This window comes from Pseudorca crassidens, chromosome 21, assembly GCF_039906515.1.
Source record: "Pseudorca crassidens isolate mPseCra1 chromosome 21, mPseCra1.hap1, whole genome shotgun sequence".
Classification (NCBI taxonomy): Eukaryota; Metazoa; Chordata; class Mammalia; order Artiodactyla; family Delphinidae; genus Pseudorca; species Pseudorca crassidens.
In genome coordinates this window covers 5,454,052-5,586,411 of record NC_090316.1, presented here as the reverse complement: position 1 = coordinate 5,586,411, position 132,360 = coordinate 5,454,052, and the positions used below count along the sequence as shown (strand labels likewise).

At 39.6% G+C, this 132,360-nt stretch overlaps 1 protein-coding gene across 2 annotated transcripts; it reads right to left on the bottom strand.

Annotated features, from left to right (window-relative positions):
- Positions 1 to 16,700: 16,700 nt before the first annotated feature.
- KAT6A (lysine acetyltransferase 6A) lies at positions 16,701 to 126,437 on the bottom strand. 2 transcript variants are annotated; one of them, XM_067721908.1, is made up of 17 exons: positions 126,332 to 126,437; positions 122,917 to 123,821; positions 71,228 to 71,336; positions 67,208 to 67,323; positions 66,533 to 66,614; positions 63,662 to 63,797; positions 62,012 to 62,328; positions 59,472 to 59,590; positions 46,340 to 46,455; positions 35,839 to 35,980; positions 34,182 to 34,343; positions 33,073 to 33,166; positions 30,377 to 30,608; positions 29,441 to 29,681; positions 27,405 to 28,022; positions 24,179 to 24,491; positions 16,701 to 22,092 (listed from the first exon to the last, which is right to left on the bottom strand). In XM_067721908.1, exons 2-17 carry the CDS (start codon positions 123,514 to 123,516, stop codon positions 19,418 to 19,420), a joined length of 6,072 nt encoding a protein of 2,023 aa, XP_067578009.1. In that variant the 5' UTR covers positions 123,517 to 123,821; positions 126,332 to 126,437; the 3' UTR covers positions 16,701 to 19,417. The 2 variants fall into 2 exon arrangements, with proteins under 2 accessions (XP_067578009.1, XP_067578010.1); XM_067721909.1 differs by having other exon boundaries at positions 63,683 to 63,797.
- Positions 126,438 to 132,360: the final 5,923 nt, after the last annotated feature.

Below are 132,360 nucleotides of genomic sequence, written 5' to 3'. Positions count from 1 at the left end.
GCTTGTCCACCTCCCCACTCCCCCCTGCTGGCTCGTCCCCTTGCTTTCTCAGTGAGGTCTTTGTATGAGTTCGCTAAAGCTGCCGTAACAAAGTACCACACACCGAGTGGCTTGAGGAACACAAATTGATGTCTCGCTGATCTGGAGGCTAGAAGTCTGAGGCCAAGGTGTCGGCAGGGCTGGTTTCCTCTGAGGCCTCCCTCCTGGGTTTGTAGACGGTCATCTTCTCCCCGCATCCTCACACAATCGTCCTTGTGTGCGTCTGTGTCCCAACCTTCTCTCCTTATTAGGCCACGAGCCGCACTGGATCAGGCCCGCCCTAATGATCTCATTTTAACTTAATTAGCTCTTTACAGGCCCCATCTCCAAATACAGTCACATTGGGACGTGCTGGCAAGTAGGATTTCAGCTTATGAATCTGGGGAGACACAATTCAAGCCCATCCCAGTCTTCTTTAACCATTTTCCCTAAAATTTCATCCCCTCCACCCCACACACTTCATATCTCCCTTTCCTGCTTATATTTTGCTCCTTAGCTCTCATCACTTATTGGTCACACTGTGTGTTTTAAATCTGTATTTTATTTCTCATCTGTCTCCCCACTTGAATGTCAGCCCCGTGAGAGCAGAGTTTTGTCTCTTGTGTTCACTGCGTTACCCCCATGCCTCTAACAGAGCCGGGGACACAGCAGACGCTAGGCTAATACAACATCATTAACATATATAATTCATATATGTTAAATTCATATATAATTCATATATAATTAAAGGCACAACTATTTTTACAAGGCCTCTAGAACACCCTGGTGCTCATATTTCTTTCTCTGGATATTTTTATTACAGATTTTTTTTAATGAACTTTGAAAATGGACTCATCATCTAAAACATTCGCTGTCATCATAAGCGGCAGGCGTGGCTCATCTATTAGTGGACTATTTTTTCCCTGGTACCTTTCCCTCAATCCAACTACAAAAGGCCTTTTTGTTTCTTAATCTCCTTTTGGCACAAGAAGGCGTGTAATTTTTTTCCCTCCTGCCCTTCTATTTGGTATTTAAAAATATACCCTGAGAGGCATAAATACAGCCTTTTTCTCCCTCCAGGTGAATTTTCTGTAATTGTGGGCCTTGCTTTAAGAAGACTTAAAAGGTTGAAATACATAAAAAGTTGAAAATGCCAAAAACATCAGCTAAAGGTAGGGGGCAAAAGGGAAGGGTGATTTCTTCAGTAAGATACTTTTTAAAAAAATTATTAACAATCTACAGATTCAATGCAATCCCTATCAAACTACCACTGGCATTTTTCACAGAACTAGAACAAAAAATTTCACAATTTGTATGGAAACACAAAAGACCCCGAATAGCCAAAGCAATCTTGAGAAAGAAAAACGGAGCTGGAGGAATCAGGCTCCCAGATTTCAGACTATACTATAAAGCTACAGTAATCAAGACAGTATGGTACTGGCACAAAAACAGAAATATAAATCAATGGAACAGGATAGAAAGCCCAGAGATAGATAAATCCACGTACATATGGTCACCTTATCTTTTATAAAGGATGCAAGAGTATACAATGGAGAAAAGACCGCCTCTTCAATAAGTGGTGCTGGGAAAACTGGACAGCTACATGTAAAGGAATGAAATTAGAACACTCCCTAACACCATACACAAAAATAAACTCAAAATGGATTAGAGACCTAAATGTAAGGCCAGACACCATCAAACTCTTAGAGGAAAACATAGGCAGAACACTCTATGACATAAATCACAGCAAGATCCTTTTTGACCCACCTCCTAGAGAAATGGAAATAAAAACAAAAATAAACAAATGGGACCTAATGAAACTTAAAAGCTTTTGCACAGCAAAAGAAACCATAAACAATATGAAAAGACAACCCTCAGAATGGGAGAAAATATTTGCAAATGAAGCAACGTGACAAAGGATTAATATCCAAAATATACAAGCAGCTCATGCAGCTCAATATCAAAAAAACAAACACCCCAATCAAAAATGGGCCGAAGACCTAAACAGACATTTCTCCAAAGAAGATATATAGATTGCCAACAAACACATCAAAGAATGCTCAACATCACTAATCATTAGAGAAATGCAAATCAAAACTACAATGAGATATCATCTCACACCAGTCAGAATGGCCATCATCAAAAAATCTAGAAACAATAAATGCTGGAGAGGGTGTGGAGAAAAGGGAACCCTCTTGCACTGATAGTGGGAATGTGAATTGGTTCAGCCACTATGGAGAACAGTATGGAGGTTCCTTAAAAAACTACAAATAGAACTACCATATGACCCAGCAATCCCACTACTGGGCATATACCCTGAGAAAACCATATTTCAAAAAGAGTCATGTACCACAATGTTCATTGCAGCTCTATTTACAATAGCCAGGACATGGAAGCAACCTAAGTGTCCATGAATGGATAAAGAAGATGTGGCACATATATACAATGGAATATTACTCAGCCATAAAAAGAAATGAAATTGAGTTATTTGTAGTGAAGTGGATGGACCTAGAGTCTGTCATACAGAGTGAAGTAAGTCAGAAAGAGAAAAACAAATACCGTATGCTAACACATATATACGGAATCTAAAAAAAAAAAAAAGGTCATGAAGAACCTAGGGACAGGACTGGAATAAAGACGCAGATGTAGAGAATGGACTTGAGGACACGGGGAGGGGGAAGGGTAAGCTGGGACGAAGTGAGAGAGTGGCATGGACATATATACACTACCAAATGTAAAACCGATAGCCAGTGGGAAGCAGCCGCATAGCACAGGGAGATCAGCTCGGTGCTCTGTGACCACCTAGAGGGGTGGGATAGGGAGGGTGCAAGGGAGACGCAAGAAGGAGGAGGTATGGGGATATATGTATATGTACAGCTGATCACTTTGTTATACAGCAGAAACTAACACACCATCGTAAAGCAATTATACTCCAATAAAGATGTTAAAAAAAAAGATTCTGTAGAAATATATTTAATTGCATGGAAAGGTGTTCTTACTGTACTAAGTGAATAAAATAAATTATAAATTAAAAAAATTATTAGTTTCTCTTTAAGCATTCGGTGTGCATTTCCTTAATAGTGGTTTTCCTCTGGTGCTTTTAAAATGTGACCTGACATATGCATTTGCATTCATACAGTACCACACAGAGCACTCGTACTGCATCGTTAGGTACAGCTGTCCTGGCATTTCTTTGGTAAAAGGCCTTTCCTTGACCTTTTCATCTTTTCCCCCTAGAATTTCTAAATGGCTGCTCTGGGCTCCCAATTTTGGAATCAAGAGCGTGAGTGAGCAGAGGGCGCGGGGTGGTGATTTGGGGTAACAGGGAGGGGTCAGGGAGGGAGGCTGGTCCTCTGCTCCCCAGTGCCCGGGGGCGGGGGTATGGGGGCTCCCAGCTTCCTTTGATTTCACCTGTGACCGGGGACAAGCCACCTCTCAGCATGGGACTTAGAAGATTTCACAGGCATCCCCCTCGTTCCTCAGGATGTCAAGGCCACCAAGGAGGGCGGCCTCCAGGACTCAGGCTGTCGGCGGAATCCCCGATGTCGCAGCCAAAGGCTCGCCAAGATCCTCCGACCCTCCTCCTGCAGAGGAGAAACCGAGGTGCACTGTGGGGAGGGGGCGTGGCTTGGAGGGGTCAGGAGGGAAGGCCAGGTCTCCCGAGACGTGCTGGGCCCAGGTTCAGGGACCCTGGAGCCCACGGAGGGGTGCGAGGCCCGAGGCGAGCGGCACGGTGAGCCCGCCGGGTGCACGTGGCCCAGCGATTGCAGCCTGAGGTCGCACCTCAAACAGAGGCGGCGCGGGCTGCAAGAAAGGCCAAAGGAGCCCCGCATCCCATGGGGGCCCCGAGGGTAAGTACAGCGGGGGAGGGCAGGAGGGAGGGAAGGGGCCGCGGGGAGGGGGCAGACGATGCGGCCGGGCCTAGGCCATCTGGAGCCGAGTCCAGAGCGGGACAGGCCGTGTGGCCTCTTCCTAGCAGTGACCGCCAGGATCCGCGCTGGGACAAGCGACACTGAGCCTCAGCAGGCGGGGGCGAGGCTCTTCTGGCCTCTCTGCCCCTTCACGGCTGTAGCTGCAGCCTCGGCCAGTCTCCAGCCATGAATGCTTGTTGAGTGAATGAGCGAGACCCATTTCCATAACCACAATCACACACAGCCTCAAAGTGACCATCACGTCGTGTGACCGCAGGCAGGCCCCCAGAGCCTCACCGCCCTGGGCCCGGCCCCTCATGTCTGTGAGGAGCTGCTCTGCAAGGCCCTGCCACCTGGATACGCCCACAGCCCGTGAAGTACAAGTTAAAAGTCTCAGCTACTAAGCCCAAACACACTTTAAATGTAGACCTGTCCAGAAATATGCATATATCAGCACGTTGGACCTTTGATTGTGGGTTTGGCTTTGTTCTAATCGAGCAGAAGGTGAAGGCCCTCTGGGTGGACAGGCCGTCTGGATGAGAGTAGAGGGTAAGGCTGTGACGGTGGAGGTGTGTGGGGAGCCATCCCCACAAAGGCAGCTCAGGAGGAAGGAAGCAAGAAGCCGGGTAGGAGGGAGGAAAGAAAATGAACAAGGAGGAAAAGCAAATGAGGAAGAGTGGAGCGGGAAAGGCTGTGCAGGACAGAGAGGTTTCTAGGGCCAGAGGATGGACCAGGTTCCACGTGATTTGTTGCAGGGCTGACCGAGCACGTGGGCCACGCAGCCCTGTGCAGAGAAGACACCGCGGGGCAGGGGCACCTGAGTACCAGCCAAGGCCACCAGGAGAGACCGCGCGGCCCCGGGGAGAAGTGGAAAGGGGTTTGCATTAGCCTATAACGAAACATTTCCCCATGATGGAAAACCATGCAGCCTTTACAAAGAACAAGGCAATTCCATGTGTAGTGATGGCTGCACAGAACCCCTCCAAGAGGGAGCCAGGGACACAGAGAAGAGGAAGAACAGCATTGATGGTGGGCTTGCATCTGGGGAGTGAAACCGGAGAGCTACATGCATGCTCTAAACAGAAGGTGTCTGGAAAGATCCAGGGAGATCGTTAACGAGGCTGCCCCTGGGGGAGGGAATGGAGGAGATGGGAGGAGAGAGGAATTAACTGTTCATTGCAAACATACACTTCTATGCGGTTTTACTTCTCTAACGCGTGTACGTCTTACTTTACTTACTACTAACTACTAGTTAATTGCTCCCAGAAGCATCACTTTTCGGCTCGTCTTTGGTTGTTCTCTCCCGGACGGTCTCAGTCACCTCTTTGCAGGGCCCCGATAAAGGACTCACGTCTGAGCTGGCATAAGCCTAGCTAAGACGGTTCTGGTTCTCTCCCGTGTGTTCCCTTCTCGTGGGCACCGTCAGCAGCTTTTCAGCTCTTCTCCTATCAGTGGTTTGAGCTGGCTGTGCCAGGTGTTGACCCCCCCGACTCCCACCCTGCTGGCACATGGGCCTTTGAGACCCCCCAGACCTGCAGTCACGGCTCTCTCAGAAGACGTACAAAGAAAAAAACTGGTCCCTAGCTCCCCTTTGTTGGGCCTTTCCCTTCTCTTCTCTTAAAAATTGTTGTAACATATATGTAACATAAATTTTAGCATTTTAAGCATTTTTAAATGTACCATAGCAGTAAGTATATCCACATTGTTGTGAAACCATCACCATCATTCCCCTCCAGAACTTTTTCATCTTCCCAAACTCTGAACCCATCAAACACTCCCCATCCCTCCCCCGTCCCAGCCCCTGGTAACCAACATTCTACCTTCTCTCTACGAACTTAACTCCTCCAGGTACTTCATTTAAGTAGTACCATTAGTGTTTGTCCTTCCGTGTCTGGCTTATTTCACTTAGCATAATGTCTTCAAGTGTCATCCACATTGTATGATAGCATGTGTCAGAATTTCCCTCCTTTTTAAGACTGAATGATATTCCATTGTATGTATAGTTCACATTTTGTTTATCCATTCATCCATCAGTGGACACTCGGGTGGCTTCCACTTTGGGGCTATAAAGCATAATGCAGCTGTGAACATGGGTGTACAACTATCTCCTGTTTTGTTTTGTTTTGAAATCAAATGTAATGAGGGATAATTTATATACAACAAAATTTACCCATTTTACGTGTGCAGTTTGATTAGCGTTGACTAGATATAAGACATGTCCATCACCTCAAAAGTCCCTTGTGCCTTTTCACAGTCAATCCCTCTCCCCACCCCTAGGCCACAAGTGATCTGCTTTCTGTCACTAGAGATTAGTTTTGCCTTTTCTAGAATTTTATATAAATGGAAAGATAGAGAAAGTACTCTTTTGAATCTGACTTCTTGTGCTCGGCATAGTGGGTTCTTTTTTAAATAAATTTTATTTATTTATTTATTTATTTATTTATTTATTTATTTATTTATTTTTGGCTATGTTGGGTCTTCATTGCTACGCACAGGCTTTCTCTAGTTGCAGTGAGCGGGGGCTACTCTTCGTTGCAGTGCGTGGGCTTCTCACTGCGGTGGCTTCTCTTGCTGCAGAGCACGGGATCTAGGCACGAGGGCTTCAGTAGTGTGGCACAGGGGCTCAGTAATTGTGGCTCATGGGCTCTAGAGCACAGGCTCAGTAGTTGTGGTGCATGGGCTCAGTAGTTGTGGCTTGCAGGCTCTAGAGCACAGGCTCAGTAGTTGTGGTGCATGGGCTTAGTTGCTCAGCACATTGTGAGATCTTCCTGGACCAGGGCTCGAACCCATGTCCCCTGCATTGGCAGGTGGATTCTTAACCACTGTGCCACCAGGGAAGTCCCAGCATAGTGTTTTTGAGATTCATCTCTGCTGTTATATATCTGTAGTTTTTCCTTTATTGCAGAATACGTTAGTCAATCGGATGGATAGACCACATTTGTTCATCCATTCAGCACTGGGTTCTTTCCAGGGTCGGGCATTTGTGAAACAAGCTGCTATGAATATTTTCAGAGCAGTCTTTGGGAAGATGTATGCTTCCATTGCTCTTGGGTAAAACCCAGGGAGTGGACGTGCAGTGAAGTATGCGGTCAGTTTATGTTTGACTTTATAAGAAACTGCCGAACTTTTGCCAAGGGGTGGTATCATGCACATTCCCACCAGTGCTATGTGAAAGTTCAGAGCGCTCCACATCCTTATCCACAGGTCATAAGGTCAGCCTCTTCCTTCCTAGCCATGTGAAGTGATGTCTCATTGTGGTCTTAATTTACATTTTCTTGATGACTAATGGTGTGAACATCTTTTCACATACTTATTGGTTGGTCATTCATACATCATCTTGGGTGAGGTGTCTGGTTTTTTTTTGTTTTGTTTTTGCGGTACACGGGCCTGTCACTGTTGTGGCCTCTCCCGTTGCAGAGCACAGGCTCCGGACGCGCAGGCTCAGAGGCCGTGGCTCACGGGCCGAGCCGCTCTGCAGCATGTGGGATCTTCCCGGACCGGGGCACGAACCCGTGCCCCCTGCATTGGCAGGCAGACTCTCAACCACTGCGCCACCAGGGAAGCCCCTGGTTTTTTTAAATTGGACTGTTTATATCATTGAATTGTAAGCACTCTTTATATATTTTGGGTGCAAGTCCTTTGTCAGATATACGTATTGCAAGTATGTATAGCTCCCAGACTGTGGCCAAACTTTTCATCTTTTAATGGTGTCTTTTGAAAAGAAAATTTTTATTTTGATAAAATCCAGTTTATCAATTGTTTCGTTGTACGGTTCATGTATTTGGTGTCCTCTGGATTCTTTTATATTTGGTTTCTTTTGCTCACTGTTATTCCTTAGACTCATTCATCGTGTGTACTGTAGTTCCTTCACTGTTACTGGTGTATGGGATTCCCTTGCATGTACAGACTGCACATTTATCCATTTTATTGGTGACGATGTGTGGGTTTCCTTCAGCCATTATAAGTTTCACTGCTATGAACACACTTGTACCCATATGCTGGGACATATGTGCATGTATTTCTCTAGGTTTGTAACAGAATAGAATTGCTGGGTGAGTGATAGGACATGTATAACTTCAACTGTACCAGATAATTCCAGGTAGTTTCCAGAAGGAGGTGAACTAATTTACACTTCCGCCAGCAGTTTATGAGTTCCATTTGCTTCACATTCTCACCAACGTGAGAATGGTTTATATTTTTTATCCTTTTCACTTTTACTAATCTGCTGGGTACACAATGGCCGTTCATTTTTCAGAATTTCTTTTTGAATAGTTGTATTTCAATTAAGCCATACATTTCTCTCTAAATATTTCTTTGGTTGCATCTCATGATTTTTAAAACCATTTTTATCAGGAAAAAATTTTAATGTATTCAAAATTGGAGAAAATAGTATAATGAACTCTCCTGTTCTCATTAGGCACTTTCATCAATTATCAGCTCATTGCTAATATTATGTCATTTACACCAGTGCTGGGTTATTTTGAAGCAAGTCCCATTCACACATATCCTCTCATCTATATATGTATTTTAGCATTTAACTCTAAAAGGAAGTGATCTTTTAAAAAAGAAACACAATATCATTATATTACACTTCAGGTGTAATATAACACACTTTATAACAAACCTCCGATAAGATCAAATATACAGTGTTCAAATTTCCCTGTATCATAAACATTTCTAAGTTAATTTCCTAGACTCAGGATTCAGACAAGGTCCCCATGTTGCATTTCATTCGTGTCTCTTAAATCCCTTAATTTGTAAGTTCCCACCACACTGCTGCTCTTCCCCCACCTCCTATCTTTTATTATTCTCTGCAATTTACCTGTTGAGGAAATTGAGTCATTTATCCCATAAAGTTTCTCATATTCTAGATTTTGTTGACTGCGTCCCTGTGGTGGTGTTTAGCATGTTCCACTGTCTCTTGTATTTCCTGTAAATGGATAGATTGAGGCTGATTCCAAATCAGGTTGATTTTCTGGCATGAATATTTTCATAGGTGGTGTGCAAAGCACATGTGTCCTGGATGTCTCTCTTATTGTGATGCTAGCAGCATTTGATGATCTTCATTTAGATCCACTATTTCATATGGGTTGCAAATAATTTCAGCTCAAAATATTTTCTAATTTTTATTTTTCTTTGGACCATGAATTATCTCAAAGTGTATTTCTTAATTTCTACACATATGGAGATTTTCCAGTTATCTTTTTGTTACAGATTTCTAGCATTATCACAGAGTAGTCAGAAGACTTACTCTATGTGATTTCAGTCCTTTAGTATTTGTTGAAGCATGCTTTATTGCTTAGTATACAGTCAATGTTTAAAGACAATGCATATTCTGCTATTTTTGCATGCTGTATTTTATTTTATTATTTATTTATTTATTTTTGGCGGCGTTGTGTCTTTGTTGCTGTGCACGAGCTTTCTCCAGTGGCAAGCAGGGGCTACATTTTTGGGGGGGGGAGGGGGCTACATGGGCCTCTCACTGCTGTGGCCTCTCCCATTGCGGAGCACAGGCTCCGGACACACAGGCTCAGTGGCCATGGCCCACGGACCCAGCTGCTCCATGGCATATGGGATCTTCCCGGACCGGGGCACGAACCCGCGTCCCCCGCTTCGGCAGGTGGACTCTCAACCACTGCGCCACCAGGGAAGCCCAGGGGCTACTCTTTGTTGCGGTGCACGGGCTTCTCATTGTGGTGGCTTCTCTTGTTGCGGAGCACGGGCTCTAGGCACACAGGCTTCAGTAGCTGTGGCACGTGGGCTCAGTAGTTGTGGCTCGCGGGCTCTAGAGCACAGGCTCAGTAGTTGTGGCGCATGGGCTTAGTTGCTCCACAGCATGTGGGATCTTCCCGGACCAGGGCTTGAACCCATGTCTCCTGCATTGGCAGGAGGATTCTTAACCACTGTGCCACCAGGGAAGCCCTGCATGCTGTATTTTATATGTGTTCATTAGGACAGTTTTGTTCCTCTTGTGCAATTATCTTATATCATGACTGATAGAACTAGCCTGCTTAGTCATTTTTTTTTTTTACTTAGAAAAGTCATTAAAATATCCCACCCTGTGCTTTCCTATACACCAGCAATGAACAAGTGGAATTTGAAATTAAAAACACATTACCATTTACACTGGCATCCTTCCAAATTAAATACTGAGGTACAAATCCAACAAGATATGTATAATATCTATATGAGGAAAACTACAAAACTCTGATGAAAGAAATCAAAGAAGAACTAAATAAATGAAGAGATATTCTAGTTTATGGATAGGAGGACTCAACACTGTCAACATGGCAGTTCTTCCCAACTCGATGTATAGATTCAGTCCAATCAAAATCAAAATCTCAACGAGCTATTTTGGGGATATCAACAAATTGATCCTAAAGTGTATATGGAGAGGCAAAAAACCCCACAATAGCCAACTCAATATTAATGAACAAAATCAGGGGACTGACACTCCCTGACTTCAAGATTTACTATAAAACTACAATAATCAAGACAGCATGGCATTGCCCCCCCCACAAAGAAAGATAGAGAAAGGGAGAGAAATAGATCAATGGAACAGAATAGGGAGCCCAGAAATAGTCTCACATATATAGTCAACTGATCTTCGACAAAGAAGCAAAAGCAATATAATGAAGAAAAGATAATCTTTTCAACAGACGATGCTGGAACAACTGGACATCCACACGCAAGAAAAAAAAAAGAATCTAGACACAGATCTTACACTCTTCGCAAAACTCAAAAGTTAACTCAAAATGGATTATAAACCTAAATGTAAGACACAAAACAATAAAACTCCCAAAAGATAACTTAGGAGACAACCTAGATGATCTTGGGTATAGCTATGATTTTTCAGAGACAGCACCAAAGGCATGATCCTTGAAAGACATAATTAATGAACAGGACTTCATTAAAATTTAAAACTTCTGCTCTGTGAAAGACAATGCCAAGAGGAAAAGAAAACAAGTCAGACTGGAAGAAAATAGTTGGAAAAGATATATTCACAAAGGACTGTTATCCAAAATATACAAAGAACTCTTAAAACTCAACAATAAGAAAATGAACAACACAATTAAAAAATGAGCAAAAGATCTGAACAGATACCTCACCAAGGAAGACATACAGATGGCAAGTAAGCATATGAAAAGATGTTCAATGTGGCATTAGGGAACTACAAAGTAATACAACAGTGAGATACTATCAGAATGGCCAAAATCTAAGACACTGATAACACCAAAAGCTGGTGCAGATGTAGAGCAACAGGAACTCTCATTCACTGCTGGTGGGAATGCAAAATGGTACAACCCCACTTTGGAAGACAGTTTGGCATTTTCTTAAAAAACTAAACATTCTCCTAATACACGATGCAGCAATCACACTCCTTGGGATTTACCCAAATGAGTTTAAAATTTATGTCCACACAAAAATACCTGCACGTGGATGTTTATAGCAGACTTATTCATAACTGCCAAAACTTGGAAACAACATAGATAAACTGTGGCATGTCTAGACAATAGGATATTATTCAATGATAAAAAGAAATGAATTTTCAAGACAAGAAAAAACATTGAAGAAACTTGAATGCATATTACTAGGTGAAAGGAGCCCATATGAAAAGGCTCCATAGGTAAAGGCTCCATAGGTATCATTCCAACTACATGACATTCTGGAAAAGGCAAAACTAGGGAGACAGTAAAAAAACAGTGATTGGCAGGGTTTAGGGGAGAGAGAAGGATGAATACACGGAACACAGAGGGTTTCAGGGCAGTGAAGCTATTCTGATTTAGAGAAGTGGTGAAAGATAGAGTGATGTTAAAACTGTATATCCACATGGGAAGAAAATGAAACTGGTCCCCTACCTTATGCTTTGAACAATAATCAGTTCCAGATATATTAAAAAATTAACTATGTAAGCAAAACAATGAAGCTTTTGGAAATTACAGAGAATACTATTATAACTTCAGGGTAGGAAAAGATTTCTTAACACAAGCAGAAAAAGCACTACCCGTAAAGGAAGAACTCTGTTCATCAAAAGACACCGTTAAGAGAGTGAAAGGGCAATGAGACCAGAAATCAACTACAAGAAAAAACTGCAAAAAACACAAACATGTGGAGGCAAAACAAAATGCTACTAAACAGCCAAATGGATCACTGAAGAAATCACAGAGGGAATTTAAAAAATACCCGGAGACAAATGAAAACGGAAACACGAAAATCCAAAATCTATGGCAAGCAGCAAAAGCAATTTTAAGAGGGAAGTTTACAGCAATACAAGCTTATCTCAGGAAACAAGAAAAATCTCAAATAAACAACCTAACCCTACACCTAAAGCAACTAGAGAAAGAAGGACAAACAAAACCCAAAGTTAGCAGAAGGAAAGAAATCATAAAGGTAAGGGCAGAAATAAATGAAACAGACAAAAAAAAAAAGGAAAGAAAGAAAGAAAAGATCAGTGAAACTAAAAGCTCATTCTTTGAAAAGATAAAGCAAATTGATAAACATTTAGCCAGACTCATCAAGAAAAAATGGGAGAGGATCCAAATCAATAAAATCAGAAATGGAAAAAAAAGTTACAACCAACACCACAGAAATACAAAGGATCATAGGAGACTACTATGAGCAATTATACGCCAATAAAATGGACAACCTAGGAGAAATGGACAACTTCTTAGAAATGTACAATATCCCAAGACTGAACCAGGAAGGAAAAGAAAATACAAAAAGACTAATTACCAGTAACGAAATTGAATCAGTAATTTTAAAATTCCCAATAAACAAAGACCAGGACCAGATGGTGAATTCTATCAAACATTTGGAGAAGAGTTAAAGCCTATCCTTCTCAAACTAGTCCAAAAAATTGCAGAGAAAGGAACACTTCAGAACTCATTCTATGAGGCCAGCACCACCCTGATACCAAAACTAGACAAAGATATGATTAAAAAAAAGAAAAGTACAGGCCAATATCACTGATGAACACAGATGCAAAAATCCTCAACATAATACTAGCAAACCAAATCCAACCATACCATTAAAAGGATCATACATCATGATTAAGATTTATCCCAGGGATACAAGGATTTTTCAATATCCACAATTCAATCAATTTGATACACTACATTAACAAATTGAAGAATAAAAACCATATATGATCATCTCAATAACTGCAGTAAAAGTTTTTGATAAAATTCATGATAAAAACTCTCCAGAAAGTGGGCATAGAGGGAACATACCTCAACATAATAAAGGCCATATATGACAAATCCACAGCTAACATCATACTCAACAGTGAAAAGCTGAAAGCATTCCCTCTAAGATCAGGAAAAAGACAAGGGTACCCACTCACCTCTTTTATTCAACACAGTGTTGGAAGTCCTAGCCAAAACAGTCAGACAAGAAAGAGAAATAAAAGAATCCAAATTGGAAAAGAAGAAGTAAAATTGTCACTGTTTGCAGATGACATGATACTATACACAGAAAATCCTAAAGACACCACCAGACAACTAATAGAGCTCATCAATGAATTCGGTAAAGTTGCAGGATAAAAAATCAATGTACAGAAATCTGTTGCATTTCTATACTAAAAACAAACTATCAGAAAGATAAATTAAGGGAAAAAATCCCATTTACAATTGCATCAAAAAGAATAAAATACCAAGACTTCCCTGGTGGTCCAGTGATTAAGAATCCGCCTTCCAATGCAGGGGATGTGGGTTCGATCCCTGGTCAGGGAGCTAAGATCCCACGTGCCACGGGGCAAATAAGCCCATGCACCACAACTAGAGAGCCCGCGCACTGCAATGAAAGAGCTCACATGCTGTAACTAAGACCCAAAGCAGCGAAAAATTAAATAAATAAATATTTTTTTTAAAAAAAGAAATACCTGGGAGCCCCCAAAGAAATAATTAAGATAGGCTGTAGTGGCTGGTTGGGACCTGTTTTGTTTTCCTTTGTAATTTTAATAGAATTTCTTCCTTAGCCTCTACAGTTGGTCTCACTATATTCCGTATTATTCAGTTTTCAGATTCACGACTTTCTTACCATCAAGAACCCTTTGGGGACGTCAAGTTAGGGGTCCTAGTCAATTCTAGTTCTTTTCCTTAAACAGGAGCTAGACAAACTTTTAAAAAATTGTGTAATTATTCCATTTTGCAAGAGGTCCTTGCCTCCAGCAAAGCCTTTGCCACTGTCTCCTATTCAACATATAACTGTCCTCACTTTCTCTTGAAAACTATGATCAAATTCAGTCATTTTGAATGATTTTCTAACCTTCTTTTAAAAAGAAAATGAAACCAACCAATTTTATTCAATGTAATACATCAATTAAACAATTAGAGCTGTTTGTACATGGGGCAGAGCCTCAGTCCTAGCAAAGAGGTTTTGTGTATGAATATTTTTCTTTACTTTGTTCACAAGAGACTTTGAACTTAGGATAAGAGTTGAAGGGTTTTAAGTGACATTTTCAAAAACAGAAGATTCTGAGGCTCAGAAAGCTCTTTAAGGCCAATGTAAACAACTTGAAAGGCGATCTGAACGGCTGGCCTCCCAGCATCAACCGGATGTCAGTTTCTCAATGCATATTCATAGACATCCCGGTGAGTCCAGGCACTGTAGCTCTCGAATGCAGGCAAAGGTGATTAGTTTACCTCAGTTCACCTGCTTGCCTTTGCTTTCTCCTCTTTGTGTGTGCATAAACTGAAAACGGTTAAAAATGAACACATCACCCCAGAGAACGCTTAACTTTTTTTTGAATGTTGCTTAAATGTGGCTTTCAGAAATGTCTGTTAGTATAGAGTTAAATGTTAGAATATTTTTTCTTGCTAACATATCTCTCACCTTCAAAAAGAGTATTCACAATAGTCACAGGAAAACAATTCCTTATGACTATGTCTGTCTACTGTTTCAAAAGAACTCAAAAAACCAAAGTCCATCAGACTCCATGGCTGTCCTTATTTCAGGCAAAAATTACACCTGCCACCTTTTTGAGGTTTATGTAATCTGTATACTAATATTTAGGCTCCTTATTAATACAGCAAGGAATTGCAGTTAAGCCCAATTTGTAAAGCTGTCATTCTGGAGAGAAAATCCATGGGTCTGTGCTGCATTATATAACCACACCAACTTAGATTAACAAACCCAACCTGCCCCTTAACAGAAATATATAAACAAATGAGTTGGGTTTTGTTGTGGGGATTTTCAGCTTTTAATTGGATGGACCATGCTCAAGAATTCCAGACATTTGACAACACAAATAAATGTCACTCTTCATGGTTTTGAGTTCATTTATAGAATATGTCACTTGAATTTTTAGATTTAAGTTACATTAAGAATATGGAGCTCCCCCCCGCCCACCATTTGTCATAACTCTGCTTACTTTGTTCCGTCAACAAGGTCATTTTTTCTCTTTTCCATCATCACCACTGACCCTTTATCTTGTACATTACGAAAAGACGAGAGGAAGGGCGAAAACCATACACTGCTGAGGGTGTCCCAGGGAGAACCTAACGCAGTAATTCTCACCTAAAGAGCTAGAGCTGTCAACCTGACACTCGGTGTTCAGGGAATACACACGGTTCTCACCACACTACAGAAGAAGTCGGCACCACCTGAGATGCTCAGAGAGGCCGTATAGGAAACTGATCCCTGGAACCCTAGTAACTGAAGGCATGGCAGTAGATTCGAAAACCGGTAGACCAAGGCTCTCAGCAGTACACACGTTAGTCAAATGTGTTGCCGATTCCCCCAATATGTACCTTCTGAGAGTGAAAAGGCCGGATGTAGACGGTAAAGGAGAGCGTTGGCTACACATGAGATTCCTCAAGTTACAGTTTACATGTAATACATAGTGAGGGTTGTTAGCACTTCAATGAAATCTATAGTATATTCTTTGGTCACATCACCTCCTTGTAGAAAAATCGTAATTGTTGTTATGCTGAACTCACTTAAAGCAGGTAGTTTGCAGTAGCAAAGGCAGTATGTCTTTGGGACAATTCACTAGTAAGTGCGTAGAGCAGTGGCAGTCTTGGGCTCAAACTGTGACTATGAAGCAAGAAATCAAGGGAGACAAGCCATTTATTTTCCAGAGATGACATGACTCTATGGCCTAAAACTTCAATGGCACGAAGTTTAGAACAAACGCCTGCTACGGACAGTGTTCACATCACTTCCTAAATTCCTAACTCAGCGGCAAGGAACAGCAGATCAAGTCAGGAGGGCATGAAAACCTGTGTCTGCCTCACCCCTGTACCCCAGGAAGCTGTTAGCTTCCCAAAGCTAAATCTAATTCTGGAATCTGCCTTATATGCAAAGTTGTTAACGATGAGAGGCGAGCACATTAACTCAGAACGCATCAGAAAAGATCATCAGTATTTAGGGCCCGGATTTCTGGCAAATCTTCCTAGATTACATAATCAAGTCAACTGAAATGAGAAAAAACACTTTGTTCCAAGTGGGAGCTACTTGTTATTGCAACTGTATTTCCTTTTTTTGGTTGGAGGAATTACAATCTCTTTAGAAGGTTTTCAAATGGGTTTCCCTAAAAAATCCAAAGTGAGGTTATAATACCATTTTCTTTGGAAAAGGGAAAACCATCTATATTCTTGGCACTGAAACACATTATGAGTGAAAACTGAAATTTCAAAGGTCATAAACTTATACTTGCTACATAAAGAAGAACATGAAAAGGCTTATATTTCTAAGTCTCTGTGTGTAGAAAAAGAATCAGAGAATTTGAAACACTTGGAAGGGAGAAAAATTCCACATGCAAGACAGACATCCAAAATGGCTCAACATAATTTATTTTTTTTTAATGTTAAAATGTACAGAGTTCTTTTGAAAGTACTTGCTAGAAAGGGGGAAAAAAAGTGATATTACATACAGGAGAGGAAGGAGACCAGCTGGCCCAGGAGCGCGTGACATGGAGAAGTACAAAGGCATCTAGGCACCCCTTCCCCTTAGCTTACGAGTCACCATGAACAAAGTACAAAGAGGTTACAAAACAGGAAAAGCAAATATAAACAGACAGGAATAGACTTAGCTTCATTTGTACATGCGGCTTTTAGAGGCATCTGGAGCTCTATTCACACACTCTAGAGATCTCTTTAAAGAGAATTTTTATCTTTCTTAAAATAGTTTTTAATATTCTACAACAAAGATAAAAAATTTTAAAGATGGAATGAAATGAAAAAGCTCTTATTTTAAAAGGCATCAAAGTCACTAACAGTGAGTTTTTAAATTTCTTTTTTTAGAAGATTACCCAAGTTATCTTGCTAAAAATACATTTTTTTAAACAGAAGTGAAAAAATGACAGGTACCAATATTACTGTGTTGGATAATTTCTTTTATAATATAGAAAAGAACATTTTCTCTACAATAGTTCTAAAGTCACAAAAAGGCTTGTGGAAAAGGGAGCTGCCTGATTGAAATTTTTTTTTTTTTTAAAGAAACAAACCCAAACACAACCGCAAACCAACAGAAACTGAATTCACGGCCCTCATTTCAACAGCTTCTCCTTCTGCCTTGACCCACCCTCCTCCCAATACACCTCCCTCCCTCCCGACCCACCCCGTCCCCACCCCAACCAGGAAGCAATGACAGCGCCGAAGAGTAGGCAGAGGGCAGCACAGTGCACGTTCTACACAGAGGACTGGGAACTGGAACAGTATATACAGAGGAACTGGGTCCTACACAGCCTTGCACATGCTCAGCATCGACAGCGGTAAGATGTGGAATTCTGCCTTTTTCTACCTAACACGTTTAATTGAGAAAGTCAATTAAAGTGTATAAAAAAACCCAACAAACCTGTGCATTTGAAAAAATTTAATGCCTAATTTGTACTTCAAAAATTTATCTATATAAAATGTACAAATAAAGGAGAGAATTTAATGCTTACAGATATTTCTTTAAGCAGTACTTCCCCCTTTTGGATATTTGACTGCACATACCAAGTGGTATAATAGTCTCCATCTTCTAATGATGGAACGTATATATGTATATATATATATACATATACATATATATATATATATTTTTTTTACCTATCCCTGGAGCAAGTAACAAGAAGAGAATGGGCGAACTGGCTGCACAAGAGAAAAGAGAATGAAGCTGGGAGCAACACAGGAGCCTGCTAAAACCCTGCTGTCCAGATTTGCCCTACTATGCTGGTGGTTGGTTTAATCCCTCTTCTCTTCAGCCACTCACAGGAGAGGGGCTGGCGCACTCTGATTCACAGGGGAGGAACTCAGGATCTCAAAAGACAAAGGAAAACTAGAGGTATGTATCACTGAAGTAGCTATAAAACTCACACCACGATCTCCCTCACGACACACATTCTGCGTCATCTCTTCCAACACAAAGTAAACAGTGTCAAAGGTTAGTCAGCTATTTCTCAAATCACTGACATGTACAGTCATCCACCAACGCTTTACGTGAGAATGTAAGAGGCTAATCACTGGGGACTGCTGTTTGAGTTTAATCAGAGTCAAAGGCTCAAGAATCAAGACCCTTGGCATCTCAAAGTACATACTAAAAACAAGAGGCTGCGTGGAATATGTGCGTATGGCTGATTCACCAGGTGGTAAAAAACAAGAGGTTAACTGCCTCTTTTTGATTGTTAATTGACCATCTATTCCTCCAAGGCTGGATTAGGACTGCAAACAGCTTTCCTCTGAGATTCCGCTGTTAACTGAGACTTACAGTATTTTTGTGTCTCTGAGTGCTGAGTGGGAGTAGTTTAAAAAAAAATTATATTACACTTGATTTAAGAAAAACAAACATTTCAATGAAGTTCACTTATAGAAACATTCTTGTGGAAAGGTTTCAAGAGGTGTGTGTGTGTGTGTGTGTTTGTGTGTGTGTAGGGAGTGGAGGGGATTTTAAGAGAAGAAGCATTTTCCTGCCTCACTTTATTAATAATAATAATAATATTAACAATAATAATAAGTTTAAGGAGCTTGGGTTGTTCTCCATGTCCCCGTCCGAGTCTCCCATAAGTGCCTCCTGCTGGAATGAAGTAGGGAATGAAAGGCTGGGTGTGGAGGAAAGGGTCTGGCTAACCCTCGAGATGTATATATAACATTTAAAAATGACAACATTGGGAGCTGCAAACACTGAGGGGAAACATACATCTTAAAATAAAATAAAGATAATTCACTCTTACACAAAGTCTGTCCATGTGGTGTGTAAAGAAAGTAAGGCTCTTTTTAATTATGAAAAGATTTTTGTGCATGTTTCCCCATCCCCAAATCCATTTTTAGATGAGTTCTATTGTAAAATGTTCAAGATTGTGAAGAAAACCAAAACCCAGAACAAAATGAACCCCCCAAAAAAGAGAAGACCAGGTTTTCTAAAAAATAAAATAAACCAAAGAAAAATTCCTCTAAATCTACAGCAATATTTTAACTGGAAAAAAGGTCCATTTTTCTCTGGTTTGTCAGTATAAAAGGTTCCTTTATTTATATATATTTAAGTTTTTAACTGCAAGTTCGTCTTGCTCATCTTCTCATGTAAGGTCCGTTGAGTGACTGCTTGGGCACGCCAGCAGCGTTCATGTAGCTGTGATGGGAGGGGCCCGTGTACATCATGTTTCCATGAGGGTTTGGCTGCATAGGCTGCTGGGTATAGGCCTGGCTCCCCATCATCCCCATCTGCATCTGCATAGGATACTGTGCTGTCTGGTTCATGTAGGCAGGGTTACTATGGTAACTGCTGTTCATCATGGGCTGCGTCATCCGATAGCTGTTCATGGCGTTCAAGGTGTTCATATTCATGGAATTGACATTATAGGCGGGGGTTGGCATCAAATTAACCCCCATGTTCATGCCACGCTGAACAGCCAACGCACGAGGGCCAGCCTGCATGGCGACCGCAGGTGGGCTGCGGCCATACAGCTGCTGCTGGTGAGCTGCCGCGGAGGGCAGGGGCGCGGACTTGGAGCGGATGGAGATGTGCCCCTTGACTGGCATCTGCCCTTGCAGCCTCTGAGTGTGGGGAATGCCAATGTTGGTGGCAGACATGTTGCACTGCAGCAGAGGGGACGTGAGGTTCATGGTAGTGGAGGCCAAGTTCGGGGGCGGCGTCATGGTGGCTTGTGCTTGAGGGGTCCCAGCCAAGGGGTGCGACGGAGCCAGCTGAGCCAGTCCCGTGTTGGACAGAGAAACACTGGTTGCATAGGAAGTCACAGCAGGAGAATGGCTATAAGGCATGGCATGAGGGTCCATAATGGTGTTGGTCAGCTGCTGCAACTTGGCTAGACTGAAGGTGGCTGACGGCTGGGAGTAGCTGCCGGCCCCGAAGTCCCCAGGGATCCTCTCGTAGATGCTGATGTTCCCCGTGCTTCCAGATTCTGGGATCTCCATGATCATGGGCGCTGGGGTGAAACTGCTGTTCATGCTGCACTGGGACAGCGGGGGCTGCTGCTGCTGTGGCGGCGGGGCCGGGGGCTGGGGCTGCGGGGGCGGGGGCGGCGGTTGCGGGGCCGGCGGCGGTGGCGGTGGCGGCGGGGCCGGCGGCGGGGCGGGCGGCGCTTGCGGGGGCGGCTGGGGCGGCGGTGGCTGCTGGGTGCTGGGAGGCCGCTCCACTGCGCAGCTCTGAGGGGACTTGATGCTGCAGGTGGCGGCGGCGGGCGGGACGCTGCTCTGCGGCATCAGGCTGCAGCTGCCGCCCACGCCGGCCATCTGCTGGGTGACCACGCAGCTGTTCTGGGTGAGGCTGCTGGAGGACGACAGGCCGCCATAGGAGCAGCTGCTCTGGGAGGAGCTGTTCCCGCAGATGCTGCCGCCCATAGTGGAGTCGTAACTGCTGGGATTCTCATAGTTCTCCGTGGTGCTCTCGATGCTGCCCAGGTCGCTGAAGCCGCTGTCCACCACCTGCTGGGAGTGGTCCGATACGGAAGGCACATCCATCATGGGGCTGGTCTCCATGTTCTGCATAGACGGCGCGGACAGGGATCCTTGCTCCGGGCTGATCTGGGTGTAGCCCCCTTCGAGGGCAGGCACACTGGGACTGCCGACCGAGCGCACCGACTGGCTGGGGTGGGACTGGACAGAAGACAGCGGGCTGTTGTGCTCCGAGGCGTGGCAGTCCTCCACCAGGGGCAGCTGCGGGTCCTCGTCGGCCTGGGTGTAGCTCTGCAGGGTCTGACAGGCCGCCAGGGTTTCCTCACAGTCCTGGTAGGCGCCCTCATGCTCGCTGCTCTCCTCCTGAGTCAAAGACTGCACGGCCTGCACGGTTTCCAGATCCAGGTCACTGTGAGGGATCTCCGCCTCCTCTTTCAGCTGCAGCAGCTCTTCTTTAGAGTGGGAGTCCTCCTCGTGGTCGTCCTCAGAGCCTGGCATGTGCTCCGAGACCACGGATGCTTCGTGGGAAGTCTGCTCCTCTTCGGAATCCGGCTCTGTCTCCTCCTTGTCTTTTGCGTGCTCCCGACTGCTGTGCACATCAGGATCTAAAAAAGACTCCTGGCCACCGTGCTCCTCCTTGACGTCGCCCCCAGCCGGCTGCTCCTCCGGCCCCTTCTTCTCTGTGGACTCCAGGTGGCCGTCGTCCTCATCATCCGCGTCGCGGTCTTCGCTCTGCTGGGTCTCCACGGCGGCGTCCTCCTCCTCCTCTTCCTCCTCCTCCTCCTCCTCACGTGCACGCTGAGCCAGGTCCTGCGGCCCCTCCTCCGACGGCTGCTGCCCCATAGGGGCGCGGGGCTCCTCCTCCTCCTCACCCACCTCAGGCCCCTTGGCTCCGGTCTCGGGGCTGCAACTGTCTGCCGGAGAGGCTGCCCTGACGTCACTGCTGGTGGTGTCCTCCTCCTCCTCCCCTTCCTCCCCCTCCTCCGCTTCCAGGGGCAGCTCCTCCCCTTCCTTCCTTTCCTCCCTTAAAGGCAAGTCTTCTCGTGGTCCAACAGCTTCCTGGTTCTCTTGAACTTGGGGTTCACGTCCAGGCTCAGGAAGGGGGACAACAGGCTCAACAACGCATTCTCGAGTAGAAACGGCTGCCAGCTCCCGATTCAGCTTAAGTCCCGGCTTGCGACCAGGTCTTTTCTTCCAGTGGACTGGTTTGCGGCTCTTGCCCTTGGGCCATCCCTTCTTCTTTTTCGTGGGCGTGGATGTATCTGGCTCAAGTGGAGAATCCTTCACATCACATTTTCTCAAAAGAGATACTGGCTTTAGGATAGGAGTGTCTGCACAGGAGGGATAAAAAATAAAAACAGATTACAGGGTCTTGTATTTTTTAGTGCCTCTTTCTGAGACCACACGTGCAACAGAAATGATTTTAATAATCATCCTGAACTCCTATCTTCACTTTCAAGTTAAGGATCTAAAGGAGACACCCATTCCATGATATCCTCTAAAGTCACACAGTGAACCGGCAGAACAACGAGAGGATCCTGGCCCACCCACTAGGTTCAAGTTTACCATCACCAACTGCATGGCTTTGGAGAGTTACTCTTAATATTCAGTTTCACCATCTTTAAAATGGAAATAAGCTTTGTAAGGATGCAAATACTAAATAGTTCCTACAGCTACTTTAGACAAGCTGTCTTTATTGTGTAAATTACACATCAGCTCATTTCTCCTTCTTTCCCCCCACCCCTGTTCGCAATTTATATTATTGCTCTGGTTTTCTTAGTTTCTACAAAATCACTACTTCAGGTAATATCAAGCCAATTACTCCAGGCCATGTTTGAGCAACCCTACACCAACAGTTCCCAGCCAATGTTGTGTTTGTATAGGAAGAGCTGCAAGGCATGCAGTCCCGGACAAATACTGACCTGAAGCAAAAGTTAATGTACCAATGACAATGGTTTATTAGAAATAAATTTGATTATTAGCATTATTTTCTCCCCATTGATTTCTTCTATTTCTAAAAACTATAAATATGCACAGCATAAAATTTACCATTTTAACATTTTTAGGTGTACAGTTTGGTGTGGTATTAAGTACATCCACATTTCCCATTAATTTTTAAAGAGAAGACCAGCAAATCCTATTTTTTAATAGGATTGAGGGGGAGGGGCACTGGTGGGACTGAAAAGGTAGTTAGCAGTAACAACCTGAAAATAAACAAAGGAAATGTCTACATTAGAGAAAAATTTGTCCAACAGGAACTTATAGGATACTATTTTAATCTATGATGATCCAAGACAGAATTTTACTAAAGTGCCACATGTTTTACAAAATAAATTTTTAGCTTCCTAGATTATACATCTCAAAATAGAACATAATAAAATTCTGGAAAATCATGCACGATAAAGCAAAAAACTTAGTCATTACTATATTAAAAGTATTTATTATACAAAACTATGAGACTGAAGAAAATGCAAGTTGTCTACTAGATTTGAAATTGAGTGAATTTATTTTTAAAAGGAGAATAAAAGCCCAACTGGTTAGTACATAAAAGCTATAGGCTTATGTACCAAGCATGGACAACAAGATTCCTACAAATTCACCCAGCAAAGCAAAGCAGCTCAATCTGACCCCAGCAAGGCAAGCCCTGCAGACGGAAGCAGCACGACACATGGGCAGAAACTTTAGGCTAGACATGAACAGCTAGTTTGGGACCCAAGTCATATATAAGCCCATTTTCTTCATCTCTAAAAAGGAAATGACAACAAGTCTAATCAGTGGATTTTTAGCTATGCCATAAAATTTAACTTATTTTGAGGTACTGTTACCATTTTTATCAGAAATTTAACTACTTGTTGAGTAAGACATATTAGAGATATGATTCAGGAACAGATTTGAAGCAAGTCCAATTTACATGAATCTGACCTTATTTGAGAACCACTTCTAAGCACTTAGTCATTTAACAATATTTACTGAGTGCCTATTTTAAGCACTGAGCATACACAATTAGCAAAACAGGCCAGGTCTATAGACTGCACATTCCATTAAAAGGTTATTAATTAAATATCTTCCTGATGCTAAGTCTAATATACCCATTGACTAAAGATTCAGATAATGGCCGAGAAAGGAGCAGGCAAAAGAACAATTTCCTAACAGCAAGATATTTTCTGCAGAGGCAAAAATAGGTCTTGAGTTGAAGGGGGAACTATGAAAAAGCACTTTTATAAAAGGACAGAAGACTAAGTGAGAAAATGAGGATGAGTACACTTGATACAACTCTTCAGAGGCTGCAAGTCATTCTGCACTTGCCCAGTGGGTCGTGTCTGCCTTTCAGCCCTCTCTATTGGAGGTTTGCCACTATCACTGCTGTATCTTTCACAACAAGAAAACCACAGTAAGCAACAGCTCTGCGAAACATACCGTCAGCATCATCTGAATCTTCGTCTTCGTCTCTGTCTTTAGACTTCCTCTTAGAAGCGGGTCGACACCTGAGAACGTCCTGTGAGGACAAGTGACGGAAGTACCCTTGAGAGAAGAGCTCGTTCTCATCCTCTTCCTCTTCCTCCTGGTCAATCTCAAACGTGGGTTCTAATCTTGGCATCGGCCTCTCGGAGTCAGAGTCTTCAAAAGGCTCGTCTAAGACCTCCGTGGTCTCAGAAATGGTTTCTGTGACCACACTGCTATTGTGGTGTTTGCGCTTTCGGACTCGCCTTCTTCGGTGAAGAATTGGTTTCTATTTAAAAGAGAAAGGAGCATTTTATTTACAGTAATGAATGCTATCATTTCCATTAGTAACATGATTAATAGTTTTTAAACCTGCTAGAATTAGCACATACAAAATGAATAGGCCGTTTGCCAAAAGACATTTTGAATATTATTTCAAAATACTATAGTAAAAGATAAAAAATACTATAGTAAGACACTATACATACATAAAGTGTCACAGATACAAAGTATCACTGAATACAACTTTGTAAAAGAATAGACAGGCATGCCTACAGAGCAGATATTAACATTCCCTTACTAACAGTTCAGTTAAATTTAGCACCCTAGGGAAGCTGCCTATTTCAGAAATGACACAGTGACTAGTCCCTTAACTTCTCTTTTCCTCAAAAGAAAAAAAGAAATAAAACACTCTTCGTCTCACAGCTCCACTGTGCAGGTCAGCAGAACCATCAGGAAGGCTGTACACCATTTTCATAGGCTATCCACAAAGAGTTACAGTGGAGCCTGGGAATGGGTACCGGTCTCCTTGGTGTCCGTGAGCATTCAGAAGTAAAATAACTCTGTTACTGGGACCTGGTACATTAGGCACAATTTTGTACTAGGGTTGATCTAACACCTTGAATCACATGAAAGATATCACAAAATAATACTGTATCACCCAAACTGATCTAATTCAATCCCCTCATTCTAGAGAGGCCAGAGAATTTACAGAACTTGCTTTAAGGTCATATCCAGTCAGTAGAGAAATGGCTGTAAAACAGTTTCTGACTCCTAGTCAAGTGAATCTCTTCAAAAACTTCAAAAGTATCCTGTACATGATCTCACTGCCTGTTATAATATTCTCTTTTTACACAGGCAAATAGCACAATTTTATTTTATAAAAAGGCAATACAAGCCTAGGATGGCAAAGATATATTCTTCATGGTCACGTAACGAACAGCAGGTTAATCATTTTTTCTTCACTTCAAATTTACTAGTTTTCTAGTTGAGAACACAATTTTCAAACTAGGTTAAACATGGACTTGCTCTGAGGAGAAATGGCTGATCCTAGGACTGGGGCATGAAATACACAAGATGAACCTGGAACATTTTGTAGAACCAGAATGTAACGAAGTGCTCAAAACAAAACAAACCAAAAACACTTCACAATGTTGACGGTATGTATGTTGAAGAGACACAGGAGCAAAACTGAAAGAGTTCCTCATGGCCAAGGCTGGAACAATTTGAGCAACAAATTAGTAAGATGGTAGAACTGGATTATAACTTGAAGTATAAAGTAAATATCTATGAGTCCATACTGATATAAATAAATGCCTGAATCAAGAAATAGATGGGGGAAAATGGATAAATCCCCCAAACAGAATTCCAAATAATTAACACGATATTCTGCTCTTAGGGAGTAGAGCATAACTCCCTGTACCTTAAGTGTGGGCTGTAGGCAGTAACTTCCTTCCAAAGAATACAGTATGGAAAAGAGTTTGAAAAAAGGAGTAACTTTACAGTAGAGAAACCTGACAAACCTGATACCTGGAGCCAGGCGACCGGGGTTAATGTGAACGTGAACAGTGAGAAGTCACACTGACCGCAAATACCCTTGTATTCGGTAATCGGTATGGACTGACGGCAGATACCCTTATATGATGTGATGAGAATGGCACTTTACCTCTGGGGCCTTCTTCCCCAAAACCCATCACCCCATTTTACTATCATAAGGGGCGTTCTACAGAATCTAGCCAGTACTCCTCAAACCTGGCAAGGCCTTCAAAAACAAGTAGTCTGAGAAACTGTCAACAACAAGAAGGGGGCCTAAAGAGACATGACGACTAAACGTAAGGTGGTGTGCTGGGGCAGGAGAGGACATTAGGGAAAACAGAGGAAAGCTGAATGAAGTATGGACTCTAGCTAGAAAGGCATCAGTACTGGTTCACTGTGACAAATGTACCATACCAAGGTAAAAGGTTAATAATAGGGGAAACTGGGGAATATAGGAACTCTTTGTACTTTCTTTGCAATAAATTTGTAAATCTAAAACTCTTCTAAAATGGAAAGCTCATTCTTTAATAAACAGCCCTATCTTCTTTTTTTTTTTAAAGGTTCTGCTAAGGAAAAGAATGATTTTATTGCTCTGGATGAAAGCTGTACCTCACTAGCACAGAATGGCTCATCCAGAGCTGACACACTTCAGTCTGGCTGGTCTGCAGCAATGTTTAAAGTTCACCCCATAGCCTGGGAGATTTCTGGTATACAGATTAACAGAATTCATTGTCATCATCACACAGCGTTTACTAACGATCTGGCTATCATTCAACCTTTGCAAGATGATGAAATGTAGTTTAGAAAATACTTTTAAAACAAAGTTAAGTCAAACCACTGGAGGGTTGGAGAGGAGAGCGAGAAGGGAGGACAGAGGACAGGAGAGACAGTACCACCAGGGGTGAGAAGAATGGCTTCACTCCGAGCATCGCAATGCAGGGCACCATTACGCCCACTTTCCATCGAACTGTGTAGTGGTTTCCTCTCCTTTTCTAATAGAAACATTTCTAATCTGTACGTTTTGTTTGTTTGTGTTTGGCCACACTACGTGGCATGCGGGATCTTAGTTCCCCAACCACGGATCAAACCCGTGCCCCCTGCAGTGGAAGCGCAGCATCTTAACCACTGGACCACCAGGGAAGTCCCTGTATGTTTTTTTTAAATCCCTGAGAAGTCATACTTTGAAATCAAACTAGCAAGCTGAAAACAGTCTGTCAGCCCTTAAATAAGTTTGTGACTTCTAAGTGAACTCCCACGAACCAAAGAAGTCATGTGCACATTTCAAATGCTCACTGGGAACATCACATGCTGCAACATACTGAGGCTTGAAGCTGAAAGGCTAACACACTATGGGTTAGCTCCAGGACAGCACAGAGACGGGCCCCACCTTCCGCTTCAGCGTGGGCTTGGTGAGGACCGGGGGCGAGCTGGACCGCGGGCTCTCGGGCTCCCCCTCCTCCTCGCTGCTCTCGCTGCAGCCCCGCAGGAGGGCCCTGTCCCCATCGCTGTAGCGACCTTCACTGTAGCGACGGGGCAGCCTGTCGTGGCTTTCTGGCAGCCCACACTTCAGAGGCTCGGGGCTTTTCTTGAGCGGTCCTCGCCAGAGCTCGACCCCCTCACTCGGTCTTCTTTTGGGACCGTCTGGCTTCGCGTCCTGGCTCGGCTGCTCCTGCGAGGCTGCCGACTGCTCCTGGCCTTCCGTGTACTCTTCTTGGCAGGTTTCTGATTTTTCCTCACAGTCTCCATACTGCTCCGGAGGAGCTGATGTCTCCTCCAAAAGCAGTTTTGAATCCTCATCACCAAAGCGCTCCTGGGCTTTTCTGTTCTTCCTCCTCCAGCGGCCTCTCCGAGATGGCTGATTATTGGCAGGAAGACTGTCACGGGGAAGGACCTGTTTGTTCAAACGCGTAGAACTGGCTGGTGCTGTAACTTCTGGTTTCTTTTCACTTTCTATTGAAGAATAAGAATCTTGTTCTTTGTTCTCACGAGATGCAGACTTCCCCACCTGATGTTAGAAAATAAAACCATGCTGGTTAATTTTCAGTCTTATTTGGTTATATCTCCTATTCTGACCTTTTAAATACTGAGATAAAAAAAGAAAACAGAGCTTTAAAGAGAAAGTTATTATTTAATGGCTAACAAATATCTCTTATGTGTTAGGGACTGTTTTAAATACTATATGGGTATAATTCACACCAATTACATGAAGTATTATTATTATTATTATATCCCCATTTTACAAATGACGTTAACTGAGGCACAAAGAAATGTAAGTAACTTGCCCCAGGTCATGCAATGGCAAATGAAGAAACTGGGATATAAACCCAGACAGTCTGACCCAAGAGTCAGTGCTCTTAACTGCTATACAATACCATATTCAATAAACAAAGTGAATATTATTATTCTTATAATCTGGTAAATGTTAAAAGAGATAGTTTATGAAATTTCTCAGAAACAAATTTATAAACAGAGGAGACGGACTCTGGGGCATGGGCAAGAGAAAGAGGATGCTCAAAAAATGAAAGAAAATTTCTGTAATTATTTTGACTTATTTTATTCTGAATATTTTATTTTATTTTGAAAATTACACTAAACAGGGGTATGAAACTTTATGTTTATCAAAGGAGGACACAGATTTTTAAAGGATGAAAAGCACTGCTTTAAAAAAAAGAACAGGGGCTTCCCTGGTGGCGCAGTGGTTGAGAGTCTGCCTGCCGATGCAGGGGACACGGGTTCGTGCCCCGGTCTGGGAAGATCCCACATGCCGCGGAGCGGCTGGGCCCGTGAGCCATGGCCGCTGAGCCTGCGCGTCTGGAGCCTGTGCTCTGCAACGGGAGGGGCCACAACAGTGAGAGGCCCGAGTACCGCGAAAAAAAAAAAATTAAATTAAAAATAAATAAATAAATAAGAAAAGAACAGAGACAAGTACACATCACATGAAGAAAAATACTGAAAATGATGTAATGGAGTACAGTCCCTCATTAACCCTTTAATGGCTAGAGACACTGAACTATTTGGTGCTCTGTTAGAAAACATGCATCTGTTTATTTCCTTAATGTTTTAAGGAAAATGCATCTTCATTTTATTTTAAACAATGGTCAGATTTAGATTCAATTCAGATTCCTCAATTCCTAAACAGCTTCAAATTTAGCTGCTTATTGGCACTGTGATAAGAAATATATACTCATAAGTAACATATTATAACAAATTTGAAGGTTTCCTAATGATAGAAGGCTTAAAAATATAGAAAGAAGTAAACAAAACCCAGTCTTCCTGAAATTTCTATCATTGAAATAAACTCAGAAATTCTAATGTGAATTTATGGTGTTGGTTTAAGATATCATTATAGGTACATCACAAACACTCATGAAAACCAAAACATGCTCTTGTATCATCAACAACAGGGACCATTCGTGCCCTTACACTCGGCTCTAATTCTCCTTCCTGGCTCTGAGGCTCTTCCTGTTCTCCCTCCTCCTCCTCCTCCTCCTCTTCCTCCTCCTCCTCTTCCTCCTCCTCTTCCTCCTCCTCCGAGACGACGGAATTGGAGACTATGACAGGAGTCCAGCGCAAACACTCTGGATCTACATCCACAGGCCGCAGATTCAGCTGAAGCTTTGCCATGTGATCTTGGATCAGTTTTTCCCGGCGGATAATCACAAATCTGAAACCAGAGAAAAGTTTATAGCGATCAACGACGCACAAGGAGCACCAAACAATGAGTATGGAGCTACGCCCTCAGAAAGCCCTGGAGATAAAAACGCTTCACAAAAAGCCTGCCTGGGAAGACACCACCACTGAGATGGCTCAGAATATGAACTGGACAAACACTTCACACTCAACTAGAGTGAGGGATGAGGTTGTTTCAGCCACTTCCCATTCTCACATTTCCCACCTCTGAAACTTCTGCTACTCTCCTGTACTCTTTTACTCTCCATCTTTCTAGCCCAAATGCCTCCTTTCTTTGTGACCTTTTCTCAACCACACTAGAAAAGGGTAATAAGCTGTCTTTCCTTTGACCTGTATTTCTTTTGTCCCATTTGTATGGAAATTAATCAAGGGTGTATTTTATTTGACACTATTTCTACAGTTGTTACCTCTTGTATTGTGAAGGAGCTCCCAATAAATAAAAGATTCAGTAGCTTAGGTACAAAAGTTAGAAGAAGGAAGACCAGAAAAAAAGTTGTAAAAAAAAATATGGTCAATAGTATAAAATACAGAAGGGAAAATGATGTCTCAGTATCACCAAGTACACCATTTGTATTAGTTTATGTCCTTTAATTGATAATTTGGCTGTCCGATCCAAAACCTTCTACCTAATTATCTTTCAAAGGTTATACAAAGGGATGTGATACTCACTGGTCACTCCGGAAGTCCAGCATTCGCAGGTGGTGGAGTGTGGAAGTAATGTCTTGAGGGCAGATTCCAGTCAACTTACTTAACTTCTTAATGCTGATTTGCTTGTCGTTTTGGTGATAAAGGCACTCCAATATTACACTTTTCCAATAAGCCATGTAGGAAAGACGACCTAGATCGGATAACGGTTTCTCTGGAGACCCTGCTTGGCCTTCACGCTTTGATAACAAATAACCTAAAGAAACCCCCAAATCACAAATATGTCAGAGAGCCTAAAAGAGGGCGGTTTACAAAAATAACAAGCCCCTCTTCCACAATCAATCCAAGTATCATACGCTACAATTTCAAAGGTAAATTCCTTCAAGAAAAAGAACAAAATTACAAAATCACTTGAAAACAAATTTGCAGGAAGATTACATAATTTGTACACACCGAACATTAAGTTAGTATTACTTTGTCTATAGTTAATATAAATCACACTGTTAGAACCAGGACTTCACATTAATAGGCAAGAATGCTTTTTATTCGAATGTACAAGGAGGGGAAACCACCCTTGCATGTTTTATTTAGACCACTAGATGGCAAGAGATCCACACGAACTGCACAATACAAAAGAACGCCTTTAGTTTTTACATAACCCTATCTATGAAGATTGCAGTTCTTCTGTGAATGATTTAGATGACGATTTCTAACTTCAACCAAAGCTCTCCTCACAATTACCTATCACCCTAATTTCTGGTGAACAAGAATGTCAGTGTGCGAGTGTCACTGTGCGTGGTGGTATTACTTTGTCCTCTTGTCCAGTGCGTGAGCCTCAAGAACAGGAAAAGAAAGGCATAAATTCTAAGGGAAATCAGTCTAAGAATGGTAATGTGGGAAAATACATTACATTAAAATAATGTTTTATAATAAAAAATACTGTAATCATACAATTATTTGTATATCTCAAAAAAATGACTAATAAATGCATAATAAAATATTTTCCCCTAACTTTGCTACTTAATGGCATACATGTCCAATCATGAGTCCTATTTCAAAACAGTATACTGATATTAAAGGAAATAATCTGAGTTTTACCCTCTACTATTAGTCGGAAAAAAAAACACCAAGAAAATGTAAAAAATAACCAATGGCACATATTTCCAATAAAATATAGTCAGGAACACAGTCTAAGGCCAAGTAGAATAAGCTTCATTGGTCTGCATGAGAATTAATACTAGTGATGTAATCATCTGATATTTAGAAGAATTTCCTGTATCAAAATCCTCAGTTTAACAATTACTTCTTTAACTATTATTTAAATATTATTATTTATTTAAATATTATTCCTTTAAATATTATTTTTAGCCCAATTATCTGAGGGAAAATATGCCCTCAAATACCACTATTTTATAATCAGTATAAAATTTACCTCAAACATACATTTACTTTCTAAGCAAGATTATCAATGTATAAAACAAAATGCAGGGCTTCCCTGGTGGCGCAGTGGTTGAGAATCCGCCTGCCAATGCAGGGGACACAGGTTCGAGCCCTGGTCCGGGAAGATCCCACATGCCACAGAGCAACTAAGCCCATGTGCCACAACTACTGAGCCTGCGCTCTAGAGTCCGTGAGCCACAACTACTGAAGCCCACGCGCCTAGATCCCATGCTCCGCAACAAGAGAAGCCACCGCAATGAGAAGCCCGCGCACCGCAACAAAGAGTAGCCCCCGCTCACTGCAACTAGGAGAAAGCCTGCGTGCAGCAACGAAGACCCAACACAGCCAAAAATAAATAAATAAATTTATAAAAACAACAACAACAACAAATTGCAAGTTCCACAATAACCTTTTTTAAGAACTGTTAGCTTTCAAGTTTAACTCAAATTTTTTACTGTATCATTTACTTCTAAAATTTTTAAAGGTGCATATTTTTAACCACGAGGTAGATAGAGCCTGTAACTAAAAAAACGATGCACACACACATTTTCTCAGATAACTGGGTAATCAAAAGAGGGCAGGTGCTGCACTTCTTTATTAGTACTAATTTAAGTAGTTCTACAGTGTTTTTAATATTGTTGTGAGAATTAACTGCATAAAACAGAACTAAGTTCTGTTGTAAATTAATAGCTGCAAATTAAAACTATTTGCTATAGATCACACAGAAGCTCGTATCCAATATTAGCTATTTTGGAAATATTCACATGCAACCAAAAGAAAAAGAATGTTCATGGCCTTAGGCTTTAAAGTTCCACTCAGCAGGGCTTCCCTGGTGGCACAGTGGTTGAGAATCTGCCTGCTAATGCAGGGGACACGGGTTCGAGCCCTGGTCTGGGAAGATCCCACATGCCGCGGAGCAACTAGGCCCGTGAGCCACAGCTACTGAGCCTGCGCGTCTGGAGCCTGTGCTCCACAACAAGAGAGGCCACGACAGTGAGAGGCCCGCGCACTGCGATGAAGAGTGACCCCCACTTGCCACAACTAGGGAAAGCCCTTACACAGAAACGAAGACCCAACACAGACAAAAATAAATAAATAAATAAATTAAAGTACCCTTAATTTTAAAGGATAAAGTAAGTTCCACTCAGCAGTATGACAAAAGATACAAGCAACCAATAAATCATCTGCAAATCTTTAAAAATATACACACACACACACACACACACACACACCCCTCCACAGGAAGAGACAATGAGCAATTATGTTACTATAATCCTTACTGAAATCGATGAGAAACCTGCCATAGCCCTTGCGTTGGTACTGGGGAAGAATCATTATACAGGAAACGTTGTACTTCTGTTGGCAGTGCTTTTCCTGGTGGAGAAAACAAAAGCCAAGTGTTTGGCTGGTAAGACTAAACACTGATGCTAATTTTTAAGAAACAAATACTAATAGTCAAAACCACAGCCCTGGTCCTTTGGGAATAGCAATGCACATCAAGAAAAAAACACCCCTCTGGGAGGAGAAAGGACACAGTTAAGTCACTGCCATTACCCACAAAGCAACCATACCAGGAGAATAAAAATATAAAATGAAATGACGCCACCCAACACCATGTGCAACTCAAAAACAGTATGTCAATGCCTGAGGTGAGCAGAGGAATCCGAGTCCCAACGGATCTGCAAAGCTACAAATGGTGTGTCAGTGTGGCACCCTAGAAGTGGGACGATTCATCACCAAAGCTTCCTTTATTTCCCTTTTTGGTGCTACATCGGGTGGGAATAAGTACACTTTTATAAATCAAGCAATATATTTAAAATTATATTTAACTACTGAAATAGCCTAATAACAGAACTAGGACTTTTCACTTAACTATCTTTATACACTTAGATTTTACCATGGGCTTGCTTAAATGAAAGTACATCTTCTACATTGTTTGACTACAAAAGAAACTATTTTTTCACCCCAAGAGAATGAAAAATTGAAGGAGAGAAAATACCCTTTAATAAAAATGGCTTCCTAAAAATTCTTACTTCTATGCCTAAAATGCAAATTAGGAAGAGATTTAAAATGAGAAAGAACTCAGAGAGGTAATGACTCTGTTTATTTCATGAGTTCTATCTATCATCACCATGGGAGTAGAAGTCATATTAAAGCTTTCCCTCTGGGTAAGCAGCAGTTTATGTTCCCAGCAGAGTACAGTCTGTTGAACATTACTAGGCACCTGCTGGTACCAAGTAAGTTTCTCTATGTTCCTTCTGTTTCCCTTTCCAGAAAGCTAGATGGCACCCAGAGGTGCTGCATCCTGTAGTGTCTCCTAGTGAGAACCAGCAAAGACTGTTTCAGATTTCCATATGAATTCAAAACAAATTTAAGCTGATATACTTACTTTAGAAAAATAGCCAACAAGGTGGCAGCCCTTGACATCATTCTGGGTTAGTACATAAAAAAGAAATGGCTCCACGTCATAATAGAGTGTTTTGTGGTCAAGAAACAATTTTGCCAAAAGACACAGGTTCTGACAATAAATGGTACTCACATTCCCGTCAACCTAGAGGAAAAAAATAGACAAAATGGTCAGCAGGGTGTCTCTTTAGTTCTAGAATAACACACATCAGAAACAAGCACCTGTGAGTACCCACAGTCCAGCCTAAGATGAGCTGGCAGCTATCAGAACAAAATGGACCTGGAAGCGGTCCCTTGAAACGGCAGAGTACAGTGCCTGCTATTTTAAAACAACTAAATATATAAAACACTGCACTTCAACAAAGCATGAAAAGTCTAGACAAGGAGGTGATGGCCAGTTTTAAAAACAGCACTTTTTGCTTTTATAACAAGATTGACTACAGGAATCCTTCAGATGGCAAGCTGATCTGATGTATTTTTTAAAGTATTTAATTCAACAAAAGATCTAAATGCAACCTCTCTTCTAAAATACATATAAGTAAAGCAAGGTAAAACGATAGTTTAATCTGTGCCAGCAGCTAAAAGCAATGTAATCTGACTGCCATGATGAGATTTCCCCCAAATAAAGCTACTCAAGGGATTATTATCTATTGTCAGAAGCACCAAGCAGGTTCCCTAGGCAGCAACCTGGCAAGTGAGGTTATTTCTTGGACTCCGGTTGGCCAAGATCAGGAGGACTAGGCTACACGCTCCCAATACCCCTGTAATTCTTGGCACTGCTGGAGCCAGTTCTTTTATGAAAATGCCAACAATTGCCTACATCAGACCCAAAGACATTGACATTTCAAGACTGCAATTTCTTTAGCAATTTAAGTAATTTATTGTACACCACACCCTTTCCCTCCCCACGAGGTCAAGAGCTCTTCTATTCCTCACCTAAAATAAAGGCTTTGGGAAGATGAAGAAAGTGAGGGATGGAATAGTTCCTGACAATCTGAAATTCTATCATCATAGTAATTAACAGAACTGAGCACATGGCAGGTACTCAATTAATACTTGGCAATTAAACCACAGAACTGAGATCAAGAAATTAAAAACCACTACTAACAACACAGAATCACAGATGTAGCATAAGTCATACAAACATGATGCAGTCAGGAAATATATTAAGATTTATTCAATATACAGCTATTACACATACCTCTACACAATATTCCTTTAAATAGAGCAGTAGAAATCTTTTCAATTAAGTGTCTTATTTCATAGATTCTAAGACACAATCTTATCACATCTAAACATAAGTAAAATCCGTTGGCATTTAATAATCAAATGGAGTTTGATCATAATTAGCAGTACCTTTACCTTCTCAGTAGTACATAAAATAAGATATATTACAACTGATGTCTTTGATTCAGTGAAATACAGAATAGTTTATTCAGAGATCAAGCTTGTGAACTGGGTACCACTTAGATTGGCCTAATTCTGCTTCTCCCTCATACAGCTGAATTACTGACTCAACAGTGAATGAACAACAGTAAAATAACATTTCCAAAAAAAAAATCAAGTTGTGCAATTAAAGTACAGGTGGCACTGTATTTGAAATGGGTAGGAAGACAACTACTAAACATCTTCTACTTTACCTCAAAGACAGAAATGTTATTCTTTCTATAAATCTCATTAGCAGGAGGATGGAACCAACCACATTTCTTCATGTGCTGCTGTAGAATAGTTCTACTTTTCATATATTTTAGACAGAATTCACAGAGATACAACTTAGGCAGCCTGTAAAAAATAATTACACAAATAAGAGGGCTTTATATTTTATAAGACTTTAAACTTTCATCACTATTCTTTTTTGATTCTCATTACTACCCAGGTAAAAAGGTAAAGAATGTATCATTATCCCCATTAACCAAATGAAAAAAAGGAAAAACAAAAACTAAAGATAAAACTAAGTTGAATAACAGGATCCAACTAATTAACGGCAAGAAGGCAGGGGTGAGAATCAATTCACCCAATTCAGTGCTCTTCCTATTAGACTAATATTTTGCAGTCTTTTTAAGTTACCCACGGGACAGATATGAAAATCTCACCTTCTCTACTCCTTGATAATCTCCATTAAGTAAAAAGTAAAGTCTACCTTGAGAACACACCAATAACTGAAGATTTTGTTATGCTATATATTCTTTCTTCCTTTATTTGATCATTCAGTCATTAATTTCAGAAAATGAACATTTATTGAATACTATCAGGCCCCTGTGCTAGGTACACTAGGTACAGAGTGCTGAGTAGGATGGACATATAGTAGGTATTATAAAAGCAGATTTTGTATATCTTTTTAAGTATAAAATTATAGTATGTTTTTTTCAAGTCAGGACATACTACACTACCTCCTTCCTTCCACCCCTGAAATTCTGGCTTCCTCTCTAGTTAAATATCACATTAAATCCTGCAACTCAAAAGTCTATTTTTCAAGGTGAAATAAAATTTCAATTTATTCATTCACATATTCTCTGTTATAGTCATATCATTTATATTTATTCAACTGTCTTGCTATTTTAGCCGTAGTTTAACAGGATTTCTTCCTTATAATGTCCCTTTTATGAGGAGCTAGGCAACAAAGTGATGAGATCAGTTCATAAAGTAACAGAAGGAACATAACCTAAACTAAAACCCAGTGGCCTTTATATGTACTTTAGTCTGAATTGAGAAGACCCCCAACAGCTCTCTATTATAAAATATACACCCCATGTATCCTCAGCACAGAGGCTTCCCTGCGTCCTGAACTGTGTCCAAAACTGGTAAGCATGCCTTGGTAAGCTAAGATCTGATCCTACAATGAAAACTGCATATGTGAAAATACTGGATGATATGACAAAAAATATAATCCAAATAAAATACGGTATCTTCCCTCATATAAATAAGTACTGAGGCGGAAGGAAATTTTTAAAAAACTTCATTAATTTAGTTGCCATCAGTTTAGATAGCTATGCTTTAAAAAGATTAATCTGGAATTAAAGAAAAAGTAGATTAATGTACAAAAATGTTTCCTTTGTTAACGTGTGAAGACCATAACTAGTTTTTCAAGTTCTACCTTAGAAGCAGCTTTTGAAGCATATTTACCTGAAAACATCTAACATTCAACTAAAGCCTTTCCCAGGTGTATTATGGAACACTAGTTCTGTATACACTTAAGTGTTTCATGCTCAAGTAAAGTGGGAAAAGGCATGTGATTAATTTTTTCTTCTCCCTTGGGGATTCACAATGTGTATTAATTCCTTCTCTACAATCCCACATCTTATTTTTAAAACTGCCATTCAGCACACTAAAAGCTTCCATGGAACTGCTGTGGTATATAATATTTCTAAATGTCTACAATATGTAACACAAAAATAATGTCTAATATTAGTCAAACTCAAACAACCCAAAATTATATCATTAGTACAAAAATAAGCCATTCCAAAATAAAGTACTGAGTGAACCAAATAATGACTGACATTACAAATAAAAGCAGCAGGCGCCAAGAGCACAGAAAAGAAAGGCTTCCTAGGCCACTCTGCTTATTTCCTTTGCACGTTGCCTCAAACTACTCAGAGAAGCAACGACAGCAGGATAAATAGCTTTTTCCTTCTTTACCACCAGAACTAAAAAAAACTCAAAATGAAATGGCCCCAGTTGTATACTTCATCATCTAATGTGGGCACTAATTGTATTAACTGAGTCTCAAAGATGACCCACAACTGCCAGCCTGTCTTCCTGAATATCTTGGATTTTGAACAATTTCTTCTTCAAAGGAAGGTGGAAGAATGAGGTTCTCCCTATAAATGTACTTAATGGCATCCTCCTCCCTGCAACTACTCTACTACTTACCTATTCTTTACCTGTTCTAAATTCTCAATGGGCTATATCTAGAAAAGACAAAAACTCTTTGAAAAGATACATGAACCTCAATGTTCATAGCAGCACTATTTACAATAGCCCAGACATGCAAGCAACCCAAGCGCACATCAACAGAAGATGTGGTACATATACACCCATATACATACAATGGAATATTACTCAGCCATGAAGAAGAACGAACTATTGTCATCTGCAGCAACATGCATGGACCTAGAGAATATCATACTAAGTGAAGTCAGACAGGGAAAGACAAACACTTTATGGTATCACTTCTATGTGGAGTCTAAAAACGAATACAAATGAATCTACATACAAAACAGAAACAGATTCACAAACACAGAAAACAAACTTATGGTTACCGAAGGGGAAAGGGAGGGCGGAAGGGATAAATTAGGAGTATGGGATTAACAGATATAAACTATACATAAAACAGATAAGCAACAAGAATCTACTGTGTAGCACAGGGAACTATATTCATTATCTTGTAATAACCTATTGATATAATGGAAAATAATCTAATATATATCAAATTATTTATAATATATATAAATATATATAACAGAATCACTTTGCTATACACCTGAAACTAACACAATATTGTAAACCAACTATACTTTAATAAAATAAATAAATAAATTCTCAACGACCAATTTTAACTTGTTACAACATGAAGACAGAGAAGAATCCTTGAGTATAGGTTCTGTGTGACAGCTAAATATTACAAATAAATATTTCCTACAAATGTGAATCTAAAAAACCTAAACAAAATTCTGAGCTTTTTGAAATAAGAAAGAAAGAGACAGAGAGATGGAGGGAGGGAGGGAGGGAAGGAAGAGAAGAGAGGAGGAGGGGGAAGGGAAGGGGGGAGAGGAGGGAGAAGGGAAGAGAGGAAGAACCAGTGACTTTTCCAGGTTACAATAATGACAAATGCCAACTTCAAGCTGTTTACTTGGAATAGCAAGATGTATGGCATTTTACTGATTATTTTTTTAAAAACTTCACTGGGCCTTATTATGTGAAAACTAATAAAACAGAAGCAAGCATAATATGATCTAGTTTATTCTAAATCAGTTCCTGCTGAAAACATTTTTAAAGCCTCCTACTTATTTTTCTTTCTTTTTATTGAGGTATGGCTGATGAACAATAAGTCCCAGGTGTACAACATAGTGATTCACAATTTTTGAGTTATACTCCATTTATAGTTATTATTAAAATATTGGCTATGTTCCCTGTGCTGTAAAATATGTCATTTTAGCTTATTTATTTTATACATAGTAGTTTGCACCTCTTCATCTGCACCACTATCTTGCCCCTCCCCCTTCCCTCTCCCCACTGGTAACCACTAGTTTGTTCCCTGTATCTGTGTGTCTATTTCTTTTTTGTTACATCCACTAGTTTATTTTTTAGATTCCACACATAAGTGATATCATATAGTATTTTTCTTTGTCTGACTTATTTAGTAACCATAATACCCTCCAAGTCCATCTATGTTGCTGCAAATGGCATTATTTCGTTCCTTTTTATGGCTGAGTGGTATTCCTTTGTCATATGTACATATATACGGATACACACCACATACATAGATAAAGAAGATGTTATATATACATAACATCTTCTTTATCCATTCATTTGTTGATGGACACTTAGGTTGCTTCTATGTCTTCGCTATTGTAAACAATGCTGCTATGAACATTGAGGTGCATATATCTTTTCGATTTAATGTTTTTGTTTTCTTTGGATATACACCCAGAAGTGGAATTGTTGGATCATATGGTAGTTCTACTTTTAGTTTTTTGAGGAACCTCCACACTGTTCTGCACAGTAACTGCATCAATTTAAATTCCCACCAAGTGTACAATGGTTCTCTATTCTCCACATCCTCGCCAACATGTTATTTGTAGATTTTTTTTGATGACAGCCATTCTGACAGGCGTGAGGTAATATCTCATTGTGGTTTTAATTTGCATTTCTCTAATGATCAACAATGTTGAGCATCTTTTCACATGCCTGTTGGCCATCTGCATGTCTTCTTTGGAAAAATATCTATTCAGGTCTTCTACCCATTTTTTAATCAGCTGGTTTTGGGGGTTTTTTTTGTTTGTTTGATGTTGAGTTGTATGAGCTGTTTATATGTTTTGGATATTAACCTCTTATTGGTCATATCATTTGCAAGTATTTTCTCCCATTCAGTAGTAGGTTGTCTTTTCATTTTGTCAGTGGTTTCCTGTGCTGGGCAAAAGCTTTTAAGTTTAATTAGGTTCCATTTGTTTATTTTTGCTTTTACTTCCTTTGCTTTAGGAGACAGATCCCCCCAAAACACTGCTGCGATTTATGTCAAAGAGTGTTCCACCTATATTTTCTTCTAGAAGTTTTATGGTTTCAGGTCTTATCTTTAGGTCTTTAAACCATTTTGAGTTTACTTTTGTACCTGGTTTAAGAAAATTGTCTAATTTCATTCTGTTGCATGTAGCTGTCCAGTCATCTCACCATCATTTACTGAAGAGACTGTCTTTTCCCCATTGTACATTCTTGCTTTCTTTGTCATAGATTAATTCACCATAAGTGTGTGGGTTTATTTCTGGGCTTTCTATCCTGTTCCACTGATCTGTGTGTCTGTTTCTGTGCCAGTACCATACTGTTTTGATTACTGTGGCTTTGTAGTATAGTCTGAAGTCAGGGAGCATGATGCCTCCAGCTCTGTTTTACTTTCTCAAGATTGTTTTAGCTATTCAGGATCTTTTGTGTTTCTACACAAAGTTTAAAATTTTTGTTCCAGTTCTATGAAAAATGTCATTAGTAATTTGATAGGGACTGCACTGAATCGGTAGATTGCCTTGCGTAATATGGTCATTTTTAACAATAATAATTCTTCTAATCCATGAACACAGTATATATCTTTCCATTTGTTTGTGTCATCTTCAATTTCTTTCATCAATGTCTTAATAGTTTTCTGAGTACATGTCTTTTACCTCCTTAGGTAGGTTTATTCCTAGGTATTTTATTCTTTTTGATGCGACTGTAAATGGGACTGTTTCCTTAATTTCTCTTTCTGATAGTTCACTGTTAGTGTACAGAAATGCAACAAATTTCTGCATATTAATTTTGTATCCTGCAACTTTACCAAATTCATTGATGAGCTCTAGAAGTTTTTTGTGGCATCTTTAGGATTTTCTATGTATAGTATCATGTTATCTGCAAACAGTGACAGTTTTGATTCTTCCTTTCCAGTCGGAATTCCTTTTATTTCTTTTGCTTGTCTGACTGCTGCAGCTTGGACTTCCAACACTATGTTGAATAAAAGTGGTGAGTGAGCACCCCTGTCTTGTTCCTGATCTGAGAGGAAATGCTTTTGGCTTTCCATAACTGAGTATGACATTAGCTGTGGGCTTATCATATATGGCCTTTATTATGTTGAGGTATGTTCCTTCTATGCCCACTTTCTGGAGAGTTTTTATCATAAATGGATGTTGAATTTTGTCAAAAGCTTTTAATGCATCTACTGAGATGATTATATCATTTTTCTTCTTCAATTTGCTAATGTGGTATATATCACACCGACTGATTTGCAGATACTGAAAAATCTCTGAATCCCTGGGATAAATCTCACTTGATTACTGCTTACAATTGTTTATGATCATTTTAATGTATTGTTGTATTTGGTTTGCTAGTATTTTGTTGAGGATTTTTGTATCTATGTTCATCAGTGATATTGGCCTGTAATTTTCTTTTCTTGTGGTTATTTTTATCTGGTTTTGGTATCAGGGTGATGCTGGCCTCATAGAATGAGTTCAGAAGCATTCTTTCCTCTGCAGTTTTTTGGAATAGTTTGAGAAGGACAGGTGTTAACTCTTCACTAAATGTTTGGTAGAATTCATCTATAAAGCCATCTGGTCTTAGGGTTTTGTTTATTGGGAGTTGTTTTATTACTGATTCAATTTCATTACTGGGAATTGGTCTGTTCATATCTTCTATTTCTTCGGGCTTCAGCCTTGGGAGATTCTAAATTTCTAGGAATTTTTCCATTTTTTCTAGGTTGTCCATTTGACTGGCATACAGTTGTTTGTCATAGTCTCTTATGATCCTTTGTATTTTAAAAGCCTCTTACTTTATTAAAACCAAGCCTACTGGGATGACACTGTTAGTCTAAAGGGAATCATCCAATAAAACTCCAGGAAAAAACAAAATATTTCTTCTTGTAATAGTACAAACGGCTGCAGTTCTCTCACTGAAAAGATATTATCATATAGGAAAAACATTAGCTCACATGAAATGAAATGCAGTTATTGAGATTATGAATACTCCGTGCCCTAAAGAATACTGCTGGGTGCTGCTTTCTGTCATCTTCTTCCTGAGAGCACCTCGGCCTTGACCATCAAGTTGGTGTATGGTCACTGTGATTAGCTGCATCATGGGGTATAGCCCCCATACTTGACATTCAATTTTAAAGTCACCCATTATATGGACACCACAGTCTATGAAGTCAGGACTGGGCTGCAGCTTATTGTTTCCCTTACTTCTAGGATGATGCAAATATTCTTCCTAGAAGTCCCTACAATACCTTCTTGGCTTTTGAACATTGCCCAAGATAGTAGCAGTTTGTGTGACTTTTATAACAGGTCAACTTGTAGTAAAATTTTAATACAATAAAAATTGTATCAAATACTACTTGAGTCAAAGACTATGGTACAAGCCATCTAAGATCAATCTAGATATCAATGCTATATGGAGTAGTGAAGCAGAGAGGTTAAAGGTTATGGCTATATGGTAAGAGAAAAGTGGGATTAAATCCTGGTTCTGCCACTTATAAACTGTATGGTCTTAAATATGTTTGCTGGGGGCCCTAGGCTGTAAAACGAAGAAAGCAATATCCACCTCACAGAATTACTCCAGAGATGTTTAGTCCAGTAGCAAGCTCAGTGAATGGTAACTATAGCTGCTATTATTTATAATTAATACTATGAATATTTTTATTCTCCTTTCATCCATTTTACGTCATCATTTAATGGGCATTCAAGGACTTCAAGGATGCTGTTCTTTAGTAACTGGGGCTGTACATAATCTACGCATCAAATCAAGTCAGGAACAGGATCAAAAGGTAGAGCAAGGTTCCTAAGCTACTCAATAATGTGGGAATCTGCCTTCTTAGGATCTTAATATGATCTTGCAGCAAAGAGGTCATTAAGAAGCTAGGCTCTAAGCAGCTCAGGAGTAGAGGCTATCCCATGATCACAGTTCCTCTTGCCTCTAGCCCATCAATGTCATGTTTTTAAAGGCAGAGCAGGGCCCTCTATGGACCTGTCTTCCATGTGTGTGCATAACATGGCCCTGTTGGAGAAACCTAGGGTTAAAACTCTGGTTTCTATTTTTCAACATCTGAGACTTAATCATACTGCTCCAAATGAAGCAGCATTATTGCTTCATTGCTGTTGTTTCATTTTGCTTTGTTTTTTTTTTTTAAGTCATGGATGCAAGATTACTTAACATACACTACACACACAAATATCTGAATATTATGGGAGACAATGCATAATCCCACTTCCCAAAAGATTTTTCCTCCTGTGATCGTTTTTATTTTTGCTCCAATTGTCCTATTTTGCATGCTTTAGGATTTGGAATTTTTTTTAAAGTGTTTAAAACCTTTAACAACAAGAAAATAATTTGAAGTAATTTAGCAGAGAATAATAGTCATTAACAAAGTAAAAATACAGGTTTATTATTTGGAAAACATAAGATCTCTAAACATTTTAGTCAACTCAAGTTTAAAAGAACTCAGAAGTGAAACAAACCTAAACTCATTTTAAATAGATTATGTGGTTTTCTAACAATGTACTTAAAATTATGAATAGATAGAAAAAGATCACAATTATCCATACTAAAGAGCTTATTAAATTACAGAATATTTTCTGATGCAAAATTCAGGGAACCCTCCACAGTGGTGGATAAGAAAATGAATAGAAAATGTCTAAAATTCTACTTAAGAAAGTTGATGAATTTTACAGTTCTTACCCTATTGCTGCCTTCTATTACAATTCCTATTATACTTTTTTGGTTATGTATTTTTCTGCTGGCAATGTTTGTTCATTCTTTCACTGATAACTAATTCCCTCAAAGCTGATTAAGAAGTCACGTTCTAGTGACAACCTCATCAGAACAAAAAGCACATTTTTGATGAGGCTTAATATCTTAAAGTCAACAGCCTCATGGTTGGGTCCATTCTCATCTTCTATCTCCGTTCCTTAGTAAATGGAGTTCCTCTCCTCCCCCTGAGAGGAAGAGAGAAGGTGCCTGTGGTTCTAATCTCTGCACTACAATCCCTGGAACAGGTGACACATGTGTTGGACAAGCTTTCTTTTCTAAGTGAAGCACTCTTGTGATTTGGACAGCTCACTTAAAAACGGCAATAATTTAAATTACTATTAACTGGGCTTTCCTGGTGGCGCAGTGGTTGAGAGTCCGCCTGCCGAAGCAGAGGACACGGGTTCGTGCCCCGGTCCGGGAAGATCCCCCACATGCCGCGGAGCAGCTGGGCCCATGAGCCATGGTCGTTGAGCCTGCGCATCCGGAGCCTGTGCTCCGCAACGGGAGAGGCCACAACAGTGAGAGGCCCACATACCGCAAAAAAAAACCAAAAAACAAAAACTATTACTTTAAATAATAATTTATTTATTTAAATAATTTATTTTAATTAAGGAATTAATTCCTCAACTTTGCTGTTCTTGATCATACAATATCCTGGCTACCCAGAACTCCTGAGGAGGAAATTGCACTGAATACCTGTGTTCTGTAGGTAGTTGAGGAATTTCCTTCCCTCTTTTAACATATATACATAAAATAATATATAAATATAATTTAATCTTTTTAATAAACTCAGATTGTTGTTCTTCCATGAAATAAACAGAATGCTGCCTTAAAGATCTACCACAGAGTTTGGGGCTAACTGACCCTACAATAAATGGGTCTCAGTTTGCTGTGTTTCATAAGCTTTATGTTAGTTTCCTGGAGTTTTGCTTTCTCTCTCTCTCTCTCTCTCTCTCTTTTTCTTTTGGTCACTGAGATCTAGGTCTGTAAGAACATTCTCATTCTTATTTTTCTATTTCTGTTAGACTTGGAAACCACAAGCAAGTTATTAAGTTACATGGAAAGTTTAAAAAAATACTGAGTTCTAGTTTTTTAACAAATTATACTGGCCTATTCCCAGCTTCTTAGAAATAACCCCTATTAAAGCACTGTGTATACTATAAAGCACTAAATAAATCACTGTCAGTATAATTATTTTGGCTAACATTTTAGACAAACCATGTTACTAGATAGGTAAGAAGTTATATAATGAGTACTCTGAATACGTGTTTAACCCACAGAGCACCGTAATTTATTATTTCTTATAACACTCTGCTAAATGGGAAACTGAGGCATATGTAGCTTAGGGATTAAAGAAAGAATTAATATGACTGCTGTACTTCAAATGGTAGGCCAGTATTTAATTTTTTGACCAAATCTTACTTTAACTCTTTCAATTTCAACCCTAAAAGAAAAAAGTAATAATAACTGACATTACTGGGCACTCACCATTTTGAAGTGATTTACATATTTCAACTCATTTAATGTTCACAATAAACCTCATGAAGTAAGAACTACTGTTAGCTCTATTTTACGGATGAGGAAACTGAGGTAACAAGTAGCTGGGTAACTCCTAAGGTTACGTAGCTTATAAATGTCAGAGTTGAGTCATGAAACAAATCTGGCATGCTGCCTTACCCCAAAAAGCTGGTGACTGACCAGTTTTTATATCTAGAAACCCAAGCCATTTATATGTAATATTTGTCCAATTACTCCTGGGAAAACAAATTATTTACTAAGTTCGTTAAATTATAAAAATTTAAATAAAAGGCTACTCAGTGAAACTTTATTTATAGTTAAAAATAAGAATCTCCCTTTAAAAATATTCTTAGTGTGAAGTATGAAGGCAAATTTCTCATAAACAAAAAATGTTCCCCTTTCATTCTGACCATGCGTCGGGTTTCCAATCTTAAGTAACAGCTTTGGACAGGTTACAGCAAAGAAAATCTAAAGCCAACTGAGATTAAGCAGCTGCCAAAGTATGCTGCTATTATGGACATTTAAAACCAACCAGTTTTTTCAAATGTAAAAACATGAACTGCACTACAGTGTCTCCAAGATCCCTTCTAGTGCTGAAGTTCTATGAATCTAAGAACAGAAAGTAAATGGTCTCTTAAAACATACCTTGAGTATTCTTGAGGATATGGAGAAGAGTACCAGGTGTGGATTTCATACTTCCCAAACTCAATAACAGAGGGACAGCGGACTTGTGGATCAGGGGGACCAGTCACTCCAACTTTCTGTGCAGTGAGAAAATACATCAATTACATAAGTTAGTTAAATTAAATACACTGAGACAGATAACAAAACCAATAAAACAAAAAAAACCCATCTGAATCTAAGTGTCGCCTTCTCAGGATTCCACAGGAAAAGTTAAAAAGCCAGAAACAAGCTAGTAAGTTTTGAAATAAGCTGTATTATCCTTTAAATAGAGCATCCAAATGAAGAATAAAAATGCTAATAAATCTCTTAGAACCAAATGCAGTTGGTAACGTTGCAGTTTCCACATTTAATAATACTGTGAATATCCTCAACTAAACTCACTCCTTAATCACTTAGTTGTTAAAGAGACCCTGCCAGCACTTGGGGATATAAAGTCAGGGGTGGGGAGGAGTGCTTGCTGCCCACTGGCCGAGATCACATGTACAGTGTCCCAAGTGACAGCAACAGCAACCACCTACTCAACATGTGAGCACGTACAGAAAGGAATCATCCGCCGGTTTGTGAAAACAGATATTAAGGAATATGACAAAACAAGTAAGAGTCTTCATTTTACACTGCCCCTAAAATTCCCTTCTTAGTGGTTTTTCATAGGTTTAACCAAAGAAAGTAATACTCTGTTAAACACACACTTTTATCCCTTTTTATCTATCTTCTGTATATAATTAAAATAATTTCTATACCCCCATCCCTGCAATAACCTGAACTACACTATCTTAAAAAAAGAATAACTTGTAAAGCGTTGAGGACTTCCACAGCAGCAGCTCAAATATAAGCCACTGCTATTGACTACAAGGATCGGGTTTTAAAACCTTAAATTCAAGGGGAATCTGATCTGCCCTGCATCCACTACAGCAAGATTCATACATGTATATAGGCATACCTCGGAGATACTGTGGATTCGGCTCCAGACCACAGCAACAAAGTGAATATCGCAAGTCACACGAATTTTTTGGTCTCCCAGTGCATATAAAAGCTATTTACACTATACTCTAGTCTATTAAGTTTGCAATAGCATTATGTCTAAAAAAAACAACGGACATACCTTAAGTAAAAAATACTTTACTGCTAAAAAATGCTAACCATTATCTGAGCCTTCAGCAAGTCACCATAACAGATCATGAGAACAAATATAATAATGAAAAAGTCTGAAATATTGCAAAAATTACCAAAATGTGACAGAGGCACAACAAATGCTGCTGGAAAAGTGGTGCTGATACACTTGCTCAACTCAGAGCTGCCACAGCCTTCAATCTGTAAAAATCTAACTATCTATGAAGCACAATAAAGTGAAGTGCAATAAAACAAGGTATGCCCCTGTGTGTGTTATGCATATAACATGTAATATATATGCATGTATATTTATTATGGATAGTCTATTAAATGACTTTTTTTTAAAAAAAGGAGCTAGAATTTAGCCTAATCAAACACGAGTATTAATAACTCTTCAAACGAGCAACCAAAATTATCCTTCAACTTCATGCTTTAAAAATCACTGAGAGATTACTAAAGTCCCTTGTTGGAGCTCGTGACAAACACACACACACACATACACACACACACACCCCTTCTAACAAAACTAAAAAAAATTTAGAGGCTTTTATTCACTTTTCATATAAATTCATTTAAGAAGCCTTTTCACCACAACTCATTTGAGAACTCTCTGGTCTTTCTAACCATTCCCTTTTATAAAAGGCCAAGGGACTTATCTCAGGTTTCATGCTGGAACACAGCCAGGTGAAACCTCACCTCTTCCTCAGACACCTCAAAACAAAAGACAAACATCTATTAGTTGGATAAACTGTGTTATGACACCAAGGAGTACTGAGGCTCTTCCAAAGGCAAAAATCAAAAAGAAAAACACAAGACAGGGTTAAAATAAGATTTTTTTCATTTCTGAAAACCAAAATAGAACTCTGCAAAAGGTTTTAAACACACTGTTCTTTAAACTACATTCCAGAATCATGTATTCTAATTCATACAGTAGTATCTTTTAGCCTATCTTCACAGCTCAAAACAACAAGAATAGTAGTATAGAAAATATCAGAATAACCAATATCAGAAACCAAATCTAACTTCCTGAGCCAAGGATCAAGCAGGAAGCACGAAAGGTGAGACCATGCACCTGCTCCGGCACCGCCTGTTGTGTGAGAGCTTTCCCATCCGCTGCCCGGTGCTCCTCCAAGTGGATGCCCAACGCAGACGTGGATACCCAGCCCCAGTACAACTGTCTGCACATTGCCGTCACTAGGAGAGTCTATCTAAAACCAGACTCAGAGCAGACCTCCTCTGCCTTCGCAGCTCTCGCCTTCCCGCACTGTGAGATGCGCACAGCCACAGGGCTCCACGACCTCCAGCTCCCTTGGGAAAGAAGCCTCTGAGCCAGTGTGTTTCCCTTTACCAAGGTCTGGAAATTAACAAAGGCTCTGTGCAGTGAGGAAGTAACAGCTGCATCTACACCACTCATTAACCTAGTCCTTGCCAAATTCAAATTGTCAAATCTGAATTACAAGGTTATCTTTACTAAATCATTTTATTTTTAAATTTCAGTCAAAATTTCATTAAACATGCAGCTTTCAAAGTAGCAGATATCTAATATAATCAAGGGCACAACATTTTTTTAAACTTTTAACTCAGGTTCTGCCACTCTGTGCCCTCCTTCTCATTTGAATACGCCAAAATCTTTAAAACATAACATATATTCTGGGCCAGAATGGACTTTTTAATCTAAGAAAGTAAGGGGGGGCACTAAATGCACTCGTAATTGGGCTAAATCAAAAGGTAACTTTAAATATACCTATTCTAGATAATGAAACTTTTATTACCAGCAATTTGAGAAAAGACTGTTACTCTTCTGCAAAAACTCCGCTTCTGTCAAATGACTAATTTATATTTTCCAATACAGAGACCACTCTTGCACACAGAGACCCCCAAGTCTAGATCTGGTACAGAACGAAAATTACAACTGATGTAAATACAGCCCTGTTCCCTCCCTCTGCCGGACCTTCCTTTCCCATTCCCTGTGGGAAATGACATTTTGGGGTGGGAGTGGAGGGTAGGACTGTACCCTTAGTATCAGTATGAGAATGTGAAATGTGGGGAGAGGACATATCTTTCTGGTATTTGAACATTTTCCCATAAAAACTATGATAAAAAATAATTCTGTTCCTTAGGGATTAAAAGTTACCTGATGAAAGAGATGCATAAGAATGAGTTCACATGCTGCAAAGTGGAGACAGCATGACCTTAAGGAGTAAAGAGACTCAGCATGTGTGGGGCACCTACTGTGCAGTCTCTGCACCTCGCACTGTCATCTCATTTATTCCCCACAATCCATTCCTCAAAGTAGGAAACAACATGCCTGCTTTATAGATGGGGGGAGGGGAGAGAAGCCAAGGATCAGAAAAGTTAAGAGGTAAAGAACTCCAGGACAGGAATATCAAGAGTGAAGCACAAAGAAAGAAAAGAACCAACCGGGTACAAGGTGAGATAGAAAATATGGGTAGCCCTCAACTAATTAATTTCTGAATTCCAAAAGTTTGTGTGTAAGTTTCTTTGAACTGGAACTTAGTTTTCCAAAGAAATGAAGCTACTACATGTCCAGAGTCTCTTATCCAAAACCCTTGGAATAGAATGTACTTTGGAATACTGAATTTTTCTCTTGTTAGAGAAGTTCTACAGTACCTATATGTATCTTAAATCAACAGCCTCAGTAGGATTCGGGACAATGCTCCATAATCAGATACATTAATATTTTTTTAGCAAAGCATATGAATAGTCACATTAAATGGGATAAGTAAAGAATATATATAGTCTAAACTCAGTTCAGATCATGTTTTGCCAACAATTGAATTAGGGTAACTAAGATCTTACTATAAAATGAGTTATAATTTTTTTTCACTCTAAAGAAGATATACATACAGATGGCCAATATGTACATGAAAAGATGTTCAACATCACTAATCATCAGGAAAATGCAAATGTGAACCACAATGAGATACCACTTCACACCCATTAGGATTGCTACTATAAAAAACAAAACAAAACACCAGAAAATAACAAGTGTTGGCGAGCATCTGGAGAAACTGGAACTCTTGAGCATTGCTGGTGGGAATGTAAAATGGTACGGCCACTGCGGAAAAACAGTATGGCAGTTCCTCAAAAAATTAAACACAGAATTATCATATGAACCAGCAACTGCACTTCTGGGAATACAGCCAAAAGAATTGAAAGCCAGGACTCAAACAATTATTTGTACACCATGTTCATAGCAGCCTTATTCATAAGTCGAAAGGCAGAAGCAACCCAAGTGTCCATTGACGGATAAAGGGATAAAAAAGATGTGGTACAAACACACAATGGAATACTATTTAGACTTTAAAAAGGAAGAAAATTCTGACACATATTACAACATGGATGAACCTTGAAGACATTATGCTAAGTAAAATAAGGCCGACACAAAAGGACAAATATTTTACAACTGCACTCATGTGAGGTCTACCTAGAGTAGTTAAATTCATAGACAGAAAGTAGAATGGTGGTTGCTAGGGGCTGGGGGAGGGAGAAATGGGGACTTAGACTTTCTTTTTCTTCTTATCCAGCTTAGATTCCAAGGTCTTTTACTGTACCTCATCTTTACATACATCCTTAACTTCCTTGCTTTTCTCCTGATTCACCAAAATCCCAACTCTGGTTAAATTCAATATTCCAACACAATCCAAGTTATTACCCTCATATCTGAACACTATTAGAGAAAAACACAGAACCATGCTCACTAGTCTCAATTTATAATTCATACCCACTAACCTCAATGGGTGCTTGATGCTTCCCTACTCCATTCACTCTCCTACTCTTCTAGATTATTTCATTACTTTCTCCTGTCTCTCAAGCCTCCAATACCTTGTACCCCATCTTCACATTCAAGCAATGCCTTTGCTTTCTAAGAAGCAATCAGAAGAGAGCTTCCACAGCTTTCCACGGCACATCTGTATGTCTACCCTTGTGGCCATACACCCTGCCCTTCCTTAAGGCTATGGATAAATGGTCTAGGCTCCTACCTAAGGTCAATGCCCCAAATGATGTGAATAACATACTAAGCGCCTTGCAAATATCAATTCATTTAATCCTTTCAAGAAACCTATTAAGTAACTTGGTTGACCAAGGTCACTCAGCAGAGACAGGATTTGAACCCGTGCAGGCTATCTCTAATACCTAGGCTCTTAACCACTATCTTACTAAATACTCAATACAATTTTGCTAAATCATCAAATGAATGAACTCAAAATACATCTAAACAGCCTTTAATATGTGACTCATAATTAATGGGTAAATGCCTTCAGACACTAAAACAGCCCTCTGCTCCCATCCCTAATTTCAGCAGTACCAAGGAGTCCACTCCAGCAACAAAAAAGCAGTCATGGGGCTTCCCTGGTGGCACAGTGGTTGAGAGTCCGCCTGCCGATGCAGGGGACACGGGTTCGTGCCCAGGTCCAGAAAGATCCCACATGCCGCGGAGTGGCTGGGCCCGTGAGCCATGGCCGCTGAGCCTGCGCGTCCGGAGCCTGTGCTCCGCAACGGGAGAGGCCACAACAGTGAGAGGCCCGTGTACCGCAAAAAAAAAAAAAAAAAAAAAGCAGTCATGGAGATACCTTAAAACCCTAGCATGCTAAAACTAACATCCTCTTATTAGCTTTCAAAGTCCTCTAAAATCCAGCCCTATACCAGTAATTCAATGTATTTTTTACCATTACCCAACAATGTTCCATGCAGTTTTACCTCTCAGACTAAACTACAGGCGGTCCTTGCTTTGCATGCTACCATGTTAACTGAAACTTATGCATATCAAAACTGAGATCCAATCTCAGTCGCTACAGAGTGCATGAAGCACGAACACAATTCTGATATGCATGTGTCCCCATCAGCACAGCGCCATGCAAAGCAAGGACTGCCCGTGTTATAACACCTTCACAGGCAGCTATTGTGTTTCTACATCATCGCCACAGTATGACCTGCACATAGTAGGCCCTCAAATATCTGTTGACCTGATGGACCAATAATCACAATGTCTCTTGTATTAATATAATATATACACTGTATTCCTCAAAGCTGAAGTTAATGCGGTTTACTCTACCTGGTAAGCCCTCATCCTCTTCATTTACCTAAATCCTGCTTCTTCTGTGACCATCTCAGATCATACCAACTCTTACTAATCCTAGAATATACTGTGAACATATGAAACAGTCCATATCATTTAATACAGCAACAAATTACATCAACTGGTACTCTGGGCCACTGTTTGCTGTTTATCTTACCTTTCCCTACTTGCATTCAGTACAGGCTTTATGATTTTGATGCCTCTGTAACGTCTTTTACAAGGTAATGCAGGATGTTACTGTGATCAGGGGCACAAAAATGGAAGTCACACAGGCTCCAGCTCTAATCCACCTCTACCATTACTAGTTACATAACTTCAGGAAAGTCACTCAACTAAAAGTCTCGGTTTCCTTGTGTAAAGTGGAGTGGGTTTCAAGAAGCATGCCCTCTGGGCACTCAAAGAAATCCGGAAATTTGCCATGAAGGAGATGGGAACTCCAGATGTGCGCGTTGACAACAGGCTCAACAAAGCTGCTGGGCCAAAGGAATAAGGAATGTCACATACCGTATCCGTGTGCAGTTGTCCAGAAAACGTAACGAAGACGAAGATTCGCCAAACAATCTCTATACATTGGTTACCTATGTACCTGTCACCACTTTCAAAAATCTCAGACAGTTAATGTGGATGAGAACTAACTGCTTAAAGTTATAGAACCGCCTTTGCATCTTGACTTTCCTATTCTAGTTGTAGCTAACAGGCTCATATATCTTAGAGCAGTTCCCAACTACAAGATCATCTGGCAAGTGTTTCCTAAATACTGTACCTGGGCCCCTTCTCCTCAGTCCCTGGAGTTTCTGAATATTTTAACAGAGCCTAGGCAGGTTAAGGTGGTTTTGAAGTACATCCTGGCTTGAGAATGACTGTTTAGGTAGTTGCGACATTAGGCATATAATGTTAATGCTTTTACATGCATGTTTTGTTAATTCTAAGATAAACATTTTTCTAGGAAAAAAATTAATTACTTAATTAAATTAAATAGGGATAACAATCCTTACCTCATAGGGTGAAGAGAGTTGTTGAACCTAGTTTATTCCATTTCTAATTAACTGTTCAATTCTTTATGCAAAGAAGAAAATTATTTTAGTGGCCCACACAGATTTCAAAAATGCTGTTAACTTTCTAGAACCACAAAAAAAAAACAATCAAATCCTTCAAAATTAGAAAGCACTAAAATTACTATAGAAATATAATGTGCTATTTGGTGATATTTTATGTAAATATCATTCTATATATTTCGAGGAGGCTGTTATGCTCTTCAATGTAATGAGTTGAATACAAATGCTTCTTTCTGGTAATGCATCTTTTAAGAAAAACCATTTCTTCCAAGCTCACAAGATCACTGTTGAAATATAATTCCAAACAAAAGCCTATACTACTAATTTCTTATACTTCTGTTTCTCTTTTTAGAGGTGGCTCTTTTTTATGAAGTGTTCACTGACTAGCTAGTAATGATGGAACATAGTACCAGGCAAACTATATCCTTTTCCTGAAATTAAAACAAAAACAAAAACAAAAACAAAACAAAACAAAACCAATTAACAGATGACTTTTTTTTGGGGGGGGGGTGGCACTTGCTAAACGTTTCAATAATGCTCAACTTAATTAGATAATGTATCACACAAAATTTAATTGTTCAAGATCATCACTATGAGCCATCACTATTGGATTTGTTTTTGTGAGTTCGTTTCCTACTAAATGGTAAAAGCTCTATGAAAATAAAAACAATGTCTCATTCATAGCCCCTGCACCTAGCATAGTTTCTAGAACAAAGTAGGTACTTAATAAATGATGGGTTTTTGCTTGGATGTATTCCTATATTAACTCCTTTATCATTTATTTATCTCTTATGAAGACTGCATAAGACCCTGTAATAAAATCTTCCTGCAAAATTTGTGGAACAAAGGTTGAAGCAGTTTCTACTAAAGAATATCTAGGCTCTCAAAAATGACTTTGTATGTTATGTTTATGAATGCTTCTATTATTTAAAAACATCATCTAATCTAATCAATAGTGACTCTCCCCACTGGCTTCAACCCACTTTCTCTGTTACATTAGGTCAGAGAGCCTGGGAGCTGTCCTTGACAACCTCCTGCCCCTTTACACTGCACACTACCTACCACCTACACTGAACCTACCACCAAGTTCTGCTGACTCCGTCTCTGAAATGCATTCTAAATCCATCCACTTCTCTCCCATTTCCACTGCCACCTCTCTAGTCTAAGTCACCATCTTCTTCCATCTGGATCACTGAAAAAGCCTCTAAATTGGTTTCCCAGCTTTGACTCTTGCCTAATTCCAATCCATTCCTCATAGAGTGGCCAAAAAAAAAAAAAAAATTAATGCAAATCTGATCTATTTCCTTTCTAAAATCATTCAATGATTAAAGAAGATGTGGTGGATGTATACAATGGAATACTACTCAGCCATAAAAAAGAATGAAATAATGCCATTTGTAGCAACATGGATGGACCTAGAGATGATCATACTAAGTGAAGTAAGTCAGAGAAAGACGAATATCATATGACATCACTTATATGCAGAGTCTAAAAAATATGATACAAATGAAACTTATTTAAGAAACAGAAATAGACTCACAAACATAGAAAACAAACTAATGGTTACCAACGGGGAAAGGGACAGGGAGGGATAAATTAGGAGTTCGGGATAACAGATACACACTACTATATACAAAAGAGATAAACAACAAGGACCTACTGTATAGCATAGGGAACTATATTCAATATCTTATAATAAACCATAATGGAAAAGAATTTTCTAAAAAAAAGCATTCAATGGTTTCCCACTACAGTTACAATAAAAACCCCAATCCTAACTTATGTCATCAGCTTATCTCTTCAGCTTTATCTTTTGTGAATTTTATTCACTGTACTCTAGTTATACTGGTCTTCTTTTAGTTTCTCAAATTTACCAAGATCCTTTATGCCTCAAGACGTTTACACAGGCAGCCCCTATGTCTGGAACATCCTTCTTAACTGTTTTGTGCCTTGCTGACTTTTCCACTCAACCTTTAGGTCCCTGTGTAAATTATCACTGCCCTAAAAGTGGAATCCCAGACACCTGGACCAGGAAGTGTCTACTATAACCTCTCATTGCATTCTTATTTTCTTCCTGTTACTTATCAGTTTGTAATAACAGATTTATTTGTATGATTGTTTACTATCTGTCTCACTCATGAGGCAAAGTTTCATGAAGGCAGAAGCTATGACTTTTTGTTCAGCCTATAGCTCTAGTTCCATGCCGGGCACATGAATTCCAAATGAATGAACCTCATGCAGAAATACTACCATCGTCAGAATTTCAGTGCACTGCCAATGAAAATAAGCACAGATTAGAATTCAAATATCTAGTTATTTCTTTGGTGCCAGATAACGTACATGGACAATCACAAGTTTAATAAAATGCTGGAAGAAACACACAATTAGCCAGATTATTGTCAATACAAATTTATATTGTCTCCACTGGGTCTCAGCAAGGCTCAGCACCCCTTTTAACTCTCTCTAGTCATCTTTCTCTTCACACTCCTATTATTCCAACTCCTGGCCCATTTCTCCCAGCAGAAAATTTCATTTAAACATCCATTCATTAAACAAATATTTACTGAGCCTTTACTATATTCCAGGTACTTGGTATAAAGCAGTGACCAAAAAGAAAGTGCCTGTTCTCAAGGCACTTACATTCTAGAAATAAATATTTCCATTCAGGAAGTGATAAGTACTATATAGGACAAGCAAGCAGGTAGGGGGACACAGAGTGATACAGTGGGGATAAATGTATGCTATTTCAGTTTGGGATTTAGGAAGGGCCTCTCTGATGGGTGACAGGAGCAGAGACCTAAACAGAGTGAGCCAACTAGACGTCTGGGCCAGAGGAAGGGCAATCCAGACGGGGAGCAGTAAGTGCAAAGGCTCCAAGGCAGAAGGGTGCCTGGTGTGTCTGAGGAAGAGGAGGCGGCCTGTGGCTGGAGCAGAGCAAACAAGGGCAAGAGTGGGAGGACAACGTGGAAGAGGAGAGCAGGCACAAGGTCATGGTGGGCCTTTTTAAACATTCTAAGCAAGACTGAAAGACACTGGAGGGCTTCTGAGCAGAGGAGTGGTATGTTTCAAAACATTTACTGCGGGCCCTGTATAAAGAATACAGACTAAGGACTGGGGTGAGGAACAGGAGTGGAAGCAAGTAGCTGGGTCTGGAGACGTTACAACAGCCCAAGCAGGTGCCGGCAGCTTAGGCTAAGACAGAGGTGGAAGGGAAAAGAAGGAGTCATATTCTGGATATATTGTGAAGGCAGAACCAACAGGATTTGCTGATGAACTGAATATGTACAGAGCATGAGACAGAAAAAAAATCAAGGACCTCTTTGGGCCTGAGCAAGTAAAAGAACAGAACTACCACTGACTCCTGTTCTCCAATAAAAGGAACCAGGGATTCTTAGAGAAATGGCTGAATCTACAACTAGAACAACAAGAGCCTAGGATATACTGCTGTGGCCAAAAGTAAATACGAATATGGACTGTACAAATATCGAATCATTTTGTTGTACACCTGAAACTAATATAATGTTATATGTCAATTATACCTCAATTTTAAAAATCACCAAATGAATAAACTGGAGAAAGTAACACACACACAAAAACCAAAGTTAAGGGTGAGGTAGAGATTAAAATCACAATAAATGTTCTCAATCTGTGTGGGGGGAAAAATGACAGAGACACGTCAGAATGACACAGGGGCTGGCTTGAGGTTCCCCCTGCCCAAATCTGGAACAATCTGAGCATCAAAATAAATATCAATAGCAACAAATGATAAGATAACTCATAAAATAAGAATCTACAAGTCATAGATAGACAGCTAGACATATGGATGGAGGGATGGATGGATGGATAGATAGACTGATAGACAGGAAGAAGGAAAAGCTCTTCCTTACAGCAGTACGCCAATTAATAAACATAAAATAAATGATGGAATTAGAAAATCATCTAATTCCATCTAAAGCAACCTGCAAAGTCTAGCAGGTAAAATCTGATAAGAAACAGGATATTTACAGAAAGTGTATTCCCACAAGATACATATTAATAATTACAGAGGGCAAATGATTTCACAGAGAAGAAACAAGGCACGATACCACTGTAACCAAGTGATCAAGTTAACATCACTTGTAACAGGACGAACACCTACTACGTGCCTCCTGGTATGACACACTGACGATGACACGTCACCTCTGTAAGACGTTTAACAAAATAAATGACCTGTACACGTCAAAAATGTCGAGGGCGTGAAAGATAAAGACTGAGAAACTGTTTCAGGTTAAAGGAGACTAAGGAGACACAACAAATAAACGAAACACATGATCCTAGACTGGACAGTGGACCAGGACATGGCTTATTTTTCCTTTTGCTATAAAGAACATTAGTGGTACAGCTGGTGAAATTTGATTAAAATCTCCAGATTAGGTAACATGCTTCATTGGTGTTAAATTCCTGATGTGATGACTGTACTGTGGTCAAGTATAAGAACGTCCTTGTTTTTAGGAAATACACACAAATAAGCAGGAATAAAAGGCATTAGCATATGTCTGCAACTTATTCAGGGGAAAAAAAAGGTTCTTAAAAAGTGAAGAACTCCTTTGAATTCCCACTGAACATCATGTAACTTTCTACTACAGTACCTATAACACTTTTTTTTTTTTTTTTACTTATTGTCCGGAAAATAGTATGCCTTCAGAGGTTAAGCAACTTGCCTGAAGTAGAAGTTAGTAAATGACAGACCAAGGCTTGACCTCAGATCTACCTGACTCAAAGCCATACCTGGTTAAATCATAAGACGGTGAAATGCCGAGTAAATATTTGCTGAATATTTATACTGTTGTCTTTATTTTTCAAAAATACTCTACATAAACAGTCTATTCACTAATGGGTCTCTTAATCCAAAGAGTTTCACCTATGCAACAGGAATCCCCAGCATCAGCCTCATAAATTCTTAATTTCAAGAAAAGAGACAGAACTCAACTTGGCTTACACAGTGAGTTGGTGGCAAAGGAGGAAAAGACAAAAGATAAATAAACACAATCCAAAGGAGCCTTTATGATCTACCCCTGCACTCTTCCAATCTGTTCTTCTGCCATTATCTACACCCTATGTTCGTCACATTTCCCCCCATTTTCAAATCTTCACACTTCTGTTCCTTCTAATTATACGGGACCCCATTCCTTGTCATCCTGATAAACTCCTATACATTCTTAAGACCACCTCAAGTATTATTTCCCCTCAATGAATCCTCCTCTGACCTCCCCAGAAAGAAAGAAGTACATACTTGCCTCCCATACTCCCCAAATTCCATGTATTCTATAATTAAACTTTCACATTAAGGAAATTATCTATTTACAAGTCTCTCCTGGCTAGAGAAGGAATCCTGTCATTTACCTTGGCATCTCTAGCATCTGGCACAGACGTAGGTTCTGTGTCTGTACATTTGTATCTTGCTACGTGTTAACAAAGGATTAAGGCAGAAGCATTTAATAAATATTTCCTGAATTAATGAATATGTGTTTTATCACTTGAGAGAGGCTTGGTTTTTGTTTGTTGGTAAAATCCTAAACTCTTCTTCATACATAAGACAGAAAATATTGATAAATAAACCAAGCTCATTTGATACTGGTAGTCAAAGCAATGTGTTTATCTGCAAAACCAAAGCAGTTATCATGGGTTTGAAAAGAACACCAGCAAACTATGCACACGCACAAACCACATCTATTTGCAGATCAGATGGATAAATAAATTGCTATTACTGCTTTACCCACAATATAATTAATCCTCTGTTTCTCATCCATGAACAAACTGTTTGTCCCATCTGAATATTCAACTTTACCTGCAGTGCTTGTTCTTGGATATCACGAAATAATTCCATATCTTTCTCAGTCATGATTTCCTGGCTCCCAAAAAGCCGTTCCTCACTTTCTTGTTTGCCGTCCCAGCCATCCTGATTGTCTGCACATTAAGAAAGGGCTCACGTTATTAATGCTACCTTCAGTTTAGTACATGAACTAGAACAAATTTCAAAAGTCTTAATATTATTTATATAAAAGAGAAGAGGATAACATTAAACTGACTCCCAGAAAGATACTAGTCAATAAACAATATGTACATATTATATCTTGCCTTATAATGAAAACCCTGAATTGACTTAAAGCTGCTTAAAAATACTAGCTAAATAACTAAACTTAAACTTCATTAAAAGAGATTGTATTTCAGTATATACATACATACATATAAAAGTAGAACAGGGAAAGGGTCTAAGAAGTATGAAGTCTATTTTGAAATAACATGAATATAAAACTTTTAATATGAGTTTAACATGTCAACATGCAAATATTGCTTCTTCATTCTTTGGTAGTATGGATGAAGTTTATGTTATAGCAAGACATAATTTTTATCACTTCAGAGCAAAACAAGGAAATTTTGCTCCTTTTAAAATGCTCAATGATTCCGCAATCTTCATAAGGCCAATACATTCTTATCTCAACAAAAAGATGTATTTCAAATAGCTACTTTAACTGATGCCAAGTACTACCAACTCCCCTCACATTCTGGGTACCCTTTTAAAGCACAAACTCCAAAGCCTGAGTATCACAGGTGGTAATCCTCTGGGTAAGTATGACAAATTATAATAAGCATACACTAAATGATGCACCTTCCTCAAATGGGTAAAGAAATGAGTGAAAGGAGCATTGAGGGATTAAGTAGATCACTATCCTTTGCATTTGAAGATGACACTGATGTGGTCTCACTTCCTCTCTGTATGAGTGTGGCTGAAAAAAACCCATTAGTGACAGACAGTTCTCTTTTAAAAATCAATTGCACATACAGTTACTCATTTAGTGTAAGAAGAAGAAGGACAAGGACTCACTCTTGACAATATTCCTAAACTGAAAAATACATATCTAATCTGAAGATATTCTGTGCCTTTAATGCCCCCTAGTGCATGACACAGACGATGCAGGCACAGATCTAGCACAGTATTCCGTAGCATTGTGTCAGATGGTGCAGATTGCTTCTTACACTCTACAATTCATAAAGAAAATGACAGAGCCAATTAAAGCAAAAGCTCATACCAATGCCTAAAGCTCAATACTGGTTCTCCATACACTTTATACATTTGCTCTAATAATTTCTAACACTTTCCAGTAGATTCTTCTAATAATCCACCACCAGTGAAATGGTTAATTCAAAAATGTCTTTTATCACGATCTGCTTTAAGAGATTCCTTCCTAAATCCAACCTAAATGGCTTGCATATTTTCTTAGATAAATGTACTCAGCGTGGAGCTTATCTACAGTCTACATGGCTGATAAAGACCTGAAAAGTACTTAAATGCTTAAACTGTAGTTAGTTGATTGCCACTCAGGTGAAAAGCCAATCAATACAGCATAAAAGGGGGGACCTGACAAGGATGAGGATTTTTCTCTCCTGCAGTGGACCAATCAATCATTGATATAAGCAGGAATGATGAAGAAGTGAATACAATCACCAATGGGACACTGCGGGGAAGGAAATAAAAGTTAAGGAAGTCCTTGCAGCACATGAGACACTACAGATTCGGCCCTGTGATCCAAGAGCCCTTTCTAACTTTCTTCACAGGTTAGGCTCTCGCAACTCAATAAGACCAGCTCTAATTATCTGGACAGCTCATCAAAATGTTCTCCTCTGACTTGAATTATCTGCTATACTTTTAACTCTTCTCCACAGATGTTTTCTACTTTGAAAACTAGGGACCTGAGCCTGACACATAAGCAAATGGTGTGAAGCTGTGGTTCTCTTTCTCTCTTTTTAAGTATACTCCATGAAAAATTACAACTGTATTTGCCAAGATCTGAAGTAGAAAAATCAATGACCTCATCATATTTGCATATAATTTGGTCTTTCACTTATGCTCATATCATCAGCATTTTATTGGGTTGGCCCAAAACTTCGTTCAGGCTTGGAAAAACCCAAACGAACTTCTGGGCCAACCCAATATTTACCTATACTCTGCAATTTCCTTCCAGGAAGAAAGTAAGCATCTTGATGTTCATCACATCATTTATTTTGTAATTTATGAAATATTACATAAAGTTATCCTTGAGTGAAGGTTATACACCAAATTTCTGTAGGCAGATTCTTTGTGGTTCCACCCAAAAAGCATCTTCTTTTGTCTAAAACTCCTACTTGCCCATTCTCCAACTTCATCTCTAGCCTCTAATTTCCTGCCACAGTTATCACCTGAGTATCACCTACATACATATCTTTAGCACATTCTTATAGTCCAAGACCAATTTTTAATAATCAAATATGAATCTACTCCAGATAACTATTGTTATTCCAAATAACACACTTCGGAACACTTTTTGTCTCTAAGTGAACAGCTTTTACCTGTGGGCCAATCTGAAGTGCTTGATTTTCTGTTGCCCTTTTTCCTGACTCTATATTGCTCAGAGTAGTCCACCACCTCCCCTCGAGGTTTCCGCCCATCAGGGGAAGGGGTAAAGAATTTGGTAAGGCCATCGATGAGCCCTTTGGTTTTCTTATTGAACTTCAAGGGGACGCTGCCATCTCTGCAGAAGTCCAAGCCATCTATTTGCTCTAGATATCCGTCTTCTGATGACGACGCTGACTGGCTGGAGAGAGTGATTTTACGTTTCCGACCCCTTCCAGGGCCTGTTCGAACTTTGCTGAAGGGACCTTTTGACCTAAAGAATCAGACAGGGAAAAGGGAAACTATTAAAAAGAAATCTTTATATGGTTTCTATTTAATATATAACACACAGTAAATAACCTAAAACTATATTTTAAAAATCTATATTGTTAAGAATATTCCATAAACTGTAAATATTATATGACTAAAAAGTAATGTTATTAGAAACATCTATTTCTGGGAAGCCTTTTCATTTTATAGAGAAAAGAATCCTAGGTCAGGAGTCAGAGGGCATATCTGAGTCATAATTCTACCACTTACTAGCTGCACATCTTGGACAAATCACATTCTCTTTAAACAACAGTGTCTTCATCTATACAATGAGAGTTGTACCAGAGAAAAACTAAGACCTTTCCAGGTATGAAGTCCAAGGATCTCTGCACCAACTCAGAGTTATACTCTTACCTCTAAACATAAGGATGGGTTACTCTCTGCAAGTCAGGAATCAAAAGATCTTTTTACAGGAAAGTTAAAGCTTGATTTAAGATTTAAAATATGAACTACAATACTGGTTCTATGTATTTCAAGCTGCTAATGCCCACTCATTTCAGCTATACCACCTTCGTCTTAAGTGTACAAAGGGTGGGTAAATTCTGTGAGAGGTTGACAGGCCTAAAGACAGTTTACATATCATCAAAGGTGAATTACTGTAAAGATACTCCAAAGAAAAGAGAAAATTAGCTACTTAATCTTGCCCCACCTCCTCCAAACCTAGCCCAGTTTTCTAGTCCACAAGAGATAATTATATCCCTGATTTCTGCTAACAGATGAAAATTCACATTATTTTACTTCAGGACACAGAAATGGGACTTAGCTATGACCTCAATAGGAGAAGCTATCCAGCAATCTGTACATATGACAGAAATAAACTACTGAGATTACATCAAGAGAAGAATCTGTGAAATGCTTCCATAACGTAATTTTTTTCTTCCTTGTTTTTTAGGTAAAAGAAGCAATCTAAGGTAACGGTTTAGAGCCAGACCTTGTGGCCAGCCTACTGGGGTTTTAACCTCAGTTGAACACTTACTATAAACTATGCAAGTTAATCGTTCTAGACTGCAGTTTCCTCCTTTGAAAAAGGAGAGTACCAGCAGTACCTACTTCACTGGGCTGGTGGGAGAATTAAATGATTTAACACATGTCAAGCACTTAGAACAGTGAGTGCCTTGGTACTTTATTAAGGGCTCAGTAAGAGTTAGCCATTATTATTACATAAAAGTGGCAGCTGTGACAACTGCGTGTCTTTTCGCAGAGCAAACAAGTGAATCCTGTGCTACAGAGAAGACCCTACGCTCTTCTCCCCTCACCTTGCCACAAGTACAACTTACACCGTGTTTTGTTTCTTTAACCTGTTTTTTGGACGTCCTATTGGATTAGCATAGCGCCGTTTTATCTGTGCCGCCTTCTTCTGTAGAAGTTTTCGTCCTTTTTTCCTAGGTCGACATATCTGACATATCCACATGCCTATAAAGAAAGAAAATTCCACATAAAAGCATAATGAACATAAATACAATGAAAGAGTTCAGATACTCTAAGCCAGGAGTTCTTAACCTCTTTCAGGTCAAGGACTCTCATTTGAAAATCTGATAAAAGCCCCCCAGAAAAATAAACATGAAAACATACACACACAAAATTCTACAAACAACTGGAAGAGACTCACAAATATCCTGAAGGCCACACATGGCTGAAGTCCACTGATCCTCACTTTATACCCAGAACCCACATACGGGCTTCTAATTACTGTTCTGCAAGAAAAGAAGCCAGGTTCCCATAGAGGAATGGCTGAGTCCAGGACTGGAGCTGGGAAAATACAAGATAACCTGGAACAGCTTGTGGTGCCAGGAAATAAAGAAGAGCTCAACAGATGATGAAGGCATGTGAAAAGGACCCAGAAGCCAACGTGAAGGAACTCCCAACAGCCAGATCTGGGTCAATCCAGAAAAAAAGGAATAATCACAGCAATGGACTATAAGCCATAGAATAAAATAAATATCCATGAGTCCATAATGATTTGAATAGCTGAATAAATAAATAAGTGGGACAAAGGGATCACTCTTACTTTTTTTTTTTTTTTTGGGTGGGTTTTGTTGTTTTTACATGTCCATTTATTAAACAAGAACTCCTTCATGACAATTTAATACAGTATTTATTAACAATTACTGTTGAGAAAATTATTTCCCCCTACATACAAAAATACAGATTTGAACACTATGAAAACAATCAGGACAAGTACCGTGAAAAACTGGTTCTTCAAAAGAAATAAAGGGGGAAAACTGAGGGTAGCACGAGGCTTTGTCTGCTGCCAGGGACAAACCAACAGGAGCAAAGGCTTTGGGGTCCCCAAGCCACTCCAAATGGATAGAGTCAAACCTGGGAGCCCGTGGGAGCCAGGTGGTGCCCACCCCAGGGCATCCATATCGGCTTCAGAAGCCAGGATGGGAGCTCTGACAGCAAAAACCAAAGTCTGCCAAACAGGCATCACCTCAGATCATCCCACAGCTGGGGATCACTCTTTCTTATAGCAGAATTGCAGTTAGTAAATGTAGAAGAAATGATGGAAATAGAAAACTCATCACTATGTAGACAAACACCACAGTAAAAAGTGGTGCATGCACGAATCAATGACTGATGCTAAAGGAGATACAAAGCAGAAAAGGAGTAACTTTAAGGTGTCTGTCAAGTTTCTCCATTATAATCATGTGATCCAAGTTAACACCACTAGTAATAAGACACACCAGTATAATATACCCCTGTTATGATACACTAAGAGGGCACAACATCACTTCTCTGGTATTCTTGTCAAACTGCATAGCCTCAATCTAATCACGATAAAGCAAGAGACAAACCCAAAACGAAGGACTTTCTACAAAATACTTGGCCAGTATTCTTCAAAAGTGTCAAGGTCAGGAAAGACAAAATCTGAGGAACTGACTGGAAGAGAGTAAGGAAATATGACAACTAAATGTAATGTGACATCCTGGATTGGATTCTCAGGACCAGAAATTCAAATAAGGTCTGTAGATTAATCACATCAGATCAATGTTAGTTTCCTGGTTTCAATAACTGTAAGCTGTTAACATTAGGGGAAGCTGAGTAAAGGGTACAATGAGAACTCTCTATACTATTTGTACTACGTTTCTGTAAATCTGAAATTATTTCAAAATAAAATGTTGCCTGCTTTAAGCTTCCATAAAACTTCTTTTGTAGGCATTAAATACACAGGAATGAAGTCCTAAGAAAATCTTTACTATCTTGAAGGATTCTCAGAAGGCCTTTTGTCCACATTTCAAGTAAATGGAAGAGGTAGGAAATGGGGGATACTTATTCTTCCAGTACATATAAGTGTAGACTCTTCAAAAGGTGACAATCAATAGTGGCACAGAGGGACTCAAGTAAAATCCTAAAGTGGAATAACTTGGCTGTAACTAAGGTTGAGTCCCTTTCCATCAACAGGAAAAAGTTCTTCAAACAGACACATCAAGTATCCCATAAGCGTTTTACTTAAGAAACCTATAAATCACAAAATCCGAGTTGAGAATGGAATTTATGGTAAGACAAAGCAGGGAAGACTAATGATTTTTTTTTTTTTAAGAAACTATAAGCATAGGATAAGATGGAAATCCAACCAACAGGCAACTGTATCCCAACTAAATACCTTTCAAGGAACAGGAGTCAAAAGAATAGAATAACATTATTAAGCTGTATTCTTCTGATTTGGGCACCTGTTTGTTTGCAAAATGTTATAAAATTTTTAAGGTTTTCGATAAATCAGAGGCCCTAATAGCTTTAGGCCCCTCAAAAGTGATGAGCTGTGATATAATCAACATGACCTAATACAATTTCACTTCTTCCTTTCAAGAAATAGGTATTTCAAACTATTACATAAGGAGGCAAGTATTTTGCCCTCTAGCTATAGAGCTGGCAAAAAATTATAAATGAACACCTTCACCCTCCATGGATACTTAAATAATGAAAACAGAGGAAACTAATAATAAATCCACACCACATAAGAATGTTAGGAATGCCTCAACAGAAAGACTATCCCCACCTTTAAGGTGACTGCCCGCTCTCTTCCTACTTATACAACACCAAATAGAAAGATGCAAACTATTCTCTCATCCTAACAAAGCAGATTAAAAAGCGCTTTCACTAACCTGCCCTTTTATATTGCCAGACTGATTTCAGAAAGTATGTCTTACCTTTTGGCATCCGGGTGAGTGGCGGATCACAACACTCCATGTGAAAACCTCGGTCACAGGAATCACAAAAGAGCATGTTATCCTAAAGGAGAGAAAGAACAGTTCGGTTCAACCTTGTGAAACATGTCAGGATCATGACTTCATGAAACCTAGGAAGCTCCTTTCCGTAAAGAAGATGAGTTACCATAATAATGAAAGTTCCCTTAATTTGTATTAGTTGAGTAAACGGACAGCCTGAGTTAGCAAAAAGTTTTGCTTCATCCATCTTTAATAAAGAACTAAAGTTTTATTATTTTTAAGTTTATCCAGTAGCCAGATACAAGCTAACTTTGGTCTGTTTTAATAAAAGAAGAGAAATGGATGACTGTAATTAATATAACTGACCATCCCTAAATGAATACCTCCATATCACTCAAACAAATTTCACGAGTATTTCTTTAAAGTAGCTAGTCTCTCTGCAAACATACAATTAAGGTGCTTTAGAAACTACCTAGATATCATCCAAGTGTCAATGAGCAACTATTCTAAACTAATGATGGAGCTACTGAAGGAGCTACTGTTCTAAATTCTGCTGGACCAAGTGACTGAAAATAACCAACCAAACTTAGAGGAAAATGCCAGTTGTACATTCTACTTATAAATGAAATATTCACATTGGAAGACGAAGATACTCACTGCATTTTTGCCTTGATCTCGACAGGAGCTGCACGTTTTACACTCGATGCACTGCCACCGTAAGGCCTTCACTCTAACCGTTAGCTCAGGGGAAAACTTTAAACAGGATGGATGACCTAATAAGGGGAAAGTTCGCAAACAAAACAATGAAGAATCATTTTGTAACTGTATTAAAGGAATGAGGTAGAAAAAGGCAATTTTCTTAAACCAAAACATCAAGGAAAACAAGAAGCCCCTGGAAGCTTGCCACACACGCCTCATCAGGGCTGGGCACTCAATTCAGTTTTATGCGTGCTAAATACATCACCCTCCCCAATTTGAAAATAAAAGCTTGACAAACTCCAAACTTTTATTAAGCCCGCATTAATTAAAGCACTATGTGTGTACACATGCTCCCATGCATATGAATACAAAACATACCTGGGCCATTTCTGGAAGAGTAACACAAAAACTGTTTACAACTGTAACATCCTAGGATATAGAGCTATGAATATTTTGCAGGAAAAGGATTTTACATTTTACTTTATACCCTTCTGTGCTCTCATTTTTAAAACAATAACATGAGTTACTTTTACAACTAAAAAATATATTTTTTAAATGCCATCATTTAAAAGTGAGTTATGGGGCTTCCCTGGTGGCGCAGTGGTTGAGAGTCAGCCTGCCGATGCAGGGGACGCAGGTTCGTGCCCTGGTCCGGGAAGATCCCACATGCCGTGGAGCAGCTGGGCCCGTGAGCCATGGCCGCTGAGTCTGCGCGTCCGGAGCCTGTGCTCCGCAACGAGCGAGACCACAACAGTGGGAGGCCCAGGTACCACAAAAAATAAATAAATAAATAAATAAATGTGAGTTATGTGCTCATGATTTAAGGCACTCAAGCTAAAATTAAAACCTAAGCAATATTTCTATTGTGATCAAAATTAATAGTAACAGAAAAAAATGTTTCCTCTCCCGAAAGTTAGTATCAGTTTGATTCTCAAAAACTTAGGGTAGCCAATTTGCTCTTAACTCTGAAAAGATTTATCCCTTTCCTCTAAAAATTCGTTATGTTTATTTTTCTTCAGTGAGAGAAAGTGTTGGTTAAATTATCTTCTCTCCTCTCTCTTCTAGTCCTAAATAATTTTCTCTTTTAAGAGATGATAAGAAATTTATCACCAAAACATCACTAACATCCAAGGAAAATGGAAGAGGTGTAAAAACCTCACCCATAATCTCATCATCCTACAATAGCCATTTTCGTGTCCTACTCTTCCTTTGTAAACTAACTAAAGCCCTTGCATGGTTTTAATTATAGAATATATACGGCTTTGATTTGCTTTTCTTCATTATTTTATTCAAGCAAACTTTATATTTACATTCCTTAAACTGATTATATTCCACTGACTTGACACACTATAACCTACCTGACCATTTCCCTGTTGCAAATATTTAGACAATTACCCGTAACAGTTATTAGATCACTAAAGTGAATTATTTCATGATGATAGATTCTTTCCTTCTTTTAAGTTAATTCCTGAGAATAAATTACTGAAAGAGGAGTTGGTGAGATGAAATAAACATTGCTATAGCTTGAGAGGTAGACTTGCTCTGCCAAAACATGCTTCAAGTCCTATGATATAATACCCAGTGCCACCAGCAAAGCACAAATACTTTACCACAATTTTATCAGCTCCAGTTTGGGCTCTCTTATCTTTTGAGCTCTATAAAAGCTATAAAGTAACACTTCGCTGCTGCTTTGGTGTGCGCTCCTATTATTATTTGGGTAGAACGTTTTTCACACGCTCAACTCTTAAATTTCTCTCGTGTGAACTGCCTATTCATAGGCTCTGCCCCCAGACTTCACGTTTAGAATGTAAGCACGCGCTCTATACTTTAGAGCTTTTGGCCCCTTGCCATATTTAATGCAATTATTTTTCTCAAACAATTCTTGCTTTTAAAAATTTGGGGTATTTTAGTTCTCAATTTGAAAAATACCAAATTTCGTATACTTGACCATGTCCATACTTTCTTCCTTGGTTATTCTGATAGCCAAGCTCCAAGCAGCCCTCCTGGCAACACCACCAGTTCACGCCCTTGTGTAGTTCTCTCCCACAGCTAACAGGATACTGCTGAGATGACAGCATGACTTCTAAGGTAAGTATAAGACATGCTGCCAATTCCACCTTGCTCTTTCTCTCAGATACCTGCTTGGGGGAATCAGCCGCCACCTGTGGACACTCATGCAGTCCTATAGGAAGGTCCACAGGGCAAAGAGCTGAGGCTTCCTGTCAACAGGCAGCATTAACTTGCCAGCCAGGTAAATGAGTCACCATGAAAGCCTTCAGATGACACAAGCACAGGACCTGCAATCTTAATTGCAACCTCATGAAAGATCCCAAACCAAAACCACCCAGATAAGCCACTCCCTAATTCCTGACCCAAAGAAACAACATGAAATAAACACTGTTTGTTGTTGCTTTTAGCTGCTAAGTTTTGTAGTAATTTATTTCTATAGCAATGGTAACTAATAGTTATCTTACTAGTTCTTTAAAAGTCCCCTCTATAGTAAGATTTTCAAAGTACGCTCTTCCCTATCTTACAGAAACTCCGAGACCACCTCAAATATAATGCTTCTTGGAAGGCAGGGCTACAACACGACCCTCTCCCTGCTCCCATTTCATTCCTACCTCACCTAAAGCAGATTCATTTTTATCTGTTTTATATATTTGAGTTCTCATAAGACTTCTGAAGGGTTCCATTACTAAAATAGTTTGGAAATCACTGTATTGTATGACATATCACTATATTTTTGTCTAACCTTTTATGATTTTATGGTTTATATTAACTGTGAAACCACCCAGAATTCATTTTGGTTTGTGGTATTATGCTGGATATGGTCACCACTACTCAAGATCTCTTCCCACCTCCTTCTAATGCCTTCTATACATAAAAACCGAAAAGCTGAAGACTATACTTCTCAGACTCTCTTGCAGTTAGGCTCTAGATACGAATTAAATTCTACCAATGGGATGTGTTTGAGTGATTTCTGAAAGGCAGTAATGAAGCAAAGACCATCTTCTTCCTGATACTGTTTTCTAATGAAAAGTTATGAAAACGCCAGTGTCTACTCTCCACCTTCATAGCTATCCAGAAGCAGTTGTGACGACGGCCGAATTCAGTATTTCAGCACCAGCTACAGAACTCAACGGTTCTGCAGTACTTCCCACTTCCACCTCTTCCAGATGGAGGCAGATGCAGTGGCTCCCTGGTGGGCCGTTCTGCAACGTCCCAGGAATCAGTCCTTGAGGCCCAGTCCAGAGCTTGCCTCTTCAGCCCTTCCAACGATCTCACAAAAACCTGATTCTAGTATTAAATTCCTCTCCCGTTGAAGTATGTAGTGTGTTTTCTGCTTTCTGGACTAAATTCTATTTGTCACTGGTATAAAACACTGACTATTAAGCCAATGATTAAAGATACTGCAAAGCCTCTTAAGTTCTTAAAATGCAGACCAAGACTATCTCTGGAATTGACAAATTAGGAGACTCTTTGCAAAACCTTTTTTAGAGCCCAGAGTTTCACACAGCTCACTAAATTGCAGTGTCAACGCTCTATTTCCCAATGTGACATATGTAAGTTTCTATCAAGAAAAACAAATCTGTTATCATCCTGGTTCTATTCATGAAGCCTGAGGCATAAATCAAGAAAGATAAGTAGTGATTATTAAAGAAACCAGCAATAACTTCTAACTGATTGCTGTGATTTGAACAGATGTTTGATAGTGAAATATAAAGATCAACAGAAAAAAATAAGTCTATGGAAAGCTTTTTATAAAAACAACAATAACAGCTGAGGCCTGATTTAACTTAACTGAATAAAACATTTCAACTATACATTTAAATCCCTCCCTCATCTAGAAGCTCATCTCAGGTACCTAAAACCAGAATCAAATTAAAATGTTCCTTTCTTAAGGACCAAGGGTACAAACTCCAGTCAAACATCCTCTCGCCTGAGGGCACCTGTCACAAGGACACAAGGGCTACATACCACTGTTGCCGCAGTCTGCACAGGAGATTAGTTCCTCTGGCTTCTTTTCTCGGTTTTGGTCTTTTGTACCAAGACAGAAACTACAGATGGGGATTGGTTCAGCAACTGGCTGTAAAGAAAAACACAATTCACTCAGGTACTGGGCTTTTTTTTTTAGTATAAATATAAAGACATTACAATTACAGTTGTAAATTCCTTCGAGAGTTACATATAATTTTAGGACAAATGTATCCCCTTCCTGAATTTCCAACAAAGTAGGTGAGTTTTTACCAAGCTGCTTTGGCTGGGCCTTTACAAACAGTCCCCATAGTGACAAGTTTGGTCCAAAAAATCATATCCCAATCATGTTGGTCACTTAGAAACTAAATGATACAGTGTGGATTAGGCAAAGCAAATCCATTACCTAAGATTGAAAACTTCAACTGAATTAAGCACAAGAAATCATAGTATCAGCCCTTAAAAGGCATGTGATGTAGGAGAAAAATAAGATGTTTAATAAGCATAATGAAAGGTAACAGTAAGAGCTCTGTACAAATGGGAAAGATAAATTGCGACTGTGGTTTGGAGGAGAAGGGTTGAACGAGGAAGATAACGCATATTAAGTGCCAGTACTTAATACATGTTGCTATGGTATCTTAAGAAGCTTGTCCAAGGACAACAGATAGTAATTGTTAAAAGCAGGTTTAAACCTAGGTCTCTAGGTTCCTCCACAGCACTGGATGGAGAGAAAGGCAATACAGGTAGTGTAAACAAGGTGAACTTCGGTTTGCAGTCTGCCAAGGCTAGTGCTTAAAGGATATGGCTTCCGTGATGAGTGGAGGGAGGAAGACTAGACCACTTCTTTAAGATTGCCACTGAATGTCTTATAAAGAAGTTGGACTTTATCCTGAAGAAAAGACGAACAGGTTACTGAACCAAAAGATGATCAACTGTATTTGACAAAAATAATTCCAGTAGCAATAACGAAGACAAACTGGGGAAAACCTAAAGATAAGTGGAACAATTAAACAGTGATTGCAACAGTCTGGTGAAGACAAGATAAGAAGCTGAACCAAAGCTAAGGGAAAGGAATAGGAAAACATAGCTATGGACTCAGAAACCAGCTAGTTGCGGAAGTGATAGAATAGGAATTAAACATGACTAACTTAACTGAAAAGATGGGAATGTCATCAACTGTGAAAGGTGAGTCATTTTAAAGAAGAAAACCAGGAGGAAAGCAAAGGGATGATGAATCTGATTTCAGGTGTGTTTAGTTGGAGGTACTCTCATTCACCTCTCAACTACATATGCTAAGCATTGTGCAGGACAGTGATACAAACCCCTCAAGATGCTTTTAGTCTACAGGGGAGAACGGATGTTTGCAGGTACTATGATAGGGAAACAAAGGAAGAAGTGACCAAGTAGGGAAAAGTGGTATCAGGGAAGGGCTTCACAGAGGTATCTGACAGGCAGGCATACCTGAAGGGGATGTTCAAAGAAAATATAGAATCATACAGAAATGGATTTGGGAGATGGGAGGTATGAGCTTAGTTTGGGACTTAATGAGGTTAAAATGCCTAAGAAACATCAAAGGGGCAATGCCCATGGATCTGGAGTTCAAGAGAAAAGGTGGTCTGGAAATAAAAATCTGGAAGTCACAGACAGTCAGCCCTCCATTTCCGCAGGTTCCACATCCTTGAATTCAACCAACCGTGGATCCTAATCAGTTGAATCTGGAACCCAGACCCTGCAGATACCTTGAGGGCTGACTGCACGTACAAAATGGCAGTAAGGCCATCACAGTTGATGAGTTCTCCCATGGAGAACAGGTGGAAAGAAGAAAGCCAAGGTCAAAACATCAAAATTTAAGGGACTGGCAGAGGAAAAAGCCTGAAAAGGAAATAGACTAGTCAGAGAGTTGGATGGTACATCAACGTAAAAATGTCCAACACAAGCAAACTAACAGTACTGCTCAGCCAAGCAGTGAAATGAGAGATGAACAGCAGGAAGCTGTCGTAACAACTGGGCCTGTGGTAAAGACAACCACAGCCTTTCTTTAAAAAGAAATATGAAAAGGAACCAGGGACTAACGTCGGGAAAGACTTCATCCAGGAGTAGAAACTTGAAGTAACCTCTAAAGAAGGTAGAAGCAAGGTCATGAGGCTTAAGCTTTATGCTGTAGCCTCTAAGCACCACAAGAAGATTTTAACAGAGGAATGGTATGAGTAAGATTTGAAGTTTAGAAAAGTCACTCTGTACGTGGTTGGAAATGGATGGGAAGGGATATGATCTATGATCCAGGCCCTGAGTACCAAGGGCCTGCATTAAGGCACTGATGAAAGGACTGGAGAAGAGACAAAAGAGGTATTTAAAGGTATAACTGGCAGGAACTGCTGGCTAACTGATTTGGGTTAGGAAACACAGTAAGAAGGACGCAAGACTAGAAAGACACCATTAAAGAAGTGAAGAGGCAAAGCCACAGAATGGAAGATATTAACTCACATTTAACCAACAAATGTTCATATCCAGTACTGTATATACAAAGAACTCTTACATGTCAATAAGGAAAAGACAGACAGAAGACTTCAACAGGTACTTTACAACAGAAAATACATATGTAATATACAAGTGGCCAATAAACATAAGAAAAGATGCTCAACCTCACTAGCCATCAAGGAAGCAGATCTTCAAGGATGGCTAAAATTATGAAGACTGGCAATAGTAAGTATTGGTAAGAAAATGGAACAAAAGAAACTCTCTTACCCTGCTGATAGGAATATAAATTGACAAAACCACTCTGAAAACTACTAAAAATAAACACAGCATACCATATGATCCTGCACTTCCACTCCTGGCTATATACCCAAACGAAGTACATACACACAATATATAATAAAGCATACACAAAAATGAGCAGAGCAGCATTATTCATAACACCAAAATCTACTCAAATAAAAACTACCCAAATAACTATCAATGAATGGTTACACAAATAAATTATGTTATATCCTGCTACAGTAGAACATTAAACAGTAATGAAAATAAATTACAGTCAACATATCACAAACAACAGCAAATGAAAGAATAGACCCAGAAGAATACATAATATATCGTTTTATTTATATAAAGTTCAAAAATAGTTCTATATTATTGTAAGTCAGGATAGTGATTATACCTTTAGGGAGAAAGAAAGAGGTAATGAATTGGAGAGGGGCTTCTGAGGTATAAATAATGTTACTTTTCTTGACCTGGATGATGGTTTCATGGATCTTAATTAGGAATTAAGGCATACACTTACAATCTGTGTACTTTTCTGAATATATATTTTAATTAGAAAGTTAAATTTAATTATGAACATCTATTGAGGAGGACTGTGGTACCTCTGGAATATTCTGAAAGAAATACCGATGGTGATTTAGACAGTGAAGTTTGGAACTTAGAAAAGAGGCTAGAGATAGATTCAAAAGACATGAGTGTGCAGGTGATAACTGACAATGCCCAGTGAGAGGGTGGAGGTAAGTGGAGTAGGTGGAAGGGGTAGACAGTAAAGGGAGGGGAGTAGAGAAGTGAGACAAAGTCGGGATAGAAGAGCAGCAACATTTAGAAGCATCAGAGGAAAAGCAGGCCAGAAAGGACCAAGACAAAACAGAACCAAGAGAAGTGATGACACAAGAATTTCAAGAAGCAGAGAGCAATCAAAAATCAATGTTGGGAAGATAAAGTAACTACTGGATTCTACAACTGAGAAATAGCTGGAGACCTCACTAAGACAGAGCCCTTCTCAGTGACAGGATAAGAACTGAAGTCATAGGAACCAACAAGCTGCCATGCAGGGACGGAGAGTAGACAGGAGATAGCTAAAAGGAAATGACAAAGGGTTTTGATGTGTTCTAGTTATTTCAAATGAGAAAGACTAAACCTATTTAAATGTGGAAGAGAAGACACACATGGTCCAAGAGATTCAAGAAACAAGAAATAACAGGAACATATTATGTAGTAAGGATTAGGCTACACTGTTCAACATGGCAGGCACTACAACATGTGGCTATTTAAATTTAAAATAAAACTAATTTAATCCCTCAGTCATACCAGCTACATTTAAATTGCCCAAGAGTCACATGTGGCTACTGACTACAGTTTTGGACAGCAAAAATACAGAACTATTTCATCATTACACAAAGTTCTATTGGAAAACACTGGCTTAGAAAAGAGGATGGATTTGTAAGCACAGGTAAAGGGACTGGCCTTCGCAGACAGAATGGTGTAGATGCATACTGCTTGCAGGTGGGATGGTGGGAACAGGGAAAAGTCGAGGATGTTCACTTTCAATAGCCTCATTATTTCTGGAAAATAGGAAATAAAATCACCTGCTATAAGTGGGACAGTGATTGGCTAGACAGACCATGAGAAAGTGATAACTGACAGAGAAAACTGAGAGGTGAGACTGGCTGGGTTTAAGAACAGAGATAACAGCAACAACAGAAAAACCTCCTATCAAAATGGAAATGGACACACATTCCTCAGGCAAGACAGAATCAGCAAAGTATGTATTAACATAGAATAAATTTGAAATACAGAAGAGAAAAGCTGATGAAATCCCTACAAAGTGGCCCCTATATTTTCACTAAAATAGAAGGCTATGTTTTTGCTTAGAGAAGTAGATAGGTATGGGTTTGGGCATTTACAGAGCAGAAAAGTCTGAAAATCTGTGTGGAAAGTGACAGGGAATCACTTCGTGATGGAAAATAAAACTGTCAATCAGCCCTAACCACAAAGCTAAGATAGAGAATCAATGTGTAGTATTTCCAATCGAGAAGGTTGTACAACTTTCCTTAGCACCTCTGAAGCCTTGGACTCACAAAATCAGAGAACTGTAGATAGACAAGATAAGCTAACGGGTGGGAATTCCCCAGAATGCAAATGCAAATATTTCTACAACAGTGGGCCACAAAGTTAAGGCTGGACATCATAAGCAGAACAGGGCCTGACAAACTCAAAGTCTGAGTTAAGGACCAATAGGAATCCTGATCAAATGGAAATAAAGGTCCAGTAGAAAGTAAAAGAAACAGAAAAGTAGAAAAACTAAAGATTGTAGTTAGCAGAGGAGTGTTAGAGTTTCTGATTTCCTACGTATGAAGTTCTTGCTAACAAAGAAAACCCCAAATGGCAAATGTGCATGAATTCTTTAACATTTAGTAAACACTATTCTAGACAATTGAGGATACAATGGTGAGAAAGACAAAGCTCCCACTTTCAAAGAGTTTTACATTCCAGTTGAAAGCAGAAGAAAGTAAAACTGAAGACAATAAAAAGTCAAAAAGCTGGGAAAGCATGATCTTAGAAGAATCATATACATGTGTTCAACTAAGTGAAAATGACGACTGTGCCCAAGATAGGAAAGTTCTGCAAAAACTTTAAGTTTTAGAGAAAAGAATATTGGTAAATGACAGCTCTCCCCACCACCCGCCCGCACACACACACAATCAGAGCTCATGGTGGGAAGAACTTCATGTCAGAACTTGTTCCATAAGAGAACAACAATCATCTGAGAAGTGGTAAAGATCAAGGATTGTGTATCAACTTGTCTTCCTGGGTCTCTCCCTACCCACCCTCTTTTTAAAATAGGGATAAGAGTATGGAAAAGTAGCTCCACTAGGAAGATATGGACACAGTCCAATGTAAGGATCTGCTACTGGCAGACTAGTGGTTCCACTTTCACATAAAGTGCAGTGTATCTCTTCAGCAGTCTGGCTAAAAAAGAAACAAAGCTGGGTTCAGATAAAGAATCCTGTATAACCTGCAATCGTGGAGCTGGAGAAACCTATGTTACAATAAGAAGCTACAGGGCAGAGCAGGAACAGTATCATAACTCAAATTTAGTTAACATAATTAACAGATATTAAGTTAATCTGCTGCTACTTCTGAGGGATAGATTAGATCATACTTAAGGAAGCAAACATGCAAGGATGAAGAAAAGAGGAAGTCTGTAAAACAAATTGCTATTCTTCAGTATAGGAAATATAGTCTTAAAAAAGTAAAACTATGCAGTAATCTGTGTCTTCAAGCATATATCTTTGTCATCTAGAACCAGACAATAAAGTTCTTAATGGCAGAAATGTTATTTAAAATCATACCTAAGAAATCTTTACCAAAACTATCCCCATATGTTCCTGTATGTTCCCTGTAATATTTCTGCCGTTAATATTTTTAACATATGATCACTGCTCCATATTACTAGATTTTGTCTACCTCAAACAAAATAATTGAGTTCATTCAAGCCTTTCATTAAAGTTGGGGGAAAGGGGTGGGCAGTGATTTAGACACACTGGCTGCATGGTTAACTTGGAGCTGTGCAGGCAGTGTAACTCGGTTATTCTGGTACTTATCAAACAACAACAGTCTTAGACCTTGCCTACTCCCTACACAAAACAATTCGATTATTATCAGCAATAAAAAGTTTAAACAGTATTGGTATTTACAGTGTGAAAATACGACAGGCTGGAAAGCAATTTGTTAAGTCAATTAAAGACATTGGTCCAAACAGACTCAAATTTTATACAGACAGATACTTTTCAGTAACACATGGCAGTACAGCCATAATTTCCTTGAACTAAACACTGTACAATGAAGATGTTTATTCTTTGACATCATAGGACCAAGCATAAAAATAATAAATATTTCAGCTACCAAAACAAAATTGAATCCATAAAGAAATACTATTACCAACAGTGATCGTGATATTTTAACTAATTGATAATTTCAGGGTTTTAAAAAAAATTATTTTCAGGGCATTTTTTAAGTGCAATTTGGGAAAGAGTAACAGTACTTTGAGGATGAGTCATTTTAGCTGATGAACTAGAAGCAAAAAAGTGGTTTAAATAAATCATCTAGGTTACAAAATAAATCTGAGGTTTTCTGTGTTGATCAAATAGAACTGCTAATCAGTTAACTGTGTGATTTGTTTTAGCATATGCCTAACCATATCGTGAAGTGCGTAAAAACTTACAACTCCAGATCATTCTCATTCCCAAAATATCACTGAGCATGAAAATCAGTGAGAAAAGCTAACACTACATTGTGCTCACTGTAAGATTTTAACCTGAAATGTACTGGGGTAGTGATATTCATAACATTTTCCAAGTAAAACTCTTACCAGCTGATTTCAATTATCCTGTATCACAAAGATAAAATAAGAACAATTGATAATCCATGAGTAAAGTCTTTTAAAATATGTATAGAGATACACAATATGCAATATAATCACTTGTTCCCAGAACTGTCCAAACGTAGTCCTTATATCTGATTGTTCTCATATCTATATAAAGTAAACCTACTCCTACAGCTAATAAAACAAGAAAAAAAATTGTAGCAAATGACTTTACACACCATTGAACACAGAAGCCAGAGTGAGCCTGTTAGAAGGTAAATCAGAACAGTCGCTTGGTGCCCCAAACTCTCCATCCAGCCCAAGCACTTCCAGCTTAAAGGCCCCATGTGATCTGTACCCCCGCACACAAGCCCACAGTGGCCTCTCTGACCTAATCTCTTATTGCTCTCTCCCTCTCACTTTCTACTCCAGCCCCCTTGCTTGCTCTTTCTTTACAAGTCAACTGTTCCAGGCCTTTGCATTTGCTTTCCTTCTATCTGGAATGCTCTTCCCTAGATCCTTCCTCTACGCAAAAGTCACCTTCTCAGTAAGGCTTTCTGTGGCCACTCCAACAATTCAAAGCAACTCACCAGCTACAATAATTCATAAACCCCTGCCTTTATTTTTTCTTCTTAACTCTTTTCACTAATTAAAATATTGTGTGTGTATGTGTATCTTATCATTTGTCCCCCACTAAATGTAAACTCCATGAAGGCTCTGACTTCTGTTTGTTGAGGACTGTATTCCTAGTACTAAGAACAGTGCCTAGCATGTAATATGCATTTGAGAAGTGTTCAATACATTAATCAAAGTACCTTGAAAAACTGGTAATAATAAGAAAAACAGTATCTCAGAAAGAACTATGAGTTGGTTATGAGCCTGATGAAGCTATGCACAGCTCAATAATAATCTTAATAATATAAAAATGCTCTACTGTTTCAAAGTAATCTCACCAAGTGATTTCATGGCCTCAATAACTAAGTAAGATTTCGGTCACAGCAACCTACTGCCATTCAATTTCTCAAAAGTAGGGGGAGATTTGTGGCAGGAGGCACTTAAATTGTACCCTGTGACATGGGTTGCCCTAGGCTGCCTTAAGCACCACGTTGAGATCTCCACAATAATCACTGGATGGCAGCACTGAGCCAAATACACAGTAGATGCTCCCATTAGTAGACAGATGGTTGAGTAGCATTCTGACTTGCGTTTTTGGAAATAACTTTGATTAAAAAAAGAACAGCAAAAATTTTGCCCAATGATCTCTATTACATGAGGTTACACCATGAAAGAAAATAAATTTTGGACACAATCATTTAGACAATCTTAAATATAATGACATTTTCTAAATGCTGAGACACATTATCTGGGATATTCCCATCTTTATTAAAGTCCAATTTTAATTTTTCCCAGACTTGACGTTAATTTTTTAATCCACTATATACCTGTCACTGTCTTCATCTTCTAATATCTTCTGAGGACCTCAAATCCACCTTTATGTTGTCTCTGTTCTTAAACACTGACATAAAGGATAATCAAGAATCTGTTTTGTTGCAATTATTTCTTTCAAGACTGACCTGAATGATAAATTCTGGAATTGTGACCACCCGAATTTTCAAGGAAAAAAACCCTGCACTTAGACTTATGATTTCAGAAACCTCTAAGAGATCCTGTCACAGACTATCAGGCAATAAAGATTTGTGACTTCTTAAAAGCTACAAATTCTCGTTTTATGACCACTAGAAATGATTGAGACAAGTTAGCAGAGCCAATGTTAAGAGTATGAAAGAAGTACGTAATTCATATAAGACTCCCTATAATACTCAAACATGCATTAAGCAATAATAATGGTCATATCGTTCTTAGACTTAAATACGAAATATCTATAAAGCACTATAAAAACATTATATAAAAAACTTAATGTTCAACTATAATTGTTGCAACTCATTTTTTAAAAAATCAAGTGGCAAATCACAAAAAGGAAAAATATTGTATGATTCTACTTATATGGGGTACCTAGAGTGGTTAAATTCATACAGAAAGTAGAATAGAGGTTACCAGAAGCTGGGAAGAAGGGGAGAATGGGGAGTCACTGTTTAATGAGTACATACTTAAGATGATGAAAAAGTTCTGGAAATGGATAGTGGTGATGGCTTTAAAACACTGTGAAGGGAATTCCCTGGTGGCGCAGTGGTTAAGAATCCGCCTGCCAATTCAGGGGACACGGGTTCAATCCCTGGTCCGGGAAGATCCCGCATGCCGTAGAGCAACTAAGCCCATGCGCCACAACTACTGAGCCTGCACTCTAGAGCCCGCGAGCCACAACTACTGAGCCCGCATGCCACAACTACTGAAGCCCACGTGCCTAGAGCCCATGCTCCACAACAAGAGAAGCCACCACAATGAGAATCCCACGCACCGCAACAAAGAGCAGCCCCCGCTCGCTGCAACTAAAGAAAGCCCATGAGCAGCAACAAAGACCCAACGCAGCCATAAATAAATAAACATTTTTTAAAATAAAACACTGTTAATATACTCAATGCCACTGAATTGTACACTAAAAAATGTTTAAAATAAATTTTATGTAAATTTTACAATAAAAAATAAAAAAATTAAGTGCTATGATTTTTCATATTCTCACAAGTCAGCTGATTGAAGTAATAAGGTCAAAATTGATAAAGGTGAGAAGCAACTACTATAATTTGTCCTCATCTTGAAAACCTGTATCTTTTAACTGTTCCTGTGGAACCCCTTATTATGTTAACTTTGAGTGCAGTAATTAAGACTTAGAAATATAGTTTTAACTCTCCCCAAAATGAAAACGTTTTTAATTACTAATAACAAATTATGGTTATTAAATTTAACCATTAGGCATTTTATTCTCACTGTACCTACACCGAAGTTGGTTACCTTTTAATCCAATTACATAAAAATAGCTCACCCTTATGCCTTAACAATTTTCTTGTAAAACAAGTCTAAGAATAAAAGTCTATCAATCAAGCACCAGTCTCAAGCTGAAACCTCTTTCTGACCACTGTGTGATCCAGCCAGTTTCTGAACCACCATAAGCTCCTCTCAAATCTACCCACTGAATTTCTCTTCCTTACATTTAACTTTTCCTAAAACCACAGCCCTCACCTACCTCTTTGAATTTTTCTAGTGGTTCAGATCTATTTGTTTATCCTGTTTCTTCTACTGCAATTATAATCAAGTAAAATAAATTTAACTGCAAATTAACTTTCTTCAATGGATATTTATTTCACACAACTTGAAATTTAAATAACTTTCAGCAGAGATATCATTTATTAGTTGATGATATCTACTGCTGAAGTACTGTTATATATAATAAAGCTAAAAAAATGGCTCTATTATATATAATAAGTACCCAAAGGATAAAGAGGAGGTAAGTCTTAGCTTAGAAAAGACGAAAACTGAACTATTCTTAGGTATGGTATAGTGAAGGAAACCAAAATGTTGCTCAGTGACAGAGCACACGGAAAGCAAATATTGCTACCTTTTCAAAATACTATCCAAAGCATAAGAAGTCTGGTAAATACTACTGTTTGGTAAGCACTGTAATGTAACATAAAAATTTGAGAAGACAAAGAATCAGGACTCACATTTTTAAAGCACTTATAAATGTCAGTAAATACAAAAAATCCACACAAAATAATTAGAAACCAATTAAATTGGTTTCACTTTTCACATTAACCACTTACACACACACAAAAAAAAAATTCAAAAGCAAGCCTTTTGAGAGGATGTTTGCACGATTCGTTTTTTCCAATATTAGAAAAGAAGCAAACTGCCCATAACAGTTCACTTTAGGAAATCAATGCGTTGTTGGAAGGCATTTATACACTGTTGAAAAAGCTGGACATTCTAACATACACTGTCCCTCTTCCAGTCAGGCAAGTCCTCCTCTCGGTTTCACCCAGTTCTTCATTCCTTCACTACCAACGGCCTTGGGTGAACTCATGCTCCTTCCAAATCCTTTCCAACAGCTTAGAATCCAATCTGCCTTCATCTTTTCCAGAAAGACAACCCTAGGTAAGCAGAAATCACCCTAGACCTCTTAATTCATCTCGTTAAGTGCCTGTACACAGTATGTACTAAGCACTTGCTGAAATTAAAATACAACAAAATCATGCTTAGCTCCAAATAGGTTTATTAGCTACTTCCTCAAAGCCTTTCCTCCAAGAATCGATAACCTTCAGGGGAGACATAACTTGGGTAGGATTTAATCTCTTTAAATTCTTCAGCACCTCATAGGCTATTAAGTACTCTGGCTGCTTATTAAACATTCTTTTAGGATAATCTTTTCCTCAACAGCATACAGTCATAAAAGACTGTATAAAATAAAACAACATGAATGGCCTGGAATAAAACAACATGAATGGCCTGGAAAAGAGTCCATTTTCTACTATTTACAGTCTACAATAAGGTAACCTTGCATAATTTTAATCAGTTCCAACATAATCCATTAGCCATTACAAAGCTTTAATAGGGGTACTAAATTGAGTTCTTTTATTATTATGAGTTCATTCAATAACTTCTACACTTAGATACCATAACAAGATCACTGGTGAAAGAAAATACATTACTGATATAATGAGATCAGTAACAATCAATTTCAATTTACACTTTTACTATGTATACAGATTACTGTACATTTAGATGAGAAAGTAATCATCTGTCAAGATACTATAACAATTTTCTATTTCTTAATCAGAGGTGACATCAAAAATGATAATATGCTTATTTGCTGGATTTAAATTCTATGCTAAGAAACAGTAAAGAGTTGTCTTTCTTTCACATATTCATCAGTTATTTGAAAGCTCCACTTTCAGTTTGTCAGATATATCACTATGTATCAATTTCCTCATTCATCCAAATATGATACTGCCAAGTTATTACTGCCTCTCCTTTCCTTTGTGGGCCTTTCCTTCCTATTTCAGTTTCTTTTCTATACCGATGGCTCTCCCCTAATTCACAGTCATATCACCATATACAATCTTCTACACGGACTGACTCTCTCTGCTCTTTGTTTCTGCACACTACTACCAGATTAATCCCCCTAAAATACTTTTTTTCATCCAGTTACTCGCCTGGCTCAAAACTTACACAACACATACCAACTCCTGCCGGCTGGTATTCCATTCCCTCCACCATACACCAAACTACCTTCCTCACACTATCTTCCTCTACTTCCAATTACTCACTTGTCTTCAAAGATCATACTTAATGCTCTTTCTCCAGGTTGTTTTACCCCATCCCTCAAAGTCCTTTGTATCCCTGCCTCTAAGAATCAACTCAGTACAGCTTAGGGACAGACTGGGCTCCTACTACGGCATCACTTTGGCCAAGTTACTTAACATTTTGGTGTAAAACGGTACAACATACCTACCTTTCAAGTTATCACGAAGATAAAATGAGATAAAGTTATTGGGTGTGTAACTCAAACATAAGAAGCACCTAAAAACTCTGACTTCTTATATTCCTTTTCAAAACTGTATCTATCCTTCAAAGTTTACCTTTGTTAAATGACCACCACTTTTTAAGTCAGGGCAAATGTTTGTTTTGTTTTGACACCCCCAAAAAGGCATGGTGATAAAAATTTTCCATGGGCTTACAGATTTTCTATATATGTTATTTATTTGCAAGACTGCATTAAGTTTTTAAGTCTTTCTGCACACACACATTTAGCACTTAAAAAAAACTTTAGTGGTACCTGAGTATAACAGTATTAGCAAAAGAATATTTTCTATGCTATAAATATACAAAAGTGATGGTTTACACGACGCAAGATGTTCAACAAGACTTTTGTGTTCCCTTACATTTTTAAGAGACTGCAATTATAGGCATTTATTCTGGCCAAACTAAGGTCTAAAACAAGTAGCACTTAAACAAATTGGCAAAAAGCATCATTTCCTCAAGTCCTTACCAAAAATAATAACTGACACATATCTGACAGAACAGGTAGTGCTCTGCTACTACCAGAATCACGGTGTTTGGAATTGGAAGGGATCTTCAAAAAAACATTATATACTAATTTTACCAAAGATAAAAAACATTGTCAAAGGCTATACATGACTAGTAAAGTAATTAAGTTATTCAGTCAGGTAGATAAGTCTGAATCTATTCATTAGAGTATTAACTCTAGTCAACAGCTTCAACTAAGTCACTCAAGTAAACAACCTAAAAATAAAATAATTTTTTAAAAGAAAGAAAGACCTTACAGATGGGAAAGGTTGAGTTTCCATTATTGGTAAACAGTGATACCATTCACTAATAATATGGTGTGGCAGGATTTAAACTTACATACTTAAAACTAAAGCTGACCAGTCATCCTCTCCTGCCTTCTTCAAAGAGAAGCATTATTCGCAGCAGTAAGAAATCAATCTTTGGGAATTCCCTGGCAGTCCAGTGGTTAAGACACGGCGCTTTCACTGACGGTGGGCCTGCGTTCAATCCCTGGTCAGGGAACTAAGATCCCGCAAACCACCTGGTGCGGCCAAAAATAACTAAGTTAAAAAAAAAAAAAAGGAATCAATCTTTTACCCCTTTTTCCTACTCTGAGGGAATGATTAAGGAGGCGGTAAGGAAAACAAAAATGTAGAAGCCACAGCAGGTTCCTAATTGTAACTAAAAGGCTAAAGAGCCCTTCTGTTTCAGCACAGCACATTAGGGTCTTGGTAAACGAGGAAGGCAAACTGTCTGCCTAAAAAACCAAGAGAGGGTATTGAGAGAGGGTCAAGAAATGTGGAGGGGGCTTCCCTGGTGACACAGTGGTTGAGAGTCTGCCTGCCGATGCAGGGGACACGGGTTCGTGCCCCGGTCCGGGAGGATCCCACATGCCACGGAGCGGCTGGGCCCGTGAGCCCTGGCCACTGAGCCTGCGCATCCGGAGCCTGTGCTCCGCAAGGGGAGAGGCCACAGCAGTGAGAGGCCTGCGTACCGCAAAAAAAAAAAAAAAAAAAGAAATGTGGAAGGCGGCTGGAATGTGGATAAAGAGGTGGCCAGTAAAAGGACTTTGAAGAACTGTGTAACACTCAGTTCTAAGACTGTTTCCATGCTACAATAAAGATGTTGAAACTTGTACTCCACATGAAAAACAGAAGTGAGCGATTTTTCAGTAATTAAAAAAAAAAAGTGAGGGAACTTCAGTTTGTTTCTTCACAGAGCAGGGCAGAGGTAAGAGAGCCCACTCAAGGAGCCCAGTCAGAAGGTTGTCCCTGGGCATCTGAGTAAACCTGCCCCACAGGAGGAAGGAGGCTGTTAGGAGACCAGCCTCAGCATGGAGGCTGCAGTGGGAAATGCTCTCCTACATACAAAGCACCCTGGGGTTCTAGGACTTCCAGAAGTAAACAAGAATACTTATTATATATTTGTCAGCTTCCTCATTTTTAGTTTTAATAGAAACTAGAAAACTTTTAATAGAAATAATAAAGTTTTAATAGAAAACTTTATTGTTTACCCTAATAATAAAATCATTATATTCTCATTTTAAAAATTAGCTAAGAAAGAGAGAAGAGACAGTTAAATTCTCCCTAGTCTTTCTCTTCCTCCCCTACAATACCTACCATTTACTGAGCAACCAAAACACTGTCATATATACTTTATAGTACTAACACTTTTACACCTAACAACCACCCTATGGGGTAGGTACTATTATCACCATTTTCCAGATGAGAAAACAGATCCCTACAAAGATTAACGTATCCTCGGTCATAAAAAGGGGCAGAGCCAGATATTATACAAACCCCAGGCATACTGGCTTCAGGGCCCACACTCTTCAACCTGACACTGTGCTGCCTCTTTTCATGTACATTGTTCTCAGCTTTCCCTATATATACAGGTTTTTTTTAAACAAAAGACATAAATAGGCTCATATTACATATGACGTACAATCTGCTTTTTGTTAAATTTATTTCCACAATAAATCTAAATCAACATCATCTTTCTAATGCCTATATAACATTCATTACATGTTTTAAGATAATTTAACCAATCCCATATACATGAACATCTAATGCTTCTAATATTTTATTATATCCAATGCTGTAATCAAATATCCTTGTACATACATCTTTGCTCACCTTTGGGATTACTTCCTTAGGAGATATATATATATATATATTTTAGGATATATTTCTTGAACTGGAATTGCTGGGTCAAAGGGGTGCACATTTCTAAGATTTCTGACACATGCTGCCAACTGAATTTGAGAGAAGCTGACTTCCACCAGTAGTACCTGTGCCAGCTAGAAAGCTGTTGTCTCTCAATTCCAATCTCACCCTTAGGCTGCTTTGTGATGCTGCGCTCAGAATGCACACTTCGTTTCTCCTTGCTCAGCTGCCTTCCCATTAGGCTCCACCAGTCAGGGTGCTAGAGGGAGACCAGAAGGTAAAGACAAAAGAGTGGACTTGCTCCTTCTGGTCTGTCTCCTGTTCCTGCCAATGCCATCCTAGCATTGGTCCTTTCCCAGCAGCAACAGTCATCTGCCGTCTTCAGCTTCTTCCAGCTCTCTCAGGATCAGCCTCATCAGCAGCAGGACAATGTATATCCTCTATCCTCTTGGGAGGTCTGCACCCCAACTCTGTCGGGCACCTCTCCAAGCTTTTATTTTTTATAAATTTATTTTATTTATTTATTTTTGGCTGTGTTGGGTCTTCATTGCTCTGTGCGGGCTTTCTCTAGTTGGGGCGAGCGGGGGCTACTCTTTGTTGTGGTGTGCAGGCTTCTCATTGTGGTGGCTGCTTTTGTTGCAGGGGTCTAGGCAAGTGAGCTTCAGGAGCTGTGGCTCACGGGGTCTAGAGCACAGGCTCAGTAGTTGTGGCGCACAGGCTTAGCTGCTCCGAGGCATGGGGGATCTTCCCGGACTAGGGCTCGAACCCGTGTCCCCTGCACTGGCAGGCAGATTCTTAACCACTGCACCAGCAGGGAAGCCCTCTCCAAGCTTTTAAAAGCAACCAAGCAGTGGGCCCTCCTCATAGGTCTGAACTCCAGCTCCATGGGGCCCCTCCTCCAAGTTTCTAGGTTCTAATAATCCAAATCTCTTCCTTTTGTTTTGTTATCCCAGCCTTAGGAGTGGTAGCTGCTTATGGAAGTTATCATCTTCAGTGTTCCCACTGTGCTTTTCAGTTCTCCAACATCTGCTTTATCAATGCCCTATCCTGCATTCTCTCAGGGTTTCTGTTTTTCTGACTACATCTTGACTTGGTATGTTATCTCATACCTTTTTTTTTTTAGTTTTTATTTTATACTGGAGTATAGTTGACTAACAATGATGTGTTAGTTACAGGTGTACAGCAAAGTGTGTTATCTCATACCTTAATAACCTGGCATATCTATCTTCAGGCCAGTGTTCTGGACTGAACTGTATCCCTCCAGGATTCATATGTTAAACTCTAACCCTCAATGGGACACCTGTATCTGGAGATAGGACTCTTAAGGAGGTAAAGTTAAGTGAGGTTACAAGAGTGGGTCCCTAATCATAGAGGTCTGGTGTGTTGTAAGAGCAGAAAGAGACACCAGGGCAGTGTGCCCAGAGGAAAGGCCATGTGAGACACAGCAAGAAGGTGGCCATCTGCAAGCCAGGGAGAGAGGCCTCAGGAGAAACCAACCCTGCTGGCACCTTGATCTCAGACTTCAGCCTCCAGAACTGTGAGAAAAGAAATTTCTATTTTTTAAGCCACCCAGTCTATGGTATTCTTCAATGGAAGCCTTAGCTGACTTAGACAGTCAGCTAGTAAAATCACCTCACACAATTCTCATCTTCAATGTTACCTCTACATACTATTGTCCGTACCATCTCTTATGCATAAGGACACCAAATTCGATGCTGGAGAAACAAGGTGTAACAAAACTAGTTCCCTCCTTCTGGGTCTCACAATCTAGTTGTAAAACCAGAACATACACATTAAAAATACGTTACAATACAGGGTAACACATGATAAGGAACAAATACAATGAAAATACTATGGTTCAAGGCACCCAAATGAACCTATTTAAAATAATGCTTTTCTAAAATGATAAAAAGTAGGACCTCATCTTATTTTTTTAAAGGACTATATAAATCTTTAATTAATAGCTAAAACCATTTTCTTTAGACATGGATTTAAACAGTCTCACCAAACTATGGAAAAGAACAAAAAGCTAATTTTTTTCTCTAAAATCACTGACACATTTTACACAATCTAGATACTCAATTTCATTAGTAGTCTTGAAAATAAGAACCCCAAACTTCCAGATCTCATATTATCTTCTTTAATTCAACAAAGTAAATGAAATCACTTGTCCTAGAAATGTCTATCTGCAATGAAGATCAACAGTTAAAAATGAGTACGTCTCTGAACTGTCTTCGAAGTCATTTGAGACGATATGCCTGTTTCTGAAGAATAGATTTTTTTTTTGCAGTACGCAGGCCTCTCACTGTTGTGGCCTCTCCTGTTGCAGAGCACAGGCTCCGGACGCGCAGGCTCAGCGGCCAGGGCTCACGGGCCCAGCCGCTCCGTAGCATGTGGGATCTTCCCAGACCGGGGCACGAACCCGTGTCCCCTGCATCAGCAGGCAGACTCTCAACCACTGCGCCACCAGGGAAGCCCTGAAGAACAGATTTTTTAAAGTGATGTAATAATTTCAGGTAGTTACCAGGACCTTACTTCTCTACACCACCCTAAGGTTGTCCAGAACACATGAGCACATGCCCACACATGCCCAAGTGGATATTACATCAAATTAAAATGTCTCTTTCAACCATAATTCAAGAAGAGTCATGTACCACAATGTTCACTGCAGCTCTATTTACAATAGCCAGGACATGAAAGCAACCTAAGCATCCATCGAAAGATGAATGGATAAAGATGTGGCACATATATACAATGGAATATTACTCAGCCATAAAAGGAAATGAAACTGAGTCATTTGTAGTGAGGTGGATGGACCTAGAGTCTGTCAAATAGAGCGAAGTAAGTCAGAAAGAGAAAAACAAATACTGTATGCTAACACATATATATGGAATCTAAAGAAAAAAAAAGGTTCTGAAGAACCTAGGGGCAGGACAGGAATAAAGAAGCAGATGTAGAGAATGGACTTGAGGACACAGGGAGAGGGAAGGGTAAGCTGGGACAAAGTGAGCGAGTGGCATGGACATATATACACTACCAAATGTAAAACAGATAGCTAGTGGGAAGCAGCTGCATAGCACAGGGAGATCAGCTCAGTGCTTTGTGACCACCTAGAGGGGTGGGATAGGGCGGATGGGAGGGAGACACAAGAGGGAGGAGATATGGGGATATATGTATGTTATAGCTGATTCACTTTGTTATAAAGCAGAAACTGACACACAATTGTAAAGCAATTATACTCCAATGAAGATGTTAAAAAAAAATAAAATAAAATGTCTCTTTCAGACACTAATATATTTCATCTTCAATATTACCTCCGTAACAGTATAAATAAAGCCTTAAGTGTTTAACAAGTTTGAAGCCTGAGGACAGTAGCTTGTCAAAAGAAAAGGCAGTGTCCTGAGGGTGGAGAACACAGTGACGTAATGCTCCACAAGGAAAGCCCTGGGCTCACAGACTGCACACACAATAAGAGATCAAGGAAGCAAGCCTGAGCAGCCAGCTTGGCTTCATGCTGCACATTTTTGGCAGACAGTCAATTCCTTCTGCTGTTTTCCTAGCCAGCACATTTATCTCTGTAATGTCACCAGATCTAGGGAGGGAGTGAGGTTGAGAGGAGGAGGAAGACCAAAAAAACTGTTTCACAGGCTGCCAGCCCCTCCACACGTGCTGTCACTCTACAAAGGATGTGTAGAAAGCCAGTGTGCCGCCGCTGCACAGATCCAAACGCTGCAAACACACGGTGCACATGCACGCGCACATGCACACACACGCGCACTCCACCCAAGAGCAACTGCAGAGGACAGAGCTGCCCGTGGAAAGAAGAAAGCCTATACTTAAAGTCTTGATTCACAAGCAATGACTCCCTTCTGAAACTGATGTCAGTTCTTGGAAGAAGGAAGGAGGAGGGGAGGTATTCTGACCCTGTGGGGAAACAACACAGTCCGCAAAAAAGCCTCAGCTGGTCTGGTCCATGCCCACTACAAGCATATGCTACCACAGAAATAAACCAGTAATACTTCTGAGAAGCAAAAGCATCCTGTCTAATAACAATTACCTTATAAATACCTAATGTACACTTTGCCAATGACTACAGAGAATAAAAATGAATTTCAAGGAACAGTTCATATACCCTAGAAAGTCTTGTCTATATGTAGGGAAGTATGCTGTTCTTAGTATTCCTGTGTGTGTGTGTGTGTGTGTGTGTGTGTGTGTGTGTGTGTGTGTGTGTGTGCCGGCATGCATGTGTGTGTACACAATAATAATATTGAAACTGGAACTGGAATATGAAAGTAGAGATCAGAATTCATAGCTCATAGAAACTCAACACTATTAGTTTCAATAAATGAATACTGCAACCCCATGACACATTGCATGAGTCACTATTACCAAACGCAATACATGAAAATAAAAACCCTGAGTATTTATTTAACCTGAGAAACCAATCTATTTCAGTCTAAAACCAAAAATGCCTTTTCAAGATCAAATGCTGTATCTCCAAAAATAGAATACAATCTGCCCCTAAGAATGTGTCATAAGAAACAAACAGGAAATATCGTGTGTTGAAATCAGTAGTTATAAATAACTTTGTTGTACACTGACATAGTTTACACACAAAATAGATTCAACCAACAGTTGTGCTTAGGACTTGCTTCAGTGTAAACTTTAAAATCAGCTAATTAAGGAGACAGCTTGCCAGGAAGCTATCCAAGTTCTCTAGTCCTAGTTCTCCAGTAATGGGCAACTTAGCCTGTCATGTTCTTCATTTGTAAAATGAAAATATTTGACACGATTATCTCTAAAGCCTCTTTCAGTTCTTAATTTCTAAAATTACAGGTTAAATACAAAACAGGGTTTCCTACTTTCAAGGAGCTCATAATCTAGTTAAGGGTAATCGTATTGGGTAATCATAAATGAATTAGCAAATAATGTAAGACAGTGAGTGAGTGGTCCAGAGGAGTGACACAAGTGTGAGACCATTCAGCGAGGCACTGAGCTGACAGTCCTGACGTTAAGTAAGGGTTTTAGAGGCTGAAGGAAAACTGAGGCTGAGATAACTTCAAAATAGAGCAAAGAGTTCTGCTGGGACCAGGAGGTTCATCGGGATTCGAACTGTTAACTTCATAACCCCAATCAATTAATTCAAATTCCAGGTAGCCATTATCTCATTACCTCTATCGATAAGGAAAAAGATATTAAGCGTTAAGGCTTAAAAGATATTAAACATTAACAACATAAAACACATTTGCAAATTTTGTATTACTTAGCCCAAAATACCCTCAGCCTAGTATGACTGATTTATACAGAGCCAGAGAGACTAAAAAAAGATTAGGGCGAGTGTGAACATGACAAGCTTGATCCACAGATAGTAAATCACAAAGCTCATCTCATTAGGATAAATAATTCAAAGCTCACATTTTTAACTCCAAAAAACCCTAAAGCTTAATAAACAAAAGCAAACCCTGTCCTCCCATGATACTTTCTTTAATACTGTTCTTAAATGAACTTTCTGTGAAGATGAAAATGTTCTAGATCTCTGCTGTCCAATACGGTAACCACTAGCTACGTGTGGGCTAGTAGGTACCTGAAATGTGGCTACGTTAATTTTTTTAACTTTTTTTTTTTTCTTTTGCAGTACGTGGGCCTCTCACTGTTGTGGCCTCTCCCGTTGCGGAGCACAGGCTCCGGACACGCAGGCTCAGCGGCCAGGGCTCACGGGCCCAGCCGCTCCGCAGCATGTGGGATCTTCCCGGACCGGGGCACAAACCCGTGTCCCCTGCATCGGCAGGCAGACTCTCAACCACTGCGCCACCAGGGAAGCCCCTTAACTTTAATTAATTTAAATTAAAATAGCTACATGTGGCTAATGGCATCTGTATGGGTACCATTCTAGAAAATCCATATAGAGGGAAATCACATTTTAAAACTGATAAAGTTTTAAAGTTGATGCATAAGACAATTATAAAAAGTGAATACAGCAATGTCTACACAGCAATATTTTACCCTGAAAAACAGTTTTTGACAAACTCACCAGTGTATGACTACATGCACAGCACCCTGTGCAAGGCCACTTTTTAATACCAAGTGCTTCACATCATGTGTCATCCCTCACCTTTAATATAATGCTCTGAGGGTTTAGTTTAGTCGGCTGATGAAAATATAGCTAGCTACCTATACTGGTTCTCTTTCATCCCCCATAAAATGGAGATAACAGTAACTAGCTCTGTCTGACTTGATTAAATGAAATAAAATGGAAACCATTAAGTACTCTGAATTAAAACATAAAAAGGCATTGCCAAAAAAAAAAAAAAAGGCATTGCCACTACTTTATACAGGAATAAAATTTTAAATATTATTTTTAATGTTGTTATCTCAAGAAACTTCACAGTAACTGATTCTCACTGAAAAACCATATACAGTACTATTTATTCTATCTAGGTACATGTAACTTAACAAGGGAGTTTTTTTTTTAAAAAGCTATAAGAAAAGGCATAACAAAAGTGTCTTCATTGAAAAAGTTACATATGAGGTGGTCCTAAGTCAACTCTGTGTGTGTATGTATTTTACGTTCCTCACAAAACTTTTAATGCTTTTTTCTGTTTTCCCACAAAACATTAGATATTAGCATCCTTTGTCAAAAGCACAAAAATCTTATTAAAGAAAAAGTACACCTTTACCTAATTTAAGAAGATAAACCCAATTCTTGAGTGATAAGTTTACCTTTATAGAATCCATCATGCTACATACTGTAAAAGCTATTAATCTCAATTACCATGCTCCTATTAACAATCCCCAGATTGGAATCTAAAAAGCGAAGCCAAAATTCTATGGTATGTACTTGGCTATAAAATTCTGCCCTCCCTCTAATTTAAGAGTTCAAGTTTGCTTCATATAAATAAGACTTAAAAACTACTCTTAAAGCCCATCTTTCCAACCTACTCTCAAATGTGCACTACAACTATCAATAGCACAAACTGGCAAGAGGCTGTAAAGGGAAAATCCTTCAAACACTAGTGCAAAAGACACGCAGTAATCTTCTACTGACAGTAGGCCAGACGCAGTCAGACAACCCATGTATTCTCTGAGTATTTCAGCAAAACACAATACTAGTTTCCTATGGGAAACAAAAAGAGAATTTGGTTCAGATTCTAGGATTTCAACCTTATCCATAAGGCAATTACATCTACTAAATGGGACAGAACCCTTGGCTCGCTGTTTACATTCAGTCCTCAAAAAGATTCAAGAAAGCCCAGAGCTCCGCCTGGGTTCCTCTAACACACTTTTAGGCAAGGTGTTTCCCATTCAAAGCTCTCAGGCTCAGAGCACCCTATCCTGCAACAGCTGATTATCACCTCCCCATCACTGGGATTTGTGAGACAGTCCAGGTTTACACCTGTTTTCCCAGCACTCCCTTTCAGCTCAGAAACCACCTCATTTGAATGACAAACTGTATAATCACCTTAACCCTCACTAATTCAACAGTCATTCCCAGACAGGTTATAAACTTTGTGCTCTAGTGCATGGCCAAACATTCTTGACCAGATCCTTCTCTGTCTTGAACTTCCCAGCACTGGTTAAGAGAGCAGCAAATAAATGGACAGTCAAAAGGAAAGTGACAGGAAGGGACAATACAAGCAGCTGAACAGAAGCCTCCTAGGATAAGCACAATGGAGCAACATGAAGGTGAATGTCATTACTGATGCTTTAAAACATCTGGTTGGCCCATAACATGGCCACACCACACTAGGTACTAGAAAAAGAGCGTTAATCAGACTCTATTGGCTATTGTTTTAAATCAAGATTTTAAATTTAGTTTAGACCAATGCCTGCAGATAACTCTTAGAGATTATTTCTATTCAAATAATTATACTAGTAAATACAATGACTAATACCAGAATTAATCACTATTATTTTTCTTTAAAAAACTAAAAGAAATGTGGCGTCTCATCATAGGTTAACTTGGAGCCTACTGCGGTGGCTACTGTGTTTCTGTCTATCCACCAACCCCCACCCTAAATGGGCACTAAACCCAGGTTGGGCCAACTGTAAAAAGGCATTCTGATTCATTCATTCAAAAACCTTTACATCCTACCACATGCCCCTCACTACACTAGAATTGGCGATACAAAGGTAAACAAGATAGTCCCTAAATTCAAGCAATTTAGAGTCTAGTGGTAAAAAGACAAAATCCAAGCAAAGAGATGGATCAAACGACTCTCAGCTGTTATAAGTAGTACTATGAAGCAAATAAATAAGGAGTTTGGAAAGAGATGGGAATGAAGAAGGAGCTACACTCCTTAGAAAGAGAACCTCTGAGGTGGTGACACTTAAGCAGAAGTCTAATGGTAGAGAAGAAGCTATACCCCTAGAGGGGTAAGTCACTGCATGCAGAAGGAACAAACAACATGTGCAAAGGTCTCAAGAAGACAAAGAGCTTGGCACATGGAGAAACTGGGGAAATAGCAGTGTGGTTACAGAGCAGCAAGCAAGGGTGATGGTCTGGATATGGAAGAAGAGGGCTATTCCTTACAGGAAATCGAGTAGGACTCCTTATTCTCTGGCTTTGACAAGGGGTGGATTTACTAATAGAAAGAAAACTATGGGGGGGAAAAGAGAGAGAAGAAAACAAGAGTTTATTTCATTCCCGTTAAATTTGAGTTAAGATGTTCAAGTAGGTCAGAGTGACTGCTTTTTACTGATCTGCATGTGCCTTCATGCTGAAAACCCCAGGGGTTTTCTGAACAAAGTCTGCAAAGAAGATCTTTTTTTCCCTCTAGGGTCACTAAGGTGGAAGGATCTGAGTCCTAAGAGAAGTGCGACCAGTGAGAGAAAACCTGTCTGAGACAGGGGACAATGGAACCAATTCAAAGAGAGAAGCAGAGTAGGGAAGAGAGAATTCGCAATGATCTAGTCCTTGGACCAGCGGTCCCTAAAGCCAGCTCCATCTCTACCTTTCCTTGCAGTTTGTTCATATGCACTAATAAATCACTCTCCTTACAACCCCAGACCTGACTAACACCCCCACCACATGCTGATTTAGCTTCATTTCTTTTACATAGTAAATCTATTAGGAGCTAGAAAAGGACTCAAGTCTAATTTATTTAGCTTTAGAAACTCAAAAAGGAAAGTTTGTAGCAAGGAAATGTAAGAAACATCAAGGATTACAAAAGCACCAACAGCTTCCTAATTTCCTGGGACCCAGGACTAACTTGGGGAGAACAGAGTTGTTAAAAAACGAACAAACTCGGGCTTCCCTGGTGGCGCAGTGGTCGACAGTCCGCCTGCCGATGCAGGGGACACGGGTTCGTGCCCCGGCCTGGGAAGATCCCACATGCCGCGGAGCGGCTGGGCCCGTGAGCCATGGCCGCTGAGCCTGCGCGTCCAGAGCCTGTGCTCCGCAACGGAGCCTGTGCTCTGCAACGGGAGAGGCCACAACAGTGAGAGGCCCGCGTACCGCAAAAAAAAAAAAAAAAAAAAACCACGAACAAACTCAACTGAGAAAATAACCCAATTTTTCAAATGGTAAAATATACGAACACTTCACCAAAGAAGATGTAAATAAATAAATAGGCACATGAAAAGATGCTCAACATGCCTAATCACTATGGAAATGCAAATTAAATCACAATGATAAACCTATTAGAATATGGTTTTTAAATGACAATACCAAGTGCTAGTGAGAATGCAGAGCAAATGAAACTCAAACATTGCTGGTATAAATGTGAAACAGGAACTCCCCTGGAGGCGCAGTGGTTAAGAATCCGCCAGCCAGTGCCAGGGACACGGGTTCGATCCCTGGTCCAGGAAGATCCCACATGCCGCAGAGCAACTGAGCCCGTGCGCTGCAACTACTGAAGCTCGCGTGCCGAGCCCGTTCTCCACAACAACAGAAGCCACCGCAGTGAGAAGCCTGCACACCGCAACGAAGCGTAGCCCCTGCTCGTAGCAACCAGACAAAGCCCGTGCGCAGCAACGAAGATCCAATGCAGACCAAAAAAAAAAAAAAAAAATTGCGAAACAGTAGAGCCACTGTGGAAACAGCCTGGCAGTGTGTTATAAAGTTAAACACACCTTTACCATTCAACCCCGCAGTCCCCCTCCTAGGTGTTTACCTAAGTGAAATGAAAACCTACTACAGTAAGCTGAATGACTGTCCCGGAAGATATCAGGTCTTAAACCTAGGAACCTGTAAATGTTCATTTATTTGGAAAAGGATCTCTGCAGATGTGATTAAATTAAGGATCTTGATATTGGAAATTATCCCAGATTACCATGTGAGCCATCATATTTATCCTTATAAGAGAGGGACAGAGGAAGACTGGACACACAGAGGGCGGACGCTGATGTCAAGATGGAGGCAGAGCCTGAAGCGATGCGGCCACAAGCCCAGGAATGTCAGGAGCACGAGAACCTGAAACAGCCTGTAAACTGAGTGTGTTCCTGCCAACACCTTGATTTTGGCCTTGAAATACCATTTCAGACTCTGGCCTCCAGGACTGTGCAGGAATAAACTTCCATGGTCTTTAAGGCACCCAGTCTGGCAATGTGTTACAGCAGCCACAGGAAACCAAGCCATCTATGTCCACACAAAAACCTGAATATGAACGTTCATAGCAGCCTTATTCATAACTGATAAAAACTGAAACCAACCTAAATAACCCTCAATAAAGGAAAAGATAAACTATGGTACATCCATACAATGGAATGCTACTCAGCAATAAAAAGGAACAAAATACTGACATACACAACAACACGGATGAGTCTCAAATGCATTATGTTAAATGAAAGAAACCAGACTCAAAAGGCTATGATTTCATTTATATGATAGTCTGGAAAATGCAAAACTATAAGGAGAATAGCAGCTCAGTAGCGTGCCTGGTCACAGGGTAGCAGGGTTTGACTGCAAAAGGGTAGCACAGAGAAAGTATTTTGGAGAAGATGATGGAATTTTTCTGTATCTTAATTGTGGTGGTGGTTAGACAACCCTACGCACTTGTCAAAACTTGTAAAAACTATACACCAAAAAGAATACATTACTGTACATAAAGGGAGGGAGGGAGGAAGGAAGGAAGGAGTTACAAGAACTCTGCCATTTACTACTTTAAAAGAAAGTTCACAGGCACACATGTAAAATCACTTTTTTATTCAATAAACATTTAAACACCAAATATGTGATTCCCTGCTCCTATCTTAACCAAGGTTGTTTGTCCTTTTATGACTTTCTTTCAAAACTGTGCTTGATATTAATTTACTGACCCTATTTCATCTAGACAGAGAGTATAGTAGGAGAGGAGATAGGCGAACAACGTGATGGCCTTCTAATCTCATAATATACCCCTCACAGACTAGGTAAACTAGTCCATGCATAAATGACATTCTGAGCATTTTACAGCCTCCCAGCATTTCTATCACCACACACTAGAAATAAGCCTGGCCTGTAAAACCACAGTCCTGAATTCCCACAGGTGCTCTATTTCTCGCTCTCCCTTCCCTCATTCTTTTCCTTCAGCTCCCCCTAAAATCCCTTCTGCCTAAACTTTTTAGAAAAGTAATCTTCAATCAGCACTTCAACTTCAAAAAGTCTGTCTGTAAATCAGTGTTTACAACTTGCAACAAAATGTCCCATTTTTTAACAGTGTTCTAAAAGTTGATTAAGCCCCGCAAAACTCATGAAATACAGTATTACTGAAATAGTTAGATCTCTAACTACTTTTCAATACACAAAGAAGGTGTGAATTAAAGCTCTAGATGACAGAAACACCTTCCCTCCTTGGCCCTATCCCCTAAAAAATGTGTGGGGGGAGGGAGAGGGTGTGACTTCTAGGCACCAGAAATCTGTTAACTACAACGTGACAAAATATAATAGCTATAATCTGTTGAGCACTTTTAACTATATACTAGTATCTTATAACATTATTTCATCTAATTATTACAGAACGCCTACAGTATCAATTTCTCAGTTTTACAGATGATAAAAATTAGGCTTAGAAGAAGACAGTTTGCCTAAGATATCACAGAAGCGGGAATACCACTCCTTACTGATACGAAAAAAGGTACATAAAAAATAATGGACTAGAGACTCAGGATCTATACCTAGAAAGCTGTGTTACCCCAAAAAGTTAACGTAGCTTTCTAGGTCTCGACACAACATTTAAAACAAGTGAGATGGAGTACATGTTCCAATTCTAAAGTTCTATTATTTATGAAGACCACCATAGAGAAGCACCTTTCTACCCTGGAAGCAACCAAGAATGTGCCTACCTGTAAGTCAAAGGTTGGCAAACTGTTTCTGTAGAAGATCAGAAAGTAAGTGTATTTAGGTTTTGCAGGCCATGCAAAGTCTGTGTCATCTATAGTCTCTCTTTTTGAAATAACCCTTAAAAATATAAAATTGGCTGAAGGGCCATATAAAAATAGGTCTTGGACAGGATTTGGCCCACAGGCTGGGTCTAGTTTGCTGACCCCTGCTCTATATCAATTGTTTTGAGGCTATTTTGAATTAGGAAAGAGAAGAATCATGGACAAGGGGAGGAACATTTGCGTAGACTTCCTTATGGGCATTCCTATTTAGAAGTAGGACATTCAGGTCACTGACTATCTAGATGTATCACTAAGCACAGTCTTGTTTTTTTCCCCCTTCCATCACCATCCAACATCACTTTTTTTAAATGGCTATCTTTCGACTATACATAGGTAGCTATTTGATCTGAAAAGAAACAAAATCATCTTGAAGAGTACTTAGTGGTGCTGAACTTCCTCCTTTGCTTCCAAATTTATCACCCAATAATCTATTTCTTACTAAAAAGCAGTAAATACATGCAGTGATAAGCATGCTATAAATACCACTGGTAAAGAATAAGTCTAGGGATTAACAGTTCACCTAGACTGATTCATTTCAGAAATACTTACTGAATACCCACTATGTGCCAGACACTAAGGAAAAAGCAGGAATCAAAAAGAAAGCTCTCTTGGAGCTTACATTCTAATTCTAGTAGGAGGAGACAAACAAAAATAAAATACAGAGTATGTCAAATGACAGTAAGTACTATATACAAAAACAACGCAAAAATGGCACTAATGAATCCCCAGTGTGGTGGAGAGACTGCAATTTTCTATAGGGCAGTCAGGGAAGAAGGTGAGGTACACAAGCCACTCAAATATTTATTTTGGAGACCACTCCCCCCTCCCCGCACTGCCACTCCCAGAGATCTTTGCATACATCACTTTATCCACAAGGCCTCTCTTAGCACAGTCTATTTTTTCCCATTTCATGTGTCTTACGACAAACTGTATCCTTTACTTTTTATATTTGCTACTATTTTTACTGTCTACACACACACACACACACACACACACACACACACCAATGTGAGCTACATAAGGTGATAAGATTTCAGGTTTTGCTCACAGATAAATCCCAAGAGTTGAGGGCAGTACCTGGTACATAGCAGGCACACAACAGATACCGACTGGGTGGAGAGAGTTCCAAGTAGAGGGATCAGCAAATGCAAAATGTGCTTAGGCAGGGATGTACCTGGGGACAAAAAGCAAGTCCATGTGGCTGGTGGACAGCAGGGGAGGAGAATAGCAGGAAGTAAAACCAGGAAGTGTGTGTTACGTGGAAGGAAAGGGTTTGGGAGGATTTCATAGTATCTAGAGCAGAAGTCAGAACACTTAAAACCCACAGGGCAAATCTAACTTACCACCTGTTTCTGCAAATAAAGTTTTATTGGAACTCAGCCATGTCCATCTGTTTTCATACTGCTATGTTTGCTTTTCCATTACAATCAGAGAAATTTTACACACTTTTCACACTTACTCTGAGCAAGACAGCAAACTATTAAATGGTTTTAAGCAAAGCAGTCACAAAATCTGGTTTACTTTCAAAAAAAAAGTCCTCTGGCCATGCAGATATAGGGGAACAAGGACAAAAGCAAGGAGATAATTAGGAAGCAACAGCAATGGTCTAGTCAAAAAGTTTGACCCAGGGACTTCCCTGGAAGTACAGTGGTTAGGATTTCGCCTTCCAATGCGGGGGTGTGTGTGCAGGTTTGATCCCTGGTCGGGGAGCTGAGATCGCACATGCGTCACTGCCAAAAGACCAAAGCATAAAACATAAGCAATACTGTAACAAAATTCAATATAGACTTTAAAAATGGTCCACGTCAAAAAAAAAATCTTAAAAAAAAAAAAGTTTGACCCAGATAGTAGCAGAGGAGGAAGTGGGAAGTGGATGGATCCTGCTGTGTACTCTAGAGCAGTGGTCCCCAACCTTTTGGCACCAGGGACCAGTTTCATGGAAGACAATTTTTCCATGGACCGTGGGGTGGGGGGGGCGGGGAGGATGGGGACCCCTGCTCCAGAGCAGGGCTTGGCAGACTCTTTCTGTAAAGGGCCAGGAAGTAAATATTTTAGCCTCTGCAGGGCATATTAGCTGCAATTACTCAACTCTGCTGTAAAGTGTGAAAGAAGCCACGAGCAAGTGTAGCTGTGCTCTAATAAAACTCTTATAAAGACGTGAAATTTGAATTACATATACTTTACACATGTATGAAATACTATTCTTCCTTGGACCTTTTCAACCATTTAAAAATGTTTTTAAAAACATTCTTAAAAAAAACATTCTTAGCTCACAGGCTGTACAAAAAAAGGTGGGGGCCAGATTTGGCTGGGGCCGTAAATCACCAACCCCTGCTGAGGGCAGAGCCAGAAGGGTTTGCTACTGGACTGCAGGTGATATGTGAGAAAAAGCTGTCAGACACACTACCAGTCTCTCTGCTATAAGTTAGTACTCCTACCGCACTGCCCCATACACAATACAAAGCAAGTGCACTTCTGTAAGAACTTTTTAATTCCTGTAATCAGCTACTATAGGCCGTTCACAGTCACTGTACCCATGGTATAGCTATCCAGGGCCAAATCCCATAGAAAAATCAACTGAAGGCAAATATACCAGCAAAAACAGCCACATTTTTGGCTTAAGATTTAGGGGCTATGCTCTTTCTTAAAACACACATACAGAGAAGTCTCAAGCTACCAGGGTCTGCTTTTTTTTAATATATAAAATTAAGTCAACAAATAGCCCTTCAATCCATAGCATGATCAGTTTTTGTTTCTGTTTTTATGTTGGGGTGGGGCAGAAATCACAGCAATAAGACACGGATAGGTAGGAAGACAAAAGAGAAGCAAAGTAAGAAACAAGAAAAGGATAAAGTGAGGCAGGGAGGACAGCAGATTAGCATGCATATATATTGGGTTGGCCAAAAAGTTCATTCGGTTAATGAATCCGTTTTTCAATAAAGTTCTTGGTGAAAATGTCTTATTTTTACTTAAAACCAAACGAACTTTTTGGCCAACCCTACACACACAAAGAAATTCAGAGATGTGTTACTCAATTAGAATGAGCAACTTCACGTACAAAGGAGACAGAAACTGAAGCAGAATAACAAACTTTGGTACATGCAATGATTAATTTTAGCTACAGGTTCAGGATTACATTAGGTTAGGTTAGATTATAGGTTCAGGTCTCTTTAATTAGCTGAGGAAACACTGTTCATAATTCTTCAACTACTCCTCATCCTTAAGCCTCAAGAGACTCTTTCAAATGGCTGAACCACTGCATGAGGGGAGACACTAAGGCAATGAGAATAGAGTAAGCTAGAAAATGTCAAGTCACAGTTAGAGATGCTCCACCAATGCCATCCACAAAGACATACCAAAACCTCCTGATATATCACTGACATCAAAACCCACAAATCATCTGTCCACTGAGGTCAGGGCCATGCCTGTGTCCCTTCTGTACTGAAGAGAATCCTGGCTCAAGCTGACAGGCCTGTGTTACAGTAAGCAGGACTACAATCTACAGCCAGATCCCTTCAGCCCCTGTGAGCTGGGGGAAAGCAGAGCTGGGAAGCAAGGAGGGCAGATGAATCAGGACGTAACTACACAAACAACTTTCCAGATACCACAGTCACATTTAATGGCCATCCCAGGTGATGAACAATGTCAAGACACACAGGAGGCACTTGATAACTGAACACAAAGCCCTTCTTGCCTTAAATGAGGACACAAATTACTGTGGCGCGTAAAACAATATTTGCCCGTGAGCAACATACAGATGAACACTTTACCTTCAAGGCGCTTACAGATTAGTAAATCTAAAAAGCCTGCAATGCGAGTTCACAATTTCCTGTAAGTTTTCTAGACACATTTCAATTCCTGGAATATGTATTATCCTATCTTCTCAACAGAGAAACACGTAATTAAAAAGCCCGAGCCAAACAGTTATGTTCAAGGGTATTTTTCTTCATTTGAAAGTTTTTCTTTAAGAAAAGAAAAAAAAGGCATTGATTTAATCACAATTTTGTTTTAAACATCTTTTTGTCCCTTCCAATGCCATGAAAAATTGAGCTGAACGTCAGTTTACTCCTGCTCCAATAATCCAAACAGCCAACAAGTCTGATGTTCATATAAGAACTAAAAGACAGCAAAGAAGTTTGCTCATGGACATACACAGATGCTCTAGCCACAGGTTTTTCCAACCAAAAAAGGCTGGCTCCTTTTTCCCCCTTTAAGTAACTCCCCTAGATATTTTACTGCAAAAGCAGGCAAGAGCACAGACTCCAACTGCCATTAACAATCAAAAGGCCAGGTTCTGAAAGAATATTAGAGCCCCAGAAAAAGCATGACAGCCGTGGTTCCTAAACAGGTCTCAAGGGCAGTTAAGAGGTGGGAAAGGGGGGAGTTGTCTCCCCTTATCCAAATAGGTTTAGTTAAGCAAAGTGAAAAAGGTGTAGGGGTGGAGATTCCACAATGCTTTTAATATGTTTATGTGAACTATGAATATGCACTGTTCCTAAACTTACTGTTGACCGGGATTCCTCTGTTCTCCGAACACGAATTCAGGAACTGGTATACCAAGGAAGCAATTTGGGAAACACAACTCTCTTCTGCTTATTGTTTTAAAATTAGTATTAAAAGTGCGCAATAAAAATTAACATCAAGGCTCATCAGTCGAAGATTAACTAAACCTTTTCCTTATAAGAAATATACACACACTGTGTGTGTATATTAACAATCCTTTTTAACAATCCTTTTCAAAACAGCAGATTTACATATGCATATCCCTGAATTGAAAATACCAGCATGAGCATACAAACACTTTTAACATCTCTAAAAATATACAACAACAGATTGAGAGATTAACGGTTACAAAACACAGAGAGAACTGCAATATGAAAATAACTAATCTACTATTTAAAAAAGGAGGGATATTGGTGAAATATGAGATATACAAGTAGACAGCTCTACTACAAAGGTCATTTAAGGTCAAAACTTTATTCTTATTTGGCGGAAGAAAACATTTACAAGCCTTCACATTTTTGAAGATAATAAATACAATGATTTAATGAGCAAACACAGTTGTTTAAAATATATTTTGTACGCTACTAAACTATGCAAATGACTTTGGATCTCTGAGGGTTGCAAAAATACTGGCATTTTATATACTTCTATACTTCCATTTCCCCAGTTTTTCCCAAACTCTTATTAAATTTTTAATGTAAACTTATTGAAAGTGCTCTTATTTAGACATATTTTTATCATTATTAATCTTGTGCAATCAAGAAGGAAAACTGTAAGCAAAGTTAATTAAGTATCCTTAAACCTTTTTCTGAATTCAGAGTTCATCTCTTTTGGAACACTTTTCTATTCAGAGTTGTCAGTGCTCATTTTTTGTTGGTGGTTTTTTGTTTGTTTAGAGTATCACTCTTTGAACCATGCAGGTGTCAGTGATACAGTAATTCTTAAAGACTATTTCACTGTGGTCTCCAGAATTTTCTTCCAAGCTACTGACCCATTCTCCAAGTTCAGACGCTGACACTTTCTTAATCTTACCAGAAGGTGTCCACAGAAGTTTTCTGACAAACCAGGACTCATATTCCTTCTTCATATGACCCTAAAATGGTTTGTGGGTCCCCAAATATTCATCAGTCTCTATTCAATAGTTTAAAACACTGCTTTACTAAAAAGATAACATCAACACTGTTTGGATACTTGATAGCAGAGACTATTATTTACATGTGTGTGCATGCACGTGTGTGTGTGTGTGTGTGTGTGTGTGTGCGCGTAATAATAAAAAAGATAGCCTGTTATAAAAGGAAGTTGTCAGCCTTATCATTGACTCATCTGAGAGCAGGTTATCTACTTATCTATTATCTGACACATAGTAAGCACTCAACAAATTCAAAGGTTTACTGAATGAGCCCCCAACACTCTTTAGTCATCTTGATAGCGCTGAGATAGTATAAGTTTCATTTCACAGGCATTTCATTCACTGTTCAATAAAAATTTCAAACTATGAGCCAGGCCCCTTGACAGACACTGAAAAATAAAGAATAAAAAGCAACTCTGCCTTTAATTCCAGTAGCAGAGGCAGCTAAATAGACTATCATAATACAGGGAGAAAAATCAGCATGCCTAATGTACCATGAGAATATGTCTGCTATGGTCATACAGGAAGAAAGTCATCTCACCAAATCAGTAATGGTAGTGGGTAGGTCAAGGAGGCTTATTAGCTCGAGAATGTGGTGCCTACAGGGAACTGCAATACGTCGAAAGACAGTAAGTTAAAAGAGTGTGGCAACAGATGAAGCTGCATGAAGTATCGGGAGCCTGAATTTTATCCAGACATTAACAGAAATGCAACAGGCTTGAGGATTCTAAACAACGAGAAGACAAGATGTTTTAGAGAGAATAATCAGACAGTATAGATATGAGCTCCAAAAGTCTAGACTGGAGTCTGCTAGATAATATAAGCCCATGAGGGCAGGGATTTTTATCCATTCGGTTCGCTGCTCAATCCACAGCATTTATTGTCAGGTATCATTTACTGAATGAGTGAAGGAAAGCCAGCTGAAAGACAACTGCAATAAACCAAGATAGAAAAGAACTGAGTTAAAGCAACAGGAGACAGATATAGGAGCATGACTAAACAGCAATTATCTTATATATATGTATAATTTTTTCTGGCTTGTCAGTATTCAATATCTCCTTTCCCTTCTACTAATGCAATTCAAAAAGACTCGCAGTATTATAAGTTCTTAGGTCTGCAAAAAAATCCAAGTTAAAAGAGCTACAAAAATGTCATTTAAAAATTGTTCCTAGTGGCAACATTAAACAAATCAAGATTATTTAATTTATAGTCAAGACTATAGTTACTCTTCATCTCTGTTGAAGTCAGAAAATTATTTGAGTCAACATTTACCAAGGTTCCAAAATAAGCAAAGAAAGCTATTAGGTGCTTAAAATGAAACAAGATGAATTGAGCTTAGAGATAAAGAAAATCCTAACCAAGAGCCAGTAACATGCATTCATCAACGTTCGAGTGTCCTTCTCTACCTATTTACAAAGACAACATAGAGACGCTTAGGGGAAGTCGTTTAATCTCTTCTCATCTGTAAAAATATGGATTTGAATTGAAAGAATTCCTAAGACTTTTAGTTCCACAATTAAATGATAATTTCTTACCTACTTACCTCTCTATTAAGAGGCCTTACATTTGTTCGCATGTTATTTTGAACATGCTCCTCTTTTACTTTTTTACCTCCAAGAAAATTTTAACATTCTTATATGACAGAAACATTTTTTCTTAATTTTCCTCAGGCAGGTCAGAAGGGAGGGGAAGCAACATCTACTGAGGGCCTACTATTTACCAGTGCTATCAAATAGTGTTTCTTATCATCTCCAAAAACTGTATTCAGTATCATGATCCCATTAAGAAATTGAGGGGCAAAGAGGTTAAATTCTTTGCCCAAGATGACACAACTAGTTATGTGGTGAAACCAGAAAGCAAACTCCAGAGCCCAAATTCTATTCACCACCCTAAATGATATCTCATTTGAGTGCCCATGAATGCCATCCTCTTCTGGTCCAGGAATTACATGTTTTTCAATACTGGCCAGAAAAAGTAACTTATGGAAACGTTTCATTATATAGCTGTACTGAAATTCCCTAACCCCTCTAACCTGTCACAGCTTCTTTCCCCATATAAAAGGAGGAAATAAGTGTTTCTGCTACTCTTTAAGAACACTATGATTCTTTACCCTTCCTTTCCCGATGATACACATGACAAATGACAATCACATGCATGATCTATTCTCAGGGGTATCTATAGGTATATGAACAACTCATGTTCCAAGATAGCATATTTGAATGCAAACAAATCAGTAATGTTATTATAGAGGTAACCACCTCAATTTTTTAAATAAATCATTACTTTATTTTCAATTATTTTCAACACATCTTACAACTGAGTGTAATATACTGCTGTTCTAGAGCAGGGTGGGCAAACTATGGCCTTCAGACCAAATGACACGTGTTCATTTACGTATTGCCCATGGCTACTCTGCTAAGAGCTGAGTAGTTAGGTCAGAGGCTATAGAGCCTACAAAGCCTAAAATATGTACTATCTGGCCCTTTACAAAAAAAAGTTTGCCATCATCTGTTTTAGACTGACACTTTGATCAGAGTTCCACTTTATGCCTATTGGGAACTTAGATGGGAACTTAGACGTCAATGTACCAGACAACCTAGCTTCACTATCTTCTTAAAAAGTAGTTTTGTACTTAGATTTTCAGAGTTCCCTGGACTTATCACAATTTCATATACTTGGTTGTTATTATTTCCTTGGCTTTCCCTTGACTGAGAGCAGAGTATCTATCCAGCATCCCCATTATAATCCCAGTCCTAGCACAGTGCCTGTGACATAGACGTTCAGTGGAAGTCTAAATAAATACCTGAAAATAACCGTATGATTTAAGACACAATCAGTCAAGAGTAAAGGGGCTTCCCTGGTGGCACAGTGGTTTAGAATCCGCCTGCCAATGCAGGGGACACAGGTTCGAGCCCTGATCCGGGAAGATCCCACATGCTGCAGAGCAACTAAGCCCATGTGCCACGCTATTGAGCCTGTGCTCTAGAGCCCGCGAGCCACAACTACTGAGCCCGCGTACCACAGCTACTGAAGCCCACACGCCTAGAGCCTGTGCTCCACAACAAGAGAAGCCACCGCAATGAGAAGCCCACACAGCAATGAAGAGTAGCCCCCGCTCGCTGCAACTAGAGAAAGCCTGCGTGCAGCAACGAAGACCCAACACTGCCAAAAATAAATTAATTAATTAATTTTTTTAAAAAAAGAGTAAAGGAGAGATTCAGTCCTACAGAAACTTGCTGCTCAAAGTGTGTTCTGTGCAGCAGCGGAACTGTTGGGAGCTTGTTAGAAATGCAAAATCTCAGGCTTCAGCAAAGATATAAAACTGCATTTTAACAAGATTCCCAGATGAAAATTTGAGAAGCAGTGCTATAAAAATAAAACATGGTGCTTAATTATATTAAAGTCCTTAGTTTGACTTCCGATATGGGCCAGGTTGCTTTGCATGGGGAGAAACAACAGCTCTAAGGCTTCATCATTACTCTAATCTTGAAATTCAAGATACAAAATACAGACTTATATGAACAACTTTAACAAAGGGGGTACTCTGCGGGGAGGTGGGTGGTGAGGGTTGTTGGTGTTTTGGTTGTTGTTTTTACTCGGGGAAGAGAGAGCTACTATTACTTAAAAAACAGGACCAAATGAGGGATTGTCAAATATTTTGCCTATTCCAAAAGAACATGACCAGAGAACATCCATCCTAACTTAAATGGATTACAGATATGTGAAAAATGCTTTTTAAGCTATTTATATGTCTGCTTCTATGTCCTGTTAAAATTGACATGTGTTCATGAAAACTTCAGTCTTTAAAGTATGATGGCAAGATTTTGTGGTTTAATAAATTGATTTGTTTGGTTTGGTGTTTGGTGTTTTACCGGAGAAAGGAGAGGAAAATCAGCACTATATCCTGCTGTTTATTTTTGAAAGTGAAGGCAAAAAAAAAAAAAAAAAAAAAAAATCCCTGGAGCCATGACCTGCTCAGGCTTAAAACAATCCTTAGTAGGCAGCTGCTGCATGCATTGGGTGGTTACTTCTCTCCTACAGAAAAGGAACTGAAGCTCATGGAGGGCAAAGTAATTTAAAGATCAAACAACAAGTAATTGATGAGGTCAAGATAATGTATTCTTAAATATAAGCCCTAAACTAATCAGAAATAATGTTGTAATAATTCAGGAATACTTTAAACCACTGCACCAATTTACCAGAGTTTCAGTTTATCTCAACTCTGAATTCACAGTGCTTTTTTCTTTTGACACTCCACTAGCCTCTACATTCTGGCACGTATACTATAACTATACAACCTTGGGCATATCACTAGACCTCTATGAGCCTTTGTTTCTTCTATAAAATAGACAGTCTTCCTTAAAATGTTGTTATGACCTAAATGTAACATCAAGCATATAATATTTATTCAAAATTATATAAGTTTTCAAATACAAGCACTTAAAAAGATTGACAAAGAAGGTCATACTAAATCATCTGCTCCTTGCCATCAGTAGAAAAGCGACAGGCTAAGATTTCTACTTGGGGGTGTTGTGGGAGCTGACTCTACGTGACAGAAACCTATCACTATAAGCTGCTGCTCACAAGGGAGGTCCAGCAAAAAGACCTAGATACTTCTTAAAGCAACAAAGCAGCAGTTAAAAAAAATTTACGATGACCCCAAAAATTGTACATTTTCAAGTAATCAGGCTTAAGACAGTCTAACAGTAGAAATACAGATCAGAGGTTGTCTCTGGTCACTAGGTCGGAAGAGCTAACTCCAATGAAAGCAAAAGCATAGAGTCAAAAATGGATAATGATTATTCATTTATCAGACTGCCAAAGATCAAAAGGTTTGATAAACTGTGTTGCCAAGGGTGTAGGGAAACAACTATTCTGATACACTGTGGGTGAATCTCTATGGAGAGAAATTTAGAAATATCAAAATTACCAAGACACACTCTTTGCCCAATTATTCCACTTCTAGGAATCTGTAAGTAAAATAATGCACAAAGGAGGTTATTGAGTGCTATTTGTAGTCACAAAAAATTGGAAACAAATGTCCATCAGCAAGGGACTGGTTATATAAATTATGGCACACCCACATAAAGGAATACCACCAAACTTTACGTATTGATGTGGAACACACTTAAGATATGTCCTTAAGTAGAGATGGAAAAAAGGAGGGTGAACAACAGTATGTTAAGATATGCTACCAACTGTGAGGAAAAAAATGTATATATAAAGTGACTGCTTACATACACACAGAATCTCCTTGGAAGGTAAAAAAGAAACGAAAGCCACTGACCGCTGCCCAGGAAGGGAACCGGTCGGCTAGGGAACCAGAGTCAGAAGAACACTTCTCGAGGGATACTCTTCCGTACGTTTGAAATGTTATGTACCCGTGAATGTATTACCTATTGGGAAAACACCATTGTTTACACTTTTAAAAATACTACAGGGGTAACAGAGAACAAATATTACCCCAAAGGAAGTGGCAAATGGTACTTTTCAGCTGAGGTGTCAAGCATTTGCAGAAAACGTCTGAACTCTCTCTCCTTTCAATCTATATTATTTTGAGAGGATAAATGGTTCAGCTTCTAAGTTTACTAGGAGACTTAATATTTAAAAAAAATTTTTTAATCAACCTAATTTCTATCATTCCCCTTTCCAGTTTAAACCTGACAGTTTCCATTCAACAAACATTTTCTGAGCATATTACAATCTGTCAAGACCTGGATACAGGATTAATAACATGTATGACTTGATAAGTGGTTTAACAGATGTATGTAATAAATGCTGAAGAAGTACCCACTTTTTTTAATGCTTGTCATTTTCATGAACAAGAGGCAGCCTAATGTGGCTGAAAGAGTACTGGGCTTGAAAGGGACCTGGTTCTAGTTCTATTTATTCCCTTAACCAACCATACAATTCTGCATAAGCAAAACCTGGCCACCATAGCACTTGGACTGCCTACCTTACTACAAGTACTATGTCAAAAATAATATGTATGAAAGCAAAATTCTTTTTAATCTGTGCAACACTTCAGAGTATGTTATTACTACTCATACAAAGTTTGGGGGGAAAAGACTATTTCCCTTTCTCCTTCTCTAGCTTTCTTGGCTGAAATTGAGTTCTCCGCGTAGCTGAAGTTATCAGAAACAAAATCGTGTATTTTTAACTTTCTTCACAGTTAGTAGATGATGGAGCCAACCCACCTGTAGAACATTCAGAGAGAGTAAAAGGTGAGATTTTACTAAAACGTACATAGATAAAGTGGGTATTCAACAGCTATGAAAAAGGGAGCTTACATAGCACATTAACCAAGGCCTTGATGCGCTTACAATGGAGGGTAAATGAGAGCAACAAGAAGCCAAGGATGGCAGCAACAAGGGCAAAAAGGGCCAACACAGAGCGGGGCTACAGAAGTGACCAGTGGTGACTGTCATGCTGGCTGCCTTTCAGCCCTCCTCATGATATGCTTTGTCAATGCCCTAAATTTGAAGTTGCCTGCTTAAAATCTTGGCCTATTCTTATGCAGTGAAAGGAATGTTGTTTACCTCTGCTACCACCGATGTGTTACTCACCCTGAAGGATAATTCTTCAGATAAATTCTTTCTTCTACCATAAAAAGGTAAAAAAAAAAAAAAAAAAAAAAAAACAGAAAGGAAGAAAGAAAAAAGATAAATGTATCCTGCTGGCTTGGAGGTTACCCTATCATACCTTTAATCATCAGCTCAAAGAAAGCATGATATCAAATACCAAAGCTGCTTATAAAATGCAGAAACATAAAATGCTAACTAAAGTTTACTAGGGAGAGTAGCGACTTCAAAACCAAAACCTAGAAGTTAAACATGTGACTTTTTTATTCATATTCAATTAAACATTTATTATGGGCCCACAATGTTTTGCTTCTAGGTCTTTGTACATGCTGTTCCTTCTGCAGGAACCACTCTCTTTCCCACCCCACCCATCTGCTTCCCCATTTTCTAACCTCTCACATGTGACTTCCTCTGAGAAGGCTTCCCTAACTTTCCCCACCCGCTCTTCTGGGTTTCCACAGCACTCTGTTTCAGCCCATCAGAGCACTTATCACTGTGTGTGTTAATTACAGGACTGTATCTTCTTCACTCAGGACCTAATCACTGTGCTGGCACCTGGAAGATGTTCCATAAATACTTGCAAAGCACCAGACACTGCGTTAGATAGACAGGGTATAAAGATGAAAAACCAGATCCTAAGTTCACTATCAATACAGTGTAAAATGGGCTATGAAGGAGGGGTGTTCAGGATATCAGGGGCTTGAAGAGAGCTCTCTAAGTCAGCCTGGAAGCAGGATGGGTGACAAGGAAGAAATAAAGGATATGCCTAGGCTAAGTCTTCAAGGTGAAATAAGAGCTAACTGGTAAAGAAGAGAGAAAGGATTCCAGATGGGACGAAAACAAAGGAGCAAGAGAAAACAAGGTAGACCTGAGGAACTCCAAGTAGTTTGGAATGTGCAAACCTCAGCACGCATCAGAATCAATGGGGGACTTATTAACATACAAATTGCTGGACCCCACCCCCAGTTTGTGATTCAGCAGGCATGGAATATGGCCCAAAAATATGCAGTTCAAACAAGTTTTCCAGTGACATTACTGCTACTTCTGGTCCTAGGACCACACTTTGAGAATCACTCGTATAGTGAAACACAGAGGGCACATGAAGCAGTAGCAGTAGACAATTTGGAGCAACATGGGAGGTAAAGTAGGGGGTTAAAAATCATATATATGATGCCACAGAATTTGGCACTGAAGGATCTTAAGCAGAGTTTATTTTAGAAAGATGGTAATACGTAACATTTACAGAGCACTAGACTTACGTGTAGCTCAATGCAATAGCTGCTAGTCATATGTGGCTATTTCACTTAAGTTACAATTAAATAAAATTTTAATTTAAGTTCTACAGTCAACCAGCCATACTTCATGAGCTCAAGAGCCACATATGGCTAGTGGCTACTGCTTTGAGTACAGGTATAAAACATTCCACCATCGTACAAAGCTCTATTAGACAACACTGATGTACATTACATTAACCCGTTAAATCTTCACTACTTCATTATGAGAGAGGTACTGTATTATCCCCATTCTATAAAAAGAAATGTGGCAAAGAAAGATTAAGCAAATTACCCAAGGTCATAAGGCAAGTAGTACCAACATGGGATGCAAACCTGGATGGTCTGGTTCTTGAGCCTGTGTTCTTAACTGCTTCTTGATAAGATCATTCTTGGCAATAATGTGAACCAGAAGGAGATGATACTGGAGGAAGGAAAACCAGTGAGGAAGCTACTACACTAAGTCAGGAGAGAAACAATGAGGACCTGCACCAAGAGAGTAGCAGCTAGAATGGAGAAAGGGCTCATTAATAGAGATGTTAAAGCAGCAGAAAAGACTGGGGATGGACTAGAACTGAATCCAAAAGAGGAGCAAGCGAGGCGTAGAAGATGGCACCGAAGTTCCTGTTTTAGGAATCAGAGTCAATGGCAATGCCTCCCACCACAGTAAAAAATCAAAAGAGCAAGCTGAAGGAGGGTGATAAACTCCTTCTGGGTCATCATGAATTTGAAGTGCCTGAGATAAGACACTACACTACACAGTGAGATATATAAGTCCAGAGCTCAAAAGAGAGATTTGGTTTAAGATATGAATTTAGAGTCATCAGTATAGAGAAGGTACATCTGGAGATAACTCAGGAAGGTTAACACAATAAGTAGACAAAGAACAGAACCTTAGGGAATCCAACATGTAAGCTACAGGCAAAAGATAAAAAGTCAGTAAACTGAAAATGAATCACCAGAAAGATGGGAGGAGTGGGGGAAGACCTAGGAAAGAATCATCCCAGAGGTCAAGGGAAGAGAGAAGAGTAAACAAATGCTAAGTGCTGCTGAGAGGTCAGGTAAGATAAAGACTGAAAACTGTCCACAAGAGCTGTTTCAGACGGTGTTAGGGCCAAAGGCCAGATTGCAACAGATCTGGAACAACTGTAGACTTTTTTCCAAGAAGTTTCAAAACGAAGGGAAGGAGACAGGGTATAGATGGAGAGAAGAATCTGGAGCAGTGTTGCTTCTATTCTGACTTGATGGGAGAGACTTCTCTATGCTAAGGGGCAAAGAGCGAAAAGACTGGAACACTTGATGGAGCAAGGTTCCTAAGGCAGGAAAGAAAAGGATCCTGCACATAAACAGAGATATTACCTCTAGATGCTTCTTTCACGTCCTCTGAAGGGGTATTAAAGGGGGTAAAAGTAAGTACAAATGTATTTAGGGTAGCGTGGGAAGGGTAAAGCTGGATGAGCTCATATGGTCAGAAAGATTCTCTTCTCTCTATGAAGCAGAATACAGGAGTATCTGCTGAAAATGAGAGAGGCAAAAGGGTTGGAGGGAATATTGAACTGCTGCAGAGAAAACAGACTACAGACACAGACGTACATCCCCAAGCAGAAGACAGAGCTGAGATTTGAGGCCACAAACTTGCAAGTGGCAACCTACCAGTGGGTTTGTGCCATTTTCTTCAAAATGATCGAGTCTCACAGAGGAGCAGGGAGAGGATGGTTGGCTTAATTTCAAGGTTGGGGTTTGCCAATTAGATGCAGGAGTAAAGTGAGTAACTGCAATGATAAACCGTAAGGCCACACAATTAGAAGAAAAGCATTCATGGGGGGATAGGAGGGGCATCAGAATCACACAGGGAACCTTCTTTGAACTACATTCCCTATGGGAAACCTTGATGAGATAAAAGAGCAGGTGCAGCAAGAGTGAAAAGAGAAAAGTGGAAAATTAAGGCAGTTATGGTCACGGAGTAGAACAAAATTCAGGTTTCCAGAGGTACCCTGTCCTGGGTTCAAAGTGCGTTCATGAGAGTAGGTGTGAAATGTGCTGTTTCCTGTATCTGAATTTCAATCCCTAGGCAATTCTGTCCCCTGACTCCCTCAGCCAGTTCCCACCACAGGACATGTTGGTTCGAAGCGCTAGAGCAGGGGTTCTCAACCCTAGCTGCATATCAGATGCACATGGAGACTTCAACAAACAAACAAATAAACAAACTGAAATCTGGGCCCCACTGTTGGAGTCTAATTGGCTTGGTGGTTATTTTTTAAGGCTCCTCAGGTAATTCTAAAGTGGATTTAGCGTCGAGAACCACTGCTTTAGAAAGAACAGGACTTTAGCTTTATGTTAGAGAATTAAAGGAAAACAGACTGGCATGAGAAGAAATGAAATAACTAAAGCAGGAAAATGGTGAAAGAGGATCTAAACCCTACGTCAGATATTTAAAGATGTCCTGAATAGAAAAGTTAGGAAACTATTAAAACACAGCATCATACTCAACACACACCCAAAAATGTAATGTTTCCAAGAGTTCTGTTATAGGTTCTAGAAAACTCAGGAGTTAAATGCTTCGCTGTAGCCAATGACTAAGAAAAAAGACAAACCTGCACTGTACTAAGCAGAAAGAACTGAAAACCAACACTGAACAACAGCTCTCTAGGTCAACTACAGTTCACAACTCCCTGGAGGAAAAGGCAGCCTACAGTGAAAGCACGATAATAATCTCACGTACATGGACTCTACCTCTTCTGCACAAAAGGTAAAGGAATCAGCTGTCTTCTTTCACATATACAAAGGTTTTAAGTTTTTTAGTCTGCCTGATTGTCTTTCTACAGCAGTCACTTTCTCCTTAACAAGTTTTACCAATAATCTTAAAACCACCTACTGCAAATCTAAATTCTACACTCCTATAATCTCTATGCTTAATTTAACCCTAAACCAAATAGTGCCATACTACTCTATCCAATTATTTTATAACTGTCCCCAATCTTAACCTTTATTTGCCACTTCCTAGTCTATTTGCTAAGTTTTACAACAAAGTAAAAGTTAAAAGTAATGCAGAGATGAACGGTTAGTCATAAAGACCAAAAAAGACAAACATGACCTGTTGCCTGTTGCCTTCCCTGTAAGGTTTGTTTACTGGTATTAACAAACTCACCCAGAACCAAGATACTATGTATACATAACAATGAGTGATGAACTGTACACTCCTAGGCCACCCATATTTAATGCCTTTAATGAGAATTACTTCATTAATTAATAGAAAGGCTTGTACCTTTCTATCTCCGTCTTAAATATTTTAAGTTCAAACCAATTACCCAAATCATGCGGACATCGTGAGTTGCAGACGTTCTGAAAATTAGACTTAACTGGAAGTGGACATTTTTTTCAAAACTCAAGGAGTACTTCATCTCCCAGCATTAGGGTAGTTTAACATGTTCTCCTAATATTTAGCTAAAACAGAAGAAAACTTTCTAATTCCTCTAGTTTGGGTCATAAGAAAGCAGTCTTTTCCAAAAACAAAACAAAACAAAAAACTGTTTCGACTTTCTGGAGTCTTCAAACACCGAAACAAGCAGATTTACATATTTGTGGTTTACAAAAACCACCAAAATTCTCTACACCAGGGTTCATCCTATGGTTTCCATTAAGGAAGAGATTTCTAACAATGTTATTTTATACTCGTTGCTCTCTAAAACTGTAAGACAGTACTACAGCCTAACGAAAAAAGCACAGAACTGAGAAGGGCCCGACCACTTCTCCCAGGCGCAATTAACTTCCTGTGGGGCATTAAGCAAGACACTCAAATCTCTCTGACCCTCAGTTTCTCTATTTGTGAAATAAGATGAGAATCATTTTTATCCAAGATTGCTACTGGCTACAAGTTCTACAAAATGGAGATGATTCTACCCTTTATTTTTTCTAAGAATGTAACTATGCTTTGTAAGAATAATCCAAAATAAAAATTACATACCTTAATAAAAATGTACACTTGAATATAAAATATTAACATAAAACATATAAAACATAAATAAATATATAAAATATACTGTAATCAAAAAATATACCTTACTCAACACTACAGCCAGACTTATTTTTTCTTAGCAGGTCTTTTTCTTTAATTGCTAGCAGTTAAAAACTATTTTGACCCAGAATGGCATTCTGCAAATCTAAATGCTACACTCCTATAATCTCTATGCTTAATTTCAACCCTAAACCAAATAGGGCCATACTACGAACTGTTTCTTCACCTGTCCCTTAATAAAGTTGAAAGTAATTCTTTTGACTTGAATTTACAGAGTTATGTACAGTGCTGATGAAAGCCATCTGTTGGGAACTTTGACTTTCCTGTCAAAAGGAGAAAACCAGAAGAAACAGCCTAGATTTTCCTGGGAACCAGCTGCAGCTGAATGAGTCCTAATCCTACTCCAGCTGGGAAAAGCAGAAGGGTGAAGTGGCTACTGGCTTAATTCATCTGCTGCAGATTCTTTATGAACTGACTCCACCCCTGAGTAGCCAACTGGTAAGCAACTTTACCAGACTGAGGCTCTTAATTAATCCCTATATGTAACATTTACTTGGTTCTTTAAAAAATTTCAAATCAGAGCATGAAAAGTATTCAGTATTATAATTTTAAAAAACATTTCCCAGTTCACTAGAAACAACATTTTTAACTCTAGTTTAACCAGCAAACTTGGCACCCAGATTCAGTCCTCTCACATATCTAAGAAACATGTCAGTGTAAATATACTTTATCCAGTATTCTAAATAGAAAGGGAAGAAATATCTGTGAAGGAGATTCTTACAACCTCAAGAAACCTGGAATGATACAATATTTCTTTCCCCAGATTCATCGCACAGTTCCTGTTATCTATTTGCTTTCATAGTATTAACAGTTAAGTACAATGTAAAAAAGTGCTGGCCCATGTGTCCGAATGAACTGAATAAAAAACAGGCAGCAGAATAAGAAAATAATGTATTTTGCATATATTTATTTTCCATTTGGCATTTTATAAGAAGCCATAATAAAAACTTGTATTATTAAATAGCTATTATATAAATATATCATGCCTATAAAACTTAACCATGTAAAGTTCTTTTGAGACTTCAATAAGAAAGTACTCAGAACAGTGCCCAACACACTGTTAGGCCTTAACAAATGTTAGCTATTAATAGGTTTCTACAAGCAACTGCTTACATTCCCTTGGCCTCCTGATACAGGATAAAGAAAGAGGTTAGAAGCAATTTGTAGTACTATCTGATGTCTTCGTTAATTTCTTCCATTTATTTCATCAATTTACAAGAAGTTAGCCCAAGAAAGAGTAAAGTGTTAGCAACTGTAACTCTAAGAAAAATGTTTAGGTTGTGTGCACTGGCTGGGTACAGAAGTTTGATCAGCAATGGCTAAATCAAAGGTTGCTTTAGTAGCTCAAGTTTTCTTTCAGGGTGTGTCATGGACTGAAAACTACCAAAGCACACATAGCTCAAAGGCTAACTAGAAGACCAGAAAAGTATCTGTACAGGGACTTCCCTGGTGGCGCAGTGGTTAAGAATCCGCCTGCCAATACAGGGGACATGGGTTCGAGCCCTGGTCCAGGAAGATCCCACATGCCGCGGAGCAACTAAGCCCATGCACCACAACTACTGAAGCCTGCGTGCCTAGAGCCTGTGCCCTGCAACAAGAGAAGCCACCGTAATGAGAAGCCTGCACACCACAACGAAGAGTAGCCCCCGCTCGCCGCAACTAGAGCCTGCACACAGCAATGAAAACCCAACACAGCCAAAAATAAAATTTTTTAAAATATCTGTACAATTGATTGTATTTAAATAAATATTGCATTACAAACATATCTCTGCCTGAGTTATTTTTAAATTTCTGTTTTTTTTTTTAAATAGAACAAGTCTGCTGAGACGAAGTCAGTTTATATTAACCACGTTTATATTTAATCCACCTCAATGACTTGTTAGTAACAAATTTTTATTTCTAGCCAGTTTCTCCTCAGGACCCAGGATATTTAAGAGTCACCAAAAAATGGTACAAACAATGATGTAAGAAATGTACAATTACTGTAATTATAATTAATGTAATTAATTATAATGTAAGAAAATATAACTACTGAGATCAATCAGTTGCAAACTCGGTGACATTACAAAATCTACAATATTCATGTCGCTGTATCCTTGCCATTACTTGAAAAATAAAGTCAACTACATGAGGTTAGGACAATTTTCACTAAAATAATCCTTCTTCACTTAAAGACTGATACAGTTGGCATTATCCTCCATTCCCTCCCCCATGATGTAAGAATTAAAACTTGGAACTTAAAAAGTTTCCCAATAATTTTACTATGAAATACACTTCCTTGCATGCTCTCATAAGGATTTTTAAATTGAGAACTTCTTCCACTTTTTACTACTAATGTATCTCTTCTCAACTTTTCTGTAGCACCTTTGCTTTGCAGTTTTTTGGTGTGCCTGTGTTTTTTTTTTTTTTAAATAGACAATCATTCTGCCAGGCAGTTAACACACCCCTGAATTTAATAGCATAGACAATTACTAAAAAGTATGATAGCAACAAAATATCTGAAAACAACATTACCAAGCTTACATTTATAAACAATTTTATCATATCACTGTTCTAACACATAACATGTGAAACAATTTTACAATAAAGGCCATTTCCAAATAGCTAAATCAAAACTATCATTCTTAACTCTCGTAACCTGAAAACATATTTCCATTCTAATCAGCAACTCTACATCAAATACCAAAGTTCCTGTCAATGCCCCTTTTATTCTATGAATTTAAAATGCCAAGTTCCAGTAACACAAAATAATCTGGACTGCACTAAGAGTTTACTGAATTGTGATATAACTTATATTAGAAGGCTAGTATTTATCATTTGATCTTTCTGCTCCAAGTCACCTAAATAATAACATTAATAACCTAATGGGTAATAAGCTAAACAATAACATTAGTTGACAATATCTTCTCTTCCTTTCCCAAGTGGAATGCTTCAGCAAAATATAATTCTGTTCCACAATACTCCACAGACTAACAACACTTTCCTGATGTGGCTGATTACCATAAGCATATAGTTTTCTGTACTAGTAATATGGAACATAAGCTTTAGATATTCAAGTAAATTATTCTTTGTGTAAAATGAACCCAGAAATTTGAAATGAAGGTGAAAATTACTCCTGAAAGGGAAATGGAGACTCAGTGTCCAAAGTAATTCTTTTAATGGACCATTAGAATCTCAAATAATAATTAGCCTCACCCAAGAAACATCTCATTCTTTCTCAGAGATTCACAATACCTAATTGTTACCAAAAAAAAAAAAAAATAGTGAATGCAAAAAACTAAGTTATATTTCATAAGCTAAACAAACGTTGCAAAGAAGTTATTTCACATTTCTACGCCTTAATCCCCAACAGGACCTAAACCCTAAAGGCACTGTTCATGGTAGATGCCTAAATGCCTGAATAAATAATGAATAAATGAAGTAAATGAACAAATTATCTTACAGTAATATCTGTATTTCAAAAAAAAGAGAAATTTGCAAGGAGGACGTTGTTATTTAAGCTAGTTACACACTATCACCCTCACCCATATCCCATAATTCAAGGGAAAGCAACATTTTGTCCCAAATGAAAGCACTCTATTACAGCCATGCAACCAATCCCAAACTACAAATCAGAAGACTTCAGTGACATCTGAAAGGAAAATGAAACACAGAAAATATCTTTAAGAAAAAAAAAAAGTCATGCAGACCAAACTGTTTTTTTAATTTATGGACCTCAGGTATACAAAACTAGATTATTCATAATCTCTGGTTTCTGATACGTTCTTAGTGCTGGTTCAAAGTAAATTTTAGAATTCATTCTATGACAGAAAGAGAAAAAAGGGACGCAGTCAGTGAAATGGGAACGGTGGGGGGGCGGGACATGTCCTTTTACAATCAGAGAATGTGCCTTGAAGTTAACACCAAGAACATTTACAATTGTGTACATGAATGCGGTGACAGGCATTATACCCAACAACTCCCAAGAGGCAGTAGGTATCGCTGTCACAAAGACTCTGGAGCCAGAATGCCCAAGTCCAAAACCTAGCTCTGTCACCTAATACCTTTGTGACTCGGACAAGTTACTGAACCTCTTTTATGCCTCAGTTTCTCCATCTGTAAAACAACAGTACCTATCTCATTGAGTTATCTGAGGATTAAACGAGTTAATATATGCCTGGCTGTAAAGTAACGTCTGGCATATAGTATAAATACATCATTAAGTTAAATAAACTCACCATAAACTACAACAACCTAAAGTTAGTACAGCAAATCTCCCTTATAACATGGATAAAACTTTTAAATCACAGTATCTCCAGATTCTCCCTCAAGTGAAAACACACTTAAGTTCAAGTGTCTTCACAAAAACTCTTAAAAATATTTCTGTACAGCTATCTCACCAAAAACAGCAAAACAAAAACCACTCAGTGGCTGAAAAGTTAATGTACAGTTCCTTCCAAAGGTTAATAATCACAATAAAAGTTAGAACCGTATAGAAAAAAGAAGAATGTACTCAGGCTGCTCCATAGTCCCTGAACTTCATCTCTCACCCACAGCTGAGCAGACCAGTAGGTACACATGCACTCCAGAGCAGGTAAGGCCACCACAGCTCCAAGCAGAGCGCCTGGCCCACAGTAAGTGCTCAGTAACTATTTGCTGAATTAATTAATGCCCTAAAAGTGAAACTACTTCTAGCCTACACTTTCCTTTCTCCACCCCTGTCAAATATAATCTGGATAATTTTTTTAAAGAATATCTAGGTTTTCATAACAGCAAATCAATCAATTCCAAATGGGGAATGATTGGACAGTTTTGTTTTTTTTAAAAAAAGAGGAAAGTAGTTAAATACAACAAAAGGAACAAACGTAATCTGTTCATAGGAGGAATAATTCCTTGCCCTAGAGTTTACTGTATTATTATTTTTAATGTGAGCTTTTCATATCTTTGGGGAAAGTCATGCACAAAACTTAACCACTGAAAATAAGACTCCATTCAAAAATATATAATGGATCTCAACAACTCTAATTTTGTAGATACTATCATAAGTTTGTTTCCCAATCAGACCAGTACAAATATACAAAAGTCTACTCAACGAAACACAATTTTTCCAAGTTTAGTTACTTTGGTTAACAATACTGTATATTAAAGTTATATAAACCAAAGAGATGTTCCTAACCAAAGCAAACCAGCAGATCTCTACTGGATTAAACATTTTTTTAATGCAAAGGTCCCAGGCTCAGCTGCAAAATAAGGATTGCTGGATTAGATGGTTCTTAAAAGTCCCTTTCAAAAGTAAAATCCTAGCGGGACCTCCCCAGACACGGGTTCAAGCCCTGGTCTGGGAAGATGCCACATGCCGCGGAGCATGAACCATGTTATGAATGGGATTGCCCATTAATCCATGACTCCATCAGAATCATTTTAAGGGTAGTAACAGTAAGATAATGCTTCTATTTCAAAGTTCACAGGGAAAACTGAACCTTAAAATAGATCTCTAAAACCTGCATCCAAAAAAAAAACCTGTTCATTTTCAGTTGCTATTTAAACAAAAATCTACTGGTGGGTTACTAACTGCAATGAATTTAGATCAAATCTCAAATATTTTAAAATACATTCAATGTTAACTTTAGAATCTTAACACCCTAGAAGTAGCCTCCACGATCTTAAGCAATGACGATGATGTTACTGGTGTACAGTAAGGTGTGCAACAACTTAAAGTACAGCCACTCCCCACAGAACCACAATTCAGAACACCTGAAATAAATTCACAGCTAAGACACCAGGTCAACGTACAAAGGAGCTGCTAACAAAACTCTCCTCATCCTCAAATATCTATTTAAGGGCCAAGATTGACTGTTAAGAAGACATACTTTCAACGGTACAAAATAAGGGCATAAAACACACAGCACAGTAAAGTATACCATTTGAGTATCAAGACTCCGGACTCCCCAGAACTTTAGGAACATAGGCTACTGTATTCCTGATGCATGCAGTTACACCTGTCGTAAATAATAATGTTTAGGACTTCATCATATGCAAAAAATAAAGCATGACCAAAAGTTAGAATACAAAGAGCAAAAATAAGAATTGCTAAATCTGCTTAGCCACTACTATGGTCAGGATAATCGGTCTCATTCCTGTCTAGTAATCGGCATCAAAACGGAAAAAAGAAAGAAGACAGGTTCTTAAAGTCTCCAGCATTTGGCTGCTCATCAACTTCAGCAATAAAGTATTATAAGAACTTTTATGTAACAGGTTTAAAGTTGTGTGCTACTTTTTAATTCTAATCTAGGTATGTTCTTTTAGGCAGAGCAATACTCTACACTTTGAATCTTAGTCATCAAATATGTCAAAGTATCAGAACAATTAGCATCTACTGAGTTCTCACACCTAGAATTCACCAATAAAAAACAGGAGGTGATTATTCCACAAAAGGCCCCAAACACCAACGGTAACTTCTATTCAACTTCCTAGAAATGTGGCTTTGTAGCATGCTGTATCATCAGCTCTGTGAACACTGATGCATAGGCCATTCTTACCTTATCCTTTTCATGTGGAAGGAGTGACACTGGAGGTAAAGAAGAAAGAGACTCACAACTCTCTTTCCCATCCACATTGGTTGCTTTAGTGTTGAGCCGATAAAGAGGTCCATCTTTAAGGAGTCTGCCGTGGCCAACGGCGCGTTTAATAGCCAATCGTAACTGCTGGTGAAAGCCAGAGGCAGCACCGCCTCCAAACAATGCAGACACATCCTTCTGACCTTTCAAAAAACGTTCAATGCTTTTCAAAGTTGAGCCACCGGACTCTGCCAAGCCCTCGACTGCCCGCTTGATCAGTTTATTCCAGTCTACATTTTGTTTATTATCCACTTTTCCATGGTTTCGAGGTTTAGGAAGTGCTATTCGCCCAGGATTATCAGGATCTTTATAGGAATTGAGTCCTTTATTTGAGACTTTCAAAATTGTTCCATCTTTGACACTCAACTCCAATTGTTCTAAAACAGTTTTACGATCCAAGCCATGGGATGAAGACACTGCATTGCATATCCTTTCTTCTGAAGGACGCTGTTTTTGCTTCTTCACTTTTTTGATGGCCTCCAAAATCCACTCCGTATACAGCGGGTTGGCGAGTTTTACCATGGTGAAGGATTCTGTATATCCATAGAGTCGTTATCCCTTATCCTGATGCTGAGTAAGTTTTACACCATGGAAAACAACATTCCCGGAGGCTGGGAACCAGTTAACCATAGCATACAAGTTTTCTGGCCTGAGTCCTTCCTCCTTTCACAAAACAGAGTGCCTCCCCACTTTTACTTTAGAAACCAAAACAACCTGTTATCTGAAATATCTTCAAACTTCTCAATAGCACCACACATGGGTCTGTTCATAAAGTTGTAAGAACTCAAGAACATCTCATTCCCAGCAGAAAAATGTGCATCTTATGCCTGGAAAACAATTAAAACAAGGTCAGTTTCCTATCAAGGCCCGTTTTATAAATACACTGGAACTGAAACATCCTAGTCTTTAAAGCACTCAAACAGTGTTCACTGAGCACCTGTAGGAGTCTGATCATGTTTCTATCAACATTCCAAAACGATCATGTATGTGAACCACTGGAAAAACGAAGAAAAGGAAGAAAATATTAAAAATTAGGATACAATGAGGAAACAAGACGAGATGCACTGTGAATGACCTTAGGCCACAACTAACCAGAGGGGTGCTGGCTATTCTGCCCTCCACAATCTCTGCTCACCAGTCTATGAATTGAAACTCTTCCTTGACATCTTTCTCCAAGAAACTATTCAGCACTTCAACAAGTATCTAGATTAGCAGAAAGAATCCTGCAATGAAAGTAAGAGTGAAACTTTCATCTTTCAAAATTCCAGACATTCAGACTGGATGAAAACAGTCAATAAGATGGACAGAAAACCATTGAGAAAATTTTAACTATTGCATATAGTAAAATAAACAAATACAATTTCCACAAACCAAGTTCACATTTTAAGTATGATATTACTTTCAACATTCCAAGTGGAAACAAAATTAACATTTTGAAAATAGTCAAGTGCGAAAAGTGTTCAAAGAATTTTTTTAAATTCCAATTTCCTTCAAATTTTAGGAATCACATGCTGATAAGCTTCTCCTAGTAACATTCAATATACTGGAGAGAGTCCAACAACTGTCAAAATGTTCATAACCAATCTACAGACATAGCAACTAGAAATGAGAATGGCCCAGAATCACTGGCTTCAAATGTACACACTACATATCAAATGTACAGCACAGGAGAAAAATGTATTGCCTGTCTGTAGTCTAAAGAGAAGACGACCTCGTAAAGATTCAAGATTGCTGTCCTGAAATGAACATTAATGAATAAGACACCAACGTATACTTATACACACACACATCTATGTATGTACACACACACACACGTTGCCTCTCCAGGATCAAAGTCAGTATTCTTTCAGACAAAAGAATCTGGCAGATACAAATCTTTTTGAAAATCACCAAAATAATGAATTCCGAATCTAATAACTTCTTTGCTTCCAAAAATAAATTTACCTTTACCTAAATGTTTTTTAGAACTCCAAGGAGTACTCTGAGGAGCACTTACAACATAAACATCCTAGAAAAATGGCTCCCACAGTAATCGTTCTTCCGAGTGCCTCTAAAATCAAAAGGAAAACTAACAGATATGAAGAAACTGATAGTATTACTCTGATAAGAAAGAAAAGGCTGAAGGAAACACGCAAACCTGAGCCAAGACTTCTTTTCTAAATTAGCTGACTGAAAAGCAGTCCCCCGAGGGAAGAACTCAGCTTCACCGTGGTGAGAGTCTCGAGAGGACAGAAATCACGGTATTACTCGGAGTGGGTGCATTACGGAGGCATTAACGCTACAATGAAATGAGAGGCTTCAGCCCGAGTTGCAGACGCTGGGCCCGTCCTGGCTGCTTAACCTCGCAGGTGAGAGAACGAAGGACAGTCACCCGCGGTCTCTCGGGCCGGGATGCGCACGGGTCTTCAGGTCTTCAGCAAGCGAAGCGCCTGCAGACCTGAGCTTTAACTCCAGGAAAGTACCCCGGCGGCCGGAGAGAAAGTGCAGCTCGCCTCCGGCAGTCCTTCCCCGACCTCCATCCCCCCCACCTCCCCGCGAACGCCTCTTCGCGCTCTATTTTTAAAGGGAGAGAAACTTCAGAAACTTGTAACGGCACCAGCCCGCGGCTTGCCGACGGAGAGTCGGCGGCTCCCACCGGACGGGAACGGAACCCGAGGACGAAGTTAACAATGAAATCACGTGAAAGAGTTGAGAGCCGCACATCTGCGCTCCCAGCTTCGCCGAAGCCGCGGCCGCCCGGAGGCCGGTCCCGGGCGGTGGGGCGCGGGCGGGCCTGGCGGCTCCGCGCTGACAGGCGCCCGCCGCCCCCGGCGCCGGGGCTGACAGCCCGGCGCACACGCCGCCGCACGTGCGCCCGCCGCACCACAACACGGCCGCCTGTCACCCCGCGCCGCGCGGCCGCAGGGGCCGAGCGCGAGCGCCGGGAGCGCGGGCGCAGGGGCCGGGCGGGCCGGGCGGCGGGCGCAGGAGCCAGGCCGGTGGGCGCGCCCCGAGGGAGAGCCGACCGCCTGCACGGCCCGCCCGCGGCTTCGCGGCCTGGGCCACCGCCGCCGCCCCCTCCCGGCTGCCCGCTCCCCGGCCGAGCCCGGCCCGGGCCGCCGGCGGCGGCGCGCGGGCCGCGGGGCGGGGGAGCCGGGAGCCGGGCGCCGGCCGGGCGCGAGGGGGCGGCCGCGGCGCCCCAGCCCGAGGCCTGGCGCAGAGCAGCGGGAGGCGGCGCAGGCCGCGGCGGGGCCTGCAGCGGCCACCGGCCCCGCGAAGCGGCGAGGCGGGTCCCGGAGCGGCTCAGCCTCGGGCTTGACGGCCGGGGGCGCCCGGGGGCGGCCCCTCGACTACTTACCGGGGGAGAAGAGCGCCGGGTAAGCGGGGCCCCGGGCCGGACCGCGGAGATGCCCCAAACTGACACGGCCGCCATCTTGGAGACAGTGAGCTCCGGCCGGGGGGAGGGGAGGCGAGGCGGTGGAACAGCCGCGGGGGGAGGGGAAGCGTCGCGAGGGAACGGCTGCCTGGGGGAGGGCGCGGGAACAGCCCGAGAGCTAGGCGAGCGGGAGGGGGAGGAAGGGGCAGCGCGGGAGGGGGACGGCCGAGGAGCGGGAAGAGCTGGGCCGAGAGCCGGGAAAGGCCGGAGGGCGGGGCGGGGCAGGAGGGAAGAGCCGGCCGGGCGGATCACGTGGGGCCGGTACAAAAGGCCAAAGCCAAAGCGGGAGGAGGACTGGAGGAGGCCGTCGGCCGGGGACGCCTGCTCGACCCTCTAGCGCGGTTGGGCCGGGCCGATAGCCGGGGCAGGAGGTGCTGTGTACCCATTGCACAGCTGTCGCGCCGGGGTGGGGAGGCATCGGTGCGGCGCGGAAATCCGGTAGGATCTGAACTCTGATGGCGCCTGTGTTTACCGTCACCGAGCCTCCCTCCGCACCGCGGTGCCCGCGCCCCGCTCCCACGGCGACTCCCCGGAACCGGGTCGGGAGCTGGGGCGGAGGGCGGGGAGAAGGCCGCCTCGCTTCATCATTCCCTGTCTGCGCGCATCTTCTCCCCACACATCCACCCCTTTGCGGGAAAATCAGTAGGTGCGAGGAGGAGGGGAAGGGTAGAAAGTTGGGTGCCGTGTCGAGCCCTTTCACCACAATGACCTCATCCTCCCTACCCCAGGAGACTTGTTGGACCTCACCAGAGCCATCTTTGTAGGGACCAGCGAAGGCTCGGTGGTGAGATCCGCACAGGTCACACAGCTGTCTGGTGGCACACTTCTGAGTTTGGAGCCTCCATCTGTCTAATGCCGACGCCTGTCTTGTACCCGTGCCCTACGCAGCACTGCTCTTGTCCGAATTTATGGCTGAGCTGCGGACTGGCACTTTTCATGGTCTGCCTGTCCTCTACTGGCTGCATGGATGTTTCTTTGTCTGGTCTCTCTTCCAGTTTAAACTCCTGAGGCAGAGACTGAGTCATACTTTTTATTAGCCTGCATTCCCTGGAAGGGCAGTAAATGACAAATGAAAAGACATACTAAATAATTGATAATCTTGTGTGGAAGCGTTTTCCTGCCACTGGACCTTTTTATCTGGTAGACTATTCTCCCCAACACCTCCTCGTTTTATCTCAGCTTTACCTTTTAAAGTGCACCTTCTCGCTTACTACCTTATCGTCTACTTCCTTTTCTGAACTTTTGTAGTTTGACCACTTGCCCTGTTTTTCGTGTGGCACCGGTTGTGTGGCCTCATCTACGTTTTATGAATGCATTCCCAGGTATAGTCTCTTCTAGGATGCCTCTTTGCATCTCTAGTGGCATAGAGTTGTGCAAGCAGTACAGACTCCAAAAAATGTTGCTAGTGAATGAACATTATTTCAGTTACTAAGAGATTGAATTTCCACCCCCCAAATCAAGCCCTGCCTTGTTTATACCTCAACCTATACTTTCCTGTCTCTATAGCTTTTCTCCACTCTAATCCTTAGCCTTATTGTTCTATACCATAGACTGTCTAGACCATTCAATAATAACAGAACAACTTATATTTTCAACTCAGTATCCTACCACTGACAACTGCTAACGTCAGTGTGATGTGGTGAGATTTACTGAATCACCCTTCATCACCTACTGCCAAGCCCCATCCCCAAATTAGGAGAGAAATTTGGGGATAGAAAATAATCTATTAGAATATTTTCCATCCTAGATGAATCAGATAGATGCAGTCTCAGGTAAAATAAGAGATATTTGTAATGAAAATACATTTGGGGGGAAGAAGTGGGGGAAATTCTCTTTTCGAAGAGTAAAGCAATGTTTTTATTTCCCAAAGAGGACAGATAAAGTCATATTAATAGAAAGAAAATGAGTTCTTCATGTGAGACTAGTGTGTGGTGTTCAGAAGAAAAATAATACAGAGATGAGTTGTGTTTGCTTTTGGTTAATTTAGAAGGAAACTAGCCACAGGCATTCCTGTGAAAAGACCAAACGAGTTTAAGCACACAGTAGCAAGAATTTAAAACAATTTGCAACAACAAAGCACAGTTTAGCTTTTCAAACAGCTTCTACAGAGACTCTTTGCTTTACATTTGCATAACTTAATGGCACATTCAGGCGGTCTTCTCAAAATAAAAGATTTGCAACAAAGACATATTAAGGTCTTCATCTTTTGCATGTTAAAAAACAAAATCCACAGTACTGGGAGGACAGCTTCTCTTTGGTACAAGCTTCCTCAGAATTCAGCCATGCAGGGCTGGCAGCTAAAAGTTCTTCCCCCTTCCACATTTCGCTCTAGGAATCCCTGCCCTTTCAGTAGTATCTGTTATAAACTACAGTTTATGCAGAGTCCACCTAAGCCTAAAATTGGAAGGCTGCTCTGTCCTTGTTTCAACAGGAGTTTTTAGTCCATTTACATTTAATATAATTACTGCTGTATTTAGATTTATACCTGCCATCTTATTATTCATTTCCTTTGCCCATTTACTTTATATCCCTTATTCTCTTATTTCTTGCCTTTTGAATTAATTTAAATATTTAAGTATACCATTAACCTCCTCTATCAGTTTATTAATTATACATTTCTAAAGAAATCTTAGAGATTACAGCATTCCTGATTGACTTATTACACTCTAATATAAATGATTACTTTTACCACTTTCCCCCAAATGCTAAGAGCTTAGAATAATATTGTGCCTCCACTTACCCCTTCCCCTTTTGTGTTTATTGTCATGGATTTTAATTGTGCATATATTTTAAACCATACAAGGTTTTATAATCATCGTACAGTCAATACTCATTATATTCGCCTACATATTTACCCTTTATGTTGCTTCTTGTTCCAATATACATTTATGTGCTTATGACTGGAATTTTTTTCCCTCTGTTTGAATATTCCTCTGTTCAGAGCAGGTCTGCTGGAGACAATTTCTCTCCATTTCTGTTTGCCTCAGAACTTCATTTTATCCTTCGTATTTTTGCTGGGTATAGCAGTCTCGTTTAGCAAGTTTTTTTCAGCACTTCGAAGATCTCCTCTGGTTTCCATCATTCCTTTGTTACTCCTTTGGAAAATAATGTCATTTTTTCCTCTGGCTTCTTTTAGTTTTTTTGTTTTTTGCTTAGTTTTCAGCCATTTTCCTGTGATGTGTCTAAATATGGTTTTCTTTGTACTCATCCCACTTGGGTCATGGGATGAGTGCCACTTACATAATCCCTTCAATTGGTAGCTTGATATCTTTTCTCTGTTTTAGAAACATCTTGGTCACTATCTCTTCTTACGTCTCTTTTCCTTTTAGGATTTCATGTACACCTATGTCAGAATTTTTCATTGTTTACCACCTGTATTTCCTGTTATATTTTTTGCCTCTTTGTGCGTGAGTCTGTACATTTTGTACGCACAATTTAAATCTTATCTTACATCTATGTATTGAGTTCTTAATATTGATCATTGTATTTTCAAGTTCTAGGATGTTCATGTGATTTTTAAAAAAATAAAATTTAATTCATTTGGAGAAATTTTCCATCTTTTTATTTTTCTCCACTTTTGCCAATACTTTCTTGAACATCAGTCCCAGCTATTTTAAATCTCTTTCTGATCATTACAATATCTAGATATTCTGTGGGTCTGTTTCTATTACATTTTCTTTCCATTGGTTTTTGGGTTTTTTGTTTGTTTGTTTGTTTTTTAAACTAGCTCTTGGCCTGCCTGGTAATTTTTAATAGACTGCCACACATTAAAACTATAGAGGGGGCTTCCCTGGTGGCGCAGTGGTTGAGAGTCCGCCTGCCGATGCAGGGGACACAGGTTCGTACCCCGGTCCGGGAAGATCCCACATGTGGCGGAGTGGCTGGGCCCGAGAGCCATGGCCGCTGAGCCTGCGCGTCCAGAGCCTGTGCTCTGCAACAGGAGAGGCCACAACAGTGAGAGGCCCGTGTACCGCAAAAACAAAACAAAACAAAACAAAAAAACTATAGAGGCTCTGGATAATATTATCCAGATAATATTATCTCCTTTGCAGAGCCCTTAGGAGGACTGAGCACCTTAATAGATCAGAGACTGAATTAAGTTATTGTTTTCACTGGATCATTGGTCTGCTGTAAGTACCCCCCACCATACTCAGAACCAGGAAAAGTTTTAAAACTGAAAAGGTCTGTCCCTCCTTCTGATTAGAAGAATGTTTGAACAAGGCTTTGCCTGATGTATCAAGATATAGTTTCCAACGCTTCCTGTGTATCAGAATCACCTGAGTACTTTTTAATAAGTAAAGATTCCAGGATTCCAGGCCAAACCTACTGAATCTGAGTTTCTGAGAGTGAGATGAATTTGACTCTGTGTTTTAAAAAGCTCTCCAAGTAAGAACTTCTGCTCTGTCCATGATTGATTACTGGGGACTGGATTTATCCTCCCCTCTTAAATGACTAGAAAACCTGAAAAAAGCTATATGAAACAACAGTTTTTAGACATTGGGCAATAGACAGTGTAGGGCAGTGATGACTGAAGCAAGAGAGGTACACAAGTGGAACCATCTAATTGCCCCAGCCTACTGCATTGAGACAGTATCCAGGCCTCAGCCCAGAGCCCAGCAATATGCTGAGTTGAGGATACAAAGATCACAACTGAGGGAGAGCAAGGTAGCTAACATTTGCAGGACAGAGAACCAGAAAGGGGGGAGGATGTATATATATATATATATATATATATATATATATATATATATAGAATCCCAGGTATCTGCAGGGTCTGTGGATGGGTATTAATTTGCACATGTTTGAGAACAAACTAATTGGGGAAAGAACCACCAAAAAATGACAGGTAAAACAATTCCCAGAGCTCCCATGTGGGTGGAAATAGTGCCTGTTTCCAGAAGCCAGAATGGAAAGAGCTTTCAACACTGTTGGCCTTGGGTAGAGTCCTCAGGAGGGTATCATCTTAGTACTGAGGATGAATTTACCCTATATTGGGGGTTAGCAGAGAGATTTGAAGAAAGATGGCTGGAATATTCCCAAATTGAATAAAAACTGTAAATCCATAAATTCAAGGGAGTTTAATGAACACCAAGCAGAATAAACAAAATTATAACCTCACCAAGGCACATTATAGTAAAGTTACTGAAAATCAATGATAAAGAGAAAAATCTTAACATTTGCCAGATTAAAAAAAACACATTACATATAAAGCAACAAAGGTAAGAATTACATTAGACTTATCTTTAGAAACTATACAACCAAGAAGAAAATGAGAAAAAATAACTTTAAATTATTGAAAGATTAAAAACTCCATCTGAAATTCCTTAGTCAGCAAAAAAAAAAAAATGTCTTTTAGAAATGAGGGCAAAATAAGTTTTTCATACACTCAAAGAAAAAGCTAAGACAGTTTATCCCTAGCTGACCTGAACTGCCAGAAATGTGAAAAACATTTCTTCAGAAAGAAGAGGAAAGTATATATCCTTTATTAGATGGAAATGTGTGTTTGTAGAAAAGTATTAAGAGTACTGGAAATGAGAAATGTGTGGATAAGTATAATGTTTTTAAATTAATCTCCTTTATAAGATGATTGATTTGAAGGCAAATTAAAGACAATAAACATGGAGTTTAAAACTTATGTAGAATTGGGGCTTCCCTGGTGGCACAGTGGTTGAGAGTCCACCTGCTGATGCAGGCGACACGGGTTTGTGCCCTGGTCTGGGAAGATCCCACATGCCGCGGAGCGGCTAGGCCCGTGAGCCATGGCCGCTGAGCCTGCGCATCCGGAGCCTGTGCTCCGCAACGGGAGAGGCCACAACAGTGAGAGGCCCGCGTACCGCAAAAAAAAAAAAAAAAAAACTTATGTAGAATGAAGTGGATGATGGGGTTGTCTAAGGAAGTGGGAGTAGCTGTCACAAGGTTTTACACTGCACATACAGTGATATAATATTTGC

What these genes read in the sequence shown, in the direction of transcription:
- KAT6A (XM_067721908.1), bottom strand. Translation starts at nt 123,516, where the DNA reads ATGGTAAAACTCGCCAACCCGCTGTATACGGAGTGGATTTTGGAGGCC. An exon ending in CAGGTTTCTCATCGATTTCA is followed by an intron (nt 30,609 to 33,072) that starts GTAAGGATTATA and finishes GGGTTTCTTTAG; the next exon opens with GTTATTTGTTATCAAAGCGT. An exon ending in CTGGACTTCCGGAGTGACCA is followed by an intron (nt 29,682 to 30,376) that starts GTGAGTATCACA and finishes CTCTGGTTTCAG; the next exon opens with ATTTGTGATTATCCGCCGGG.